Source organism: Ascaphus truei, chromosome 3 (genome assembly GCF_040206685.1).
Source record: "Ascaphus truei isolate aAscTru1 chromosome 3, aAscTru1.hap1, whole genome shotgun sequence".
Lineage (NCBI taxonomy): Eukaryota > Metazoa > Chordata > Amphibia > Anura > Ascaphidae > Ascaphus > Ascaphus truei.
The window spans coordinates 233,298,438-233,433,007 of record NC_134485.1 but is presented as its reverse complement, the minus strand read 5'-3'; the positions used below and the strand labels follow the sequence as shown (position 1 = coordinate 233,433,007).

The following is a 134,570-nucleotide window of genomic DNA, read 5'->3' as shown; positions in this document are numbered from 1 at the left end:
GAGGTTCTTTTTGTAGTCCTATGAAACTGAGATATATATATATATATATATATATATATATATTATTTTTTCATATACTCATGCATCAATACTGGTTGTCATGTTTCCAAGTCTCTTTTCTCTTCTTCTTGATTCATATACATTGTTAGCGCGAGTTGTATTTTCTTGGGTTAACAGTGTAAACATGCATCCAATATAATTTCCAATATTTGGTGCATCATACACTTTGTATATTTTGGAATTAATCATTATCAATGTTTGCTATAGCTCCCTATCTATTTTGTATATATGAAGAGAACAGCTTGGGTTGTTGATAAGGCAGGGCTTGATACATATTGCCACTTTGTATAGATTCTTTGTGTCTATTTACTTCCTTTATCCTTGTTTTCATTAGACGTGTTTTACGTTACATTGCAGTAAAATTGAATAACCATCTTACATTGATGGTGTTATTGAATGCTATACAGATGGTCATTGGGTATTTTAATCAACTCTGGCTCTATATTTCACCATTAATTATGAACAGTGTTAACCTGAGTGGTACTCATTACTATTCAGTAAAGTACTTGATTGTACTAATATGTTACAAAATTGTTTATATTACTTCTTTGCTGTCAGAATTATTATTTACCTTACACATCTGTTATAACATGCATTCACTATTATTATTATTATTATTATTATTATCGCTTAATACCTTATGTCACTCACAATGTCCAATTAAGTATTTTTTCTGTTATGTCTTATTCCTTGCACATGTTTTATACTAATTAGAATTAGCAGAGGGGAGGTTTAAATAGTACCCTCCCCCTTCCATCACTATACTCCTTGAGAAAGAGCAGTTGTTGCTTGAAACGCGTGGGAGGAGGTTCTTCCTTGTTTGTGGATGTAGTATCCGTTTTATGTAGCTTAATAAATAATTTTTAACCTACCTTTTTTGTTGCTGGTGAGTTCAGCTTCTACTAGGGGTGCCAGTCCCTCTGATCATCTATTTTTGCTTCTGGCCTGGGTGGGGGGGGGGGGGGGGATCAGCTTGTATACATGGAACCAAGGTTTATAACCAAACGGACAGTGCACAGATGCAGGGTATACAACCAAAAGGCATGGTGCACAGACTGAGGGTACATAACCAGATGGCACAGTACACTGACAGGATAAAAGTTGTAGGGGGTGGAGGGGGGGGGGGAAGGAGGTAATGGAGGAAAACTGGGAGGGGTAGTGAGTGATCCAAACATGCTCCACGTGGAACTCTTCGCAATCCCGCTAACACCTTATTCAAGCTCTGCCTCCTCGATATTATCACCCAAGATTAGCACACTGCCCATGTCACACAAATTGTCACGGTTGTGCTCGCCACAAACCTGGGTCGGACCGCGTGGCTGAGGTGGGGTTGTAAAAGCACCGACCTTAGACCGCGCAGGCGGATCCGGATTGCGCAGTTCGTAGTTGTATGTAGCAGGATCAGGATAGGAGAAGACAGCATCGTCGGTGGACACGCCAGGGTCAGGACTGGAGATAGGGTAAACGTTGTTCAAGCAGGAGTTCGGCAACAGGTAGTCAGTAGAGCCCCGCTTCAGCTTAGGAGCGTGGGAGTGGCTTCTGCGCGTGCGGCGACCATGGCCCATGGTACTGGTCTCAGGAGGTGGTAGACAGACCAGAGTAGCACACCGCCTAGCTGCACTGGTAAACCAGTGCTTCAGCGCAAGAGTCCTGAGCGGGCTGGGGAATCCTCCGTTTCAGCGCAGGAACCAGGACACGGCCTCTCTAGATTAGGGAAAGAGTAGGCCCCAGGAACCAGGAAGCTGAAGATACACAGGGAAACCTCCGCTTCAGTGCAGGAAACAAGAACAGACCGCTGCGTGAATATAGCAGCCGATCACAGGAAACAAGGAGCTGAAGTAACAAGGAGAGTACTCAGCTTCAGCACAGGAAACAGGAACTGACCGCTGCATGAGACTAGCAGCCGGTCACAGGAACCAGGGGGCTGAAGACAACAAGGAGAGTACTCCGCTTCAGCTCAGGAACAGACCGCTGCGTGACACTAGCAGCCGGTCTCAGGAACCAAGGAGACAGACAAGACAAGGCTTATGGCAGAACACAGAGACATCCAGGAAGGACTATGCTCGGCAGGGAGCATTGTGGGAAGGCAATACTTAAAGGTCCGTGAACCAATGGCAGAAGGGGCGTGTGGCAGCATTACTTTGGTGAGTGAATCCAGGCTGCAGCAAACATCAGGAGAAGTGCTCCATTACCGCACAAGTCTGCAAGGTAAGGCAAACAGTAAACCGAGGAGCGGATTCCTTACAGTACCCCCCCCTTCACGTGAGACCTCCGGGCGAACAAGACCACTCATAGAGTTGGGGGACCAGGAGTTGTTCCTGAACCGTCTAGGATTAGTGTTAGAGTCATAGTCCAGAGACTCGTGGTCACTCCTTTGTGTACCCCCACCCCCCGGAGAGAATTGCGGCCAGACAGGGCCATCCATGGGTCTCGGGGACATAGAGTTGTTCCTAAAGTTTTTTAGGCGGAAAGGGGATCCGTAAACGAGTAGTTCCTTGGTGAGTACTGTTCTAGGATATGAGAGTTGTGGTAGAGATATCATTGGTATATGGCTCGCCCCGCGAAATGGCTTGGGAATCCAAGGCTGTGAAGAACCAGAGGGTTCCGGAGCAGAAACGGCAGAAGAACCCCCACTGGGAGCCCAGTCTTTAGTAATGGGACCAGAATTTAGGATAAGCGGCCTTGATAGTTGATCGAATATACCCGGGCGACCTTCGGGACAGACAAAGTCTTGGCTGACCTCTGCATGTAGGAATTTGAGAGGGACTTCTCCTCCAGAGGACTCCCAGGTAGTGGTCAGCGAGGGTATAGGGTGGGTGGGAGCATTTCCCGGTATTGGTATGGAAGGTGACAAGGCAAGCAGTAAACCAGACATAGAGACCGAAATCTTGGGATACGTACAGAGTATTTCCAACTCAAAGGAAATAACAGGGGCAACAGAAGGTTCCGAGGGGGAAAACCATCGTTTCACAGAGGCAGAGAAGCACTCAGCAGTGGAGCTCCCAAATACTGGGGAACCCACAGTGGGAGATAGTATTGTCTGGGGAGTAGGAATAGGCTTTGGGGCTTTAATATCAGAAACTTGAGAATCAGGCAGAGCAAGGGTAGCGGAGGGAGGGGAGCTAACCTCAGAAGCTGAAGTCTGTACTTCAGTGACAGGGACCTGAGAGACTACAAAAACAGCAGCGAGTAAAGGAATTGACTCAGGAGCTGGAGGCTCGGAATCCATAACAGAAACATCTCGCAAAGCAGGGGTACCGATAGGAGAACTAGCGTCAGGAGCTGGTGCCTGGGAATCAGTGACTGGTAATGGGAGAGTAATGATGGGAGTTAAAGAGACAATAAGCTGTAAGTTGGAACCGTGGAAACTCTCAATAGCAGAAACCTTTGAAGTAAAAGGAGTCTTATCCAAAACTGCAAGGGCCCTAACAAAAGGGGTGCTTGTCATGACAAAAACAGATTTAGGCGTGTTTACTAGTGCAAAAATTCTGATAACGGGACTCCTTGCCAGTGGTGAGGGTGTCAGGGTTTGACTAGTGAGAAAATCAGATATAGTGATAAGTGACTTAGAATCAATCACTGAGGTTCTAGGTTTGCTGGACATGTGTGAGAAAGTACCCTTTAAGACAGGAATTTTAATTTTTACCCCGAGTAACCCAACGGTTGCTGGAGCACGTTTAGCTGCAGTGCTGAGGGACTGAGGTTTAGCAAGGGCAGTAAAACTAAATAGCTCAGATTTGAACACCAGGACTTGTAATATAAGCAGGGTGGTCTCAGACTGTACTAAGGGGGTAACCACAGATATGCTGATCCCTGGAGGGTTTGCATGGGCAGAGAAATCAGGGGAACTAACAGCAAGGACAACCTCTATAGAAAGAGATTCTGAATCTGAAGGGAGGTTTTTACCTCTCCGAGTATCAGGGCCGGCAAGGCAAATTTCAGAGAGAGGGGAAACTGTGTGCAGGCTTCTAGCTAGCACATATGAAAAAGCGTCGCTTTTGAGTGAAAACAGTGTGTCAGCAAACCCTCCTGGGAACACCACATGAACCCCAGGAGGGGCATACTGACCACTGTACGGTTTTAACCCTAAGCTTTGAGAAGGGGAGAACACAGACAGTACACGGGGGGTAATCATAACTGTACTGGTCTCTGAAGTGGGTATTTGGTAAGGAGTGTCAGGGAAACCAGAAATGACTGCAGATTCCACGATGTGGGGACTATGTGCTGAAGCAGGGATCATTGCTCCCTGGGAGACAGACTGATTCAGCGAAGTACCCGGGAATGGGAACTCTGCGACCAAGCTTAGGGAAAAACTTGGTAACTGAATATATTTAACTGGAATCAGAACTTTAGCCGAAGTTTCAGGGGGCACAGCAGCTGAGACTTGAGCTGAAGCAGGGGTTTTATAGCAAAAACTAACTAAGGATTCAACAACCTTGGGGAAGTCATTTAATGCAACCTCTGCTGTGGGACTTGGGGACACATTCTCTGAGGCTAGAACGAAGGCATTAGCTTGGAGGCAGCAAGAATTTACAGGAGTTAATGCAGACAGTACCTGAGAATAGAACATAGAGAGTTTTTCCTCTGTAATAGGTGAGACAAGGGATTTTTCCTCTGGAGCTAGGGACGTGACCATGGCTGGCGGAGAACAGGGGTTTACCAAAGGGGACTCAGAGAGCTGCCCCACAGGGGTTAATACAGGAATGACCCTGGGAACAGAACTTAGAAATTCAAACTGAGTACGTGAAGGTAGGAGGGATTCGTTTTCTGACAGGGAAGGCATACAGAACTGCCTAGCAGGGGTTAAAGCAGGAAAAACTTCAAGGGCTGAAAAGGGAGATTCAGAGTTAGGAATAGAGGGAAAAAGGGACTTGTTCTCGGATACTAGAGCCTTAGTGTTGGCTAGAGAAATATACGTATTTTCCAGGGGAACCTCACAGGACTGATCAGCAGGGGTTAACGTAGACGTATCATTGGTGTCAGAGTACCCGGGTGTACCATCAGGGCTAGGGACCATGGCAGCTTCTATGTTAGGGGGCAGTGATAGTGAGTCAGTTTGGTCATTTCCTGGAGAGGGAGATACGTCCCCAGGTTTAGCGACAGGACTGGCAGCACAGGTGGACTGCCAAGCGGCAGCATAGCTGGCGAGGAGAGGGTCCTGTTCCTTTATGCAAATGTCCAAAGTCTGGGAAAGTACACGGAGTGTGTCTTGAGCATGAACCAACATGAAGAGAGGGTCCTGTTGTACTACGGGAATGTCCAATGATAAGGCCAAGGCAAAGAGTATATCTTGGGCGTTGGCAAGTTTGATAGGATTCACATTATCCCAGGTTAAAGGGGAACCAGGGGAGCAAACACAAGCGGCCAGAAACCGTTTTAAGTCCTTGAGGCAGTAAGCCTTAATAATGAGATCGTTACGGCATTGTCTTTGCAACGGGGTTAAACCTTCATACATAATCTGTTCTTCAATCAGGGGTAGTATTTCGCACAGATACTGGTTTTCAAACTGGGACTGGTCTACAGGCCGGGACAGGATTTCAGACAGAAACATACCAACCCTCACCACAGGGCGGTCCGAGTTTGTGGGGCCGAGCATACTGTCACGGTTGTGCTCGCCACAAACCTGGGTCGGACCGCGTGGCTGAGGTGGGGTTGTAAAAGCACCGACCTTAGACCGCGCAGGCGGATCCGGATTGCGCAGTTCGTAGTCGTATGTAGCAGGATCAGGATAGGAGAAGACAGCATCGTCGGTGGACACGCCAGGGTCAGGACTGGAGATATCAGGGTAAACGTTGTTCAAGCAGGAGTTCGGCAACAGGTAGTCAGTAGAGCCCCGCTTCAGCTTAGGAGCGCGGGAGTGGCTTCTGCGCGTGCGGCGACCATGGCCCATGGTACAGGTCTCAGGAGGTGGTAGACAGACCAGAGTAGCACACCGCCTAGCTGCACTGGTAAACCAGTGCTTCAGCGCAAGAGTCCTGAGCGGGCTGGGGAATCCTCCGTTTCAGCGCAGGAACCAGGACACGGCCTCTCTAGATTAGGGAAAGAGTAGGCCCCAGGAACCAGGAAGCTGAAGATACACAGGGAAACCTCCGCTTCAGTGCAGGAAACAGGAACAGACCGCTGCGTGAATATAGCAGCCGGTCACAGGAAACAAGGAGCTGAAGTAACAAGGAGAGTACTCAGCTTCAGCACGGGAAACAGGAACTGACCGCTGCATGAGACTAGCAGCCGGTCACAGGAACCAGGGGACTGAAGACAACAAGGAGAGTACTCCGCTTCAGCTCAGGAACAGACCGCTGCGTGACACTAGCAGCCGGTCTCAGGAACCAAGGAGACAGACAAGACAAGGCTTATGGCAGAACACAGAGACATCCAGGAAGGACTATGCTCGGCAGGGAGCATTGTGGGAAGGCAATACTTAAAGGTCCGTGAACCAATGGCAGAAGGGGCGTGTGGCAGCATTACTTTGGTGAGTGAATCCAGGCTGCAGCAAACATCAGGAGAAGTGCTCCAGGACCGCACAAGTCTGCAAGGTAAGGCAAACAGTAAACCGAGGAGAGGATTCCTTACACAAATGCACACACCCCGCTGCTACGCGTCATCACACGAAGCTGCACACGGACTCCCTCCCAGGCAAGGACTCCTATGACCCTGCCCCTAAGCAATGGACTTCCGGGTTTCAGGTGTTTACATTTCCTGGTGTTTGAAATTATTTCACAGGAATCTGGTAGTTTCCTGGTGAATGGAAACACTGGTGCTGCGTGTCAGTGTGCTGCGTCAGTGTGACTGACAGGTTTGTTAGTGGGTGCCGGTCGGTGAGTAAAGATGGGCAACATTTTTTTCAGATTTGGATCCACCTCAGATCGGCCAACTCCTTTGATCCGTTGATTTCTGAGAATCAGTCTGAAAAAAAGTGTGTGTGTGCCGAGCACGCGCATTTTAAGTGAAACTTCTTTGTGCTTTGTCACTGTTTTGTCACAGAAATTGTATTTGAGATGGTGATGTTTTAATTAAAAATCAAAACACAATTTCAGTGTCAAAATGCCAAGAAGCTTGACTTAGAACACGCGTGCGTGGCAACCCCCATCCCCCGTTTTACCTATTTGCACATCTATATGTATAGTAACTGTGAATTCCTCGTGTGCGTGTTTGTTTGTCTGTGTGTTTGTGTGTGTGTGTCTCTGTCTGTCTGCTACATCTGCGCGTGTGCTGCGTCTGTGTATGTGCTGCGTCTACTGCACAGGCATGCCCGGCCAGTGCCTACTGCTCAGGCGCACCGAGCCAGTGACAACGACTCCTGTACATGCGCGCCAAGCTGCCAACACAGACACCCTCTTCTGCAAGCAGTGACGTCACTTATGTGCCTGCACTTCCGTCACCATGAACGTGATTTACTACAAGGAAATTTTTCATTTGGTAGGTGCCAGCGAAGAAGTTTCACTTCAAAAGGGTGATTCGTCTTTTTTGACGTTTTAATTACTGACAATCCACATGGTGGATTAATAATCCATGGTCTGATTTTTAACAATCCAAAAACGGATTTTGTAATCCGCGGATTGGATTCAGCAATCAACACTAAAACTCAATTTTCCCGGCCAAGACATATTAACGTGTCAGCTGCAAGCACCTGCAAAGACAAATGTGCCAATCAATCATGGTCCACCTGTATATGTACAGCTGAACCCTGTTATAACGCGGTCTTCGGGGTCCACCCGATACAACTGCGTTATAACCGTGATCACGATAAAAAATAAAATGGCCGCCGTGATCAGGGGTTTCGCGTCCGCCGGAGGGGGAGAGCTGGGATAACTCTCCCAGCTGTCCCCAAAGTCGGCGTCGCAGCGGCAGCCCCACGCGGCGAGGGTTCATCTGGGATCAATTTCACTGATATGGGTGGATTATTCCACCCGTGCTGATCTATACCTTATATTCCCCACCACCTCACAAACTGTACTAATGTGTTTGAGTGGTTATATATCTGAGGGGATTTAGGTACCTTGTTTAATTTCTTTTTAACGTCGTTACACCAACACTCGGTAATATATGTTTTAAGTAATAACATTAAAGGTTATATTTTAAATTAGTGGTGTGCATTTAAGTGAATTTTCTTCGGGGTACATTTACTTATGTACTCTTTACTTCACTGAGTCACTTTCCGTTCACAGTTTGCACCCACTTTATAATTATCGAATGAATTAATTTGTTAATTAGTATGGTTTAAGTTGATCACTCCTTATCCCTGTAGCGGTCATGTAAAATGCCTACAGTCATCTCTCCTGCTGGCAGTAAGGCCTGGTAAGTGTGGGCATGCCAGCAGTAATCATGGAGGTTTTCCCTCACACCCTGGTGGGGTGCCCTGTGTATGGCTGGAACTGGTCACATGCTCTGACTCCATGGTTAGTGATGTCAGAGGTGTGTCAGCTTCAGAAGCTTACATAAGGCACAGCACTGTGTTGCAAAGTTAGTTGCTGGAAAGTTCTACCTGAGTGCTGAAAGAGTTCTACTAGCATGCAAGTTATGTTATAGTAACTCCATGGGAGGCTGTGTCCAGGGACCTGGCACAGGACAGTGATTCCTGCGGGAATAGTGAATCCCTGATCTAGGTGATATACCTATCTAAAGGGAGCACTGGCGAGATGAGCGACTGAAGATACTTCTTGTGGAGGACAGTTGCCCTGCCGTGTCAATAAAGATGAGTTCAGCCAGAAACCCTCTCGTGTATCTATCTGGAATGAGTGTACAGAGAGGAGCACCACGGAGGAGTTCCTCGCCAGGATCATCCCCTTGCGGACGCAGGGACCCTGGTGAGGTGGAGGCGCTGCACTGGAACTAGGTGAGACTCAGCACACTACCTCAGCTGCCTGTCTGACGGGTCCTCCCCACACACCATCATGCGGGAGACTCAGGAGTCCTGTAGCCAACAGGTGCACCATCAGGCATATCTACACTGTAATGGGGTCCGGTTAGACCACGGGGGCCAATGTGAGATTGGGTGGGTCAGGCCGGGCCAGAAAAACCGTTACATTTGGAGGCGAGCTGCTGAGATCAGATCTGTCAACAGGACAGGCTCTAGCTAGGCACACTGGGAAACAGGGAGAGAGTCTGCTGCCACTCTGTGCTACGTAGGGACGGACCTAGGGGTGGTCAAGGGGCTGACGGGATATTGTCAGTTCGCAGGGACAACCTAGGGGCCTGAAAGGAGTGAGGGGTTTGGAGCCGGGCTATAGCTGACTGAGTCACCTTGAGGCAGTGCTAGTTGGTAGGATGCCAGAAGGGATAGCCTGTTAACTTGGTCAGGAATCCTGGAGAGGGTCTGCGCTAGGCTGACCAAGACAGGTAGACGCCCCAAGTACTGCATGGCAGAGCCAGAGTACCTAGCCCATTCCAGACACTCACCGTAGGGAGCACAGACTGGGAGGAAGGTGATACAGCAGACACTGAGAGAGTGAGCCTAGCCTGAGGTAGTGCAACACTGGGTCACACCTAGATAAGGTACACATGTGGTGGTGCATCTGAAGCTAATCTTTATTGTACCGGTGTGGTGGCTGCCCCGCAGAGTGGAGCCCCATGTACGACAACTGTTACGAGAGAGTGGAGGATCCGCGTGGTGCGGAGGACATAAGATGGCGGACAGAGGCTGACGGGGAGGGCACCCGTGGCGTGCAACCCACTGAAGAGCAGACTGTCGCCGAGTTGTCATTGACCAGGCTGCTCTGGAGCGGAGCGAAGGCTATGGCTGCCCCGTTTTTATCCTGTATGGGACAGCGAGGGGCCACCCTTGAAGAGTGTGAAGAAATTGTTATAATTGGGGGAGAACCCCGTGAGGAGAGCAAACAGATGGACTTTTTGGGCTCAAAAGTCAACCAAAATGGCGGTTCCCGCTTGCTAGGGAAACCGCATGGGACAGTTACAGAAAATGTGGCTGGTGCAGGACTTGCAAAAAGCTGGCCGGGAATGGCGCGAACAACAGAGCCCCGCCCTGATGGGGGGCATGGCGCGAAAGCTACGGCTGCGCCTGCATGGACAGTGACTAACTCAGCCCCTGTGCTGAGTCAACCGCTTAGTCTATGGGACCCTCCCCTGATTTCTACCAGGGGGAGTGACTTTCAACTATGGCCTGATGGGAATGCACCCACTGGGCCCAGGGACTGATATCCAGACGGCGCCACTACAGAAAGTAGTTCCGGCCGTGGAAGAGCCGTGCAAAAAGGATGGTTATCTTGCACAGAGGGCGGCTGCCAGAAAAAGGCGGGAACTAGCCGCGGGAAAAGACCCCCATCCTTGTGGGGAAATTGGCGCGAAAACGCTAACCGCGCCCACCAGGACTGAAAGAGGTGCGGCCTCAATTAAAGGACATCCAATTAACTTGTGGGACCCTCCCCAAATATTCACCAGGGGGAGGGGTCTCTATCTCTGCCAGCCAAGACCCGAGTTGTCTGAGGGAGGAGCTGGGTGTGAGCTTCCTGTCCCACAGTTGCGAGCTGGTGAACAGGAGAGACCATTGTGCAAAGTGTCTCCCGTAACCAGCACAACAAAGAGCGAGATGGACATTGGGGTATATCCCTATTTATTGCCAGGAGGCTCCCTGGTAGTAAAGGCGGGGGCGGACACAGCCATGCTGGCGGCTAAAGCCCCGCGTGCGGCCTGCACCGAACCAGTTGATCCCGGAGAATGGGGATCGCTCCTAACGAGCAGAACGGAGCCTGAAGAGAAAGGGGTCTACAACCGCGGTGAGAACCCGGAACCTCACCGTCGGTCCCCTGCGGCAGTGCCACTCCCCGAGTCGGAGTTCGGCTCCTCGAAAGAGGAACAAGCGATCCTAACGACGGTGGTGATGCGCCTACCGGCGGACCACTACAGCGGTGCTGGAAAGGAACCGGCACTTACCTGTGTCGCGGCGGAGCGGAGTCTCGTGTCGCCGGTGCAGAACCAACCCGAGAGGCGGAGTCCCACGGCCGTGGTGACTTACAGCGTGGAAGGAGGAGAAGATTCCATCCCGAGCCGACGGAGCGGTGAGATACATCCTTACCCTCCCCAGGCGCCGGTGGTGGCAACGGCGGAGGAAGGCCTAGCCCAGGCCGGAGCAGAGCGAAGAGCAGAACCCTCACTTCCGGCGGCGGATGTCGTTGTGGAGGAAGAGATCCCGCTTGGGGATCCATCGCAAGATGGCGGAGTATCCGGTTCCGGTGATGACGTCACTTCCGGCGGAGGTAGCGGAACGACCAGAGAGAGAACCACAACGCCTCGGCGATCGGGCAGTGCTTCCCGATCACCTGTGTCAACACAGAGCTGGCAGGCTGCGAGGAGAGCTGAGACGGGTGAGGCCCAACCAGCGGCACGTCCGCACAATGATACGGGACTATCCGAAGGCAGAGAGCGGGTCGGAACCCCGCGGGTGCCCATTCCCTGTCCCTATGCCCAACCCCACGCCCTAGCTAATGCCCCTGTCCCAGTCACCTGTTCCCGGGGATCATCATCCAGTTTGGGGGTGTCGGAAGGATCTTTGGGGGTTGGTGAGAACCGGACTGGGGAAAGACTGAGCAGTTTTGATTCCGGGGAGGGCTCAAGGGAAGGAGGACAATTGGGACAGGTATCTAAGTCCCGGTGGGTGCCGGAAGAGGAGGATATACCTTCTGGTGAGGCCCCGAAACACGAGAGGTGGTCCAAGCCTCGCTCGGAAAGAACCGCGGGGATAGCTTCTTGGGGGAATACAGAGGAGGGGGACTCACTAGAGTGGGGGTCTGAGGAACGTAAGGAGACCCGATGGTGGGCGGTGGGGGAATTTACACCGGCCCAGAAGAAGAGGAAGATGCAGGAACGATGGTTTCAGATATGTCAGCATAATATAGAGCCTATGGGGCCTGGGATATTATCTGACCCCGTGGACACAGACGAGCCCCTGTCATGGGTGTTGCCAGGGAGGGCAGGGAACGCAGAGCTGACTAGGAGCAGCCGGGCCGAGAGGGCTATTATAGCTAAGTACAAAGCGCCCCACAGGTTGGAGTACCTGTATGTCCCTGAACCCCTCATGGAAGGAGAAATTGAGTTTAAAATGGGTTCCACTGGTGAGGATAGGGGATATGGTACTGATGAGGAGGAAGGATCAGGGGAAGAAGATTGGGATCCTGGCGGGTTACATGAGAAGTGTCGCACAGAGGGTTACAGCATTGCTGCTTTAAGCCCCGTGGACCATGCTGTGCGCAAGCCACCGTAAGAGGGTATGGTAGTACCACTAATGGATACTCCATAAGGGAGTAACCCTGGTTGTTATACATCTATGTTAGGATGTATCTGTAATGTTTATGATGGAGATATGTACTGTATTCATTTGTACTGCATTATGAGAAAATTTGTGTGATGTTAATTATGTTTTGTGTTGCAGTGCTTCCTGGAAAGAGGTATGCAAATTTAGGTCCCAGCGAGGACGATGGGATTCACCAGGGGGAGAATGTAGCGGTCATGTAAAATGCCTACAGTCATCTCTCCTGCTGGCAGTAAGGCCTGGTAAGTGTGGGCATGCCAGCAGTAATCATGGAGGTTTTCCCTCACACCCTGGTGGGGTGCCCTGTGTATGGCTGGAACTGGTCACATGCTCTGACTCCATGGTTAGTGATGTCAGAGGTGTGTCAGCTTCAGAAGCTTACATAAGGCACAGCACTGTGTTGCAAAGTTAGTTGCTGGAAAGTTCTACCTGAGTGCTGAAAGAGTTCTACTAGCATGCAAGTTATGTTATAGTAACTCCATGGGAGGCTGTGTCCAGGGACCTGGCACAGGACAGTGATTCCTGTGGGAATAGTGAATCCCTGATCTAGGTGATATACCTATCTAAAGGGAGCACTGGCGAGATGAGCGGCTGAAAATACTTCTTGTGGAGGGCAGTTGCCCTGCCGTGTCAATAAAGATGAGTTCAGCCAGAAACCCTCTCGTGTATCTATCTGGAATGAGTGTACAGAGAGGAGCACCACGGAGGAGTTCCTCACCAGGATCATCCCCTTGCGGACGCAGGGACCCTGGTGAGGTGGAGGCGCTGCACTGGAACTAGGTGAGACTCAGCACACTACCTCAGCTGCCTGTCTGACGGGTCCTCCCCACACACCATCATGCGGGAGACTCAGGAGTCCTGTAGCCAACAGGTGCACCATCAGGCATATCTACACTGTAATGGGGTCCGGTTAGACCACGGGGGCCAATGTGAGATTGGGTGGGTCAGGCCGGGCCAGAAAAACCGTTACATCCCTATCCTTCTTTCCTCTATGTGAATAACTTATATTTTTGGGCACCTCCAATCCCTTGCCAAAATCAGCAGCTCTGGTAATAGCTGAAACCACCTCAAACTACCCCAACCCCCAGAAAACATTTCTCTAATTCCCTCTCAAACACAAGTTCATCCTGTATGGAGGGACTGCAGCGCTCTTCTGCGCACAATGAATAAAAGAATCACTAATGATCCACATATTCGGGGGCGCAAAACCAAAAATATAAAAAAAGGATCAACCCACCATAACATCCGCTCCTAAGCCAGCCCGCACTGCCTCGGTCGCTGCCCCTATACGGAAGGAGTGGGTTCCCAAACAGGTACCATCTATGCACACATTTTATTTATTTATTTATTTATTTATTTATCAAATATTTTACCAGGAAGTAATACATTGAGAGTTATCTCTCGTTATCAAGTATGTCCTGGGCACAGAGTAAAACAAATAGTACATGGTTACAAGTACAGTTACATAAATGAGCAGGGTATACATTATATACAAGACATTGCGTGCACAGTTAAAGAAAATATATATTATGAGCGTATGAAACAGTTACAGACCAGGTTAAAATGTGAGACAGCCTTAGATTTGAAAGAACTTAAACTGGTGGTGGATATGAGAGTCTCTGGTAGGTTGTTCCAGTTTTGGGGTGCACGGAAGGAGAAGGAGGAACGTCCGGATACTTTATTGAGCCTTGGGACCATGAATAGTCTTTTGGAGTCTGATCTCAGGTGATAAGTGCTGCAGGTGGTAGGGGTGAGGAGCTTGTTCAGGTAGCTGGGTAGCTTGCCCATGAAGAATTTAAAGGCAAGACAGGAAAGGTGAACTTTGCGCCTAGATTCTAGTGTTGTCCAATCTAGTTCTTTGAGCATTTCGCAGTGATGTGTGTTGTAGTTGCATTGGAGAACAAAATGACAAATTGAATTGTAGAGGGAGTCAAGTTTGCTAAGGTGGGTTTGAGGAGCCGAGCCGTATACTATGTCTCCATAGTCAATAATTGGCATTAGCATCTGCTGTGCGATACGCTTTCTGACCAGGAGACTTAGGGAGGATTTGTTCCTGTAAAGTACCCCTAGTTTGGCATAGGTCTTGGTTGTCAGGGTATCAATGTGCATCCCGAATGTTAAGTGGGAGTCAAACCATAAGCCCAGGTATTTAAAACTAGTGACAGGTGTTAGGGTGGTGTTAGTGTTGGTTCTAATCAGGAGCTCAGTCGCTGGAAGCTTTACAAATTTAGTCTTGGTCCCAAATACCATTGTTACAGTCTTGTCAGTGTTTAAAAACAGTTTGTTTTGGGAAATCCAGTTTTCGAGTCTCAAAAAGTCAGACTGAAGTATGTGTTGAAGGTCAGAGAGGCTATGACTGTGTGCATATAGGATTGTGTCATCTGCATACATGTGTATTGAGGCTTCCTTACAAGCTGTGGGAAGATCATTAATGAACACTGAGAAGAGTAGGGTCCCCAGAACAGAGCCTTGCGGGACACCACAGGTGATATCCAGGGGGTTGGAGTTAGAGCCTGAGATGGACACATGTTGGGATCTTCCTGATAGGTAGGACTGAAACTAGTTTAAAGCATGTTTCCCTATTCCAGAGCTCTGGAGTTTGTTAAGCAGGATAGCATGATCAACTGTGTCAAAAGCCTTTGCAAAATCTAGGAATACTGCACCAGTGAGTTGTCCCCGTTCCATTCCACACTGGATTCCATTGCAAACTTTTAGCAGGGTAGTTACGGTGGAGTGTTTGGGACGAAAGCCAGATTGGAATTGGCTAGGGAAATTTGTCTTGGTATAGAAATCGCTTAATTGGGAGTGGCATAAATGAAAAAAACTCGCTCATATTGAAATCTCGATAAAGACTCCCCATTTGCGTGCACCAGCAACAAGCCCGGGATAGGAGGATGAATCTCCAAGTATGCACTCAGCCTCATTACTGGGCAGATCGAACTGTCACCCAATCCCCCTATAGAAATCCAAGCACCCCGGACTAGCTGATACATTTTAGACCTCCCCACAAGAAGCTTAACTGGCTCCGGCCGTAACACCACATTCTCAACTATCAAGCCCCATTCCCTCCCCCCCCCCCCCCCACACCTCTTTTTGTCGCGCAAACACATTTGCTTCTTCGCAATGCCGCAAAAATGCCAACGTAAACATTGCTTTAAACAGCTTAACCTCAAATTGAGATAGACAAACCATAATGGTTGCCTGAAGCAACTCCTCTACCCACAACAACCTCCCCCCAACACCACCACACAGAAATATGGCTAATAGTGCTTTTGCCCATTCAAAAACAATCAATTGTCAGCAACCCTATAGTAAATAAAAGTTCTACTTACTCCTGCCAGGATGAAGGACATCCTAATATTTGTCCTTGTCTGTGTCTTCATTGGTACCAACATTAAAATAAAAAAACTAGCTACTGGCCAGTAACCCCTTAATTACCTTAGCAAGTGGTAACCCCTCCCGCTATCCCCTCGGGCGGGCTAATTACCTTCCCCGGGGCAACTACCCCCATGACCGAACCCCTCTACCCCCCATCACTACACATAAATGGGCAAAAGGAGTAGAAATATGGCTAAGGAGTCTGACACAAAACAAAGGCAAGGGAGGAACAGGAAACAGGAACTACAGTTGTGTGAAAAAAAAAGTACACCCTCTTTGAATTCTATGGTTTTACATATCAGGACATAATAACAATCATCTGTTCCTTAGCAGGTCTAAAAATTAGGTAAATACAACCTCAGATGAACAACAAAACATGACATATTACACCATGTCATGATTTAACAAAAATAAAGCCAAAATCGAGAAGCCAAGTGTGAAAAACTAAGTACAATATGATTCAATAGCTTGTACAACCACCTTAAGCAGCAATAACTTGAAGTAATAGTTTTCTCTATGACTTTATCAGTCTCTCACATTGTTGTGGAGGAATTTTGGTCCACTGTTCTTTACAATGTTGCTTGAGTTCATTGAGGTTTGCGGGCATTTGTTTATGCACAGCTCTCTTAAGGTCTAGCCACAGCATTTAAATCGGATTGAGGTCTGGACTTTGACAGGGCCATTGCAACACCTTGATTCTTTTCTTTTTCAGCCATTCTGTTGTAGATTTGCTGGTGTGCTTGGGATCATTGTCCTGTTGCATGACCCAATTTCGGCCAAGCTTTAGCTGTCGGACAGATGGCCTCACATTTGACTCTAGAATACTCTGGTATACAGAGGAGTTCATGGTCGATTCAATGACTGCAAGGTTCCCAGGTCCTGTGGCTGCAAAACAAGCCCAAATCATCACCCCTCCACGACCGTGCTTGACAGTTGGTATGAGGTGCTTGTGCTGATATGCTGTGTTTGGGTTTTGCCAAACGTCGCGCTGTGCATTATGGCCAAACATCTCCACTTTGGTCTCGTCTGTCCAAAGGACATTGTTCCAGAAGTCTTGTGGTTTGTTCAGATGCAACTTTGCAAACCTAAGCCGTGATGCCATGTTCTTTTTAGAGAGAAGAGGCTTTCTCCTGGCAACCCTTCCAAACAAACCATACTTGTTCAGTCTTTTTCTAATTGTACTGTCATGAACTTTAACATTTAACATGCAAGCTGAGGCCTGTAGAGTCTGAGATGTAACTCTTGGGTTTTTTGCAATTTCTCTGAGCATTGCACGGTCTGACCTTGGGGTGAATTTGCTGGGACGTCCACTCCTGGGAAGATTGGCAACTGTCTTGAATGTTTTCCACTTTTGAATAATCTTTCTCACTGTAGAATGATGGACTTTAAATTATTTGAAATGGCCTTATAACCCTTCCCAGATTGATGGGCAGCAACAATTGCTTCTCTAAGATCATTGCTGATGTCTTTCCTCCTTGGCATTGTGTTAACACACACCTGAATCCAGACCAGCAAACTGCTAAAACTTTGGCTTTTATAGAGGTGGTCACACTTGCTGATGATCAATTAATCAAGGGCATTTGATTAGCAGCACCTGTCTGCTACTTAGCATCTTAATTCCTATGGAAGCAGTAAGGGTGTACTTAGCTTTTCACACATAGCTTCTCAATTTTGGCTTTAATTTTGTTAAATAAATCATGACACGGTGTAATATGTCATGTGTTGTTCATCTGAGGTTGTATTTACCTAATTTTAAGACCTGCTAAGGAACAGATGATTGTTATTATGTTCTGATATGTAAAACCATAGAATTCAAAGATGGTGTACTTTCTTTTTCACGCAACTGTATATTTATTTTTGTTTTTCTTGGGAATATTGGCTCTTTCTGGATTTTGTGGAGAGTTGCTTGTTTGTTTGGACTTTGGAAACAAGTCTTTACCAGGGTTTTTTTGAGCATTATTATCCCTATTTTTACTTAGTTCACTGTTAAATCACTTTGATTCATGGGTATTGTGTATGGTGTGTAAACGCGCCATCTAATTGCACTGTGTGAGGGTTATAACAAATGCACAGTCACAATATAAAAGTCATAAATGTGCAGTGCTTGTTTTCTAGATTTCCATGGAAGTGATTATTCCCACAAGAAGGAGCTAACTATAGGGATCCTGCTCCTATATCCTTCACTAAAGTACCTCCTCATATTGTGGCTTTATGGGACTTTGCATAATTTGTTCCCCTTGAAAGTCCAACCGTTCTTCTCATCGTGGTGTTGGGGGTGGCAACGGTATACTGTAAGTATGCTGGCTAAACGGCTCTGGCCTGAGGAATGACCTGGCAACCTACCCCAGTATTCCGGCGAAAATATTCTATGGATCAACGACTCAACAGTGATTCCAACATGGTACTGGAAAGTGGGACCCTAGGCTGGAAGGTACCCGAAATGCAACTGGGGAAGAACAAGGAGGAGGTCGAAGTAGCTTGGGCAGTGATGACGCGGATAGGATAAAGCCATTGGGACTCCCATCTGCTTATGTGGCCCACAGCGAAAACCACTCTGCGCTGCACAAAACCATACAAGATTGGAACATGGAATGTGAACGGTCTGAACGCAGGAAAATTGGACATTGTGATAAGGGAAATGAATCGACTGAACATCTACATATTGGGCACCAGTGAAATGCATGGGACTGGCAATGGCTTCTTCAATTCCGTTGAGCACACGGTGAATTACTCTGGCAATGACACCACCAGATGGTGAGGAGTGGGCTTTATCATGAACAAGAAAATTGCCAAAGCCACCGAGAGTTATCAGACACTCAGAGACCGAATAATGGCCATCTGAATCAGAGGGAAACCTCGTGACATCACGGTTCTGCAAATATACTCCCCAACAGCAGACGCACCTGAAGAGGAAGTGGAAGAGTTATATGGCAAACTTTAGGATGCCCTAAGCCACACCCAATAAGGACATTATCTACATTATTGGTGATTTCATCTCCAAAGTGCGAACTATGGCAGAACCAGAAATCGTTGGAAGATTCGGTTTAGGAGTGCGGAACGAGGCAGGAGACCGACTGGTTCAATTCTGTCAAGAACATCGGCTAACAATCACCAACACTTGGTTCGAACAACCCAAACGGTGGCTGTACACTTGGACATCACCAAGTGGAGAACACAGAAACCACATCGACTACATCCTATGTCAAAAGAAGTGTCAGAGCTCGATCTTGGCTGTGAAGACATACCCTGGTGCTGATTGCGGATCAGATCACCAACTGCTGGTAGCCACAGTCTGCAACACCAAACTAATGGGAGCCGCAAAGAAATTCGACACAGACAAGATCAGCCCCAGCTACGCAGTCGAAGTAAATAACAGATTCGACCTCCTCGCTACAGAAAAAAGGCACCCAGACGATATGTGGGAAGAAGTGAAAGCATGCGTTATCGAAACAGCCTTAGAACATGTCCCGTATAAGAAACCATCAAAATCAGCCCAGTACATTTCCAATTCGATCATCAGCATCGCAGAAGAGAGAAAGAAGTCCAAAGCTACTGGGAACAGAGAAGATTTCAGAAGACTGAATGCAGAATTCCAAAGAGATGGCAGAAAAGACAAAGAGAACTACTGGAATGAACAGTGTCAGAAGATGGAAGAAGCAAGCAGGAAAGGTCATACGCGAGAACTCTACACCCACGTGAAGAGGGCACGGTCAACATTCAAGGCTCGGAAGGCAACAGTTCGTGGGAGCAATGGCCAGGAATTGCATGACCAGCAAGCAATACGCGATCGGTGGAAAGAATACACAGAAAGGTTGTACGAAAGTGAACATCAGAACCATCCGGCAGAGGAGAATGAGACACTGGAACTGGAGCCAGATATTCTGGAGGTATAAGTCGTATGGGCAATGAAGCAATTAGCCAAACGAAAAGCCCCTGGAATCGACGGCATACCAGCAGAATTGCTCAAGCCCATACCAGCGGCAGCATTAACAGCATTATGTAAATGCATATGGAGCACGTGTGAGTGGCCTAAAGAATGGAAAAGAGCAGTATTCATCCCAATTCCGAAGAAGGGTGACACGAAGGATTGCTCGAATTACCGCACCATACCCTTGATACCACACGCAAGCAAAATCCTTCTGAAGATTATCCAACAACGCTTGTGTATAACCGTCGATGGGGAAATGCCAGATGAGCAAGTTGGCTTCAGGAAAGGCAGAGGCACTTGTGATCACATTGCCAACCTTCGATGGATTATGAAAAAAAACAGGGAGTATAAGAAAGATCTCTACATGTGTTTCATCGATTATTCGAAGGTGTTTGATGTAATTGAGCACAACAAGCTCTGGACCTGCCTGAAGGAAATGGTAGTCTGAAGGACCTGCCTGAAGGACCGGCCTGAAGGAAACACCACCACACCTGACCGAACTCATAAGATCACGCTATCAAGACCAAGAAGCTACAGTCCGAACGCCATACGGAGACACGGATTGGTTCAAGATCGGAAAGGGCCCACGCCAAGGATGCATCCTATCACCAGCAGCTTTCAACATGTATGCAGAAGCTGTCATGCGGTGAGCAGGCCTGAATGAGCCCAAGATTGGCATGAAAATAGGTGAAAGAAACATCAACAACCTCCGATATGCCGACGATACCACTCTGCTGGCTGAAAACAGGAAGGGTCTCGAACATCTGATCATGAAAGTCAAAGAAGAAAGTGAGAAGGTTGGACTGCGCCTGAACATTAAGAAGACAAAGATCATGACAACAGCAAACAATGTTAACGTTAATATAAATATCAACAATGAAAAAATTGAAGTGGTTAAAGATTTAATCTTTCTTGGCTCCAAAATTGATCGCGATGGCGACTGCACCCCTGAGATCAAGAGACGGCTGACACATTGAAGAAATGCGATGGTCAGTATGAACAACATCTGGAAGAGTAAAGACATCAGCCTGGCAACCAAATGCAGATTGGTCAGTGTGATCGTTTCCCCAATAGCAACATATGGCTGCGAAACCTGGACCCTGAGAAAGGCAGAGAGGCGAAAGATCGATGCATTTGAACTGTGGTGCTGGAGACGTCTGCTACGCATTCCGTGGACAGCCAGAATAACGAACCAAGCAGTTCTGGAACGGATCAAACCGAAAATCTCACTGGAGGCTAAGATAACAAAGCAAAAGCTCTCCTACTTGGTCGCATCATGCGAAACAAGTCGCTTGAGAAGGACGTCATGCTTGGAATGATAGGTTACAAAAGAGGAAGAGGCCGCCCAAGAACTCGCTGGCTAGATACCATCAAGAAAGATACTGGACTAAACATAGCAGTATTAAAAGAAGCCATGAGAGATCAAAAAACATGGAGAACACTGATCCATAGAGTGGCCGAGAGTCGCACTCGACTGAACGGATAAGATGATGATGATGATGCATCATTTGTGTGATCTTTTGAGCGCTGATATTCATGTATATACATGTAGCCATGGCTGGTTTATCGCTACCAGTCTGCCCTTCTACTGGCAGTAAGCCCTAGTAAGGGCAGGCCTGCCAGGACTGATCCTGGGTTTTTCCCACCCCTGCAGCTTCAGAGAGTCACAGGGGAGGCAGTGCAACTAGACCTTGTGTCCAACCTGGTTCCTGATTTTCCTGTACTTAAGGGGCTGCACTACCAAAGTCAGCAGTTGGTGCCTCTACCCTCGAGAGAGGCTGTTCTACCTGAATAACTGTGCAGGGCTCTGCTAGTTTGGACTCCCTCCCCTGGGGGAGTGGAGTGGGAGGCCGTTCCTCTTACTCCACCAGGGGGTAAGGGAAGAGCTAGGACTGCTTCAGGTGCCCTAGGCCTGGAGTGAATGTCCAGGGTACATCCTGAGGGTGAAGGCCCAAAGAAGTTCCTGTTGTTGTTTATGCTGTGCAATCTGCAGTGTGCAATAAAGTGTTCCTGTTTTGCTATACCTTCCTGCCTGAAACTGCAATCTATCAGGGGAAGGGAAAAGAAACTCTCCTGCAGGGATTGCTCCCCTCATCCCTGGGGCCTGCAAGAGATGGAGGCGCTGTCACCGTGACTACGAATCAGTTATTACCCCAGAAGCCACATCCCCTACCACCATGCGGGAGACTCAGATGTACTGCGAGCCAGCAGCTATGCACCACAACACCCCATGTAGCACATACATATGTGTTACATACATATAGTTTAGTCTTCAGTCCCTTTATCAGTGAAAGTTCTAGGTTCAGTACCAGAACATCGACCTTCTTTCAAAAAATGTAACTTTGAATGCTTTCACCAGGGCTCAGTCTCACTCTCACGCATTTTGTTCACTGCTTGTTTTAAATAAAGTTTATACTGAGTACAAGAAGGAAAAAAAATCCTTTACGATCCTTTGACGTCACCAGCAGCAGTTTCAGTGTCGGACATATTGAAAGTAACGTGTGCACGTGGGCAGCCTTATCCAACCGTTACGCAGAGCCTTGGCCAGAGGAGGAGCGATGTTATGTTAGGCGTCACCCCGGTGCGCCGCTTCCGGTTATCTGTGCGCGCGGCAGAGCTTGGGAAGTCTACTTTTCTTTCCTGGAAAGAGCGACTGACCGAGGCCGTGTGAGCGCGCGGGGACTCCCGCAGGCTCGTGAGAAAGGCCATCAAAGGATTCGCAAGCGCGGGGACAGGAGGAGGCGGCGGCGCGAGGCGGGCGCGCGGGAGTCAGCAGGATGAGGAGAAGCAAAGCAGAGGTGCAGCGATACATAGAGAATGCGCAGAGCACTGCGTCATCTCCCAGAGAGGTGAGCCCCCCCCCTGTCATCTCCCAGAGAGCTGAGCCCCCCCCTGTCTTCTCCCAGAGAGGTGAGCCCCCCCCCTGTCTTCTCCCAGAGATGTGAGCCCCCCCCTGTCATCTCCCAGAGAGGTGAGCCCCCCCCCTGTCATCTCCCAGAGAGGTGAGCCCCCCCCCCCTGTCATCTCCCAGAGAGGTGAGCCCCCCCCCCCCTGTCTTCTCCCAGAGAGGTGAGCCCCCCCCCCTGTCTTCTCCCAGAGAGGTGAGCCCCCCCCCCTGTCATCTCCCAGAGAGGTGAGCCCCCCCCCTGTCATCTCCCAGAGAGGTGAGCCCCCCCCCTGTCATCTCCCAGAGAGGTGAGCCCCCCCCCCCCTGTCATCTCCCAGAGAGGTGAGCGCCCCCCCCCCCTGTCATCTCCCAGAGAGGTGAGCCCCCCCCCCTGTCATCTCCCAGAGAGGTGAGCCCCCCCCCCTGTCATCTCCCAGAGAGGTGAGCCCCCCCCTGTCATCTCCCAGAGAGGTGAGCCCCCCCCCTGTCATCTCCCAGAGAGGTGAGCCCCCCCCCCCTGTCATCTCCCAGAGAGGTGAGCCCCCCCCCCCTGTCATCTCCCAGAGAGGTGAGCCCCCCCCCTGTCATCTCCCAGAGAGGTGAGCCCCCCCCCTGTCATCTCCCAGAGAGGTGAGCCCCCCCCCCCTGTCATCTCCCAGAAAGGTGAGCCCCCCCCCTGTCATCTCCCAGAGAGGTGAGCCCCCCCCCTGTCATCTCCCAGAGAGGTGAGCCCCCCCCCTGTCATCTCCCAGAGAGGTGAGCCCCCCCCCCTGTCATCTCCCAGAGAGGTGAGCCCCCCCCCTGTCATCTCCCAGAGAGGTGAGCCCCCCCCCTGTCATCTCCCAGAGAGGTGAGCCCCCCCCTGTCATCTCCCAGAGAGGTGAGACGCGCACCCCCCGTCATCTCCCAGAGAGGTGAGACGCACACCTCCATCTCCCAGAGATGAGACGCACACCCCCCGTCATCTCCCAGACACATCCCGCTGCAGGGTACTCTGACAACAGAATTATATAAATTACATAAACAGACGTACATGCCAAATGAGGACAAACACATACATATGGTACTGAGGGTCCTGCTTCTGGGAGCTTACAATCTAGAGGCCTTTATTGATGTATTGTGCATAACATGTTGCATGAAAACATTCAGGTTATTTGGTTTTTAATTGGTGTGCAACCTTTAATGCTCATTTTCTCTTTCAGAAATCCATGAAAGGATTCTTGTTTGCGAAGCTGTACTATGAAGCTAAAGATTATGAAATGGCTAAAAGGTAAACTAATAATAAACTAAAGAGAACCTGTCTGCTAGCACAACCATTACTGTTTGCTTTTTTTGTTATAAATCTCAGATTTTGTTTTCATGGTTGTGGGGAACATAAATTAGAAAGGGATGGGGGGCATGGTTTTTCCAAAAACCTTGCAACCCTCATTGTGTGAATATATGGGGGGCACAGAAAGGAAGGCAGAGTGGAGTTTGCCTCTTCTAGTGCTGTCAGTCTGCACAAGTTATTGGGTGGGGAAAGTGCAGATCCTCATGGAACGTTGGACAATTAATAGTTGCAGGTTAAATTGTATAAGATTGGGGATTGATGCCTTTAATTTATTGTACAAGTATTTTAAATTTAGTTTTCAACGTTTTCCTTTATGAAAGTGACTCTAAAGGATAATTAATGGTTTATTTTGTGTCTAAAACTGGCGTAATGTATCAGGATTTTTTTTGATACACGAAGTACACCCTGCCATTTGTAGAATTAGCTAGAAAATGGCAGCGTGTGGGGGAGAGTACAGATGCAATGAGACCAACATGAATAAATAAGGAAATAAAAGCATTTCCTTATATAATAATAATAGATATTGAACAGATTTAGCTCAGGAACCATATTGCTAATCTTAGATCCTGCGTCACATTGTTATTTTTAAGTCAAAGATAATCTCCTTTTATCTTTCATGTCTTTGAATAATAATTATATTGTGAAAAAGTGATATAGAGGCGCGAACAACTTAAAAGAAAGTGTAAAATAATATTATTAAATAAAGTGATCGTGAAGATGATAATAATCTTAACACCCAGCTCAAACCCTCTGGTGGGACCTGTTTCACGGGTTCCAAGGTTAAGGCAATTTCTCAAACAATCGAGGGGGAGCATATAGGGAAAAGAAAACAGAAAACACACAAATAAGTGCAGATGTATGGGAAATCAATTGATAAAATATGTGATGGTTTCTTGGCTCGTATGTCTTGTCTACTCACAGGATATCAGTGAATAAAAAGCAGTTTACAATTTGGGCTGCTACCCATATGGAATGGTGTGGTCAGAATCCCCCCTCAAAGGCTCCGTCAACGATGATATGTGTAGGATGAGAGAGAGAACTACATAGTGCGATCAGACTTATATAAATTTCTTTATGTAAAAAACGGGGTATAAAAATGCGCACTTACAATGTGCCAATATAAAATAAGCATGTATCACACAAATGGTGAAATTGGAGGTTCGCCGTACTGCTCACCGCCTCCCTTAGGTTCAGCTGGCTTCCCACTGCTCGATATCCGGAGTCAGAGCTTCCCTCCTTGCGCCTGTCGGAGAATGTGACGTCACGGCTGCAGGTGGGCTACGGATCGCCTCCAAGATCAAAATAGGTCCACTCAACGCGTTTCGCCCAGCTAGCAGGAACTGTTATCGGCTTCGACACTCATGACGAAGCCGATAACAGTTCCTGCTAGCTGGGCGGAACGCGTTGAGTGGACCTATTTTGATCTTGGAGGCGATCCGTAGCCCACCAGCCCTGCAGCCGTGACGTCACATTCTCCGACAGGCGCAAGGAGGGAAGCTCTGACTCCGGATATCGAGCAGTGGGAAGGCAGCTGAACCTAAGGGAGGCGGTGAGCAGTACGGCGAACCTCCAATTTCACCATTTGTGTGATACATGCTTATTTTATATTGGCACATTGTAAGTGCGCATTTTTATACCCCGTTTTTTACATAAAGAAATTTATATCAGTCTGATCGCACTATGTAGTTCTCTCTCTCATCCTACATATATCATCGTTGACGGAACCTTTGAGGGGGGATCCTGACCACACCATTCCATATGAATTATAATGAAATGTGTCAGAGTTGGTCGTGCACTTCCTTGGGCCTTTTTTCCCCTCTCTAACTTCTGAATGTTCTTGCTCTGTTGATTGAGCCACGCGACAAAGAAGCATTTTAGAAAAACATGGTAGGGGGTTCCTACAGTGCATGAACAATTGTATTATTGTTTTTTTGTTTAACGCCAAAATAAAAAAAGAAATGGCAATATGAAGGCCACTCTTTGCCCTTCGACCTTTTCCTAGGTTACGTAAAGTAAAGATGGCCTTCAGCATTGATGTACCTGTATCTTGCACTTGGACTGATTTCTTTAGCATTCCTTGTTTTGTGAAAGTGAATGCTTTGCCCAGCGTTTGTGTAGAGGTCTGTCTTCCTTGTCTCAGAACTCACTATAATTCAGGTGAATAGGTCATACAAGCTCCTCTTGTGTGACTATCACTACTTTCTGAGTGAAGCACTCCACTCTTTACTGTTTGTTTAGGGTCACTGGTGCATTATTTTACTTCTTGCACTGATCTATATTTGTCTCAACAGATTCTGTTATTTTTCACATCTTCATTTGTTTCTGCAACCTATTCTCATTCGTGGCATAGTCAGTCATATTGTCATCATTATTTCATAAAGAGGTGACTTATTAAAATATAATTATTTCAACTGAAATTGAAAAATTAACAATCTTCAAATCATAAGAAAAGTTGAGGGATCCACTGAAATTAACCCGTGTCTGTGTGTTAAGGGCAACATGAACACAGGCCTATAAACAAGTAGTGTAACATGAAATGGTGCCTCATGCATGTTTCCCTTTTTTAGATCTGTATCTTCATACCTTAATGTCCAAGAGAGGGATCCAAAGGCGCACAAGTTCCTGGGTCAGCTCTTTGAGATTGAAGGGAACGTGGAGAAGGCTGTTGGCTGTTACAAGGTGATCTTTTCTGGGCACCTTTCTTTGTAAGGATGTGAATCAGGATAAAGCCTGACAGTAATTGTGTGCGTGTTAAGAGACTCCATTTGAAATGGGGTGTCTGAATATACTATACAAGCAAAGTGCTTTCTACTTTTAGGGTATTATCCCATTTCATATAGGTTGTTATACATTCTCTAATAGACTAACATAATGGCTCTTTATGGTTGAAAATGCCTTTGTGAAAGACACCTGTCATGTTTTGGAAGCGCTGTACATTATGAAATAACTCTTGCTGCTCCGTGAAAAGGTTTCGACACCTACAACAAGTGCAATTCTCAAGGACAAATAGGTCTGCTAGAACTTGTATCAAATGTAAAGAATCCGGCATAGTCAGAACACAGCAGCTCTGCAATTAAATTTGTGTTGCCTGTTTTGTCTTTTTTCTGCAGCAAACCATTCAGAGATTATTTTGTTTTTAACCCGAAAAAAAAACCTGGATAATAACACTGCTATGTTTATTGAACATATTAAATTAATGTACAGTAGTTTGTACAAGTGTCATTGTCAAAATATATATTTGTATCTAGATCGCGTAACTTTTTGGTTTCTTGTGATTGCAGCGTTCGCTGGAGTTAAACCCCACTCAGAAGGAACTTGTCCTTAAGATTGCTGAATTGATATGTACTCTAAATGTCATAGATGGCAGGGCAGAGTATTGGGTGGATAGAGCATCTAAACTCTTCCCAGGAAGCCCTGCTATTTACAGACTTAAAGTAAGTTGCTCACAACTTTATTTTTTTTTTTTTTACTCTTTCCCATAAACGGGTTTCTTTGGTCTTGTTGATTTGTCTTCATGGTTATATGCAACTCAGGTGCCTAGAAGCCTGTCCAACGTCTCATCAATACAGCATTTTCATATTCTTACACGTGTGATATGTTTAATATACTAAAAGTTTATTACCTCTTAAACTCTATGCATATACACATTTATAACAGATGCATCTATTAGACTTTGGCTCGGGATATACCATTTCAAGGTATTCAGTCCTCTAATATTCACTTTGTAAATGTTGTTTTTTTTTCTTGCAGGAACAGCTGCTAAACTCCCAAGGTGAAGTAGGGTGGAATCAGTTGTTTGATTTGATCCAGTCTGAGCTCTTTGCTCGGCCTAATGACGTGTATGTGAACATCCAGCTGGTAGAGCTATTTCGGTCCAACAAAAGACTAGAAGAAGCTGTAAGCCATTGTCTGAAACCAGAGAGAAGAGGAGTTCTGCGCACCAACTTAGAATGGTGCTCCTGCGTTGTGCAAATATTGAAGGTATAGAATTACTTGAGTAAGGCTTGCCATAGTCGTCTGAAATTCTGCTACTATGAAGGGTTAAAAAATATATAACTATAATCAGTGGTCGACAAATCACCAAAAAATCTACTCGCCACCTAGTACCACATGTGTGCTGCTTGGGCCAATAGGAGCTCGCCACGATGTTAAATCCAGTCGCCCGGGGCGTGCAAATGTATAGGTTTGTCGAACACTGACTATAATCAAACCTTTTTTTGAGTTGTTATCGAGAAACAAAGGTAACATTAAAATTATATAAAGCCTGTGGAATTATACTTTAATAGTACTTTGCATTCTACCGCTGGTAAAACTACCTATTTGGGAGAGTAATAAAGCAGTGTTAATGTCAATATTTTGGGAATATTTGTTTCAATTTCTCCATTGCAACCTCCTAGGAGTACCTGGATTCCCGCCAGGGATCGGATAAGAATAATTGGAGGACAATTAACAAAGAATTGCTGCTTGCCCATGCTGATGTTGTCCTCTTAACACTTTCTACCAGAGATGTGCAAGAGAGCAAAGGAGCACTTGAAAGGTGTGGTTTGTGCAATATAGAAACTTAAATAGCATTATTACCACACTTGTGTATCATATGTTTCTATTAATGTCAACTGTCATACAAAGAAACACAGCTAAAACAGAACACCGAGGATCCCTACCCCTCCTGCTGTGTTCTTACATAGAAGAGGAAAGTTGTTAGCTTAGAAAACATGAGCAGCTGCCACTATCTGTGATGACCACGTGGGTGGCATATTCAGGAAGCGTGCATGGCTTTTCTTGAAGATATATCCTTTTTTTGTCGACACTAAAACAAGAATAAAGACTTTAGTCTGGTATTCTGAAAGTCTCATTAGCATTAAAATCAATGATTACTCGGAGGCTTGACTGTATTTTAAGCCTTTTGTTTATTTTTTGGTTAGTTTTGATGAGGCCCTCCAGTTGATCAAACCCTTTGTGAGTGGCACAGATGATCTGTCTGTTATGTTTGTGGAACTGAGAGGTCACTACTACCTGCATGCTGGTACCCTGCTACTGAAAATGGCTCAGCAAAGTGGAGCTCAGTGGAAAGCTTTGGTTGAACCTGCTGCTCTCTGCTACCTTCTGGCTTTCCAGGTATGTGGATTCGTTGGCTTAAATCTTTAAAACACCACAGGTCAATACGTCACACTTTTCTACTAGTATGTAATGTGAGAGGGGTGTATAGTGCAGGACCTATAGTCCATCTATATTCATATTAACATTTCATTAGCCTGATTCCAACAATTAGTCTCTCCCAAAAACCATAAAAGCAATACAAATAAAGAGCCAAGGAACTGCATAAAATAAACTAAATGTAATGTGTAATATAAAAAAACTTTTCTGGTGTTTTTCATGGTAAGCCTCTTCACACACTCTCTTCCTCTTCCTGTTACTTGAACTTACAATTGGTTGTGTCATGGGAATGAAATGTTTAAAGTTTACAATAAAAGTGTGACATCTTGATACGTTGCCTCCAACGCTCCTTATTGATTCTTTGGTGGTAAAAGCAGAAATCCTCCCTACCGGTTTGTTTCAGCTTCTGTCCTCTGGGGCTGTGTGGTGCTATTTTTATCTCCAAGTTCCCACGATACCAGAGGATGCTTCAAGTTACTGGTGATTAAAAATGTCCATATCCTGTGGGCCAATAGGAAGACTGGCCATGTTCCCAGTGTCACTCAATAGGAAGCCACGATCTTTGAAAAATACAGGAAGTAAACAGTCAACTAAAATGAAGCATCTCCAGTGGCGCGGTTCACCTTGAACCGGACCCCGAGGCCAATCAAGTGTGTGAAAAAAATGCGGGGGTGTTGCTTTAATATAATTGATGTCTAAAAGCTTAAGTTTGAGTTTCACATCTTTGGCAAACCTAGGTGTGCATTTTTTACACCTCACTTCATTCACTTTACATGATATTTGGCGTGTGAGAGGCAGGTTCTATATCCAGAATTTTTACATTTTTGTAATATTTTCATGCAATACTGGACAAACCTTTTATTTATGTTTGTCCTTTTGTCATACACTTAGCAGGATATACTCAATAAATTACTTTATTTTTATTTTCTTCTGTTAGGTACCAAGGCCAAAAAGCAAACCCATAAAGGGAGAGGAGAATGGACAAGATTTTCTTGAAGGCTTAGCTTGTGACCGTCTAAGTCAATCAGGTAAGAGCCATTTGAAGTAGTGGTGTCACTTATTTAGCAACTGGTGTTTGCCATTGTTCTGCACCAGGTTTGTTACATGTGCTGCTTTTCCCAGTGTTATAAAAGGGAATATTTATTTATAAAATGTTTGTCCATGAAGTAATACATTAAGTTACCTCTCGTTTTCAAGTATGTCTTGGGCACAGAGTTATGATAACAATATATGTCTACATTAAATGAGCAGGTTATACAGTCTATTCAGACATTTCATAGAAAGTTAGATGATTATTGGCGTATGTAACCTTTTCTGACCAGATTAAAATTGTGCTAGAAAAGGTAGGATAAGCCTGCAATGTCTCAAGGAGTTTACGATCTATAAGGCCAGGTAGGTTGGAAAATTGGGTACAGTGGATAAAAAAGTTTGTGAGTTTCAGATTTGAAATAGAGTAGCTTTAACATTACCAAACATCAGCAATCTGCTCACACCCGTTGTGTGGCTGTCCGCCTTTGAAGCGACGCAGGTGTAAAATGAAGGGGTTCAGATTGAATGCAGCTGTGGTTTCAAAGTCCATTGTCCTCCTGGGTCATTAACATTTTAGAGGGTGGGGCTGACAAAACAAAGCAGTAAGCAGTAAGCAAAAGCAGATGTTAACCCTCAGTACATTGGTTCTTTGCGGAGCTTTGCCACTCTGTAAACCCTTTCAGGCATCCACCTTTGGGGCGACACAGATGTAAGCAGTCTCTGTGTAGAGCTCCACTAGACTTGAACCAGCATTGTCAACTCCCCATCTTTCCAGCACCTATACCAGAGCGCATACTATTTCCTGTATATTACGATTATGCCATCTCCGCTTATAAATGATTACTACACATTGTTTTTTATTTTTTATTTCTCAACAGGCCACTTATTGCTAACCTTGAACCATGGCAAACAAGATTTCCTGGTGGATGTTGTAGAAACTTTTGCCAACAAAAGTGGTCAGGCTGTATTGTTGAACTTTTTGTATGAAGGCCAGCTATCAATGGAGAAGTCGTTCATGGGCAGCGATAATTTTGGGAATATCAGCCCTCAACAACCAGACCTGTTTGAGTTGTGTCGCTATGACAATGGTAAGAGGCACATGTGAATTTACTCAAGGAATTGATTTGTTAAATCTACCAGCCCTTTTTATTTTTTTTAGAAGACCAACATTAATTTGGAAAACTAAGATCACAATCTATGTTTGGAAATGAACTAGAAAGTAGATCGGTTTCTTTTATAATAATTTTTTTTATTCTGTCTGGAGTTAAGGCAATTTATTACAGTTGGGAAAACCTTCAAAATGTAGTGTAAAATAATCCAAAATTATTTTAAAGTAGCAATTCCACTCAATTCCTACCCCTCTGATCTAATTTACTCCTTCTACTTCTTTTTTTTTTTTTTTTTTTTTTGGAAACCCACAAGTCTTCCAGAGCTGAACCAAAGTATTTTCAATTCCAGGGATTCTCTTTTTGTTTAAAGGGAATCTAAATGGCCGTTCAATAGTAACCAATTTATGTATGACTTTATATAACGCCCATAGTGAACTCTGCGCTTTACCAAGTGCGAATACAGGGAATTATAATACAATACGTGCAAGATACAAAATTGGATAAAAGGAAAAAACTTCCCAGCAACTGTGATCTTACAATCGAAGTGGTATGTTGGGAGATTTGGAAAAAGCAGATTAGGGAATAAATACAGTAGATGGCAATGCTTGGCCACGATGATTGGTATGAGCACTGTGGGTGAGTCTAGGCTATTGAAATGCTTAATGTAAGAGGCTTTTTAAAGGTTTTCAAGTTTGCGTTAAAGGTGGCGAGAGAAGGGGCTTGGTGTATACTGAGTGAGAGTGAGTTCCGCAGGTATGGGGCAGTGAGGGGGAAGGGTTTAAGGCGATAGAGTGCAGTAGAGGCGAAAGTGATGGAAAGGAGACGGTTATGAGCAGAGCGCGGGAGACGAGCAGGGACATAACGAGAGATCAAAGTCTATGTGTAGGGAGGAGCATATGGATCTTGAGAATACGATCTTCCCTGGAGCTGAAAATAGTGCAGTTTATCTCTTAGGCTGAGTCCATGGTGACTCAGCCCGTGCTGAGGCTGAGGGAAAGCGGGTGCTTTCCCTGGCCTTGGTTAGCGCGCCATCCGGGGGCGTGTCGGGGGGCGAGCCAGTGACGTCACGGAGCTGATTCGCCCTCATTGGGCGAACCGCGGACGTGACCGGCCCAGCGCTCCCGTGAGCGCTTGAAACGAAATTTTTCTTAAGACCTACGCTTCCGCACGCGTGCGCGAGCCCCTGCTAAAGCCGCTCTCATTGCGGCTGCAGGGGCTCACTGGTACGCGTGCCTCAGCACGGCTGACCATGCCCGAGGCCTTAGACTCCCCATTCCCATCCTGCTGATCATGTGACTAAATGGGCAAATAGGGGAAATAACATAGTACTGTTTTGACCACTATTTTTGATGTTTGTATCTGATACAGGTTGATTTTCTTGTCACTGGATGGTTAGATTGACTTTATTTAACGTTGTCTTTAGGTGCTATTCGGTTGCACACGGGTAGTCTTCAGCACTTGACCTGGCTTGGCTTACAATGGCACTTCATGGCATCTTTGCCAACCTTCCACAAGTGGCTTAAGCAGCTTTTTCCTCGCCTGCCCCAGGAAACATCAAGACTTGATGCCAATACCCCAGATTCCATCTGCATCCTTGATCTTGAGGTGATTTATTGCTTGTATAAATTGTATAATAAATAAAAGATTGCTATGTTAACAGAAAACTCAGCATGGCTATGAAAGTATTGTTTATTTTACAATGACAGATATCTCTTATCCAGCTCTTGTGTATGGGGAATTCTGATTAGCTCTAATATTTAGTGACTGAACCTGCCAACCTCTTATGTTTACAATGCATTTTCATTTCTATTAGGCTATTAACCTGAAGCTTCCTGATTTGTAAAACCAGACCAAAAAAATAGAACTAGACTTTTCAAAGAAAAATGCTTTAAATTATTGTGTGGTGTGGGTGTAATTTCTATAAACCGTGTTTTTTTTTGTGGTTTTTTTTTTTAAGCCAGGAGGCTCTGGTAAACAGCCCCTAGACCAGGGCTCTTCAACCAGTTCTCTAAAGGAGCCAGCTCAAAAAGCATTTAGGTGTAGAAGTGCCACATGCTTTCTACAATATAATTTTAGAGGCATTAAAATTAACAAATTATAACTTGATTTACTCATTTGAAAACGTTATAACATCTGTATCATATATGTTTACATGACCTTTACTTACAAGTGAGATGGAATGTGACACATTTGCATTTTGCTTGTGCTAATTCCGTACTCGTCACTTGGGTTGCAGTGTCCAATGGGCCACCTCGACCCTTCAGAGGCTGCCAGTGGAGGGCGCTGCTCGATACTAGACACATCCTCCTAGGCAAATGCTAGTAGACTGAAGACCCTTGCCCTTATGAAGTAATGCTGTTCTCTTTTCAGGATTATCTGGAATGTATTTTCTTCATGAAATTCAGGGTTTGCCTTGTCTATAATTTATACAGTTTGCTGTCTTATTTATGCTCACCAGTTGATAACTTGCCTTTTTTTTTTGTTTGTATGAACTACAGATATTTCTACTGGCAGTCGTGTACACGAGTCATCTACAACTGCAAGATAAGTTCAATACATCATATGACCAGCACCAACCTCGGTGCCTGCCTCTGCCCATCTGCAAGCAGCTGTGTACGGACGGGCAGCGTTCCTGGTGGGATGCTGTCTACAGCCTTATTCATAAAAAAGCTTTGTAAGTGATCTAATTCTTAGTTTGTCTTTCTGTCGGTTACTTTTTTTTTTTTTTTAAACTTTGTCAGTCAGGTTGTACACTTGATCTTTGCCCGCGATGTATTACGTTCGGGATTATTAATGTAGCAAATATTTTGTTTTTCTTGCACTGAAACACAAAGTATGGTATTTGACTGAAATGCCCAAATTGGCACATAATGGAGCAATAAAACTTTACTTTGTCATGAATATAAGGCGCCTTATCCAAGGGCTACAAAGCAAGTTTTGTCTTCCTAGAACTTTGCCATAGGGAAGGATATCCTATATACATAAAGCTGTTCTCCGAAAATGACATGCTTATTTACGCTCTCTAAATCTAGGCCCGGCACGTCTGCAAAACTCCGACTTGTGATTCAGCATGATCTCACAACTGTGAGAGCCCTGGAAAAGCATGGTTTGCAGGCTGCTCTTCTGATACACTGGGCAAGAAGTCTCCATAAAACTGTAAGTGCGAGGCTGTACTAACAATGTCGTGGCTTCTTTTTTATTTTCTTTCCATCTCCCCCCCCCCTCTTTTTCCACTTCATGAGGAAAATGACTAATGTGGGTGACTCTTTGACTCTAGAATGAATATTAATATGTACTTCTATTTTGCCACCAATACAATTCTGTAGTGTTTAAAAACCTATACTGGGTAAACATTAGTTGATTTTCTAAAATCGGTTCATGTTAGTTTTCATAGGATCCGAGTTTCTTAACCAAGTTTCCATTGTCACTACAGGGCAGCAGCCTGAATTCCTTCTATGACCAAAGGGAGTACATAGGACGTTGTGTCCACTACTGGAAGAAAGTTTTACCACTTTTGGAAATGGTCAAACAGAGGAGGAGTATTCCTGAGCCAGTTGATCCTCTGTTCAAACACTTTCATAGCAGAGACATTAAGGTACCAACATATATTCATAGCATTCACTGTTCGTTTTAGAATAGCTTCATTATTAGTATGTTTTTTCTATATCTGCTCTTGTATGTATTCCCTTTTTTCTATATTTTCGGCAAAAATGAGTTTCTCCTAAGATAACTTCTTAATAACATTACATTCCTTCATTCCTCCTGTAAACATTTATTTAGATGGTGCCACAGGTTATGCAGCACTTAAAAAAATTACAATGGAAAGGGAGACCTTGCCTCGCAGAGTTTGCGATCAGACGCATTAAAAGTGCAGCCAGAGATGTTAAGGGCATAGTCAGTTGTAGAGGCATAGAAAATGCAATGAGATGCAGCTTTTCAGATGTGAATTTTCACCTGGGCTTTAAATGCGGACCGTGGAAATTAAATTAAAATGTACTTATTTGGAGAGTTTAACATACAATGGATTGTGGGTTATGTTTTGGCCCCTCCTTATGGTTCAAGCTCAACTTCTACTTCCAGATCATCAGCTGACATGCAGAGTTTATAACTATTTTATCTGTATGGTGTTAACATTCCGCTGCACAGAACCGTGGGGGGGGGAGAGGGAGGACAATAATAAGCTGCAATCCGCTCTACTCGCCATAAAATAATAGGGGAAATAATACAGATGGGAATCGGCTGCACAAAAGTAACTGTTTGAGTTTTTTTAGATGACTGCTTTTAAAACTGTGTGTTTTACCCGCTGTCGAGTGTTACCGGCGGGGAAATCGCCCCGCATTTCCTGCATCTCTGTCCAACTTCAGTGTCTCCCCCTGCATCTCCCGTGAAAATGGCTGCGCGTTGTCGTGGCGTCAATTGACGCAGCTCAGCCATTTTCACTGGAGATGCCGGTGGAGACGCTGAAGTTGGACAGAGATGCAGGAAAATGCCGGGAGACGCAGCAGCACCCCCCGGCCGGTAACACTCGGCGGCGTTTCCCAAACTTTTTTTCCCGTGACCCGGTTGTTTTTGAACTTCTCCTTCGTGACGCACTAAAAATGTTATCGCCTATAGTTAAAATAAAACAGCTATGAATGTCCTTACAGTTTTCATATATTCGCCTAATCACCTCTATTCTCTTCCCCCCCCCCCCCCCCACATCTCCCTCTGACCTGCACAGACGCACACAGTCACTGACTTACAGACACTCACACACAGACCAACACAGACACTGACCACGCACTGCTGGCCTGCACAGATACACACACAGCCACTGATGCACACACAGCCACTGATACACACACACACACACACACACACACACACACACACACACACACACACACACACACACACACACACACAGTGATACACACACAAACACAGCCACTGAAACACGCACACACAGCCACTGAAACATACACACACTCTCCCCTATACACACACTCTCCCCTATACACACACACTCTCCCCTATACACACACACTCTCCCCTATACACACACACTCTCCCCTATACACACACACTCTCCCCTATACACACACACTCTCTCCTATACACACACACTCTCCCCTATACACACACACTCTCCCCTATACACACACACACACACACACACACACACTCTCCCCTATACACACACACTCTCTCCCCTATACACACACACACACACTCTCCCCTATACACACACACACACACACACACACTCTCCCCTATACACACACACACACACACTCTCCCCTATACACACACACACACTCTCCCCTATACACACACACACTCTCCCCTATACACACACACACACACACTCTCCCCTATACACACACACACTCTCCCCTATATACACACACACACACACACACACTCCCCTATACACACACACACACACACACACACACACACTCCCCTATATACACACACACACACACACACACTCTCCCCTATATACACACACACACACTCTCCCCTATATACACACACACTCTCCCCTATACACACACACACACTCTCCCCTATACACACACACACACACTCTCCCCTATACACACACACACACACTCTCCCCTATACACACACACTCTCCCCTATACACACACACACTCTCCCCTCTATACACACACACACACTCTCCCCTACACACACACACACACACACACTCCCCTATACACACACACACACACACTCTCCCCTATACACACACACACACACACACTCCCCTATACACACACACACACACACTCTCCCCTATACACACACACACTTTCCCCTATACACACACACACACTCTCCCCTATACACACACACACACAGACTCTCTCCCCTATACACACACACACACACACACACACACACTCCCCTATACACACACACACACACACACTCTCCCCTATACACACACACTCTCCCCTATACACACACACACACACACACACACACTCTCCCCTATACACACACACACACACTCTCCCCTATACACACACACACTCTCCCCTATACACACACACACACACTCTCCCCTATACATACACACACACACACACACACTCTCCCCTATACACACACACACACACACACACACACACACTCTCCCCTATACACACACACACACACACACTCTCCCCTATATACACACACACACACACACACACACACACTCTCCCCTATACACACACACACACACACACACACACTCTCCCCTATACACACACACACACACACACACACACACTCTCCCCTATACACACACACACACACTCACTCTCCCCTATACACTCTCATTCTCCCCTATACACACACGAGTACAGAGGCAGCGACGGATGTGAGTGACTGGGGGGGTGCGGGGGAGAGAGGTAAGGGCGGCGATCCGAGCAGGCAGCTCCCCGCCTCACCCTGCGACTGCGCACCACCACTGCCCGCCCCTGCGCCCATTTCCCGCACCAAGGGGACGGGGGGAATGGAGCGCTAGGACAAAAGGCACAGGTGGGCCCCCGCTACCACCTCCTATCACGCCGGGCGGGCAGCCGCGGAGAGCAGGGGGTTTGGGACACCGTGCGGCCAGCCTCGCTGCGACCCAGCAATTTTGCTTTCAGTGCCGGGTCGCGACCCACCATTTAGGAAACGCTGGGGTAAAGGGAGGGGGATACAATTTAGACAAGAAAAAAATATTGAGTGGGGCGCGTGTGCGTTTTTGTTCAGGGGAGTGGCTTTTCCCACAATTTGTCGAGGCCTGTATGTGAATATTCATTAAACTGAGGTATTCTCGATGAAATGTGGGGAAACCAGTGTGAGCAGCGCTATTAAAAACTGTAGCATTGTAACTCTTGTGGCAAGAGGGTTCTGAAACATGTTACATTGCGCACCGCTGCTGTAAGGCAAGCAAACTGGGGTGCGCACGATTTGCTAGGGGGTGCGTCGGTTAGAGGCTCCGCGCACTTCCAAGGCATGTCCATTAAATGCCAGGGAAGGCATGGGGCCTATGTAACGTCCCTTACCTACTGCCAGCCGGGTCTTTGGAACGATGTGGCAGCAAATGATGCCACATGACCCACAACGTCATTTGACGCCGGTTTCTTAGCGAGGGGCAGTGCAAACGCTGGGGCTCCCAGGCAGGGGGGCGCACACCAAAATCTTTGTGCACACCTGCCTTTATAGCAGTGAAAGTGTTGGATACATAGGTGCGGTTTGCTAGGTACTTTCCCTTGACAGGCTTTTTATTTTCTGGGCAAAATATGAGAGCTCATTTAAAAATAACTTTTTCAAAGTGGCAACCCACTGTATGCACTGACAGAAAAGAGAACCTCTATCCTTAACTCATTTTGCTGCATCTTCAGCAACGCCTCATTTTTTGTTTCTTAAATGCTTTTCCTTGGAAATGTCTTAAAGCTGCAGTTCAGTCTTTTTTTTATTTTATTTTTTATTTATTTTTTTACTTCAATAGTTTTATGTGTGCAATCTCTAATTACCTAAAGAACTGTATAGCTGCAGGTCAATTCGTTCTCCATGTATTGATAGGTCGAAATTTGGTGACATAATTAGTGAAGGGATCTGTTTATATTCTGCTTGTCTGTCAGTGGAAACTCATGAATATTCATGAGCACTCCTGCACTGACATGTGCTAGAGGGGGGGCGAGGCTGACAAAGGGGTGTGCCAGGGCTTGTAACAGGACATGAAGGGGCAGTGCCTTAGCAAATGGCTGTTAAAATAGAATACAAGAAAATTGGTCTTTCAAAGTTGTTTTTTTAAAAACAGAAAATGATAAAAGTATTTTATCTTACTACAGAACTGATTTATTTAAAAAAACCACACATGCAGGATATTGACTGAACTGCAGCTTTAAAATGACTGATGCCACAAAGAGATCCGGTTGCCACGGTAACAGATGATGCCAGTGACAAACTTCTGAACTCTGCCAAGAAATAAAGCTTTTGAAAAAATTAAAAGCAAGAAATTAACCATCAGCTTATTTCAACAGTTTTGTTTTATAGGGTGATTGCTGCTTTAAATGTTTTTTTTTCCAAAGAACACATGGTAGTTTGAGAAACGTTTACATGCGACGTATGCTTTCTGACCGAGTCACCGTGATGTGGATCCGGAAGAATGTGATTGAATGCTATAAAAGGAACCAGGGAGGGCATTTTTACTATAGCAACCAAAATGAGCCCTTGGGTACTTGGTCCTAATGTTTTCCTGTGGAATTTGCAGTAATGTATGTATTTTTTATTTTTGTTCAGCTTTCGGAAGTAAAAGGCTTTAACGATGAAGCCCGTATTGCATTTGCAACACTGGATGTGGTTGATGGAAAAACAGAAGATGCCATACTAGCCTTTGCTGATATTAAGCATGCTGTTTCTTACTGGAACCTTGCATTGGTATGTTTCACAGCTACATACTTGGCTCATTTGCCAGCATGGTTTAATGAAGTCTACACTTTGCAGTTTCTCTTAGAAGTAACCATTGTCTAACCGTCACAGGTTTCATGTAACAATCATTTGGTTTGTGCTTCCCTCATCCACTATAAGTGAAATTCGGGTACACTGGCTGTTTTCTAAGCGGTAAATTTGAAATAGGTAACTTAATCTTCTATAAAAGATGGGACTGTCATTCTAATGTAGTAGGTATTTTTCTGTAATCAATACATACTTAATTCTTATTGGTGCTGGACATATATGAAGTGTAGCCGCCTGCTAGTAGCTGGTCTATTCATTATTATTATTTTTTTTTTTTCGTGGCCTTTAAATCCACTTATGAGCTTACGTGTGTGGGGTTAACTGAATAAATCCAGTGCAGTATTTAGATGACCATTCATTCTACCTGTGATGGTTTGTCTTGCTTTATCGGTAAAGTATATATTTTTTTCCAATCGTGAAACTTTAAAAGGGGCGCAGAATAAAAAAAAGTAAGGTTAATATCCTATACCAAAAAATATTGATTATTTTTTGTCTCCTGTGAATAAAGTCACATTTTCATTGTGTGTGTTTGTGTAACTTAAAGATATACCAACGAAAAGCAGAGGCCATGGAGAGTGATGCTCTGTCCCCTGAGGAGCAGGAGGAGGGCCGGAACTGTCTCCACAAGTGTAAATTGTACCTGCTGAAGATCGTTGATGAATATTCAGCAGATCCCTCTGTGGCAGGGAAGGTAAGTCCATAAATTATGGCTCTTGATACATGCAAGTGAACTTAATTAGGGGAGGTGGAAATATTTAATGTTTCATTGCTGTACCCTTTCTTTCTGTGCTCTGTAGTTAATGAGGTGTATCTAGGTTTTATTTTGACATTAGACTGGTTTTTTTTAGTTTTTTTTAAACTTCTTGTAATGGCTGGATTTCTTTTGTATGATGTCATTTAAGTACGAGTTAAACGTAGACCCTTGTGGGCTAAGAATGGCCAATGTTAGTAGTATTGTTTCATTTGTGTTCTTATCCTCTCCGGTTTGTTGGTTCGATGTTATGATTGAGAGAAGTATAGTTTTACGTTGGTGGCTTTGTACTGACCAAACTACAGGTTGGCTTTTACGTAATGCTATTTTATTGCAGTTGCCTGTGCCAATGGAGTCTGTGAGGGAGATGCTGGATTCAGTGAGGCAAGAACTTGGAGAAGTCCCTGAATATCGTAGCCCAGACTTTAGTGATGACCAGGCGCTCACGGCAGCTTCTGCACTAAAACGTTCTACACCGTCACCATCAAAATTCTCCATATCGTCTAGCAAAACCTACAAGGTATTAATCTGGTTTTAACAACTGTCTAGTTAGGAATTGGTTTTATCCAAATATTTCTGTTTTATGTTCACTCTTCTGGGCTGTATTCTGCTTTACCTGTCTGATGCATAGCCATAGCTGCAGAGTATTACGTGTGTGTGTGTGTGTGTGTGTGTGTGTGTGTGTGTGTGTGTGTGTGTGTGTGTGTGTGTGTGTGTGTGTGTGTGTGTGTGTGTGTGTACATTTCTTGTATGTAATAAGTGTGTGTGTAACTGTTTTTTTTCCTTTGTCAGTTTTCTCCTAAAACACCACCTCGCTGGGCTGAAGATCAAAAGTCACTACTTCAGATACTTTGCCACCAAGTGGAAGCCTTGAAGGTAAGGGGCTTGGAAATGGCTGCATTTGATGATTACACACAAGTGTAGAGGCTCCACGGATTTTTTTATTTTTTTTTAATGCCATAGTTTATTAAAGCCAAATAAAGGGCCCAACGTTTCGGCTGCCACATTATTGATGTGGAACATTTTCCTACATTGCATTGTAAACTTTTGATGATTAACCATTTGTCATAATCTTGCTATTTTTGTAAACTTGGAAAATTCTCTCTTCAGTTCAGTAGAAAAGTTTAGTGTATACAGCTTCTTATTTCAAATAAAATCCTCCTTTCTGCCCCCTTCGTCAGAGGGACCGACAGGACTGCGAAAGATGGGAGTGTCTTCTGTTCCTCGTCTTGTCAAATGGCTCAAAGTGCAATATAGAAAATGAGCAAAAAAAGGGGGGGCAATAGAGGGGTTAATTGGCATACCTAAATTACATCAGAATACATTTAAAACATTTTATTTTTTTATTTTTTTAAATACAGGATTGGAACTGGGGGGTTCCCATTTCTAAACTGCTATTTTTAGCTGCGGGGCACCCTTCCTTCCCTAGATACTTACTGATGCAGTTACTGGTAATACTACCTTGTTTTTAAGGAGATTTAAAAGGCAGTCTGATAGACAACTGCAACTGGTGAAGTTGCGGCTTCCTATTAGCCAGAGCTTTGGCATCCATTATCTTTCTCCCGGAGGGAGATTTAAACCCGGTAACTTCAGCTGTAAGTATCTCTGGAACCGGTGGGTCCCCAGAGCTGAACTATTTGGGGTTCAGCTGAAGTACCCACCCTGTAACCTGTATTTAACTATTTTGCAGAATGAAGTCCAGGAGCTGAAAATTAATAATTCGAACAGCCATGCTTCTCCCCATCGCTGGCCCACAGAAGGATTTAGTTCTGATGCAGCCTCTGAGGGATACCAGGGACCGCAAAATTTTTATGGAGCCCCTTTAACAGGTCTGGACAGTGTTGTATAGATATGTGCTTTGTAACAGATGCCTGCGGTGTTACATGCTTTCTCCTTGGTTCAGCCTGCTGTGGTCATAGTCCTATTACTAATCAGGGCTGTCAGGGAGGCAGGTCAAGGCTCCTCTTTTTCCCTTGCCAGCACTGCACTGTGTCATTCTGTTTATCCACTGACACTTTCCTTCCAAATTACTTTAAGGTCTGCATCAGTGTGCAAGGGGAAAGCAGGCTCTTAAGATACCATATTTTTGTTATATATTCGGTTGCAGCAACTTGTTTTGTTTAAGAAAGACCTTTGTGCCTTGGTATCAAATTCATTGATATCAAGTATTGTCAACTTGAACCTCCATGCTAAAGCTCTTAAAATGTTGCTGTTGCAAGTGTTTTCATGTGATCTGTCCAAACCGCACTTTATTTTTTTTCTCTCCTAATTACATTTGTTTGATTGCTGACTGGCATTTGTTTTTGTAGCTTTGTCATTCTTGTTATCCATCTAGATTAAAGGACTTAAGTCTAGAATGAAATAACCCTACTGGCAGAGGGGATATTGTGTAACTGGATGAGGCCGTTCACAAATAAGAAATTAACCCATATAATTTTTCCAGTTTCTACATCCGGACCTGCTGCCTACTACGTTCAATCGCCAGCATACAATTCCCAACATCTTCTTAGGCCAGCAGCTAATGTAACACCAACAAAGGTAATATAACGGTTTCTTAATGTTGATTTATAGTGTTGGCATGAGTCCCACACTTCCGATTAAACATGCTTCTTGACAGAATATTGTGATGCTTTTCATTGCTCGTTGGCAGGGAAGTTAAACATTTTTCCAAGCACTAATTCGGACAATGCCAAGTAGTGCAAATATTTAACGTATTATTGCAATGTCTGCACTGAGTGCTACTGTATAATTTGCAGAAAGATACATTCTTAAACATTGAACAAAAAAGGAAAAAGATATTAAAACTTTTCATTAGAAAAAGACATGTTTTGTATACAGGTTTTTTTTTACTTTAGACAAGAAAAAAACACTAGCTCTAGAAACATATTGCTCTAAGATTTATCAAATTGTGTGCAAAAGATTGAGCCTGAAAACGATTTGTATAAGGATATATTTTATAATGCACAAAAATCATTAATGATCCCTTTCAGAGTACCAATCATTTTCTTGTTTCTCTTTAGACTTCTGTTTATGCAATGAATAGACTGGCTCCTCAACCGCACATGTATGGATATCAACAACAGATGCATACGCCTCCAACTCAGAACCCCTCTGCGTGCATATTTCCCCAAGAAATCTATGGTGCACCCATGCGTTTTGAATCGCCTGCAACTGGTATCTTGTCGCCTCATAATGAAGAGTATTTTAACTACAGTGTTCCTCAGCCCAGTACAAATCCACCGCTGCCCGAGCCAGGTTATTTCACAAAACCTCCTGTAGGACCCCAACAGTCCAAGTCAGAAAGTTCAAAGCTTATAGAATTTGGGAAAAACAGCTTTGGCCAATCAATACCAACACAAGGCTCAAAACCCCCTTCCTTCATACCACCACTGCAGTCTACCCCTGCATCATCCACTTTTAAGTTTAACTCAAACTTCAAATCCAATGATGGGGATTTCACTTTCTCTTCTACTGAAGGGGTGGCACCAAGTAATGTTTTCACTGGCAATGAAAGTCTTTTAGGGCTGTTGACTTCTGATAAACCAACACAAGACCAAGGACAAACAGGAAAAAAATTAGCTGATCTTGAATATGCTGCTGGTGAGCGGAACATGTTCAGATTTGGTGCCAAAGGTTTGTCAAGCAATTTTACGTCCACTGTAAGCCAAAGCCAGGATAAGAACTCTACAGCCTTTGGGCAGGCGGACACCATATTTACTTTCCAAAATTCTGCAAAGTCAACATTTATGACTCCAACATTTGGGACTCAGGTGAAAGATGTACACAACCAGAGTTATGAGTCTGATGGAAGAAGTGAATCTGTGGTTGAAGATGATGGGCCACACTTCGACCCTGTAGTGCCACTACCAGAAAAGGTTGATGTGAAAACTGGTGAAGAAGATGAGGAAGAAATGTTCTGTAACAGAGCAAAGCTTTTCCGATTTGAAGCGGATTCTAAAGAATGGAAGGAGAGGGGTATAGGAAGTGTCAAGATATTAAGGCATAGAGTGTCTGGGAAGATCCGACTGCTAATGAGACGAGAGCAGGTGCTGAAGATTTGTGCAAACCACTACATTAATGCGGATATGAAACTAAAGCCAAATGCTGGATCTGATAAATCCTATGTATGGCATGCATACGACTATGCCGATGAGATGCCGAAACCAGAGCAACTTGCTATCCGTTTTAAGACTGCTGATGAGGCAGCACACTTCAAGATGAAGTTTGAAAAGGCACAAAAGCTCCTTGAAACGGCAGAGTCCAGTCCTTCAGTATCCAAGAAAGGGGCTAAAAAGGACCCCCGTAGGGTAGACACTAAGGATTCAGTTAAAACGGCTAAAGCAATTGTTCCCTTCGCACCACAGTTTTCTATAAAAGGGGAATGGTACTGTGATGTTTGCCTTGTGAAGAACGCAGAGGCCGCTGCAGCATGTGTAGCTTGTCAAAACCCAAACGTGTGCAAAGGCAGCTCAGGAAAAACAACTCCTTCTCAAGACACTAAAGCTAACAAGGGGGCCGATTCATTAAGTATGCCTTCATCATCTTTCACATTTAATAAGGAGGCACTCAACATGTCGAACAAGATTGTGTTTGGTGAGCAGTTTGTGGAGAGTAAAGATCAGTGGGAATGTAGTAAGTGTTCAATGAAGAATGCTGTAACTGTTAAAAAATGTGTTTCCTGTCAAAATCAAAATCGGAGCAATGCAAAAACTGGCAATTCGATGTCATCCGAAACTAGCACTGATTTTAAAATTGGAATGCCTGTTAAGGAGGAGAAATTTGGGTCCCGCTTTCTGAAGAAAGCCGGTCAATGGGATTGTGGTGTGTGTTTAGTACGTAATGATCCTTCTTCAGCTAATTGCATTTCATGTCAGGAACCGAACACAGAGAGCAATGTGCAACCCGTTGCACAGTCTGCATCCCCTTTCAAACTTATTTCCTCTGAAAGTAGTTCACAGAAAGACTTTGGGACTCTATTTGTAAAGAAAGAGGGACAGTGGGATTGTAACACATGTCTACTGAGAAATGAAGAAGCGTCTTCAAAATGTGTAGCTTGTCTTAGTCCCAATACACAGGTTACAGCCAATGTCATAGCACCTACAGCTCAGACAGCTTCTGGTTTTAAGTTTGGTCTCGATGCAAATCAAGGCAAAACACAAAGTAGCTTGGAAGCCTTGTTCTCACGAAAGGAGGGACAATGGGACTGCAATATGTGCCTAGTTAGGAATGAGGCTTCAGCAGAGACTTGTGTGTCCTGCCAAGCTCCCAACCCAAATGCCAAATCGGGTACTTCTGCTAATCGGACAAACTTGGCCTGTACATTTGGCCTTAAAAATAATTCATCTGAACCATTTGGACAACCTGCCACAGGATTTAAGTGTGATTTCTCTGCAAAAGATTTTAAGTTTGGCACTACTGCAGGAAAAGCAGCAGCATCCTCCTTCACTTTCAAAGCCCCTGCAGAAACAGAGCCTGCAAAAGAGGGCTTCAGCTTTTCAATGCCTGGAAACTCTGGTGCTTTTAAGTTTGGAATTCAAGAGTCAAATGAGAACAAAGCAAAAGAAAATACTGCTGGTTTCATGAAGGGCGTTTTGGGGAACCGAAATGGAAATGCTACTGTAACTGAAACAAGTGCAAAAGCTGTGGAAAGCCAACGGAAACCAATTGGCGATTTAATGTTTGGGCAGATTACAGGCGCCACTTTTGCTGACCTCGCACACACTTCAGTAGACGAATGTGCTTTTGTTAAAACGGATCCCAATTTCAAAGGTTTTTTGCGGGCAGGTGAAAAACTGTTTACCTCTTGTAATGGTAAAACTAGCCAAGCAAATACTTCTACCGAGCAGGAGAATGCCGAAGAGCTGTATAAAACCGAGGAACGGGATGATATCCTTTTTGAACCCATTGTGCATCTTCCTGATAAAGTGGACCTCGTAACTGGAGAAGAGGATGAGAAAATACTTTATTCGCAGAGGGTGAAATTGTTCCGGTTTGATGCAGAAATCAGCCAATGGAAAGAACGTGGAGTAGGCAACTTAAAGATCCTTAAAAATGATGTCAATGGGAAACTGCGAATGCTCATGCGTCGAGAACAAGTGCTTAAAGTGTGTGCAAACCACTGGATAACAACCACCATGAACCTGAAGCCTTTGTCCGGCTCTGACCGAGCCTGGATGTGGTTGGCTAGTGATGTCTCTGATGGAGATGCCAGATTAGAACAGCTGGCCGCGAAGTTTAAAACTCCTGAGCAGGCTGAGGAATTCAAAAACAAATTTGAAGTGTGCCAGCGGTTGCTGCTAGATATACCACTGCAGACGCCACATAAGCTTGTAGACACTGGTACTGCTCACTTGATACAGAAGGCTGAAGAAATGAAAAGTGGCTTAAAAGACCTAAAAACCTTTTTAACAGATGATAGAGTGAAACCGTTGGATGAGAGCAAAAACGCCACTGGCTTGGTGATAAAACCACATGCTGACAGCACTGGACCCACTCTGGAGTGGGATGATTATGACTTGAGAGAAGATGCTTTGGATGGGAATTTGGATGACTCTGTATATGCCTCTCCTTTGGCAAGTAGCCCTGAAAAGAAAAATCTGTTTCGTTTTGGTGATGCCGTCTCCGGTTTTAATTTCAGTTTCCAACCAGTACCAAGTCCATCCAAGTCTCCAACCAAGCTGAATCAGAGCAGGGTTTCAGTGGGCACTGACGAGGAGTCTGATGTGACTCAGGAGGAAGATCGAGATGGCCAGTACTTTGAACCTGTTGTGCCTTTGCCTGATTTGGTTGATGTCACCAGTGGTGAAGAAAACGAGCAGATCCTTTTCTGCCACAGAGCAAAGCTTTACAGATTTGATAAGGAAGCCAACCAGTGGAAAGAGAGGGGGATTGGAGACCTAAAGATCTTACAGAACTATGACAACAAAGCTGTTCGAGTGGTGATGAGAAGGGATCAGGTGTTGAAGCTGTGCGCCAATCATCGCATTACACCTGATATAAATTTACAGCCCATGAAAGGGTCTGAAAGAGCCTGGGTGTGGACTGCACATGACTATGCTGAAGGTGAGGGGAAGGTAGAACATTTTGCTGTACGTTTTAAACTTCAGGATGTGGCAGACTCCTTTAAAGATGTAGTTGAAGAGGCAAAACAAGCCCAAGCTAAAGACTCTCTGCTGACACCACTTTCTTCCTGTAGCAGTACACCAAGAGCATCACCATGTGGTAAAGCTGCAGTAGCCATATTAGAAGAAACTACAAGAGAGAGAACAGATCAGCAGCCCGAGGAAGATGTCTTTGTTTCTCACGCTGAATCTGATGCATCGAGTCCATTTGAGAAATCCTCAAAGAGTCTAGTCTCTCCTCCCAAGTTTGTATTTGGCTCTGAAGTACTGAAAAATATTTTTGGTAGCGAGAAGCAGAAGCCTTTTACATTTGGGAACACCTCAACTGCGGGGACCTTGTTTGGCTTCAGCTTTAATTCCTCAAAGAGCAAAACTAATGAAGAGCAGAAACCGGCTCCAAAATTTACACCAGGTCGTCTGGATTTGACATCGGCAAGCAGTGCTCAAGAGATCTCTACTGTTGTCCAAAAACCTTCCCTCAGCATTGTGCAAAATCCAGCAGTTTCCTCGTTGGCGGGAGCCTCCAACCTAACACGGCCCATGCCAGCTGGAGGTGAGACCTCTCCGTGTGTCTGTCTGTGTACCTAAAATATGTATTTTAGTTACTGTAATCATGTTGTACATGTAGACTGCATACTCCACCCATGCTTTCTTTTCTGCTGCTGGTCATCCTTGATATATCAAAATATGCTGGCACAATTAAGAGCTTCTGGCATGTGCCCACTGAACTAGAGAACAGATCAGATATGAAATCTTAGCTGTGGCATCCCTAACGTTTAAGATGATGCTCACCTGGAATCTTCTGACGTGTGTGTGTGTGTGTGTGTGTGTGTGTTCTTCTCCGGCTGACAGATCAGTGCGTGGGTGTGTGTTCAGATATACCAAACTCTCTTAAACCAGATGAAGGATTTATTTGTAGGGATTTACAACCAATGACTACTTTTGTGTATCTTTAGCATCTGCCTTTTGCTTGGATGAGTTTATTATGATTCAAATAATTATTTTTTTAAAGAAGCATCTCCATTGTATACAGACCCTGTCTCATCCATCAAGCTCACAAGAGCTTTTTACCACTCCTGAGTAGGACATCATTAGACAAGTGGATTATATAAAAATACTTTGGCATCCATGAAGTATGCTGCCGAGATTTAATTAGAGAGGAAGTTGACTTATAAAATATAATTGAGAGAATATTGACCAGTTGTGGAAATGTCAGCAGTGTCAAAGGAACAACATTTCATTTATGCCTCTGCTTCAGCTTAATCATAGCTAGACCTTTCACTGCTCCCCTTTGTTTTCTGATACCTGAAAAGGCTCTGATCAAAATATTTAGCAGACTCCTATTCATGTTTTATTAACTGTCTTTCTTAGGCCCGGGCTATAGAGCACTCAGGCGTGCTGAGGCGCGCTGAACAGATGCAGAACGCGCGGCTATAGTTTCTCCCTGCTGATGCGCGCTGATGTGCGCTGAGCAGGAGAAACTCTTCCCCGAGCGCCAAACTGATATATTTTGTGCTCGGGGAAGCGGAGGAGCGGTCATGTGACCGCTCCCATCCAATGGGGCTGCAGCCGGTTCCCTGCAGAGCCGCCATTACCAGACAGAAGGCATTGTGTTGTGTGTTGTGTGTGTTGTGTATGTGTGTAGGAGGGGAGAGGGTGATGCCCCGATCGCTGTCTCCCTTCTGCTCCGGTCCCTGCCCCCCTCCTGCCCCGATCGCTGTCTCCCTTCTGCTCCGGTCCCTGCCCCCCTCCTGCCCCGATCGCTGTTTCCCTTCTGCTCCGGTCCCTGCCCCCCTTCTGCTCCGGTCCCTGCCCCCCTCCTGCCCCGATCGCTGTTTCCCTTCTGCTCCGGTCCCTGCCCCCCTCCTGCCCCGATCGCTGTTTCCCTTCTGCTCCGGTCCCTGCCCCCCTTCTGCTCCGGTCCCTGCCCCCCTTCTGCTCCGGTCCCTGCCCCCCTTCTGCTCCGGTCCCTGCCCCCCTTCTGCTCCGGTCCCTGCCCCCCTTCTGCTCCGGTCCCTGCCCCCCTTCTGCTCCGGTCCCTGCCCCCCTTCTGCTCCGGTCCCTGCCCCCCTTCTGCTCCGGTCCCTGCCCCCCTTCTGCTCCGGTCCCTGCTCCCCTTCTGCTCCGGTCCCTGTCTCCTGTGTGTGTTGTGTGTGTGTCTGTGTGTGTCTGTGTGTGTCTGTGTGTGTCTGTGTGTGTCTGTGTGTGTCTGTGTGTGTCTGTGTCTGTGTGTGTGTGTGTGCGTGTGTGTGCGTGTGTGTGTATGTGTGTGTACATATAATGTGTATTTGTGTGTGTGTATATATATATATATATATATATGTGTATATATAATGTGTGTGTATGTGTGTGTGCATCTGTGCATGTGCATGTGTGTGTATATATATGTGTGTGTATATATGTGTATTTGTGTGTGTGTGTGTGTATGTGTATGTGTGTGTTTGCGTGCGTGCTTGAATATATTTATCAAAGTTGCACAATGTTAATAAATAATTTATTCTCACCACATGTCTTTTTTTTTTTTTAATTTTTTAAATATTATATAATATATACACACACACACACACACACACACACACACACACACACACACACACACACACACACACACACACACACACACACACACACACACACACACACACACACACACACACACACACACACACACACACACACACCACACCACACACACACACGTTCCCCAGTGACACACACACAGAACACTTCAAAGTGACACACACACACACACTGACAGCTACCAAGTCACACACACACACACACACACACACACACAGTGCTACCCGCCTCCCAAGCGCGCTTGCTGTCTCCTCTGTCAGGACAGCAAAAAGCTCCTGGTAGCGCGAGCGTCAGCAAGCGAGAGCACTGCTCAGCGACGCTCAGTGCACTATGTCCGAGGCCTTAGCTTCAAAAGCTATATTTTCCAATCAGGAAACAGTCTAAGGGTTGGCAAACTGAATGTGTTCCGTCAGATCTCTGACATAGAATTGGAGAATCTTATGTGTGTGTGTGTGTGTGTGTGTGTCTGTCTGTCTGTCTGTCTGTCTCTTTTGGTAGAGGCGGCCTACTAGTCCTTTCTAACAGTTTAAAGTTACAAAATTACTAATATCCACTATGGTTTCTGAACTATTCTAGTGCCTTGTAACTCCTAGTAGATAAATACTGCTACATTTTTAATCCTTTGCTTTCTGAGTAGTCAGCAATGCATTGCAGAGCAGTTGGGTACTCTGCCATCAAAGTGGTACTGCTATCCCAGTCTGTAACCGTACAGAAAAAAACCTGATGTTGCCTCAATTATAGCAACACTCCTGCTTTCCTTTCCGGAGGGGAGGAGTAGTAGGGCAGGGGGCGCTTGCAGCAGCAGCACCACAGAGTCCCAGAATCAAGAGAGGTAGTAGGGGACAATGCACTAACCTGTATAAAGCTGTATAAATGGCAGAATAACTGTACCACAGTAAATTAAAGTAATTGAAGCCATTATGAGAAACTTACTCAAATGAAAAAGAGCAGGAATAACAAATAAAATCTTAAACTAGGGTCATTAGATCTCAATTAGACTTTAAATAAGTAATCAAACCAGGTTAGTCGTGTCGCGATGACAAGAACTGTACTTTAGTTGGCCATTGAATTTATGAATCCTACATTTTTATTGAGTACTGTACTAAATTAATGCCAAAATGTATTAAAAAGAAATTAAAGGATTAAACAAAATCTACCACAGTGAAAGACTGAAGCTGTTGTGAACTAGGTATAACATGTCTTGTGAAACATTTACACAGATCTGTTAACTTCCAATCCCTGAGCAGCTGCAGGCAAGCTAGAAAGGGCGGGACATCCCTCTCTGCAACTCCTGGAAGTTTGCCCAAATTTAAAAAAAAAAAAAAACCCAACTTAGCTTTGAAAAAACAGGAGCCACACTCAGACCGCGTTATAAGCGGATCCGCGTTGTATCGTGCTATAACCGGGTTGAGCTGTACTACTTAGAAGATTGGTAAGGTGACCTGAAGCAATGCTGGTGACAACACTAAATGAGTGTCATAGAAACTGATGGAGTACAATTTGGAATGGTCTGTGGTGGTCTTGCTTTCTTTGCCAGAAATAACCCCCGTGCTGAAACCCAGAGGAGTTGGATGTTTACGTCAGCATGTTCTCTCTTATATATTTATATATATATAACGAATCCTAAATCTTTTTATACAATCCAGTTTTTCAGTGTAATCTATAGATTTATGGAGATGAATATCTAAGATTCTATATATTATAAGATTTGTCCATGCAGGTGCACAAAAATCTTATACTTCACAGTTCTGAAGTCGTGTGAAACACCTTGAAAGTTTGATGCTGTGTAGAAATTGTATAACTTGAAATGAATCAGCTTCCTTCAATTCCGTTACTGTGCATTAAACCACCACCGTGGTGTAATGAACAAGACCGATCTGTGGTTTAAACTAATATTTTTTTATTTCTTTGACCTCCATTAGCCCTTTCCCATGATAACATAGTATATACCCGCTTAGTAAATATTTAACCCCTGCTGGTGCCTTCTAATAGATATTGGTAGCCGTGCCCTTTCGTTGAACAGTTAGCTCCTTTTTTGCTTGAATGTTGCTTGTCTCTTCAGGTAAGATCACTGATGCTCCAGAAGCAGAGCACTCCTCTGAAGTGCGCATTGTATATGAGCGGACTCCAACCCTAGAGCAGAGGGCCCTTGCAGAAAGGCTACTTCTCCCTCCAACCTTCTTCTGTTACAAGAGCAGCCCCGGCTACGTCAGCGAAGAGAGTGACGTTGATGGTAATTGCTCCTGCTGTTTTTACCCTTACCCCTCATTCAAAAAGCAACCTCCTAGTTGACCCTCACTGCATAATATTATGAATATAAAATAAAAAATGTATAGTTTTCTTTCAGGAACATGTCGCTGTGGAAGCATCCCTTGTAGCTATATGACTAGGAACTTAACCATGTATCATGTCACTGCAGTGCACACTTTCAATTTAACAGATCTAAACTGATACTTTGAAGTTGTCTACTTTCATTCATGAAGGGCGTTTTGGGGAACCGAAATGGAAATGCTACTGTAACTGAAACAAGTGCAAAAGCTGTGGAAAGCCAACGGAAACCAATTGGCGATTTAATGTTTGGGCAGATTACAGGCGCCACTTTTGCTGACCTCGCGCACACTTCAGTAGACTAATGTGCTTTTGTTAAAACGGATCCCAATTTCAAAGGTTTTTCGCGGGCAGGTGAAAAACTGTTTACCTCTTGTAATGGTAAAACTAGCCAAGCAAATACTTCTACCGAGCAGGAGAATGCCGAAGAGCTGTATAAAACCGAGGAACGGGATGATATCCTTTTTGAACCCATTGTGCATCTTCCTGATAAAGTGGACCTCGTAACTGGAGAAGAGGATGAGAAAATACTTTATTCGCAGAGGGTGAAATTGTTCCGGTTTGATGCAGAAATCAGCCAATGGAAAGAACGTGGAGTAGGCAACTTAAAGATCCTTAAAAATGATGTCAATGGGAAACTGCGAATGCTCATGCGTCGAGAACAAGTGCTTAAAGTGTGTGCAAACCACTGGATAACAACCACCATGAACCTGAAGCCTTTGTCCGGCTCTGACCGAGCCTGGATGTGGTTGGCTAGTGATGTCTCTGATGGAGATGCCAGATTAGAACAGCTGGCCGCGAAGTTTAAAACTCCTGAGCAGGCTGAGGAATTCAAAAACAAATTTGAAGTGTGCCAGCGGTTGCTGCTAGATATACCACTGCAGACGCCACATAAGCTTGTAGACACTGGTACTGCTCACTTGATACAGAAGGCTGAAGAAATGAAAAGTGGCTTAAAAGACCTAAAAACCTTTTTAACAGATGATAGAGTGAAACCGTTGGATGAGAGCAAAAACGCCACTGGCTTGGTGATAAAACCACATGCTGACAGCAATTTAACAGATCTAAACTGATACTTTGAAGTTGTCTACTTTCATTTTAGTGTTCACTTGATTTTTTTTTTTTTGTGTGCTGGCTACTTGAGCTTTAGCCATGAACTTACTTGAATGTTGCAGATACAACCTACCATGGTTTGTTGTTTTTAACATTTACATTTAAAGTGTTTTTTTTTTTAGAGTAATTGCACCACTTCTGCAATACTTCTGCGTTAAAGCAACTACCAACCGGCAGAACACACGCGAGCTGCTTGTGTGATTTTATATTTTAATTCTCTGTAGTTATGTAAAAAGTTGTTGCTTGTAGATGCACCAAATTTTTTTTTTTTTTTTTTTCTGTCTACAGATGAAGACTTTGATACTGCTGTGCAGAAGCTGAAAGGGCAACTTTACCCAGAAGAATTAATGGCAGCTGCACTGGAGACTGTGCCAGGTAATGATTGCATACAGATTGGTAAAACATGACGGCTGCAGATCCGATTTCCCCTCCTCCCCCCCTAATTTATATTTGCTATTTACTCAAGTTCCTAACTAAGTGGAACTGCCTTGAAGTGTTGCATGTTGGGGAAAACTTCGAAGTTTATTCAGTCTTCCCCAAGTGATTCCCATTATCATGAAATTAAGTAGACAAAGACATATGAACACAGTATGAGTTTTAGTTCACGTTGACAGGTAATCGTGGTTCTGTTATTGCTACTTGTGTTTGCAGGGTCTTTTGGATATATAATATAATTACACCTTTAAGTTACGGTGGGTAAAAAAGTGAAAAACCCTGCACCGTGTAGCATGCTGCAAATGAAAATATCACTTGTGAGCACATTGCAAAGCCATTATAACTAGCCTCACACTGAGACCCAAAAGGTCAAAACAGCTGCCTGTGAGTAGTTTTACGGGCTATGCACTTTAACACAGGCTGTGTAATAAGCTGCATAAGCTTATAAGGGTCCATGTCAAAATTGAATTGAAGCAAAAGGTGGCACTGTGCTAATTTGCATCACTTAATTTCCATGCTTATTTGCATGTCACCTCCTTGAAACCCTGGCTGCAGTGAAAACACTGCTGAGAGATGATGGGGAAAAGCAGGTTTGCAGACCTGTCTGAGATATGTGAATATGCTCCTCACAAGTGATCTTTTCATTTTCTGTGTAATATAATTACAGATTTCACTTGGTTAATTTCAGTATTTTGTCTTGAAGGTCCCAGCCAAGAACACAATGAGACCGATAAGGAATGTGTGATTGTGTGGGAAAAGAAACCTACCCCTGAAGAGAAAGCAAAAGCTGTTGGTCTGAGGCTCCCGCCAACGTTTTTCTGCGGTGTGAGCAGCGATACTGATGAGGACAAAGATAACCAGGAAGACTTCGAGTCAGAAGTTAGGAAAGTTAAGGCGGCTGAAGTAAGCACAACACTACTTAGCACTTTTCTCGGTCCCTTGTGCAGTGGGCATTTCCTTTCTTCCGCTAAAAGGTTGTGTGCACTAGCTTTTTGCAGAATGCTGAAGGAGTTTTCAGGAGACATCCTGAACTTGCTAATGCTTCCCATAGAAAGGAGCATAACTTCAACTCTTCGTCACTAAAACACGGTGTAATTTGCATGTGTTCTTTTTGAGCTCTTAAAGCTTTATGAGAAGACTTGCGTTTGTAATCTGAGCCGTATGAGATTATTTGTAATTGCACTAAAGATCAACAGGAGCTGGAGCACATTCAGGTAGTATCTCTCAACCTCTACTGTGAACGGAGGGTGGTCATCCTATTGATTTCCTTGAGATTTCCTCCTTCAGTACAGGGTAGTTTTTCACTTCAGATTGTCGCTGCAGACGAACCCTGATGCTTAAATGCAAAGCTGAGCTTTCCCCGCGTGTCGGCTAAATGATTATCGGAAGGATGAGTTGCTGTAAAAGCACTTGTCCTTATACCAGGAGGTGTATTTCCTTGATAATAACTTGATTTATGTGTGCCAAGCCGCAGCAGCTTAAGTGTTGTCTTTATTTTTCTGTGGCTGATTATGTACATTTTTTTTTTCCTGATGTAGTTGCACTGCCTTTTTGTTACCCCTCTAGACTCTGTTCCTTTGTGACAGTAACTTAAGTTCCTTTGTTGTAATGTGCCAAAATAAGTTTTATGTGCAGATGGATATTGCTTGCATGTTTGTTTTGTTAATCCATTTGGTTGTAATTTTCGGAAGTGTTGCATGGAGCTGTTGACTTCTGCTCTTTGTGTGTGATATACATACACATATGCACGCGCCGGAAGCAGCCCTGAAAGTCAGTATTATGCCTTGTTTGCATGTTTCCTTTACTGCTTTCCCAAGAAAAGGGACTCCATGACCAGTTGTGTAATTAATAAACATCGGCTTAAAAATGTAACTTGTAGTTCCTAGATTTAACTTTCTCTTTGTTCTAGAAAAGTCTGTTCTTCCTATCCCTTGGTTTTCTGCAGGTTTAAGTATTCACACTTAAAATGAACTCTTCAGTCTAGTGCATAAATTGTTAATTTATTACATAAATATACACGCTGAAGTGACCTTTTTGATGATTATAACCGTCTCCACCAACGTCGAAATGAAAAACATTCGCTACAACATATATGTAATCAGTCTTCTTTCTCTGCACACGTAACACAGTGTGACGGCCTTCTGTAGCAGCCAAAATAATGAAGCTTTTCAATTTAACTGGCTTTTGGAGAGAGATTTATATTTAGTCCATTTATGTGAAAAATGTGTTTATTTTGATTGGGTCTTGTCGGATATTGTTGCTTTTGTCTGGCATCATAATTCCTAATAATATTTTTATCCTACATTTTTATGATGCTGCTGCTGCTGCTGTTCAGATTTCATACTACAATTGCTTCAACAAGGTTGTTTTTTTTTTTTGTTTTGTTTTTTTTAACTTTTAAGCAATGCGCACCAAATGTGCCTGGCGTTTAGTTTAAATGCAGTTCAGGAATAACCCAATACAGTACAACCGCCGATATCGCAGAGCTCATCCGGGAAATCTTATGATCACAAAACGAGTGCAATAACAGGAATGGATACTTAACCGGCTTTTGAGAGGGAGAGTGACCTGAAGTAAACAGTTGTAATGAAATCCTTTTTTACCTCATCGTATTTCATTTATCAGTGAGCCATAGACATTCTGAACGGGCAGTTGTCAAAATGGAAGGACTGTCTATCTGTTTAATTGCGACACTGATGTTTTTCTGTACCGCCTCTATTATGGAAGCTGTTCCACCTCTTTCCTGAAGAAAGGGCTTGATGTGTTCCCCAACCTTACAGGAGAACATGGGAGGGAAGTCCTTTTCCCTCTTCAATTCTTGTGCTGTCTAACCCAGCCAGGCCTCCAAATGTGAAAGTGTAATAAAATGTTCCAAAACTCTCAAGACATTCTGTGGGTGTGGGTAATGCTGCTCTTTCCCGGTGATGAGGCCTAATGCAATGTTCACCCTTTAGGGTCATCCTTTTGGCTACTGCTGCTGTTCTAGGTATCGTTGTCGTGAAATAAGTCTAGCAAAAATAATGGCCTTGTCTGTAATAAATCCCAGAAGTGTTTTTCTTGGAGTTGTGTGGAGAGCCAAATAAAGATACTAATGATCATATTCCCTTTCCCTGCTTTGCTTTTCTGACCTCTTTACCGGTGAATGGGTGAAACGGTTTCCTGTTATTTGGTAATTACAATTTCAGGTGTGCATACGTTATCACTTGTAATTATCAGCTGCACATCTTTGTCCCATTCTCTACATTTTGGAAGGCTGGTAGCAGTGGATGAAATTTAATAAGTGCATTGTTCAGCCATCTATTTCAGTAAAGCTCAAATCAGGTCTGGTATGCTTGTAGTGGAAAACTTGATTGATCAAACTGTGCAGCAAATATCATAATTTCATCTGTCTGCACATGAGGGCCTTTTTGAACTAGTGACAAGTCCGCTACTAAAACTTGAAGTTCGCAAAAAAGCACTTGGTACCCCTGGTGAGGAGAAATGACTGAGTTGGTGGTTCGGTTTTTTTGTTATAGAAAGGCTACTGTTTTATAATGTACAATACTTATGGAATTAAAAGAAATATCCCCAAAACAAGTAATGCATCTGTACTTTTTATAACCTATTTAGTAATTATCTCTAATTTTATATGTGCACCAAGGTGGCTCTTGCTAAATTACATGTTTGGGAGGACTTGAAACATATATTGCTTGACCCGTTTCCAGCAGCTTAGAGTCCTCTGAGATGCAAGTTTTTGTAATGTCTTTAGGGTTCCTTTTTTTTTAAAATATATATATCTATCTGTCCTTGGTTGGTAACGGTAAAGCCCACTAACTCAATAAAAAAAATTGTAGCACAGTGCTGAGCATTAAGCAGGAAAGGGTAGTCAGGCGGTTCACTGCTGCCGTCTGGGTATGAAATCGAGAATCCACACGCTATAAGTTTAAAAGGTTGTATTTAATGAGTGCATAACACGGAAAAGTATACTGCTACACAGAACTCTGACGCGTTTCGTCCACAGGTAGGGACTTTGTCAAAAAAAAAAGTCCCTACCTGTGGACGAAACGCGTCAGAGTTTTCTCTGTAGCAGTATACTTTTCCGTGTTATGCACTCATTAAATACAACCTTTTAAACTTATAGCGTGTGGATTCTCGATTTCATACCCAGACGGCAGCAGTGAACCGCCTGACTACCCTTTCCTGTTTACTTTACCTTGGCTGGAGCACGCGTCGCCGCACTTCCGGATCGGAGGAGCTCCCTGTCAGCATTGGCGTCTGGACTCGGCGTGTCAAGATTGTGAGTAATAACCCCCTTCTCCCCCCAGTGGGGATCCCTAACGTGTGTGACACCGGGTTTGTGAGGGCAGTGGCGGAGGATCGCGGTGAGTCATAAGCCGTATATAGTTTCCTTACAGGAGACACGGCTTTACCGCATTTCTATATCCTCCCTACCACATCATAGCCCCGTCCCGTGGCTTAGTCACGAGCATACGGTGCTTAAGGGTTTCACATTACCTCATATTTTTATCAGTGGGATGCTGAACGGGAGTGCTTTCATGTGATTATCTATCCATTGGAATTCTTTTGGATTTACTGTAGAGCTTGTGTGCGCAATTTTGGTAGCATCGGTCATACCTTGGAGCAATTCTGGGACATTTTATATGCTGAGCATTAAGGACTATGACCAAAAACCATATAACGGATCTATACAGTACATCGGTTCTCAAAATAACAGTACCTAACCTTATGCAATACAAATGTGAGCCAATACACGTGTATGCAGCAAAGCACAATGTAGACTTCAGAACAAAAGCTCTCTCATCCTGATCCTCTTAAGAATTCCTCTTAAGTTTGAGAGCTGAAAGCAAGGCTGTTCCATATACATTCACCAATTAAATGCTACGTTACCCGTGTAAAGTGGAAGCTACAAAGAACAATGCAGACTGCCAACCCCTTAGAACACCTCCCTCTGTGTGTACATCCTTTTGTTTAGAGGACCATGAGTTGTCATAGAAGCAGTCAATGTAATGACGCTGTAACCAAACAGTCACGTGATTAGTCAAACAACGTGCTGGCTTATACAGACGTTGAGTGTTTTTGTTCCCCTGTGCTTGCTTTTAAAGATCTAGCTATGTATGTGTAAGTCGGTGTTTCTATTTTCCTTTAATTTTCCCCAAAAGGAGGTTGCTTGTCTTCATGGCTGTTATGAGCAAAGATCTCTTGCGGACGTTTCAGAATCTGTTGCCTTGAGCTTAGTCATCCAATGCTGAAAATTAGATGTGGTGTAATAGATTATGGGTTTAGTATTGGCGAGGTCACTTAACTTTGTGTGACTTTAGAGAAGTTGTTTTAATCTCCCAGATCTCACTCCGGTAATGAGATTTATAACCCTATAAATCCTTGATGAGATGGTTTAATAAAACCTGGGGGTCCTACATCCATCAAATTTAAGAGCCGTTTGACATTTCCCCATGTTCCGGTAAAGCAGTTTTAACAATGTATACTGGAACCAGGGTCACGTGTGATGTATGAATAGTTCCAGTTAGCTTTAACTCGGCCCTCTTTCCAAAGCACACCAAGTCCTGTTATATTTTCTGCACTTTATTAGGAATGCAGCAGTAAATACAGGCACTTGTGGATGTGATGTTGTGTTGGGAAAGTGTTTCACTGTGGATGCTTTGTAGTTAAGGGCAGGTAAAAAAGGATTGGGCCTTGTCAGAGGAGTGTAACATGAAACGTACTCACTCAGCCAGAGTCGGGAAGTAAAAGAAAGCATGTACTGCTTGTGACACAGGGATAGGGGTCAGGCTAAACTACCTGTGAATACAGACAGGGGAGAATGGGAAAGTCCATTAACTTGGAGGACTGGAGATGTTGCCAGGGCAACCAGAGTACTGGCAGACTAGAGAGAGAGAGAGGCAACACAATGTATCCATTCCATCTGCACTAGGAATTAAGCTGCAGGGAAGCTACATACAAATGACTAGCAGGCAGAGCTGCAAAAGGGAAGGGGGGGTTAAGCAGAGGGGGCAGAAAGAATTTCTGTTCCAGGACACTCCCCGTCTGGTATCTGGGGATACCACTATATAACTGGAATATGTGGAACATATGTGCAATGCAAACATAACATAACAATGCAAAAGTCCATGTCCACATAGCGAGTTGATACCGGACGGTACCACTGGCATCAAAGTCCTGTGGCCAAAATCTTCTGGTAAGGGAGGCCAGGTGAATGCACCGCTCCAGGTTAGCTGGTTGCACCACAATGTCTTTGTGCAAAAGTCTCGGCACTGTTTAGTGCTTATTTGTAATCCTTCACGTACCCCAACAAAATTGGTTCCGCAGTCGGAGCATATTTGTCGGGCTGGTCCTCTGATGTCAAAGAATCTTCTGAGGGCGTTTCTGGCCCGTATATTCGTGAGTGACACGGATACTTGAGGCCTTGTCTCCGTGTCCTCTGGATTCACAAGTTCAAAGTCGTCGGCTGGGTTTAACAGTGTTTCCGCGGATTGCGTCAGAAACGTTGGTCCTGTGAGCCGCGACGTGTTCTGGAGTTGCGCTGCAGGCACTGATCTGGTGGCATGATCTGAAGGATTTTGGTCTGTGGGTACATGGTACCATTGTTCTGGTTGGGTTGACTTCCTGATTCGTTCTACACGGTTGGTCACGTATACGTTGAATCTTCTTTTCTTGTTGCTTATGCAACCTAGTACCACCTTGTTATCTGTCTAGAGCCTGACAGCATCTGGTTTGCTGTCCATTCCGTTTTTGACGAGTTCTGCCAGTTCTACTGCTGATACTGTGCAACATAGCTCAAGTCTGGGTATAGTGTGGTCGCGTTGTGGCGCCACTTTAGCCTTGCCGAGGATGAACCCGACATGGTCACCTCCATCCGCATCCGTGATTAAGTAGGCTACCGCTGCTATGGCCTTTGTAGAGGCGCCTTGGAACACGCAAAGCTCTTTGCTGTGCGCAGCATTGAGATGTGGGTGAGTAGGGGCGTGGGATCTGAAGCTGCTCTAGAATCTTCAAAGAATCCTTCCATGTTTCCCACTCCTTCCGTCTTTCTGGAGATAGTGGGGTATCCCAGTCCTGCTTCTCGAAGGACATTTCTGAAAAGAGACTTCCCTTGTATGGTGACTGGAGCCACGAATCCCAGCGGGTCGTAAAGACTTGACAGTGGACAGGACCTCGCGTCGGGTGTAGGGTTTTCCCTCGATGGACACCTGGAATGTGAATGCGTCTGTTTTGAGATTCCAGCTTATCCCCAGACTCTGCTGTATGGGAGGTATGTCGGTCCACGGATCCAAGTTCCTAAGGTCGCCTGCGTCGTCTCATTGTCTGGAACCCTGTGCACCCTAAGTCATCGGTGCATTCCTCTTGCACGAGAACGTCTCCACGTATTTTGGTGATACGAAGATATTTTTGTTGATCTCAGGGGTATTACCTTGTCTCTTCTCCTCGCTTGGCCTTCCTGTCACTTGGAGATGGCCAAGACATGGTTCGGAGAAGGATGTGTGTCCACATTCTGTTATCACCATTCTGCGGGCTTCAACATTGTCTGGTTCGTGTCCTTTATCAGTACACACATTGCCCACTATCACCCATCCTAGGTCATGTCTTTGGGCGAATGGTGTGTTGTGGGGTCCGTTGCGCTGTTTACGGACTTTGTGCACCCTCAAGATGTCCCTACCGAGCAGCAGCAAGATCTTGGCGCCTTGTTCTACCGGCGGGATGTAGTTGGCTATTCCTCTGAGGTGTGGCTGATGGCGTGCCACGTCTGGTGTGGGAATCTCGTCCCTGTTTGCAGCCATGTAGTTGCACTCTATGAGGGTGGGGAGAGCTATCTTCACTCTGTTGTCCACTGAACGCATAATGTAGCCGTTTGCTCTTCTCCCTGTCATCTCAGTTAACCCTGCACAGGTTCTAAGGGTGTAGGGTGAGGCATTGTCTTGTCCGTTGAATAAGTTGAAGAATTCCATCTTAGCCAATGATCTGTTACTTTGATCGTCGAGGATTGCATACATCCGGATAGCCCTCTCAAGTTGTCCCTGGGGGTGCACTGCGACAAGGCATATTTGGAGCTGGAGCCTTTGTCACTTCCTTTTCCGCAAACCTCGGTGCACTGAAACGTGACAGATGTTGGTTCTCCTTCTCCTTCCTCCCCGCCATGCTCCGCTAAGGAGGATGGGTTGTTGAGTTGGAGTGTCAGGGCCTCTGGATGTAGCGATGTTACGTGCTTGACACTTTTGCACACTACACATTTGATGTCTTCTTTACAGTCTTTGGCTAGGTGAGTTGTGGAATCGCAGCACTTGAAGCAAACTCCGAATTCTCCGAGTAACTTCTTGCGTTCCTCTAGGGACTTCATCCTGAACCCAAAGCACCTGTTAAGTAGGTGTGGCTTCTTGTGTATGGGACGTTCCCTGTTTGGGTCCCTTGGTTTCTTGTCTCCGGCGACCGACTGTTCGGGAGTTGTTTGTGTCATGGGGGACACGTCCCTCCTGTGGACCGAGATAGGTGTTCTAGCGTTACCATATCTCGCCACCGGTCTCTCATTCCTCAGGTTGCTTGCACTGTATGTGGTCTGCGCACCTAAGATGAAACTGGGATCGTTTCTTGTCCTTGCTACTTCTCAGATAAAGCTAAAGAAGATTGAGAAGGGAGGGAAGGCGACTTGCTTCTCCCTTTTGTATTTGGAGCCTTGTGACATCCATCTTTCTTGGAGGTTGTAGGGTAATAAATAAATAAATAAATAAGATGGGTCTCACTCCACAAGCTGAGTCTAGGACGTTGAGACCTGTCAGGGATTGGTCTGTTCTTGCAAACTCCAGCTCCTGCAGCAGATCCCCGAGTTCTCGTAACTTCGAGTAGTCTTCGGCTGTGATTCTAGGAAAGTCGTCTCCTCTTTTGAGGAGTGTGTCTTCGACCGCTTCGGGGCTACCGTAGCACTCCTCTAGCCTTTCCCATACCAAGTCGAGACCTACTTGGGGGTGGTTCACGTTCGCTGCCCTGAGTCTCTTCGCATGTTCTATGGATTCTTTCCCTAGCCATTTGGTTAGCAGGCTGAGTTCTTCCCTTGCGGAGAAGTCCAGACTCTTGATTGCATCTTTAAATGTGGACTTCCATATTCGATAGTTCTCAGAACGGTCGTCAAAGTTGGTAAGTCCTGTTTGTATAGTTACTGTACCTATACAATTTTTTCCTCTGTTGCACCTTGATTTTTACCACCTAAAGTAATAGGAGAGCAGAATAGGTTATATATGTTTATGTTTAGTAAGTCCTGTTTGTACCATGTCACGCCGGATCATGTACTTGCCCAAGTCTGTTAGGCCTGCGGCATCGGCGTGGTGGTCGCGTTCTGAGGTAGTTGCCGGGAGGGTCCTTGCGGTCGCCTCTTCCTTGGCGTGGACGCGTGATGATTGCTGGTCGGTGTGAGGGGCTGTATTTTCCTGTATGGGTGTACCTGGATTACGAGCCTGTTCTAGTGCATCCGTGTGCGCGCTGGCGTGTGGATCACTGTTGCGGCTGTGGCTATCCCAGGTAGCGTGTACCCTTGATGGAACAGCGTCTTGAAGTGGACCTAGCAAGTCTGTGGAGTCACTCCCGTCGTGTTGAGATGGTGCGCTGGTGTTTACGCTGAAGAGGCTCCTTACATTGTCCTCAGTACGTTGGACTGGGTTCTCTGAGATTATCCGTCTGTATGGTTGCTCCCCGCCATCCTGTCTTGCAGCTTCTTCGGCTTGGGCTATGGCGGCTGCTTCTCTTGATTTAGGGCCTCTAGTTCCGCGTCAAATTCGACCTTCATACGCGCAGCGGCTGCAGTAGTGGCAGTGGCAGTGGCTGTCTGCTCTTCTATGCGCACTCTCTCTGCCTCTTTTCTACTATATTCGGCCCTAGCACGTGCGGCCTCTGCGGTGGCTCGCGCCTTGGTAGCGTTTGCGCTGGACGCGTTAGATTGTGCTGATCTTGCTGACCTTGAAGAATGCCTGGATGCGCTGTGATGCAGTTTCCAGCAAAAGGTCCTTTCTCCGACTCTCAGCTTCCGTGATAGTGGTTTGCACGCGGCTATCACGTGTCAGGTCAATGTTACTCTAAGGCCTCGGGCATGGTCAGCGCTTATGCGCTGAGGCGTGCTGCTGCTCGGCACTGAGCCCCTGCAGCCGCAATGAGAGCGGCTTTAGCAGGGGCTCGCGCACGCTTGCGGAAGCGTGTGTCTAACAGAGTCTTGAGATTTTCCTGCTTGCCGGAGCGCAGGGCCGGTCACGTGAGCGGTTCGCCCAATGAGGGCGAACCAGCTCCGTGACGTCACTGGCCCGCCCCCGACACGCCCACGGACGGTGCCCTGTGTAAGGCCAGGGAAAGCACTGCTTTCCCTGTGCCTCCGCACTGACAAACCTACTATGTCCCAGGCCTTAGTCGTTCTTGCAGGCTTTCGCCGGTGTTGGCCCTGGTCAGGTAAGTAATGTATATCTCTGACAGCTCTTGGTAGCACAAGTGATCAGTCCTTAATTGCATTATTGTCTGCTCGACCTGCTGTGCGTAATTGCCAACGCTAGTAACATTGCTTATTCGCAGTGTGGTTTTTTTTCCCAGGCCTTCTCTAATTTAGCGCGGTGCGCTTCAATGTCGCTCATATTTTTCGCGGGCCTTTTGTGTGAGTGACTATCCGTTTAGGCCTTGCGTCTGCCTGCGCCTGTTGCATTTGTGCGGCGGTCTCTATGTCTGAGTGGTCACTCTCCTGCGTGGTTTCTGGTGGGGATCTGAGTTCTGCATGCTGTAGGTGTGTGTAGGCCTTTAGCCAGTGCGTGTGGCGTGCGGTCTGCTACCTGCGTTAGCGATTGGCGACTCTCAGATGGAGCCGATCGGCGTCCTGCGTAGTGGTAGCTGTACTCGCAGGTGTCCGGTGGCTCTGACCCATGTCCTAGCGGGTGTCTGGTGGCGCTAGCCGTGGGGACGTGCACAGGGGTAGGTGAGATGGTAGCTCCTCACTGTGAAGCTGTGCAGAGGGTGGACTCAAAACAGAAAAGGCAATCAAAGTTCTGTGTGTGATGCACTGTCTGACTGCTGTGTTGCTGCCTTGTGTGAAGCTGCTTGCTTGTTGGTAAGGCTTTTTCTGGTGCTGGTGTGCAGAGACTGCTCTGTATCTGACAGTGTAAATTGCTTGCTTGTATTGCTGTAGACACTGGGCTCTGTGCTGGCAGTGTAAGGCTGCTTGCTTGTCAGTGTGCAAAGACTGCTCTGTATCAGTATGAAGGCTGTGAGTAGCAGCTCCTTTGTGTGTCCCCAAAGCACACAGTCCTCCTTTTTTACTATACTGGAACCAGGGTCACGTGTGATGTATGAATAGCTCCAGTTAGCTTTAACTCAGCTCTCTTTCCAAAGCACACCAAGTCCTGTTATATTTTCTTCACTTTATTAGGAAAGCAGCAGTAAATGCAGGCACTTGTGGATGTGATGTTGTGTTGGGAAAGTGTTTCTCTGTGGATGCTTTGTAGTTAAGGGCAGGTATAAAAGGATTGGGCCTTGCCATAGGAGTGTAACATGAAACGTACTCACTCAGCCAGAGTCAGGAAGGAAAAGAAAGCATGTACTGCTTGTGACACAGGGATAGGGGTCAGGCTAAACTACCTGTGAAAACACAGGGGAGAATGGGAAAGTCCATTAACTTGGAGGACTGGAGATGTTGCCAGGGCAACCAGAGTACTGGCAGACTAGGGAGAGAGAGGCAACACAATGTATCCATTCCATCTGCACTAGGAATTAAGCTGCAGGGAAGCTACATACAAATGACTAGCAGGCAGAGCTGCAAAAGGGAAGGGGGGGAGAGGGGGTTAAGCAGAGGGGGCAGAAATAAGTTCTGTTCCAGGACATAATGGCAAGAGTAATAACATGTTTATATTTACTTTTGCAGTCTTTTGTGGTTAGATTATGAATTATAAATAATGATTCATAATGATTCTCAATGTAAAAAATGCTGTTTCTTCTTGCAAGTTCCATTGTAAACCAGCACAAATCTAGTGGATGCAGATCTAATTGTGTAAACGGCTTCTAACCATGATCTTATTTAGAATGTGAAATGGCATTCATTTTATTTTACACCGCACAGTCTGCTACTATTACCTAGTTTACAAATGCACTTGTGAACATCTAGATGCACATCTTCAGACCAGGACATTTCAAGTATTTTTATCCTTTCAGGAATCGAAGAAACCCGTATTAAGCAGTTCCTCCGATGTGGGTACAGCGAGTACAGTTGAAGCCTCTGCCTCACCTCCCCCAAAACCCGTGGTAGAACCAGATTCCTCCATAGATTCTGCCCAGGAACCTGTGGACCTGTCATCTAAAATTGGAAACGTAACACCAGATCCCACCAGCCAAGGTAGCCTATTACTCAAGCTGGAGATTTGAATACAAGTTTGCTTTTTTTGTCTTCTCTCAAAACTGCCAGTCTTTGTTTTACAATAGATATTAGGGACATGTTCGAAGCGCTTTATAAAACTACAATTGCGCATGTCACTTTTTATAGGTCTACTGCAGCATATACCTCTTAGCTCATTGTGTCATACCGATATATCACCATCTCCCAAAGATCCACAAGACTTTGGTCGACCCTCCTGGTCGGCCGATTGTCTCTAGCATTGGATCTTTGGGAGATGGTCTGTCTCGATATGTCAATTCCTATCTGCAGCCTTTTGTTAGGACCTTGCCGTCCCACATTCTGGACTCAGGTGACTTACTTACCAAAATACAAGAGATTTCTTGGAATAAGGAATACTTGTGGGTGACTATGGATGTGGTCTCCCTCTACTCGATAATACAACACGATCTGGGCTTGACAGCTGTCCGACACTTTATAGAATGTCCAGGTAGCTCTCTACCTATGACAACTTTCATCATGGAATCTATACTTTTTCTTCTCACGCACAATTATTTTCTTTTTGAGCACAAGTTTTATTTACAACTTCGGGGGACGGCAATGGGGACAAGTTTTGCCCCCTCCTATGCCAATTTATTTATGGGGTGGTGGGAGAATACTTTCTTTTACAATAGCACCAATTTGTTTAGACACAATATCATTTTTTATAAACGTTTTATAGACGACTTAATTTTTATATGGCACGGGAGCACAGAAACACTATTGGAATTTTTTAATCATATTAATAATACTTTAGATATTCACTTTACGATAAATTATCACTCACAACACATCAGCTACCTTGACATTCTATTCTATATTGATATGGACCAAAAAATACAATCAGATGTGTATACAAAAACAAACTCGAGGAATTCATTTCTTAGAGCGGACAGCTGTCACCCCAGATCAGTGGTAAAGGGAATACCCAAAGGGCAGTACATCAGACTACGGAGGAATTGCTCCACAATGAGTGATTTCAAGGCCCAGTCTGAGGTGCTGACCAAGAAATTTATAGAAAGAGGGTATGATCGGGAGACCCTCAAATCCACTGTCCAAGAGGTAATGAAAATTGACAGAGAAAATACTCTCCCCCCTGGGTCCAGTATGAGGAATGAGCAAAAGGGGAAGAACACAATTCACCACAATGACAAGGTGTGCCCCCTATTTATATCTCAATACAATAGATCAAGTGGTCAGGTTCGAGAGATCATAAACAAACACTGGGAACTACTACGAATGGATCCCATTCTAAGTGAGTATACAAAGTCTGGCCCGAAGTGTGTATACAGGCGAGCTAAGACATTGGCCGCGTTCATTTCACCTAGTGTAATCTCCACCAAAGTGGGTGAGCCTGACCGGTTCCTGACGAAAGGCTCTTATAGATGTAATAGCTGTAACATGTGTCAATTTATGAGGCCCTCGCAGCATTTCTTTTCCAACAGTCCACATAAAAAGTATAACATTGGTAGCTATATTAATTGTAACACAAATTTTGTAGTTTATCTAATCAGTTGTGGCTGTGGGAAGAGATATGTTGGTAGAACTACGAGGGCTCTAAAAATTAGAATGCAAGAGCATTGTAGACTAATTCGCAAAGGGGATCTGGAACACCCGGTGTCGAAACATTTTACGAAATGTAGTAAGGGCAGCATAAAGAACTTCTCGTTCATAGGTTTAGAGAAAATCAAAAGACAAGAGAGAGGGGGTGATGTTCTCAATACTCTGAATTGTAGAGAGTCCTTTTGGATCTTTACGCTCAGAACAAGGTTCCCAGAAGGAATTAATGTGGAGTGGACTATAAACCACTTCATAAAATAATAATGGACTTTATGACAGAAATGTGCTGATTCATGTTATTTGAATAGAATTGTTCTAATATCTCTAAAATAATAAATGTGTATCACATAATGACAGCATTCTTAGGGAACGGACCTGATTTTTTAATACACTATGTGGGCATCATATGACTAAACGTGTTTATATGACTGAACTTGTTTATGCGAATTGTCTATAGATAACAAATTCTTGTTTTGATGATTCATTATATAGCCGGTTTGGGATAAGAACAGTATCAATTATAAATCTAAAATCTAAAATAATGAAACAGCTGCTCAAAACCAGGCACAAATATAAAACTATTGGTTGTCCCTCATTGTCGTTCCCTTGTAGTATAATGGCTCTTAATAATATCTTTAGTGTACATTGTCAAAAAGTATACATTTCTGTGTTTTTTCTATTAGGCTCTCCACAGTAGAAATAATTAACATTCAATTATTGTTTTATATATACATAATGATCATGTTCATCAAGAGGGAGCACATTTGTTTTTACATGAGTATAGCTTATACTTATATTTTAAGGATGTATCTTGTTTAGTTTAGTTTAGTTAAGTGTTTAGATAATAAATTGTATTTGTTTAAATTGCTTTGGTGTATAGCAACATTATGGGCCAAGCTAAACGTAAATCTGTGTGGATATGGTCCACCTTTTCATATGTGTAGTTGTATTAACCTGTTATTGCCCTGCTGGGGGAGCGGTGCAGGTGAGTCTGCTTCTCTTACACTTGACAGCTCATCTGCACCGATCAGTCAGTGGATTAGGCATGTTTTGGATCGTCCGCATGCGCATGCGCGTGGCGAGGGGTCTAGTGTGCTTGATTGCCGCTCCCAGGACTGGTCTCCTGAGCAGCGTTGTGTTTTCCAGCTGGTGCACATCGCAGGGACAGTGAGAGGTGTGGTATGCGGTGATTTTGCTAGCGCTGGGCTCGATCGCGGCGCGCATGCGCGGGGAATGTCCTTCTGATTGGATAGTAGCGGTTTGATGACGTCACGAGATATCGCGAGATTTGATAGATTTGTGTATTTAAGTGGCTGTATATCGTGTAGAGGCACTTCTTGACAAAGTGCTTTGCACGAAACGCGTTGAAGGGTTGCGCCCCTCTTTTTTATGCCTTGCCAATAAAGAAAGTTTTTGCCAGACCTGCTCTCTGTTGGATGCTGTGTGCTACACACCTACACTTTTTATAGGTCTACTGCAGCATATACCTCTTAGCTCATTGTGTTTAAGGAAAAGCGAGCAGGAGTGATCATATCTAAAACTGATGTAATGTTAGAACATTTTGTTGGTTGTTGGTTCATACTGTCATCACAATGTATTACCAGAGTTAATCACAAGTGTGGCAGGAGCTCTACATGCCTTTTAAAATAAGTAATGGTGATACAGTATTGTACATACCTTGTATTTGCATCTAAATGATTGTAATAGAATTACTGTTAATATGAGACATTACGTAAAACCTTATATTGTCTTGTGCACTGCTTCTTCAGATATCAATTTTTCCTTTGGCCTGGACTTAGCCACAGGATTGTCATTTGCAGACTTGGCATCTACTAATTCTGGGGATTTTGCTTTTGGTGCAAAAGGTAAGCAATGAACATCTTGGTTTTGTTTTTATAAAGCATGATATTTCTGGTTACGCTATAAAAGCTACATTTTGGTCACATCCAGCCTGCATGGGAGCATGTGTTTTTGGAGACATGCGATCAAATTGATAAAACTATGTGCATTTTGTTATGTCTTTCTTGCTGTTGAATAGAAATGGCTGTGCACTGAATATTTAATGCTTTTAGAAAAACTTTTAGGATGCTAATAGTGGCAAACCTGGGTGACACCTGAAAGTATTTTTGATCAACGTTTTACATTTATGTTGACTTTGCATTTTGTATATTGGTTTGATCATGTTTAACTTGTGTGATGTCACTACATGGGACGGGCGAGGGAAGGTCATACTTGGCATGCCCTTTACCTTGAAACCTGACCTGTTGGTTTCCCTTGAGGGCTGCAGTTGGCCACTCCTGTGATAGAGGAAAGGCTTGATTTGACCAGCTTCTCTTCGGAGTACCTGCTGTAGAACACTTTATTCACAGATAAGCCAACAACGTGCTGGAAGCATGATTAAACAAAATGTTTTGCACTAAAGGGGAAAAGAGCACACTATCAATATAAATAATCCTACAGCCATTTCCTGTCCCTAAATGTCTCGGTGAAATATGAGTGAAAGTAAACTGCGAATTGTGCTAAATAAGCTGGCTTGCACGAGCTGTCTAACGTGTGGCTTTTCACGTATTGCATTTGCAGATACAAACTTCCAGTGGGCCAACACGGGGGCAGTAGTATTCGGCGCTCAGCCACAGAGCAAAAAGGGGGGCGATGAAGATGGCAGTGATGAAGAAGTGGTTCACAATGATGACGTGCACTTTGATCCCATCGTGTCCTTGCCAGAGGTCAGTCATCTGCAGCTTGGTTTTATTTATTAAGTGCATTTGCGTCTTGATATATTTATTAAAGAATGGGGAATAAACTCAGAATCTGTTGCTCAAAGTATAATCAGGCAAGGGAAATACATCGATGCATGCATTTGTAAAGACTATAATGATGGTAAAAGGCAATTCTGTAATAATAAAGCAATACTGATATGAGAGAGATTCACACACACACATTTACGTGTGTTTTTTATATACACAGTTGCATACATACACACACACACTTATAACTCTCTATCTCTCTCGGAAGTTTGTCAGTTACCAATTAGTTTAAATGTTTGAAAGATTTCATCAAGTGACATTCATAATGCAAAGTGTATATTATACTTCCATGCGTGGTTTTTATTTTTATTTTTGAGAAACAAGCTTTTTTGAGATATTTACATTAATTCAGTGACGACTTTGGCGCAATTAAAAATAAATTGTGCATTCTTCCTACATACATAGAGGATCATGAAATGATGAACACAGGATTGCAATTGTTCTTCTGAGAGTGAACAGAAGCAAAACACGAGTGGAAAGTACCGGTCTGCACATGTAACCTTTTTAAGGAGCTGCTGCTTATACTTAACATTTGACAGCATTAGGTCTTGAAATTGTACTTTGGCTGCAGAACGAACTGACCATGTTTGTTGTAATGATTCCTCAAGGTGGAGGTAAAGTCAGGGGAAGAAGACGAGGACATCCTTTTTAAGGAGAGAGCAAAGCTGTACCGCTGGGACAGAGATGTGAACCAGTGGAAGGAGCGAGGCGTGGGGGAGATAAAAATCCTTTTCCATCGCGAGAATGATTATTACCGCATCCTGATGCGGCGGGATCAAGTCCTGAAAGTGTGCGCCAATCACGTCATCTCAAGAGACATTAAACTTGGTCCGCTAAATACATCGAACAATGCACTGGTCTGGACAACTACTGACTATTCTGGTATGTTTAGGTTGCTTTCACTATTTGGGAATACGGTGGATCTGAAATTTTAGCGTTTCATTTTGTGAGAGATCTATCTTAGAGCAGGGGTGCACAAACTTTCTAGTGCGACATCATGGGACATGACGTCACGTTACCATGGCAAAGCGGCATCATGTGACCCCACAGCGTCATTTGCAGCCGCGGTGCCATGGTGAGACGTCGCCAGCAGCCGCCGCAGTCAAGGTAAGGGGCTTTACAGAGACATATGTAGACAATCAACTGATGTTGGCTAAATCTGGGTCACTGTATTATGTCAACAAGTACCAGATACACTGCAGAAGGTTCAAGTTCTTTAAACAAGTGTTTTTCCTTTGTAGCTCGTAAATGTGTTAAACTGCTATCTAATCTGAAACAATAAGATTACTATAAAGTTTGAGGTGTGTTCAATATGCCCTGTTAAAACGCACGCCCGAAGACTAGAACGCCACTGGCTGAGTAATCGATAACGTGTTGATCCAGCTGCTCCCACTCCTGAATGATACAAATGTAGTTTTTTCAGTCCTAGCAACTGTCCTTTATTAGGAAACATTTTATGTAAGTGACCATAATTACAAATTGTTGTTTGGCAGTGTTAATTCTGTTATTGTGTAGCCCGAAATGAATCGTTTCTGGTAAAATGTTAAATAAGTATTAAAAAAAAAACGTTGCCAAATGGTCCAGCTACTAGAACATGTGGCAGCAAAGTGGTTGTTGTATTCTTTGATCATTGAAATCTTAAATCAGAAGGTTGCATTGATGTGATAGGGAAATCACAGAAGGAACACTTATTTTTTTTTACGTGACTGTAAGGAACACATTTCTACATTAAACAGTTCAAAGTAGTGAATCAGTCTTTGTTTTAAAGTTACCATGCCCAGCAGCTTTTGCTCTCTGCTTTTAGATTGTAAATGTTGGTATGTACTAAAATAAATGTATTTCCTTTTTAGATGGGGAAGGTAGAGTTGAACAGCTTGCAGCCAGATTCAAAACTCAGGAATTGGCCGATTCTTTCCAGAGGAAGTTTGAGGAATGCCAGCAAAATTTGCCTGAACTGCAGCATGAATCTTCGTAACAAGGGAACAACGATTTGTACTACTGACTTCAATAACTGAACAAGAATAGAATTGTCCTTTTTTAAAAGGTTGAGGGACATCTCTGTTTTTTTACAAACTGCTCTCTTCTGTCCACAAATGTTGATAAACCCTGTCCTGACTGGATTTGCAGTGACTTCTAAATCCCTGCTAGATTTATATTATGTCCATGGTAAATGTCCTCTCAATACCAATCTGTAGTCCTCAACCACACATTGTAAGTTTGGTTAATATATACTGGAGACGTTGAGAGTCATTGCTACAGTTGGTCACCTGTGGCCATATTTACCAAGTGGTGCTACTCCATAACATGCCTTCCCTCACATTGAAGTGAATGGGCCTTATGTCGTCTGAAGTCTCATGGGGGTAGCACTGCTTAGTGTAAATAGCCTCTAGACAATTTCTGATTCGGCAATCTAATTTTTAGATGCCAGAGCTGGGCACTTGTTATATTTCACTAAATCTCTATAAATATTCCTTAAAGAACAAGCAAATATGTGCTCTATTTGAGCCTCGCTTAGTTTGTGCTTACCTTATTAAATCTAATGACAATGAAGTGACTAAATTGATTTACAGATTTCTTGTGTAAGCAAATCTATTGCGCACTTGTATTGAGTACAAGCAAATATTTTTTAAATGTTTAGTGCTGTAAATAAAGTTAAATGTAAAATGGCAGCCAGTGGCATTTGTCAATGTGTATACAAGGAAAAATTGTGGTTCTCTGTGTATGCACATTTACATCCTCAGAAATCTGTAACGTTCAGCTTGTCTATTATATAAAGTGTTAAAAAAGCAGTTCTACTGTGACTTGAAAGGTTTCCTTTGTTCTCTGTTGTCACGGGAGACCAGTACTTTTACACTGAAACCACCGGGATCACTAGCACCAGACAGGACAACGTTGTTGAATAAAATGAAGTTTATTCTGGCACACCAGCAGACAAAACAAACATGCACAAAACAAGATACAATACCAACTGGGGGCCTGGGGAGTAGACTCTAGCCTCGCTAGGTGCAGGGGTCTGCTTCAAGAAGGCTTGTCCTGTCCACTTCTCATCCAGGATATCAGAGTTCTGATCACACAGCAGCCCCTCTGGCACGCATCTCCAGCTGGTCACAGTCAAGATCAAAACTCCTTCCCAGAATGTCTCGCTGATTGTCTCTCTCATTCTCTGATCAGCAGTGCGTCTTTTATTTAGCCCTCTTATCCTTTACATGGGACAGGGGATGCTGGCCAATCAGAGCAGACCTGATCACTCTTTCCCACTCACCAAATGACTTTAACACCTCCCTGCTCCCAGCCTTTGTCTCGATCCACATTTCTCTGCAGGAACCTTGAATGATTAAATCAGAGTCCCCTCCATAGAAATGTACACATGCAAATCACATTACAAGACTGCTACCTTATGCTGCACTTATGGTGCCGGTGACAGTGACGTCACTCAAAACAAAATGCATTGTCTCCGTTGTGGCGACAGCGCTACCACAAATCTGGTAGTCTGTGGTATTTGATTTTTGAAGAGACTGTATCAGGGAGCTTCTCCGCCCGTCATCCTTCCCTTTTGCTGGGGCCAGTGACGTCTCTAAACAACAAATTGCAACTATCGCGACGGGTGACCTCATCGGTCGCGTCACCGGCTGTATAAGCGCAGCAATAGAAATGAGTACATACAGTCACATAATGCAAATTACACTTTACAGGGCTGAATTCCCACATCACAGAACATTGTTGATTCATTAAACTGGGGGATTGCATTTACAGGGTATAAAGTGCTTTAGAGTACCTTCTTACCTACATAGTGCATTATACATACCCTGTTCTCCCCCAGTACATTTGGCTGAAATAAGCCTTAGGCCAAGTCCATAGAAGGACAGGCTGCTCTGAGCCGTGCGGACCCTCTGCGCTGAGCCCCTGCATCCTCAATGAGGAGGCCTTGAGAGGGGGCTCACGCAGGCGTGCTGAGGCGCCGGATTTTTTAGCCGACAGCCAAGCTGGTTTTCAGAGCGCTGTCGGCTGAAAACATCCAATCAGCGCGGAGCAGCGTCAACGTCACCGTGACGTCGGTGCGTCGCGGGCGATTGGCCCAGCGACGTCACTGCCCCGCCTCCCTCAGTCTCCCCCCGCCTCCGATTGCAGCCGCTGGCTCGCCTGCATGGGCATGAAATCACGCAGATTTCAGCAGGCGAGCCTCAGCGTCAGCGCGGTCCAGCCCTGCTTCCCCTTCTATGGCCCCAGCCTTACATAGGTGGCCAAGTTACATGGATTTAGGGGTACCTAGCTGGGCTGCATCCAGTTTTGTGTTGCCAGCTACCCTTACCGTCACATCTCCCCTCAAGAAGAAGGCTCTGGGGTAGTCATGCCATCAGGTGGCTCCAGAAGCCTGGAAGTTCTTGAGGTGCGTGGGTCGCTGGGTATGTCCAGCCAGAAGAGTGTCTGTGCGGCCGTGCCCACTGCCCTTAACGAAGTCCAAGTCATGAAGGGCACAGCTCCAGGTTAACCAGGTCTCGGTCTCTCCAGGCATCCTCCACAACCAATTTAGGGGGTTCTCCACGAGCCCCGGATAGGGCTTCCCACATACATAGTGCTGCCAGTGCTGTGCCCAAGCAATGGCCAGGCACACTGCCCTGCACTCGAGGGACCAGGCTGCCAGCACCTTGAGCTGCCTCTTGGTCACCAGTCGGGTCTGTCTGGGATGCTACTCTGGCTCTCTCCTATGGTAGCCCTGCGTCTGCTCTCTCCTCCATACTCTGTTCCCCCCTGTACGGTGGAGGGATCTGTAATACCCAGTTTTAACCGGGCGACCAAGTGGATGGGTCCTGCCCTGCTTATCCGGAGCCAGGACCCTGTATCTCCTACCTCTTGCGTCTGCTCCTGCTGGGGAGCTACGAGCTGGTGACAGGTCCCGCCGGCTCCACTGAGCCTCCCTGCCTAGCTTCTCCTAGAACATCAGGGAGAGCCTGGCTCTCCTGATTTCCCAGCGGCGAGCTGCATACAGCTAACACTGCTAACCCACTCACAGCTTTATGCTGTAAGGGCTTAAATAAACCTGGTGACAGTCTCTGGGGAGCCCTCGCACTGTCCCCCGGCCTGCCTACTTGCTGGCAGACATCCCAGGGGCCTCTGAACGCCAATGCCTCCAGCCCGCAAAATGTTTGCACTAGCCGGGGTCTGGTGTGAGCGACCCCCTGATGCCCTGTCAGCATGATTCCCTTAGTACCCTGCAACCACTGGTCCTTATCTACACAGGGACTCACTAACTGACCACTGTCCCCTGTCTGGTGGAGCAACCGGGGCAGGTTCCCAATATATAAGCACACAGGGTCTGGGGAACTGATCGGGCATAATCTTGGAGGCAGACTCGGTTGCCCGAGGTCTCATGCCCTCCAGATCAGTGTCTGCCCGCACCCTCTCCCGGGACCACTCACTGAGCTCTGGCCGTTCGCCCTCAATCAGTTTGTCAGGAATGGCCAGAAGGGATGTCGGGACAGAGGTTAGGCTGGGTCTGTCTTGCCTGCATGGTCTCCTCTGTGACCCTGGAACATGGCTCCAAATGCAGGGGAGCGGGGATCACTGGTGTTCGTTCATTGCTCCGCAGCTTTTGGGGCTCTGTGATGGATGGCGGCAACAGACACCACTGCCTGGGCAACTGCCCGACTTTGGCTCCCTGTGACTGGGGGTCACAGGAGCATCCTCTCCCGGTAGCTTCACCAGCATCCCTGTCCGTGGGAGCCGTTGCTCTGGGCAGACCATTTCAGGATGCCACAGAGTTACCATAGTGCTGGGATCCCCCAGGCCGACAGCCTGCCCATTGCCTGGGACCACTATATGCAAAAATCTTCCGTGAACCGCTTGGTCCTCCAGCCTGATGGCTGCACTCTGCTGCCCGTCAAGCTGCATCTCGTGCCGCTAGTAGCTGCTGGAGGGACCACTGGCTGGGGCTAGCCTCTCGTAGGCTGTCAGCCCTGTAGCTGGGGAACGTTGCCCCGGATTGGGGTTACTCAAGCAGGATACTTTGGGCCACTCCATCCGTGGATGGTCCATCTGGTCTTCCCAGGAGCACCGGTCCTTGTGGGCATCCTCTGCCATCTTGGCTGCAGCACTTCCGGCACCCGGCTGACTCCACCACAGCTTGGTGGCTTGGGAAGAGTCAGCTACTGGAAGCGCTCGGCTCACCGGAACTGTAGCAGGGTTTATGACCTGCTTCTGGTGCTGCGCCTGCGGTAAACAGACTGGAGCAGGTCCCGTAGGACCTCTTAGTAGGTGGATAACATGCAAGCGATAGTCTTCGGTTTTGTCTGGACCCAACGCTGCAACCAAAGCCGCACAAACTATCTATATCAAAGTATTTGGCCAAGACAGCCTCGTACCACTCAAGGTCTTCCACAAGGCCCATCATACCTCGGCCGTAACTCGGCAGCCCATATCTTGCACATAGGGCAACTAACGATTGTCGGACCCAGGAAGAATAACGTCCTAATAAACTAATATAAATGTGATCAAATGGTAAAATATCAGGTTTGTGCTACATTTGTCTGGAACAACTTGTCCCGCGGTGTTAAATTCAAGACTGTCTTTGAGCTATGATTTCCCGCAAGAAATCCCAACACAAAGCCCAGTGATCCCACCGCTGCCACCAGAAAGCCTCTCACGGGAGACCAGTACTTTTACACCGAAAGCACAGGGATCACTAACACCAGACAGGACAAAGTTGTTGAATAAAATTAGGTTTATTCTGGCATACCAGCAGACAAAATAAAGATGCAAAAAACAAAATACGATACCAACTGGGGAATAGACTCTAGCCTCGCTAGGTGCAGGGGCCTGCTTCAAGGAGGCTTGCCCTGTCCGCTTCTCATCCAGGATATCAGAGTGCTGATCACACAGCAGCCCCTCTGACCTGCATCTCCAGCTGGTCACAGTCAAGATCCAAACTCCTTCCCAGAATGTCTCGCTGATTGTCTCTCTCATTCTCTGATCAGCAGTGCGTCTTTTATTTAGCCCTCTTATCCTTTTACATGGGACAGGGGATGCTGGCTAATAAGAGCAGACCTGATTGTCCACTCTTTCCCACTCACCAAATGACTTTAACACCTCCCTGCTCCCAGCCTTTGTCTCAATCCACATTTCTCTGCAGGAACCTTGAATGATTAAATCAGAGTCCTCTCCATATAAATGTACACATGCAAATCACATTACAAGTCTGCTATCTTAGAAATTAGTACAAACAGTCGCATAATCCAATTTACACTTTACAGAGCCGACAACCAAATCACATCACAGAACATTGTTGATTCACTAAACTAGGGGATTGCATTTACAGGGAATAAAGTGCTTTGGAATACCTTCTTACCTACATAGTGCATTATTCATTCCCTGTTCTCCCCCAGATATTAACGTACATTTGGCTTAAATAAGCCTTGCATTGGTGGCCAAGTTACATGGATTTAGGGGTAGCTAGTGTGGCTTCATCCCAGTTTTGTGATTCCAACAACCCCTACTGTCACATCTGTATTATGGTAAAACATACAGCTTTTGTCTCCAGGCTGTACCACATGCACTATATATACCCTTCCTAACTTTTCATATTTATACGGGTTGCACATTACATCACCCAGAAAAAGCATAGTTACAGTAGTTAGTAGTTCATTACAAGTCACAAGGCAATCTGTTTTAAGATTTTACAAGTAGCATAAATCAATGGAAAAGGGGAACGGGGTGGGGGGGATACAGAAAGCAAAATTGGAATGAACTGTAGCAAGGCTGGCAGAACCAGTGCATTAGTCTATTTGATTTAGGTAGGTGAATATTTCCATGAGTCACTGAACCAGGTATCTTGTAAGTAAGGCTGTCTATCACTTAGTGATAGAATGAGCGGTTTTCCATGGTGCCCATATAGTCTCAAGTTTATTGGATGAGTCTTGAATCATATTCATATAAAAAAACTATCATAAGTGACCCAAACCTTAGATGTCCACACCTCCAAAGCTGGTACCTTGGCTTGTTTCCATAACATTGGGATAGTGGCTCAAGCTGCGTTTAAGAGGCGTAACACTCGGGATTTTTTAAATTGAAAAGTACAATCCATGGGACCTTCAATCCAGTCATGATTTTGTAGCAAATGTAATATCTACTTCCAGAAAAACTTGATCATTGGGCAGTTCCACCATATGTAAAGCATAGAGCCCCTTTCCACACACCCTCTCTCACTAGTAATATCAGAAGTGCCAAGGAAGAAATGTCAATATAAGTGGAGTATAGTACCACTCTTATAAGTGGTCTCTGGGACACTAATTGAGTGAGGAAAAAGCTGTTATTTCCAGTCCTCTTGGAATCATAATTCAATTGTTTTTCCCACAGCAAATGTGGGGTTTTCTTCAAGATTTACAGCAACCAGATGTTTATATATTGAGGATAGCTTGTGGCCTTTGATACCTGCAAATGAAATTTTAAATGTATTGGTTTGTCTCAGCGTTTGTGATTTCTTTGTGTTTCAACTGGGTATAATGCTGTAATTGACTCCTGATGGTTGAATATGGGGAGCATAGAATCATGAAAGAGAATATGCATATAGTGCAATATTAACTAAACGAAAGAAAAGAACCCCTATGTTGAGAGCACTCTGGTGGCTGGTGAACTGATATTGCTAGACCAGGAACTAAGGTCACACCTTAGTTCCTGGTCTAGTAATATCAGTTCACCAGCCACCAGAGTGCTCATCATAGGGGTTCTTTTCTTTCGTTTAGCTATTGAGTTATTTCCCGATTGCAGCACCTCAGTCTAGACAGTAGCGAGGGTCCTTCTCCTCCCCCCCCTCCTTTCCCTGGTTGTATAGTGCAATATTGTAATACCTAATCATTGAAAAATGGTAATCTTTTTACGAGTGATCGATGCCACTACTCACATGGCCCATAGAGAATGTAGACATATAAAGGTATCTTTTAGAAGATTACTCCTCTTCTCTCACAATCACTGGTAATCTTGGAACTCGCGTTTGTGCAATGGAACATCTACCCGTAAGTGGAACAGAAACCGGGAACCCTTCTTGGGATGCAGATGTTATTTAATATGTAAGTACAGAGTGCTGTACAATATTTTAATGTCAATACATTGTTTTTACACACATTATCTCTGTGTATGGCAAATTAATACGAGGGGAAGACACTGCATCCCATTACGGTCCCCTGTATCTGGTGGTAGAGTTTCTTGTGGAACAGAAATTAATTTTTAGTCAAGACAAATTTCAGCAGATCAGAGTTGTGGGACCCTAATTGTAGACCTCTTGTACTGAGAAAATACGAGACTGCTTGTATGCCAATGTCATGTGGGATGCTAGTGTACCTTCCACGTCCAAAGACACAAGCAAAGTATTGTCACCAACTTCTACTCCCTCAAGTTTTTTGAGGATGTCCTTAGTGTCTCTAAGAAAGGATGGCAAGGAAGTCACAAATGGTCTCGGCACCATGTCGATGCATTGACGTGCATGTTCCGTCAGATTGCCTAACCCAGATACAATTGGGGGGCCAGGTGGCGGCCACTTGTTTTTGTGTATTTTGGGCAATTTTACCATGATGAAGTCTTTCTGTTGGGGACTAATAACACTGGTGATGATGCCATTGTTTAAGATTGTGTTATGTTCTCTCTTGTAGAGGATAGTGGGATCTTGAGTTCATTCCTTATAATACCCCCTGTCCAACAGGAGTCTGATTTTCTTTTATATAATCTTCATATCTGAGTATGACCAGATTTCCTCCTTTATCTGAAGGTTATATTACAATATCATTGTTCCCTTTCAAGGTCCCTGAGGGCTTGAAGTTCACCCTGACTAAGGTTGTTGTTAGGGTTTCCTTTGTTGATGTCTGTAGTTTTTCCAAATCTTTTGTCAACAGATCATCAAAGACCTTAACATTAGGGTTTATGTCTGATTGGGGGGTAAGTCTAGATTTTGGTTTATGGGATGTGAATGGTCCATCCATTCTCTCTGATTCTTCCATGAGTGCTGTTAGGGCTCTCAAATTTTCAGAGTCTAAGTTACCAAACGACTATCCCTAGATTTCTGACCATATGTTGGTCCCTTCTTTTCAACATTTAATGAAGTAAGAGTTTGCATGCAAATAGATTTACATCTTTTACCAATTCGAACGTGTTTATTCATGCACTTGGTGAGAAGGATAGGCCCTTAAGTAAGACATGTTCTTTTGTCAATACTCTATCAGACAGATTGATATGTGACTCATCCATTGTAATGGGTGGTGTATTGGACTGTTCAACTGTATGAATAGTTGATGGATTTATAGTCGTGATTTCCCCCTGGTATTCCTGTGTGCCCAACCTCCTCTGTCCCTTCCTAGCCCTCTTCTGTCCCTTCTGGGTCTTCCTCGGGATATGTTCGGTGGTCTTGCGTTCTCTAAAAAATTGGTGGTTGGCGCTTCAATATCAAGCCATCTTTTTGGTGTGTTTAATGACTACGTTAACACACACAGTAAAGTTGTGTTTATTGTTATATAATTATAACCCATTATTTTACTTGGAGCATAGCTCCCAGTAAACTGATTTTTATTTTCATACCACCATTTCATCATTCATTTGGTTAGAGTGCTCTCGTTTGTGGGGTTTCTTTTCTCTTTTGGTGCCTTCTGCTAGTGGCTCAATAACCAGTGCACAAATAAGAGGTGTAATCATTCCATTATGTATCTTTAACCTTGCACTAGGGGACTTGTAGGGACTATGTTTTAAAAAGACGCTACCCATACCTGTGCATCTCAGTACTGCTTCCGTAAAAATCCAGTTCACTCTATCAAATGCGTTTTCCGCATCCATTGATAAACCTTGCATTGAGACCTAGAGCGTATGAAGAGAGTTGGATTTATTCATTTTCCAGCATTGTTCCTTGTTTCTCTTTTTGGGATAAACCCTGTCTGGTCCAGGTTAATCGGGCTACATCATAGGGCTCCAAGAATACTAACCTTTGTAACATTCATGGTACATCATGAGGCACTCAGGTTAAATAGAAAGTGGAACTGCATGTGTGTAAATATAAAAGTAGTGGTTACTCTAATGCTTTGTAACTGGGTACAGTCTGCTATAATAGTTTAGAGGGTGGGCGTATGGCTTTGATATGAGATGCAGAGGACCAAACACACTCCAGCCATGAGAAGCTGTCCTCTGTTCATCCTGTTAATAGTGCAAACAGCAACCTGCCATATGACTCCAGTAGTGAGTGATAATGATCCAGTTGTAATGTGGAATATTTTTTATTTTATTAATAAAAATGTTTTACCAGGAAGTAATACATTGAGAGTTACCTCTCGTTTTCAAGTATGTCCTGGGCACAGAGTTATAACAATACATCGTTACATTAAGAACAGAGGTTATACAGTCAATTCACATACAGATAGGACCGGAAATAATTGGACACTGACACAATTTTCATAATTTTGGCTCTGTACGCCACCACAATGGATTTGAAATGAAACAACCGAGATGCAATAGAAGTGCAGACTTTCAGCTTTAATTCAAGGGGTTGAACAAAAAGATCGTATGAAACGTTTAGGAATTGCAACCATTTTCATACACAGTCCCCTTATTTCAGGGGCTCAAATGTAATTGGACAAATTAACACAATCATAAATAAAATGTTAATTTTTAATACTTTGTCGAGAATCCTTTGCAGGCAATGACTGCTTGAAGTCTGGAACGCATGGACATCACCAAACGCTGGGATTCCTCCTTTGTGATGCTTTGCCAGGCCTTTAATGCAGCTGTCTTCAGTTGATGTTTGTTAGTGGGTCTTTCTGCACTAAGTTTTGTCTTCAGCAAGTGAAATGCATGCTCGATTGGGTTGAGATCAGGTGATTGACTCGGCCATTGCAGAATATTCCACTTCTTTGCCTTAAAAAACTCCTGGGTTGCTTTCGCAGTATGTTTTGAGTCATTGTCCATCTGTAAAGTGAAGCGCCGTCCAATCAACTTCGCTGAATTTGGCTGCATCTGAGCAGACAATATATCCCTATACACTTCAGAATTCATCCGGCTGCTTCTGTCTTCTGTCACATCATCAATAAACACTAGTGACCCAGTGCCATTGTAAGCCATGCATGCCCATGCCATCACACTGCCTCCACCGTGTTTTACAGATGATGTGGTATGCTTCGGATCATGAGCCGTTCCAAGCCTTCTCCATACTTTTTTCTTCCCATCATTCTGGTACAGGTTGATCTTAGTTTCATCTGTCCAAAGAATGCTGTTCAAGAACTGTGCTGGCTTTTTTAGATATTGTTGTTTGGCAAAGTCTAATCTGGCCTTTCTATTCTTGAGGCTTATGCATGGTTTGCACCTTGTGGTGAACCCTCTGTATTTGCTCTCGTTAAGACTTCTCTTTATGGTAGACTTGGATAATGATATGCCTACCTCCTGGAGAGTGTTCTTCACTTGGCTGGATGTTGTAAAGGGGTTTTTCTTTACCATGGAAAGGATCCTACGATCATCCACCACTGTTGTCTTCCGTGGACATCCAGGCCTTTTTGTGTTGCAGAGCTCACCAGTGCGTTCTTTTTTTCTCAGAATGTAGCAAACTGTTGATTTGGCCACTTCTAATGTGCCTCTATCTCTCTGATGGATTGTCTTTTTTTTTTGCAGCCTAAGGATGCCCTGTTTCACTTGCATTGAGAGCTCCTTTGACCGCATCTTGTGGGTTCACAGCAACAGCGTCCAAATGCGAATGCCACACCTGGAATCAACTCCAGACCTTTTACCTGCTTAATTGATGATGAAATAACGAAGGAATAGCCCACACCTGTCCATGAAACAGCTTTTGAGTCAATTGTCCATTTACTTTTGGTCCCTTGAAAAAGAGGGGGCTACATATTAAAGAGATAATTCCTAAACCCATCCTCCAATTTGGATGTGAATGCCCTCACATTAAAGCTGATAGACTGCACTTCAAACCCATATTCATTATTTAACTGTAACTTGAATTTATTTTGGTACACAGCCAAAATAACAAAACTTGTATCAGTGTCCAATTATTTTCGGGCCTAACTGTACATTTCATGGACAGGTGGCGTTGGGAAATTGGGTACAGGGGATAAAAGGGCTGGTGAGTTTCAGGTTGAAATAGAGAAGCTTTAACATCACCAAACATTAGGGAACGTTAGGAAACGGCTCACACCCTTTAGCTGCCTTTGGGGCAACGCAGATGTACACTGGGGTGGTTGAGATTCAATGCAGCTGCGAATACAAAGTTCTTTGTGGCCGCTTTAACATTCCAGTGGGTGGGGTTGACGTTCCACAAAGTACAAACACATGTTAATCCTTAGCACACTGGTCCTGTGCAGAGGGGAGCAGCTCTTGGGGAGCCCCACCAGGCGTCCGCCTTAGGGGCGATGCAAATGTACACTGATATGTTACCAACATGGCTTCCCCCACACCCAGTAAGAATATTTAGCAGCAGCCATTCCCATGTGAGGTGAGTGAGTGCATGAAACCCCCATGTAATAGTCATGTCTGCACAGTGTAACAGAAGATGAATGTAATCAGAGCATCTGTGTAACTATATTACATACAAATAAGAAGCAATACATCACCTGGGGCAGCTGCAGCATGTGGGAAGGGAGGGACTATTAATATAGGAATGAATGGGACCGAATAGGTGCCCATTTGTAGGAGAGAGAAAAAAGTGTATTCTTATACACGTTCATGCTGGGGTGGTTTATAACGCATCTAATCGAAAAAGAATAGGCACTGAGTTTTACATAGACATGTTTTGCATTGGGGGAAAAAATGGACTAGTGTTCAGGTCTCCATATGGGCCCATCTTTAGGGCTAGTGTGATGCACACAAACACCGGGGTTGCCACCTCTCCGGGTTTCACCCGGAGACTTCGGGTTTGGCATTCCTTTTTCCGGGCTACAGGTTTGTCCCTGAAATCGGCGGGTGGTCTGGACAGCAGTGAGCAGTGGTGCGCTGACATCAATGACAGGAGCCGGGCGGCAGAGGATTGGATGGCTGTGGTGGAGCGTGCTGCGTGCGCACACACACACGAGCGTTCCCAAGTACCCCCAATTCGGAAGTCAAGTCCTCGACTTTCTTTGTCTCCACTACAGCCAGCTACAGGTCACTCACCGGTTCCTGTCCTGCCCTGCATTGCGATGCCACGCTGCTCAGTGCTCACTGAATCACACTGTCACTCCGTCCTCTCTGGCTCCTCCTCCTGCTCGGGCTGCTGCTTCAAGTGCCTGTTCCCCTGATTCAAGTCTGTTTATTTATTACTAAGGTGCACTGGGATGTATATAAATATATATTTATATTGTGTGTGTGTGTGTGTGTGTATATATATATATATATATATATATATATATATATATATATATATATATATATATATATATATTGTGTGTATATATATGTGTGTGTGTGTGTGTGTGTATGTATATATATATATATATATTTATATATAGTGTTCGACAAACCTATACATTTGCTCGCCCCGGGCGAGTGGATTTAACATCGTGGCGAGCTCCTATTGGCCCAAGCAGCACACGTTTGGTACTAGGTGGCGAGTAGATTTTTTTGTGTGGCGAGTAGATTTTTTGGTGATTTGTCAACCACTGTATATATATATATATATATATATATATATATATATATATATACACACACACACACACACACACACAAAATGTATATGTGTGTGTAAGCAACTTGTGGCAATGTATTGCTGCTGCTGCTGCTGCTACCGCCACTAGTGATTCAAGATGCTTTCCACAAACTTGAAGTTTTGTGAGATTGTCATCAGCGTTGGTTATAAATAATAGAAATGACATAAGCTAATATACAATTCCATATACCATTAACGCAGCAACCGTACCTGCAACAGCAATGTCTTCTGCATCTCCCCCTACAACTACTGTCAATAAGGCTGTGCGGCGTAAATTGGCGTTGCGTTGCCATGCCAACGGGAACGTCACGTGACGTAACAGCATTACGTGATTCCCGTTGCCATGACAATGAGATGCCACATGTCATGACGTGTTGCGGTTCCACGTTGTCATGGCAACTTGACGCTGCGTGACGTTGCATGGCGCCCCGTTGTCATGGCAACAGTGTCATTTAAAAAAAAAAATCTCCGGGTTGGCCGTCAGACGAAGGTGGCAACCCTGACAAACACACATGTGCGGTTCCGTTTTGGCGCGAATAGAAGACCCTGAAGAAGCAGCGGCTAACCAGCCTGGAGCTGCACGGAGGAAAATAACGGTGCTGCACAAATGCCAAATCCATAGTAACATGTGACATGTCCGCAGGAGTCCCCACACATGGACTACATACATGACACAGACATGTACTGAAAGCTCATCTCTCACATTAGGGGTGGGTTCTTTTTTACTTCACATTGTGTTTATCACTCTAACCCTGAAGCTGGTCCATTATATTTTTCATACAGTATGGTTGTTTAAACCGATATCTGTCTGTTCTTTTTAATTGTAATGCTTTATACTCCTTTTTTTATTGGGGTGGTTTGTAGGCACAGTATAGCAATACACAACCCTTTGCTGTTTATTTGTATTGGGTTGGAGGGTGATCTGCAATTGGGCACGCTATTCCACATTACTACGGGAGCATTATCAGTGACCCAAAGCTTGTGGGGTGGCCAATGTGAAGCGCACTGCGCGTGCCTGGGCGCCTGCCCGGCTTGATGATTGTGACGCAGGGAAGTCCACTGCTCAGTCTCAGCGCGGCATTTCCCGCTTCGAACGCAGGCGCCAGCGTGACGAGCCTCGCGTCATCTCACATCCCCACCTATCGTGTTGGCAAGCTCCCGCGCCCCGCCTCCTGGTTGCCAAGGGAGACCGGGGGCGTCTAGGCGAGGTGCGCTTGGAAGTGAGAGACGTTGGAGCCGTAACGTCACGGGTGCTGCTCGCGATCAGAACTGCGCGAGGCTGGGGGCTGGGGGATGATGGAGAAGAGGCCGCACCGGTTCCGGGCAGCGGTCAGTGTGCGGGTTCCCGGGGATACTACATGGGAGGGGGCCCGAGTGATGTCTGGTACCGTAAAACTGCTAGTGCAGGCGGTGGTACAACGTGTGACGTCCTGCCTGTGGGTAGAGTAGTAGGGACAACAGCGGTGACGTCATAAATGGGAGAGCACCGCAATGACGTGGGTGTTCGGGGGGGAGGAGCCTATTTTCCGACCTCGGAAATTGCAGAGGATAATTATGAATGGCTGTGGCCCCGGGAGGTGACCGCAATATGCGGTCTGTAGGGAGCCATGGGGAGCAAAAACAGAGGGGGGTGCGCTGCCCAGCAGCTCAAAGCACTGCGCTCCCATTGGTCCAAGCTATCTGCCCTCGTATTGGCTGCCATCGCACCGCGTCGCCGCACGGGGACACAATCGTGTTGTCTCCCTTACTGGCTGACGCGCCACCGCACTGCGTGAGCCAACACGCAAGAAGACACCGGGGCCTAATTGCAGTTAGTGAGGCTAAGGCTGCGGTCCCAGTCACCGCCACAGCGCACGGCTCGGCGTGCGCTGGGCTATCAAGCCCCGCCCCCCCAGTCCGGCCGGTCCCAGTCCCTACCTTGTCGCGCACCTTTCCCCAGCGGTGTGCGACAGGTTTTCAGGGAGGCAGGAGAATTTGAACTCGAAATCTGCGACGGGGGCGTGGCCACGCCCCCGCCGGCGGTTCAGCCAATAAGGGCGAACCAGCCGCGGGACGTCATGGCCACGCCCCTGCAAACCCACAGCCACGCCCCCTCCCGTCGCAAACCTTCCCTCTCCCCGCAGATGGCGGTGTAGCGCTGTGCACGCGCCGCCCCCTGCCGGGCGCGCGTGCCAGTGAAGACTGGGGACTCAGCCTAAGGCCTGGAACATAGTGGTGTGAGCAAGGCTGAGCCGTGCTGAGACGCGCTCACACTCGGCATTGAGCCCCTGCAGCCGCAATGAGAGCGGCTTTAGCAGGGGCTCGCGCACGCTTGGGGAAGCGTGTGTCTCAGGAAGATTTCAAATTTGGCGCTCGTCGGAGCGCAGGGCCGGTCACGTGAGCGGTTCGCCCAAAGAGGGCGAACCAGCTCCGTGACGTCACTGGCCCGCCCCCAAACCCGCCCCGACAAACCCACGGACGGCGCGCTGTGTAAGGCCAGGGAAAGCACCGCTTTCCCTGAGCCTCAGCGCGCCTCCGCACTGATTAATTCACTATGTCCCAGGCTGGTTTTATAGTAACCGCTGGTGCGGCTGCGCGCATGGCATTGTGCGTGCACGTGATGCGCGTGTTTTGTACCTATAGTACAAACGGTGATGCGTGCGGCTAGAGGACATCACAGCGTTAGGCCGCACTGTGATTGGGTCACAGTGTCACGTGGCATGAGAAGACAAATTCATGTCTTTCCTCAGATTTGCCAATGCTCCCAGCTGTGCGCGTGTGTCTCAACTATATCAACGTCAGGCCCACACATGCAATTATCATTGACGCACGCACGCTCACTATTAAAGGCTTAGTGTGCCTAGCGCAAGGTTTACTTACACCCCCACCTACAAACTGAGAATACACAGTTTTGTGGAAGTAAAAATTGGTCACAGCTTTATTGTGAAAATAAATTTGTCGTCAGCCCTATTATCGGTATCTTCCGGCTGGAGCTCTTCTCCAAACCGCCCTATTCTACCGTCTGGCGGGAGCCATCTTCAAACCGCCGCCCTGTCATCCGCTCACCATAGGTCCCCCTTTTCATAGGATAGAGCCCAGCTTCCTAAGATTGGTGCCAGAGGCACAGCGCCCGACCGCCTGCGTCGGTGCCTCCGGCCCGCACAATCTTTTCGGGGGGACCACTATCTGGGGCCCATGCGCATAGGGTGGAGCCCCATTTTGGGTATTCACGGTGTTCCTACGATGACTGGCCGGACAGTTCCGCCACCTGGAGGCCCCATTAAGGCCACTTACTGGGGACTCACCCCACACACCAAGCTGTGACCCTAAACCCTGACTGCTAATCGATTTGCAAAGACCTGCACCAGCTGCAAACCCAGTGTGCTCGCTGCCCACTCTCAGGCCCAGTAAATGAAAGAATGACCTATCAGCCAGACTTCCCGCGCTGCGCCTGCTTTTCTCACTGCGAAGACAGAAAGCACGTTAGAACTCCATGATTATTTAATTACAGAAAGTATATAGATTAAACAGCACTCCAATAGTGTAATGAAGATAAACAATGACTGTGGTGCACGGGAACATGGCGGCGATCGGCAGAGTTCCTAGTGCTGCTGCCAAAGACACTTCTGGATTTGGGTGCACGTAATACTCCTGAACATCTAAGTGGTGACCTCACCATTCAATTGACTGACTTTGTTGTTACACCATTATTGGCTTTTGCAGCTCACAGCTTATACTTTGAGCTTTGGCTCTTCTAAGGCTGAGTCCATAGAAGGACAAGCAGCGCTGAGCCGTGCGGACGCTCCGCGCTGAGCCCCTGCATCCTCCACGAGGATGTCTTTAGAGGGGGCTCACGCGAGCGTCCGCAGGCGTGCTGAGGCGCTGGATTTTTCAGCCGACAGCCAAACTGTTTTTCAGAGCGCTGTCGGCTGAAAACATCCAATCAGCGCGGAACAGCGTCAACGGCACCGTGACGTTGACGCGTCGCGGGCGATTGGCCCGGCGATGTCACTGCCCCGCCTCCCTCAGTCTCCCCCCGCCTCCCGATCGCGCCCGCTGGCTCGCCTGCATGGGCATGAAATCGCGCAGATTTCAGCTGGCGAGCCTCAGCATCAGCGCGGTCCAGCTCTGCTACCCCTTCTATGGCCCCAGCCTAAGGCTGCGTCTCCGCTAGCGCTGAGCGGGCGGTGCTTGGTGAGGTGACTTGCATATATATATATATATATGTCCCCGCTCACGCGATGCGTGCGCATATGCGCGTGCACACATGCTCATTGGCGCTCTGCGCTTAGCTCAACAAAATTTTTATACTCTAGCGCGCTCAGCTTCCCCTGTATCGTCCCTCCTCCCCCCGCGAGTGCTTGCGAAATATTAAAGGACAACCCGCATTCATGCTTGGAGAGCTCTCCATGCATGAGCAAGCTCAGTGCCAGCGGGGACAAAGCCTTAGGCCTGGGACATAGTAGCTTCAGCCTCGCTGAGCCGGGCTGAGCAGATGCACTAACCCCCTGCATCTGTCATCAGCGTGGCTATAGTTTCCCCTTCCGCATGCGTGCTGATGAGTGCGGAGGCTCAGAAACTTTGCCGAGACAGGCAAGTTTCAAATTTGCTGCTCGGGGAAGCGGAGGAGCGGTCACGTGACCGCTCACAGTCAATGGGAGCGAGGGACTAGCCCCGCCTTCCGCTCCGGCTCCGCTCCGCCTCTTCTATGCCTCCGCCCGCCCCCGGAGCGTGCTCACTGCCTCGCCTGCCAGGACAGGAAAAAAGCTCAATTTTGAGCAGGCGAGGCATAGCAGGAGCGCGGCTCAGCGCGGCTGAACTTGCTATGTCCCAGGCCTAAGGCTGACCGCGCTGACCGCTCAGTGCTTGGCGAGATTGCTTCTGGCTATTTCTATTTTTATGTGCGCGCACGGAGGCTCACCCAAGCTTGGCGCTTGCGTAAACAAAAAAATCTGACTTTGAACCTCGCTCAGCTTGCCTGCAACGCCCCCCCCCCCCCCCGCGCGCTTGCGAAATAGCTAGGACACTCGGCGCTCAAGCTTGGAAAGCTGGTGACGTCACCGCTCTCCAAGCATGAGCGCGGTCAGCGGCACATGGGACTCTATCTGTGTGTTTTTCTTATCAGCTCTGCTGCTGGTCATTAGGCCTGATATTGCATTATTCTCCTTTCTGCCATAGGGACACCTTTTGACTTTATCTTATTGCCATTAGCCCTGTTGGGCTTGACTCAAATTAGCACTGTTAGTCATTAGGTTGGATATTGCATTGTTATGCTTTGTTCATATGTACAAAATCAATGGTGAGCTTGAGCAAGTATTTGATGGTACTGAGCAGTGCATAGTTTGCATTGTCCCTCACTAGTACGGCAGAACTGATAATTAGACAGCAGTTATTCAATTTAACGGTGGAAGAAATGGTAATGCTGTGCCATAAAGCCTGAATAAGCAGAAGAGGACAGGAGGTGGCAGGTAAAATGAGCTATTCTGTATAAAAACAATGTACAGGCATACCCCGCTTTAAGGACACTCACTTTAAGTACACTCGCGAGTAAGTACATATCGCCCAATAGGCAAACGGCAGCTCACGCATGCGCCTGTCAGCACGTCCTGAACAGTAATACCGGCTCCCTACCTGTACCGAAGCTGTGTGCAAGCGGGGAGACTATAGAGCCTGTTACAAATGTATTATTTATATCAGTTATGCACGTATATGATGATTGCAGTACAGTACATGCATCGATAAGTGGGGAGAAAGGTAGTGCTTCACTTTAAGTACATTTTCGCTTTACATACATGTTCCGGTCCCATTGCGTACGTTAATGCGGGGTATGCCTGTATGTAGCTTTTTACTAGTTACAAGAAATAGATTGTGTTAGATAAGTGTGATATCCTATAACACAAAAACACCGACTAGGAAGGCGTTTAATAAAATAATACATATTTCAAAACCGTTTTATGACCAATGGTACATTTTCTGTTTCAATACAAACAGAAAACACCTCTGAAAACAATTTTTTTTTCATTCTCTTAGAATCAAGACCAAACGTGGACCACTTCTAGAAGTAGAAAATCCCCTGAACTAATGGGTAAGAATATAAAATATATATCTATTAATGAAAAGAAATCCATTTAAAAGCAGGACTGCTATTTGTAACTAATCTCTCTTGTTCACATTTAAACCATATTTAACTACTCCTTTTTAACACATGTGAAACCCGTTACTTTCTGCTCCAGGATACCCCCTTGTTCCCGCGGCACATACAGTACCTGTAAAGGTAGAGACCGGTACAGTCTCCTCCAGGGGAAACAAAATGGCTTGTATCTCCAGCGCTACAGTTGAAACTGATTTCTTGCCGCGACAGGCATGTCACGTGAACGATTCGCCCAATGATGGCGAACCAGCTCACTGACGCCCCTAAGCACGGCCCCCACGGCGCGTCCAACATGGACACAAAACGCTTCACACGGGTAATAGTCGGGACGCGCATGCGCACGGCCGTGAGCGGTGGCGCGGCAGATCACAGCAAATACATGAAAATGTGTACTTTCGTGCTGTTGCCGCTCCACGTGACGCTGCCAAGCCAATCACAGCACAGCTATCGCTGTGATGGGCGACGTCTGCTTCATAGAAGGTTGGTCGTGGACCTAGAAAAAGCATATCCCGAGCAGAAAGATGCTGATAAAACTCAAGTATTGTAAGGGAACATGCTTCATAATTTGAAACAAAACATTAATGAAATGGTCCCACTGAATATATGCTGTGATACACTATATAAAGCCAACACGAAAATGATTCCTATGTCATGTTGTGCATAACACCCCAGAGATCCCTTCTTCGCATGACAATAAAAGGTATTACAGCACACAAAGCAATTAGCTACAGAGGCAGAGCAGGACGTCCGGGGAGGAGCGCTCCAGCAGTCTGACCCGGAAGTCTTTCTTCTGGTCTGCGGTTTACTATATTAGTAATACCAGTTGTGATGGGTCATAGTTGGTCAAATATTAAGAAAAAAAAAAGAGTACCGAGTGCACAGAACTCCTGTTGAACATAATTCCCATCAGTTCTACATTAATGTTCAGATAGATACAAGTTGAACTTTTTCTCCATTCATTTAATTTAAACAGATGGTTAGAAATATTGTTTTAAACTGTGATGTAATTTATTGTAATATTAAATGCTTTGTCTGTCTGTTTGGAAGATGCTTCTGACAAGGGACGTTTGGAGCCTGTGATTCTGTTATGATTAATTTCTCAGCTAGGATATTACAACCATGTGTGAAAAACAACACCTTCAAACTAGATCAATATGTTGCCATGAAATATAGTGGCATACTTGTGAGACAGATGAGTATAAATGAAAAGAATATGCCATCAATGCAACAATTGAATCTATCAAAGCCTATTGAGGATGTTGTAATTCTTTCTGCCTTCTTTCTCTGAGGGAGGGGGGATTCATGGCATGTTGAAACTACCAATCCCTGTTAGCCAGACAACTCAACACTGCAAAGAACAAACACATTCTTAGGTCTGGACGTGAAATATAAAACATAAGCACATTCAGTTAATGAGTAGTAGAATCAAAGATGATAATATAATGATTGTAGAGCGGAAACCCTTTGGGCTGCAAAACAAATGTAACGGTGCCCAGCACTCCCAAGTTGATGTCTCTGGCAGTCTTTTAGACACCCATGCAACTGCGTACTTTTTATGCATCTTTAGGCTTTAAATAAGCTTTTTAGAACAATGAGAGAGGGCATTTTTGGGGGAGGGGAGAGTATGGGGTTTTAAATCTCATGATAAATATACTCGAGATGTGCACATTTTTAGCTTTAGTTTGTGAATAAGACAAGAAACAAAAAGGAAAAAATTGGCAACTGTGGTAAGCATTGCAAACTTTTTTTTACAAGCACTCAATGTAAAATGTCACGTGGCCCTTTATAATCGACTATTTGCACAACATTTTTAAAATTTTAGGAGAAAATTGAAAAAAATATATTAAAGACATTTGCACAGCAATAGAATATACTATACCTCTCATAGATCATACTTTTTAAAGTAAGTAGAACTTAACCCCAGTACATAGATCATAGTTTTCTTTTGTTGTTGTATTGTTGTGATTGCTTTGTTCTAACAGGCATTAAAACAATAAAATAATAATCAAAAATACTTGAAGTGAAAAGCTTTTCTCGTCTGTTAACACGCCTGTTGAGTTTCGAGCTAGATCCCGGGACACTACATATCATCTTTCCATTTCTTCTGCACTCTTAAATGAGATATCGTACTATATTGCTGCAGCATTGTAATAGCATTTGATCTTTACACACACTGTCATTATTAAGATGGATATAGCAAATCGCTGTTTTTGAAGAACTACAAAGTAAGCTCAAGAGACACTTCCAATGATGCAGAATAACTTTCATAAAATAAACCAAAAAATAAAGTACCAATTTTGCACTCACAAATGTGAGTAAAGATTAGAAGGGATCACAAATGTGAGTAAAGATTAGAAGGGATCACAAATGTGAGTAAAGATTAGAAGGGATGTCAGTGTAGGTTCAGAAAGTTTTATCGCCTGAGAATTCTTATTTTTATTTAATTTTTGGGGGGCGTTTATATCAACTGTTTTTAGTGAAACAGGGTTCTTTATAGAAACACCGTTATGAATTCTAAAAGTTAAGCTGCCATTACTGTCAAATGTGCTGCTTGTCTGTGTCGACGAAAAGGGGATAATACATAATTTGATTGTGTAATATCCTCAATTTACAGAGAGGCTGGACAGTTACGTGGCAGATTCGAGAATACCTATTTCACCAACCTCTCCAGCCATGCATGCGTACAGCGAACGGAAGTTTTATAATAAAGCTCTTCAGGATTTATTGAAGATGGTACAAAATGCTAAGTGGTAAGCAGGATTGTGTTGGAATGCTGAGTATCCTGGGAAATCCTTTTAGGTCCTTAAGGCAGAAACTGGCCTAGTATCCCAAGATTTAGGAGACTGGCCAAATCTCCCATGGCAGCCTGTCTTGAGTGTGACAACAGGGAGAATTGGTGTCTGTATATATAATATATATATATATACACACACACACACACACACACACACACACACACACACACACACACACACACACACACACACACACACACACACACACACACACCTGATATATATGTAACACCCCTATCCCCTCCCCCCACCCCCCCTGACAGCAGGAAAAAGGGTGTATTACCTTGTATCTACTCAGTCTCCTTTCCTTCATGGGTTCAGGCCAAGACTGTAGGAGTAATGAAGTAGATAGGGCGCCAGGAACTTTATTGAGGGTACCTCATCTTCCAGCATATTAGTACAGATCCCTGCATGCATCTCCTACCTCCATGGGTAGTACTGGACCCAGGTTCTGTTTCCCCCTCCGTTGGGGAGAACTCCCAGTCCTTAGGAGGAGTCATCTTCACCCCCTGATGGGGGGCATTAACTCCACCCTTACTGCAGGAACCACTGTAGCCCAAAGCGAGCACTGGACCAGGACTAACTTAATTGGGAGGAACCCACATCTTTACACAGTAGGAGGGGCCTAGCTATTCTGTCCCAGTAATTGGGCAGAATCAAATGTAGCAAGGCCCTCATCCTGTCATGTGTGCCCAGAAGCTCACAGGCCCAAACATGTGCCTGTAAGTTGCTACAATATTGAGACATGAGGGGATGTGATCTCACAAGGTTGCTACTATTAACCCTAGCACTGTCTGCTATTGCCATGATTTATATGCCAGGCTAGGGAAATATAGCAGGGTGCTATACACACACATATGTACATACACACAGGCTAGGGAAATATAGGAGGGTGCTATACACACACGTACACACACACACGTACACACACACACACACACGTACACACACGTACACACACACACATATATGTACACACACATATGTACACACACACATGTACACACATCAGATGTGTGTGTGTGTGTGTGTGTGTGTGTGTGTGTGTGTGTGTGTGTGTGTGTGTGTGTGTGTGTGTGTGTGTGTGTATATATATATATATATATATATATATATATATATATATATATATATATATATATATATATATATACATACACACACACACACACGCACGCATGGGTGTGAGAATACATACACACACAAGCAAAAGTATTTATGGCTGTATGTATGCCCATTATTTTTGTGTGTTATGGCCATATTTTGGGCCCTTGAAAGCCCAGTCTGACCCGGTTGTTAAGGTGTATCCTTTTCCTTTCTAAACAGATCTCCCATCCTTTTAAAAAAAAAAAAATGTTTATTATTATAATGCTCATCCTATATATCTTTCATCACAGTGACGGTACATTTTTTCAAGTTCTCTACTTGTGCGGTAAAGAAGCGGTTTGATTATTGCTTGTGATATAATTGTAAACACTAATCATATTTCCTCATAGACGCATCTTTTCCAAAGTAAATAAACCTAATTGGTTACTTTTTTAGCATGTATAAGGCGTTCCATTGCCTTTATAGATTTTGATGCTCCTCTTTTTATCATTGTCGTTTTGAAAGTTGGTTGCCAAAATAATTTGTTGCTAGATGCAATTTTATTGGATATTATTTTTATTATAAAATCAAATTGACAGAAATTCACACAATTAGTAATGTTATAAAATAAAAGTTTAATCTTGTGACCAACATATGGTTCATATAATGAATAACATACATTTTAGAATACTATTTTCTTAAAGGAGCCATACACTTCCCCCCCCCCCCTTACCTTCAACAGGAGTATTTTTTGTGCTGTTTTTGACACAAAACAACTGAAAATAGGGCAACTTTATATTTCGCTCGGGAGCAAGCCCTGACCCTGCAGCCATTTTCTGTCTACCTGGCAATTATTCCTTTGTGAGTAGCATGGATTGCTACTTCAGTGTTAGAATATATATATTTTTGTTTGAAGGGAAATGCTATTTCTTTCCCCTAAGGGGAATAATAATATTAAACGTTTGACCTAGGTGGGAAACAGAGGGTCTCTGAAGCTGAAATACATTAATTTTAGCTTTGGGGACCCCCTGCTCCCCAAGATATTTACCTCTAAAGGTAATGGCGTATATAAAGTAGGTTTAAATGTACTGCATCACGCTTGCCAATCGGAAGCCACAAGGGATGATGTTGCAGTTTCCTATTGGCTCGCATGACTCCGAACCTTTAAACCTCCATATTGCATGCTCATTGTGTATGTAGCTCAGGAAACGGTGTCCCCGAGCTGAAATGAACACAATTCAGCTCATGAGACTCCCTGCTTCCCATCTAGGGTAAAAAAATAAAAAATAAAACACAGGTGGAAATGCTGCTTTAAGTTGGTGAAAGACACAATTCACAAAATGTTCCTGCTTATGTAGGAAGTTCCATACTCAATAATTTCTACTTAGTCCAGATATGTACAATGGGAGCTAGATTATACAGTGTTTTCTGGATTGTTCAGGTATAGAAAATATAAACATTTTGTCTTTCAGCGCTGATAATATAAATGATAATTGTTATGATTCAAGTCACATTGAAGTAGCAGATGATCTTGATGAACTGGCGGAATACCCAATGCAGGATTCCAGCACTCGCCTGTTTACCGAAACGGGTAAGATTTGAACTGGATTTAGAGGGAATTGCTTCCAAAGCATTTATTTCAGTGGGGGTAAAAGCAGATGCAAAAAGTACCGCGTTTGTCTGAATGCCATAAAAGCCCCCAGAGTTACTTTTAATAGATCTAATTCATAATATGTAAATATAATTTTTTTTATACCTTTTCAAATAGGTTTAAATTAAGAGTAAGTTGTTGCGACATTTAAAATGGCAGGTTCTTTGTGATAGTCAATGTTTTCTCCTTTCCCTTTTTCTTTTCAAGATGTCACATTGCCATCTGATTTAGTAGCAAACACATGCACAGAGCCCTCCATGGAAGCCAGTTTTGCTGTTGAACTGAATACAAGAAGGACAGGAACCCGTGTTTTAAAGGACCAAAATACTCTGCCTTCTGGAGTAAAGGAGATTTATGATGAATTGTTTGGAATATACTACAAACTTCAGGTATGAGATCGCATAAGCCATAAGGCATAAAGTTTTGTGTTCTTAGGTCACTTTCAGTAGACATTGGAAAAAATATACAACTACACAGGTAGTGGCTTCCACACGTCAGTCACTTTATGATCATCTTCCGTATTTAAGCAGCCTTCCCAACTGTCCTGCCTCACCAGTTTCTTATAGTACATGACCGTAACATTTCTAAGAGTGAGTGTATACTTTTAGGCTTTGTTGACAGGTTTACTTTTGTATTTATCTGCATAGCAAGAAAGGATGTCTCAACAGGAGTGTTCTCTTCAGCTGAAAAAACGGGAGCAGCGTCTACAGGAAAAAGATGAAATACTTTTCAAGAATCAAGCTACACTAAGTAAAATAAAAGGCGTCGAACAGATTGTTCATGCAAAATTTCGAATCATGAAAGAGGTATTTTCCATTTTTAATTTTAAGTTACTATGAATTAAGATAAGCCGGCGCTCACAATTTCCACACGGGCATTTGGGGTGATGAATGGTGCCGCTAACTATGCAAAGTATTGTAGGGTGCGACTTTGAGAAGCAAAATGCAGTGGTCGATAGCTCTGCCACCAATGTGCTTTTTCTGGTGCCTTGACAGACAGCTCCACGTGGATGGTGGACAAGTTACTTATTTAGACTGGTGACCCTCAGTGAGATTTTTCAAGTGCTGATAGTAAGTGTAACATCAATAAACCATTGGGGAGGAGTGTTTAGCATAAAATAAAAAGTGAATTCAAAAAAGCCTGAGTTTGAAATTCTGCCATAAAAGTACCTTGAAAGTATCTTTACAACTAAGGCCTGGGACCCGCTGCGCCCGGCGGTGCGGGCGGCTGCACGAGCTTTCCCCACCAGCAGGGGAATCCTCCCGTGCTGGTCCCGGTCCCCCCTCACGGCACTGCTCACTACACGCTGTGACGCGTCAGCCGCTAGGGGATTCAAGAGAATTTTAATTCCTAGCGTCGACGCGTCACGTGGTGTGGCTGTGAGCCAATGAGGAGGGGAGGCTTCGGGAGGAGGGGAGACTTCGGGGAGCGGGGAGGAGAGTATGGAGGGAAAGCAGCGTGAGTGCCTGTCTGTGCCTGTGTGTGTGTGTGTGTGGGTGTGTGTGCCTGTATGTGTGTATGTGTGTGCCTGTCTGTGTTTGTGTATGTGTGTGTGTGTGTGCATGAGTGTGTGTGTGTGTGAGTGCATGAGTGTCAGCGTGTGAGGCTGCTGCAGCCGGATACAGTGTCCCTCTCCCAGTGCTGTCTGTACAAGCCCAGCCGATCACACACCTAGGGCAGCCCGCAGCAGCTCCCTGCTGCAGCCCGAGCCCGAGCCCGTGGAGGAGGGGGGAGGGGGGTAGTGGGTCCCTCCGCTTAAACCACGCCCCCCCTGCTTAAACCACGCCCCCTCCCTCCCACTCTGGCTCCCGCTCCCTACAGACCGCATATCGCGGCCTGTGTCTGTCAGCGCCCCGCCTGTCTGCAGTGCTGGCGCGCTGACGGAGTGAGCGGGGCCTTAGCCTTACGTTATCAGTCGCCCTTCATGGCATTTGCAAATGATGATTTCCTAAATTCACAGTACCCTCCACATGTCCATGCTACTTCTCTGTGCTTTCTATTTTTTCTCTTTTTATAGTAGGAATTTTTTATTTCTTTAAATCTCTTAACTGTTTAATTGAAAGACATGAACTGCCTTTTCTTTGTTCAGTTTGTGGTTACAAAAGGCATTTATTGTGCCTCTTATTCTAATGTCTGGTGTTTACTGTAATGTCAAAGATTAATTAAAAATAAAATGTTTTACTTCCCACAATCGTTATGCAATTTCACATAAATATCGGCGTTACTTTTGTTTAAGCATAAGGACTGTGTATGCACTTTGTAATCACTCACCGCAGAGTCCCTTCTGAGAAGTCTAATTAGATGGAGTTAACGTTCGTGATATCTTGGGATCATATGGCTTTGACCTGATCCCCAATGTCATGAACGGAAGAACATCTGCCTTTTTTTGTTCCCATCACATACGCAGAACTCAGAGTTGCTGTTAACCACACACACGAGCAAAATGCTTGAAAGTTCAGTTATAAGAGCTTTTTAAGGAAAGTTTTATTCTAAGGTTAATGTTTCTATGTGGGCTGAAGGCATGGCTTATTGGTCAGAAAGCATTGGCAGATGTAATAGACGTTATTGCTGCACGTTTTTTTTACCGCAAGTACAATGGCAAACAATGGTAATGTGTGCGTTATCTCCTTAACGTATGCAATTTAATGCTGTTATTTCTTGTGTTATTCCTTGTTAATGAGGGAAATAACGTTGGCTACATCTGTAAGTATGTGTTGAGTGGCTGTGATCCTTTAGATTGACCGCCATCTTGTGGAGATTTAAAGCAAGTTTAGGAATTATTTTTTTTAGCAATAAATACAAGCAATACCACACCCCATGGTGTTCAACAGATCACCCAAAGAATGCCTTTCAAGGTACATTTAAAGCGGCAAATCATGAAAAAATAAATTTTGAATTTTTTTTATTCGTTCTGTAGTATTGGATAATACAGTCTGCATTTTTATTTTAAAGTGGCAGTACAAGCTGCCTTTTCCCCCTTTTAATATGTGCATCAATACAATCCACACAATGATAAGTAATTAGCTAAGTTGCCGATCGGTCCATTCTCCTGTGACTGATCGGCGAAGATTCGTCTCGGGGGTTCACTAAACGGTTGTTAGTACAGCAGAAGAGAACCAAAGATGCAAAGTTCTGTGGGGAAGATCATGTGACCAGGCAGTTACTAGATACAATTGGGGCAGTGCTAAAGAGAGGGCGGGGCTCAAAAAGGGTTGTGCCAGAGCCTGTTTCAGAAGAGGAAGGGATGTGACTTTGTAAGTGGTTGCTATAGAAACAAAAAAATGCTTGTTACATTATAATACATAAAAAATTATTTGAGAGCTGTTTTTTGTGTGTTTTTTAAATGCTACAAGTATTTTCTCATAGTTCAGAACTTATTTATAAAAAAAACAAAAACAAAAAAAACATGTAGGATATTGCTTGGTTTGCAGATTTAAATGCCTAATGCCATTTTTAATGATTTTTTTTAACATACTGATCCAAGTTTCACAAACAAATCTGTTGCTGTGTTTCAAACAGCAGACTGTCTTGAAGCTGTAACAACAATGTGTTACATTTCATAGTATAATGTTACATATTTACTGCAGCATTTCACACACTGCAGCACAAAGTTACAAGGCGGCCATTTCGTTAGGCATACAATCAGGATTTTTACAGATTTAAAACAGGAGCACCAAACAATTGCCTGTTTAGGTAAGAATGTAGAATTATACATTATTGCATGCTTTATATCTAAAAATAAGATGGAAAAAAGGAAGGGGGCCAGGGGGAATGTAGTACCCAGGTGTTGACCCCCGATACCGCAGTCTGGACAAACACAGACCTATGCAGGTCTTGACCCCAATAAAACAAAGTCTTGTATTTTTAAGGCAATTGGAAACTTTACCTCTGATGTGCCAGATTGATGAACATGTATGTACAGTATGTATGTACAGTTGTGTGAAAAAGAAAGTACACCCTCTTTGAATTATATGGTTTTACATATCAGGACATAATAACAATCATCTGTTCCTTAGCAGGTCTTAAAATTAGGTAAATACAACCTCAGATGAACAACAACACATGACATATTACACTGTCATGATTTATTTAACAAAAATAAAACCAAACTGGAGAAGCTATGTGAGAAAAACTAAGTACACCCTTACTGCTTCTATAGGAATTAAGGTGCTGCTAATCAAATGCCGTCCTTGATTAATTGATCATCAGCAAGTGTGACCACCTCTATAAAAGCCGAAGTTTTAGCAGTTTGCTGGCCTGGAGCATTCAGGTGTGTTAACACAATGCCAAGGAGGAAAGACATCAGCAATGATCTTAGAAAAGCAATTGTTACTGCCCATCAATCTGTGAAGGGTTATAAGGCCCTTTCCAAACAATTTAAAGTCCATCATTCTACAGTGAGAAAGATTATTCAAAAGTGGAAAACATTCAAGACCGTTGCCAATCTTCCCAGGAGTGGACGTCCAAGCAAATTCACCCCAAGGTCAGACCGTGCAATTCTCAGAGAAATTGCAAAAAACCCAAGAGTTACATCTCAGACTCTACAGGCCTAAGTTAGCATGTTAAATGTTAAAGTTCATGACAGTACAATTAGAAAAAGACTGAACAAGTATGGTTTATTTGGAAGGGTTGCCAAGAGAAAGACTCTTCTCTCTATAAAGAACATGGCAGCACGGCTTCAGTTTGCAAAGTTGCATCTGAACAAACCACAAGACTTCTGGAACAATGACCTTTGGACAGACGAGAACAAAGTGGAGATGTTTGGCCATAATTCACAGCGCCACTTTGGCGAAAACCAAACACAGCATATCAGCACAAACACCTCATGACGACTGTCAAGCACGGTGGTGGAGGGGTGATGATTTGGGCTTGTTTTGCAGCCCCAGGATCTGGGAACCTTGCATTCATTGAGTCGACCATGAACTCCCCTGTATACCAAAGTATTCTAGAGTCAAATGTGAGGCCATCTGTCCAACAACTAAAGCTTTGCCGAAATTGGGTCATGCAACATGACAATGATCCCAAGCACACCAGCAAATCTACAACAGAATGGCTGGAAAAGAAAATAATCAAGGTGTTGCAATGGCCCAGTCAAAGTCCAGACCGCAACCCGGTTGAAATGCTGTGGCTGGATCTTAAGAGAGCTGTGCATAAACAAATGCCCACAAACCTCAATGAACTGAAGCAACGTTGTAAAGAAGAGTGGGCCAAAATTCCTCCACAACGATGTGAGAGACTGAAAAAGTAATATAGAAAACGATTACTTCAAGTTATTGCTGCTAAATGTGGTTCTACAAGCTATTGAATCATAAGGTATACTTAGTTTTTCACACATAGCTTCTCCATTTCGGAAGAGGAATCCCTGCTCCGAAGAGCTTGCAATCTAATTGAACATACTTAATACTTTCTGCCATATACATTAGAAGTTGTATTACAGGTAGTCTAAAATTATGAGTTGTAAACAACGATCAAAAACTAGATGGTCATGTATGGGGTCATTGACTCTCATAATTCATCCATTTTCTGATTGTAATTACATCACGCATTACTAACTTTCTTTTATCTCATTGGCAGCTAGGGATTTGCTTTGTTTGTAATGCACTCCTTTTCTTTATGATCTTTTCAGCATTTAGCTTGGTTGTGGGATGTTCACGGGGAAAAAACACAAGCTCTAAGAAGGAAATTGGTAGCTGTGAGAAATGGGGCTGTTCTTGTGACTAATCTGTTTGTTTAACAGTTGTTTACAGAGAAGCTTTGTTTTATATTACTAATGCCACCTGTCAAAAATGTATTCAATTCCTTACAGCAACATGATGCAGAAGTTAAACAGCTGTCAGATGCCCTCGAAGAGAAGACCAAAGAAAACAGAAGGCTAAAGTCCTCTTTTGACACCTTAAAAGAATTGAACGACACCTTAAAAAAACAGGTAAGGTCTCCCCACCCCCACGTTTCGCATACTTTGATGCCAACTATTATTATTCAATTCACTTCATAAATGCTAAGTATCGAAACTCAAGTCATACAAAGTCTTACATGCGAAATTGTAGCTGTAATTCCAGCAGCTTCATGAATTTTTCACCATCTATTATGTTGTAGGTTTCTTATCCATCAAGATTTTTCCCTTCTGCTTGTACATTACCTGATTGTGTGCCTAACGAAATGGTCGCCTTGTAACTTTGTACAAGCAGAAGGGAAATTTTTATTTAAAATACAGATGGTCATCCCTGTGCATGATTGTTTATATATAGCTAAGTGCCATGCTCATCCAGTTATGGTAGCAAAGGCTATCAGAATGTACATACTGTAATGATTTCTCATAGTCCCTCCATGTCACTGCATTACAGTGAGTTTAGGTCATTCCCAGCTGGGGTAGGACACAGGTCAACTGACTTGAGGACAGTATAAAATGTACATCGCTTATTTTGCACCAGTTGTCTGACTAGCCAAGCTCACAAAATTACAAAATAAAAAGAGATCTAAGTGCGCAGAACAGAAAAAAGACAGAGAAAAGAAAGGAGGAAACATAGCATGCACTGAGATGGAGGAACTACGAGAAATGCAGTTATTGGTAAGGAACGTGTCTCCTTTCCCGCTTCCCCCATGTCAGTGCACGACAGTGGAGATTTCTCAGAGCAGCCCAGCCTAAAGCGTTGGAGAAAAAATTCTATAATCCCTTTTTCCCACAACTTTTGTCTGAAGAGGCATGTAGATCTAGCTTGTAGTGTCAGGAGATGACCATGTTGTTGCTTTACACCAGGGCTCTTCAAATGGCAACACAAGCGACTAATGTGAAATTAGCAAGAGCAAAATGCATTTTTTGACACTGAAACTCACTTATAAGTTAAGGTAATATAAATATGTATGGTAGAAATGTTCACATGCTTGTTTGCAAAATGTTGAAATAGTATTTTCACGTTTTAAACTGTATCTAAAAGCACATTGTAATAAGCTTGTGGCCATTCAACTGCGAAATGTTTTCTGATCTGTCCTCTTTGGAGAGTTGGTTGAATAGCCGTGCTTTAAACAATTGTTCTGTGGTCGCTTGATATTTCTCTGCCCATGCGGTTGCTCCGGGCCCTGGTTGAGTGAGCCTTTATTTTGAGTGGTGTTTTTAGCCTATAACTTGGTAAGCTTCCTGGGCTGTGTTTTTTATTTTCCATTTTACCATAGAGACCATGGAATCTGTTATACCGCGCTTCTGACCTCAGAAGAGCGTGAAAAGTGCTCTTGTAGTCATTCTGTTCAATAGCTTTATTTCTGATGTGAAGGACATTCATAGTTACATAGTAGACGAGGTTGAAACAAGACGTACGTCCATCAAGTTCAATCTATGCTTAATTTAGATACCAGGTACTTTATCCTATAGCTATACTTACTTATTGATCCAGAGGAAGGCAAACAAAAAACCCCAGTGTCATATCATCCAATGATGTCTCATAAGGGGGAAAATAAATTCCTTCCTGACTTCAAGAATTGGCAATCGGATTAATCCCTGGATCAACATACTTATTTGGTTTATCCCTGTATACCTTTCCTTTCTTTTTTTGAATAAATTTATTGTATCTGCCGTCACAGTCTCCATGTGTAATGAATTCCACATTTTAGCTGTCCTTACTGTAAAGAACCCTTTTCTTTTGTTGCTGGTGAAATCTCCTTTCCTCCAACCTTAAGGGATGCCCCCGAGTCCTTTGTACTGCCCTTGGGATAAACAGTTAATTTGAAAGCTCCTTGTACTGCCCACGAATATATTTGTATATAGTTATCATATCCCCTCTTAGATGCCTCTTTTCTAATGTAAATAAATCTAATTTGACTTTCCTCTCCTCATAAGTTTAATTTGGTGGCTCTTCTCTGCACTCTCCCTAGTTCCATAATGTATTTTCTAAGGAGTGGTGCCCAAAATTATGCTCCATATTTAAGGTGTGGTCTTACTAATGTTTAAAATTCGGGTAGAAGGCTTTAAAAACAATTCCATTATTTTTTAGGAGAGCAAAATTATTAGTTTTCAGCATTATGTAGGCTATTTACTTGAATGTATCCTCACCCTGCACATCCTAATTACACAAAGTAACAGGTTACCATGTGTGGGATGTTTCACTTAAAGCTGCAGACCAAGTAAGATCCTAGTTGTGAGTTAGAAAAAAAAAATAAAACTGCTCTGAATTACATTTTTAATGTATTATAATATAACAAGCATTTTTGTTGTTTGTATAGCAACCATTTACAAACTCACATCCCCTTCCTCTTTTGAAAAAATTCCAAACGTCAGCTTTAAACTGCTCCTTTCTTTGCCTAATACAGTCGTCGATTATACAAATAGGTATGTACTTCTTGCCATTTTCCTCTCAAACATGCATATGTGTATTTTGTTCTGCAGCTTAATGAAGTGAGTGAGCAGAATAAGAAACTGGAAACTCAAGCTAGGAAAGTTCAGGCTCGCCTAGAAAATTTACAAGTAAGGTTCATGTTGTACATGTTATTCACTACTGTTGTTTGCCATTTGGAAGCAATATGCTAGCAAAGCATTAACATATATATTTTTTTGCAGAGAAAGCATGCATTCCTTACTGTACAGAAACGCAAAGATATTTCACAAGCAACACATGACACAAAACCACACAAAATTGAGAAGACATCTGCTTCTGTGAAACCTAAGGTATTTGAAACAAGTCAGCAAAACATAGTTACATAGTTACATAGTAGATGAGGTTGAAAAATGACATGGGTCCATCAATTTCAACCTATGCTAAATTTAGACAACAGATACTTTATCCTATATCTATACTTACTTATTGATCCAGAGGAAGGCAAACAAAAAACCCCATTAAGGGGAAAAATTAATTCCTTCCTGACTTCAAGAATTGGCAATCGGATTAATCCCTGGATCAATATCCTTCCCATGTATACTTATTTGCTATATCCCTGTATACCTTTCCCATCTAAGAAGATGTCCAACCTTTTTTTGAACAAATCTATTGTATCTGCCATCACAGTCTCCATGGGTAATGAACTCCACATTTTAACTGCCCTTACTGCAAAGAACCCTTTCCTTTTTTGCTGGTGAAATCTCCTTTCCTACAACCTTAAGGGATGGCCCAGAGTCCTTAGTACTGCCCGTGGGATGAATAGTTCTTTTGAAAGCTCCTTGTATTGTCCCCGAATATATTTGTCTATATATATCATATCCTCTCTTAGACGCCTCTTTTCTAATGTAAATAAATCTAATTTAGCTAGCCTCTCCTCATAAGTTAGATTGTCCATCCCCTTTATTAATGTTGTGGCTCTTCTCTGCACTCTCTCTAGTTCCATAATGTCTTTTCTTAGGATTGGTGCCCAAAATTGTACATATTCAAGGTGTGGTCTTACTAGTGCTTTGTAAAGGGGCATAATTATGTTTACTTCCTTTCCATCCATTGCCCGTTTGATGCAAGATAAGATCTTGTTTGCCTTTGCAGTTACTGCATGACATTGGGCACTATTGCTAAGCCTGCTGTCTACAAGCACTCCTAAATCCTTCTCCATCAAGGATTCCCCCAATATATCTCCATTTAATTTGTAAGTCGCCTTTTTATTCTTGCATCCCAAATGCATAACCTTACATTTATCTGTATTAAACCTCATTTGCCATTTACCTGCCCACGTTTCCAGTCTCTCCAAGTCCTTCTGAAGAGAAATTACATCCTGCTCTGATTCTATCACCTTACACAATTTAGTATCATCAGCAAAGATGGAGACTTTGCTCTCGATCCCAACCTCAAGGTCATTAATAAACAAGTTAAAAAGTAGGGGTCCCAGTACCGATCCCTGCGGTACTCCACTCACGACTTTAGCCCAACCTGAAAAAGTTCCATTTATGACAACCCTCTGTTGTGTGTCCTTTAACCAGTTTTCAATCCAGGTGCATATATTATTACTGAGTCCAATTTTCTTTATTTTTTACAACAACCTCTTGTGTGAAACCATATCAAAAGCCTTTGCAAAATCTAAGTAGACCACATCAACTGCATTACCCTGGTCTAAATTCCTACTTACCTCCTCAAAGAAACAAATAAGGTTAGTTTGGCAAGATCTATCCTTCATAAATCCATGCTAACTATTACTAATAATTTTGTTTTCCATTAGGTATTCCTGAATATTATCCCGTATTAAACCTTCAAGTAGTTTCCCTACTATTGAAGTCTGGCTTACAGGTCTAATTTCCCGGTTGTGATCTAGCTCCCTTTTTAAATATAGGCACCACATTTGCTTTACACCAATCTTGTGGTACTGAGCCTGTGGAAATGGAGTCCTTGAATATTAAATGTAATGGTTTGGCTATTACTGAGCTTTACTCCTTGAGAACTCTTGGATGTTTGCCATCGGGACCAGGTGCCTTATTTACTTTAATTTTTTCAAGTCGCTTCTGAACTTCTTCCTCAGCTAACCAATTGTTCATTAATATGGAGGTTGTGGCTTCCTCCTGCGGCACTACTATTGAACTTGATTCTTCCCTGGTAAACACAGAGGCAAAGAATTTGTTAAATACCTCAGCTTTTTCCTTATCTCCAATAATCTGCCTACCCATCTCATACTGAAAGGGTCCTATATTTTCTTTTCTCATTTCTTTGTTATTAAGGTTCTTAAAGAACATTGAGCACGCTGGAAAGTTAGCTTTTTTTGTTTACTTGAGCGCCGGTGAGCGTGTGTGCATGAGCACGCACCGCGTGAGCGGGGACTTGCATATATCTATATATGTAAGTAACCGCGGCAAGCCCCTCATGCTCGGCGCTAGCGGAGACGCAGCCTAAGCCTCTTAAATAGTGTTATAGACTTTTCTTGGCAGAACAGTGCCACTGTTTTTTAACACGTTTAGTCAAAGATTTGCCATTGTAAATGCTTTGATAGGGTTGTAATGAATCCTCAAGAGTCTCTTTGTCACGCAACAGTCTTCCTTCAATCTCTCTTGCCTGTTGCTTTCTCTGGTTCTCTGGCCTTTTCCCAAAGACTCTTACAATTTCATCAGCTTTTTTTCTTGCTGTTGTCCGTCTAAGTCAGTGATTTGTTTTTTCACAGTTTCATGTATATGTGTGTGTGTGTTTGTGTTCCCTTTTCCGAGATTTTTGTGTCATTTTTACTGTTAATATTGGAGAATAACATACTGATTACTGCACACACTGTGTTTACTAAACAAATACATTTTATTAACAAATCACACAAACAAAGAAGCACAATACTTGGGGGTTGGAGGGGTGGCGTGAAAGAAGAGGGGGGGGAAGGGAGCCGTTATCAGGTGTTTTTATTTACAGTATTTATAAAAAAAAATACCATGAAGTAATACATTGAGAGTTACCTCTCGTTTTCAAGTATGTTCTGGGCACAGAGTTATAACAATACTTCGTTACATTAAGAACAGAGGTTATACAGACAATTCACATACATTTCATGGACAGATTGAGTTGGGAAATTGGGTACAGGGGATAAAAGGGCTGGTGAGTTTCAGGTTGAAATAGAGAAGCTTTAACCTCACCAAACATCAGTGAACGGCAGCAAACAGCTCACACCTTTTGGCTGCACCAAAGGCTGTCCGTCTTTGGGGCGACGCAGATGTACACTGAAGGGGTTCAAGTTGAATGTAGCTGCGAATACAAAGAATTATACTATCAATTCAGACATTTCATGGACAGATAGAGTTGGAAAATTGGTACAGGGGATAAAAGGGTTGGTGAGTTTTTGGCTAGCAATGGACAGTGGCCATTGTGTTAATTAGCCCCACATTACTGTACTTATTTTATTTTTTTGCCCATCTGAGGCAGCTCTTTCCTGTGTGTGATACTGCCATATCTCCAGCTACTAGTTTTCAATGTTAAGAGCACTGATGTTACAGGGATTTAGACTGTTCCGAATTTTTTTTTATTTATGTCCTGTGCTAGGTAGTAACAAAGCATAACCATATGTAGGCAACGTTACATTTAAATACTGTATTATCAGTGTACCCAAGCAAGTTAAAAGTTTCTCCATCCATGTGTGCTAGGACTAGATACATCATCTGTTTAAATTTGCCTAATTTACTCTTTTGATGTGAGCAGAACACAGATGCAAACGATAACCTTCTTGGCTGCTTTTCAGGTTTCTATTAATGTTCAAGCATATGAGCTCTTAACTGTTCTTATGGACTGGATCTCTGATCTGCAGATTAACAAACTTAAATCAGAAGAAAATGGAAGCAAAGACAACTTATTATGCATACATACATTGCCCACAAATTATGTTCAGGAAAAGTGTGCCAAGGTATGCTTATTATGACCATTTTTTTTCTCCTACTTTTTTAGAACTGCAGGTTTGAACAAAGCACAAGTTTAGAAATGCCATTACTTGCCCTCTCAGAGGAATAGTGACTTCCTTTTCTAGTTAGTTCTGTGTTTTTAGAGTTTCTCATTTCTATTACACTATTCATCTGTTGTCTTATCAAGGTGCGGAATTATGCCTGTATATGCAGACGTCGCCTGCAAAGTCCTGCATTTAGCATGAAAGAACGGCCATCCAGCAGAAAAGATCATTCTTCTGTCTTGCTATTGGTCCGTCATAGAAAATCTCTATTGTAGTGTATTGTATGAGAGACCCCCCAGGAACCAAGTTATTATTGCCCTTCTCTTTCCTATTACATTACTGATGCATGTGAATGTGCTCACAAGGGGTATTTTTATTTGCTATCATATAACTGAAACAGATATTTCTAGTTTGAGACCTTTGCAGAATTAATTTTTGCTGTGTAGATTACGTTAAATATTTAGCTGTCTTGCATGAATCCCCCTTTTTTTACAGTTGGTATGGGGTTATTGTTGCTGAAACGGTCGTTTCAAATAAAAGTGTAGGTCTAACATTTTAGCCTAAAATTTGATCTCTCTCTTTTCAGTTTCTACCTGTTGTTGTAGAGCAGTTCCAGTGGATGCCTTTGGTCAACCCTAAACTGCACATGTCGCTTATAAAATTTACATTTTGGAGTTTAAGGCAGCTGGAAAGTGGAACACAGGTTGTGGTTATTCTGCATTTTCTTCTATTACTTGATTTTATACTACTACCAAGATTAAAGGTAGTTTAAGCAATCATTTAGACAAGGTAATTAAAGTACCGTAGTCATAGTTGATTATTTACTTTTATTCTAAAATATAAAGATTTACATTTATTTCCTTTTTTATTTATTTTTAATCCTATAGCACACATTTAATCAATGGAAAGTACACCATTATTTCCTATATTTACCATCCTGAATAAAACCCATACAAATTGCACACAAAACTTCTTCAAAATGATGCAACAATAATACGTATGAATCCATGTAAACAACATGTATGCTTGTTGAAACTTAAAATTAAGCAAACAATGAGTTTCCCAATTCACATGTTCACATAATTCACATTTTCTTTCTGATCTGTAAATGAATTTCCTATGTTATATCATACATCCTTTCTTGCTGCTATGCGAGTCATCTTTTTAGGGTATTGCTTTGTTCAACTGTTAAACTGTTTAACTTGTTTATGGCTGCAGTCAACTATGACCTCAACCTTGAGGCGACTTGGTGAAGAAATATTTAAAGGAGCGGTGTATCGTAGCACTCAGGAGGGCCCCTTTGAGAACACAACTGAGAATAAACCCAAGTCTGCTGCCTTTTTTAGAAGCAATCACTTACCACTGAGATTCCTGTCAACATTGATCGTCCTTAAAACAGTAACACAAGGTAAGCTTGTTTGAAATAAAACTAGACACCTGTAAACATCTGTGTAGTTTGCTGGTCTTGTGTGACCAGTGGCTTCTGGAGCTTCTTAAAGCCGAGAGCACCACATAGAGTGGTTGTTCTCATTTGGTGAAAGAAACTGTACCAGGCGATGGATGTACAGTATTTCTCCGCACATGCTCACAAACCTCACATGCATATTTTGCCAAATGAATATTTAACCCTTTCACTTCCAGAGGGGACAGCAACACATTGCGTAGCAAAAATGGTTCTGAGATGAAAATGTTCAGTTTTCTTCAATGAACATGTTAAAGGAGTTTATTAAAAGATTTTCTTTTCCATCGTAGATGCTTGGGTGTGAAAGTATGCCTCTGACTTGGGCGAGAAAACATCAGATGACTTAATGTGGTTAACCCATGTGATAGTGCTTCGGTAGAGGGACAGAAATGTGTTGTTTAGGGATTGGTAGTGCGACCCGTATAGTTATTAACAGATAATTGGTGCATAAGCTAGCTATCGTGTTCAGTTCTCAAAGCCCTGTCTGCAAGCAGAACACAGGCCTGTGTTTAAAATGGTGCAGAGTTTTCTTAAAATGCCAAAGAAAATTGTAACAGCCTCAATATTTACACAGGGTTGAAATGGGAGGATATTCTAGAGGAGAAATGAACAGTTCAGTGGACAATAAAGGTTGAAAATATAAGTACTGTAATGGCGGTTAATCCATGCTTCTTAGGCACATAATAGTCCTGCATGTGTGTACAATTTATATACAGCACAATAAAAAATATATACTTTTTTTGTCTTATTACTTATCTTGAGGTTAGAAAATGTGGATTAAGCTCTAATTTCAAGGTCAAGAAGGGTTTGCTGCTTCAATGTGAATCTGGAAAAATAGCCAGACTAGATGGGCTAAATGATCCTTGTAATGATACATTTTTTATATCATAACAGATTTATAGAGAAACATAGAAATGTACTTGCTGCGTATTTCTGTTTTACTGTTTGTATAAGATGCCAGAGTTGCAGTAGGTGGCACTGTTCTTAAACAATTGCCGGAAATATTGAAATACTTCTCAATGCATTAAAGCAGGGGTGCGCAAACTTTCTGCGCTGCGCCCCCCTGCCTGCTCAGCCCCAGTGTTCACGCCCTCTCACCCCCACCTAGGAACCAGAGTCAAATGACACTGCTGGGTCATGTGACATCACGTCACATGACCCAGCGGCCAAGGCAAGTCAGTTACAGAGGCCTCGCACGCTCCCCGGCATTTAATTTAAATGCTTCGGGGAAGAGCATGGGGCCTCTGTAACCGGTGCGCCCCTGCGTCTTTTATTTACAATAAACCAATAGTTGCGTTGGATCATCCAGCTGTGACCACATACATTGAATGGCTAGGTTTTAGGATCATTTTAAAGGGTTTTTTTTTTTTTTTTTGAGTGATGATTGTATTGTAAATGTCTCATTTTTATATTGGTTATATCTAAATGGATATAAACATCTCAGTCTACACTGGTCCAGCCTGAAGTTGTCAATGAAATTACATTTTAGGTGCATATCCCTTATAAAAGCACAGCATACATTTCCTTGTAATGAGAGACTTTAGCCAAATGTTCCCCAGTGGGAAAGACGCGCCATGAACTGCCATTATCTGATACTTAAAACGCTGTACTGACTAGATCCCTTTTTTTTTTTTAATGAATTAAATGTTATATAATTATTTAACTTAAACCATCTTGATGTTGTTCATTGGTTCAGTGTGTAAAAATCTAGTTTCCACAATAATGCTTAAAATAGTCTTTGTATGTGTTAGATTTGTGCGATTTATTCCATAAAAACAAATCTGAAATCTAGAAGTATTCTTAAATAGTGTTTCAAAATTAATTTGTAAGTATGGTAAGGGGATTCCTTCTTTTAGTGTGAAATGACTATTGATTAAGAGCTGCCATTGTTTTGCTCAGTTGTTTGATGGTCATTTTGTTTTTCATGATTCTTGCAATAAATTAAAACTTTTATTTCCAACGTAACCAATATTGGTTTTTTTTTCTCCTTGAAGTATGAATACATTTTTGAGCAATGGTATTTTAGTTATTTACATAATGTTTATATTAGTTAAGTGGGATTGGCCCTTTTATTCTAGTAGGACTCCCATTTTCCTTTTGTATTAGAACATTCATATCCATGCATTGCAAGCCCTTTAGCAGTTCACAGGATAAACAGTATCCACCTCTGAGACTCCATGAAAATCCTCCATGCAGATATCTGCCTTTATACAACAAAAAAACAAAGAACCCAAAAGCTACATCCAATATGATATAAAAAATATACAGTGAAATACCTATATATCTTGAAAAAAGCGTCAATTAGTTAAATCCTTTGGCCAAAGCATTTTAAGCATGCAAACCACTTCAATTCATGACCGAATATTGCAGGTCCTAACACTAACTGATTAAAATTCTTATTTTACTCTATAGTTAGAGGAAGAATGATCGCATTGGATCTGTCACAACCAGCTGCATGAAAGAACTGCTCACTTGGAAAGTGGGGAGGGGCGAGCTTAAACCCTGCGAGGGAGGAGCCTTTAGTCTGAATTTTTCAATCCTCAGGTGTGATTCTTCTAACACAGACAGGCATTATGAGGCGATGAAGTGAATCACAATGCCAAATAATGCATACAAATGATTTTGTTATTTTAGCGGATTACCTTGCTCAAGCTTTGGATTCGCTTTGCATGGACTTACAAATTGATGAAGGAAAGGCCCTCTTCCTGGAGTACCAAGCTGTGACCATTATTTTAAATCTCTTGCGCCTGTCAAACAGAGGCCTTCTTTCCAGCATCCTAGATATTTTACTTCAACTGTCAACGGAGTCCAGTAAGTATGTATTTACAAACTGGGTACTATATACTTTGTCCAACCACTTTTTTAAAGTAAGGTGCTACAGACCTAATAATGCAGAAAATGTGGATAGTATTTATATGTATTATGATGACTACGTATGTTATCTAGAATATATTTAGGAGACAAAACGGAGTATCAAATGGCAGGATTAATATACAAATGCATAACAGTAGAAGATTTGAAATAGAAGTCCATATCGTCTGCTTGTCTGATGGAAATCTGGTTGGTGTTCATTACAAGACCATTTCGCACATAAGGTCAGGAGGGACTAATAGAGTAATGATTGCACAGTTATGGACTGGGAGGCACTTCCTCTTGCAAAATAAATAAAATCAACAGCCCTGTGCTAGGGATAGTGCAATTTAGAAGATTCAATCCTAGTTTCAATGTTGAAAGCAAACAAATTGAGATCTAGCCCATAATAACGTCTCGTTATTGATTGGTAGCAAACAAACGTCTGCAGTAACAGCTGTTTAGAAGCTGCGGTTAAGGTTCTCCTTCAATAAAGTGCATTATAATGATATCTGTTGAAAGAGAACCACTACATTCCTTTCTGTATTCATAGTTTAATGATCAACTAATGTAGGCAAGGGGAGTCTACAGCACAACATTGGTAGCTTAAAACTCCAGCCACTTGTAAATTGCTCTGAATTGCATGGCCACACATACTGTACTTCCATTAATCTAATGATTTGACTGGAAGTGGTTAAAAAGGTGGCACATCTACTCCACAAGACGGCCAGCCTTAATATCTATAGTATAAAGAATAGTCAGGACGAGCTGACATATAATCCAGGGAAAATCAATGAAGAATTCGTGTTATACTACAGCAAGCTGATGAGACCTGACCAAATCCATACAGATTTAGTATCATAATTAGACGAATATATAAAAACAACAAGATTATCTAAACTCGAAGAGATTGAGGCCAGCCACCTGGGAGCCCCAATAACAGCGGAGGAAGTGTCTGAAACTATTAAATCTCTCAAAAATTCTAAGGGCCCGGGCCTGGGTGGCTTCTCCAGCCTCTATTTTAAAAAGTTCGAGCCCATGTTGAAACCATACCTGGTCAGATGGTTCAATAACATTCTGAAAGCAAGGCAATTAGATTGTATTTTTTATTGTACTCTTGCTGCTAATGGAAGACATGGACCTGGAGTATGGTGATGAGGGCGCCCTTCATCATGGCAGGGGTAAGTAGAAGTTTTATTTACTTTATTTAAGCTGGCTGGCTAATGTTTGATTTCGAATGGGCAAATGAGCTATTATGCATATCTGGATAATAGTAATTTTGCCCATTACTGTACTGTATGAGTTGGGGGGCAAGGGGTTGTTGGGAGTAGAGTTGGTGGGTAGTAGAGTTGTTGTGTTTTTGAATGTTTATTGTGGGTAGCGAGGATAGGTGAAGTTGGCATTTGGTGTTTCTACCTACTGGGTGGGTAGCGGGACTACCCCTGTATTAACCACAAAGGTAATGAAGGGGTTAACTCCACCCGCAACCCGCCGCAAGGCCTAAACACCCACAAAGGGCCAAATACCACCTTCACCCACAATAAACTGGGCACTGGTAGTTAACCCCTTCATTGCCTTTGTGGTTAGCCGCTAAGGTAATGAAGTTGCCTGTAAATGCATTTTTATTGCATGGGATTGATGCCGTGGGTCTCCAGTGCTGATATTAATGTATATCAGCTCCATAGACTCCCGGTATCAATCCCATGCAGGAAAAATGCATTTTTTTTTTTTTCTAAGTCCCTCTCTCGCAGCCTTCTCACTAGCTTCACACCAACTTTTTCTGTCGAGATAAATTTGGGATAAAATCGCCATCCTAAAGCCTTGAAAACATAATCGAGGTTACTAGAATTGCATGATTTTCCAAAACTGTCAATTAGGGGCTTATCACTGCACATCTCGCGACGTTTGGGCGAGAGCCAAAAATGGCTTTCTGAATAGCTGTAGCTGTTTTATTTTTTTAGCAAATTACTTCTCAAAAGCCTTGATAAGTGGGCTATTGGAGCTACTAAAATAGGCCCCTTAGTATTTCCAAGACTGGACAGATGTTTTATTAAATGTGAGAAGGTTTTGTCTGCTGGAAAAGGGTGATGAGATGTTTATAATGTTCTTTCCGATTATGAAACAGTGATTAATCTTTGTATTGACCAGGTACAAAGTGGAGAAAAAAAAGCTATAACCCCAATATGAAGCATTCTAAAATAAAAAAATGAGCTTTTGCATTCCTTTTCCCCAAAAAAACATTTGCACTGTTTCTACAGTGCCCTGTAAATATTTCGGTATAGCGTGGGCGACTTATCTACATTATTAAGCGGGCAAAATAATTGCTCTTCCTATAGACAAAAATATATCCCGATCACCTTTGAAAACCTCCCAATTTACTTTACTAGACTGTCTGTATGACACAGCAGTACATTTTATTGACAACTTTACAAAGATTGTGGGATTATTTGAAGTGAAAGATTATGTTGGATAAACAATAAAGCCTGACTGTTTCAGAAGTTTCTTTATCCCCTTATCATTCTGGTCCAAAATATGTTTCTTCTTGGATGAAAGTGATAAAGAACACTTTTATAAATAGTCATTTTATAATCTTCAATTTATACAAATTTCTAGACTTCAAATTGAGCGTTATAGCACTGATGAAGGCACCTCTATGTCTAGCTCGCATTTTGTTCCAACGTTGGATTCCTCTCTCCTTTCATGTTTTGTGAGTTCTAACGTTTTAGATCATCGGTCACATTCACTTGTTAAGACCTTCAGCGATTTCAAGTAACATCTATTTCTATTTATTGCTCTCCAAGTTCAGTAATGTAGTACTATTAATGCCAAGATTCAACAAAGCTCTCCGTGCAGAAAGTGGAACCTGCAGTGGTTATTCGCTAAAGTGCAATGGCCTTTAGTCATTTCTAAAGGGCATGTATGGTAAATAAGTGCTATTATTGTCTATTCCAGGGGTGCGCAACTCCTTAAGCCCCCCCCTCCCCCCCTTCAACAGGTCAGGCTTACAGGATATCCCAACTTGAGCACATGTGGCTCAATCAGTGGCTGTCGAAGGCTGAACCTCTGAGACAACTGTGTTTAAGCTGGGATATCCTAAAAACCTTACCTGTTGGGCGGCGGGGGGGGGAGGGGGGGTTGAGAATTGGAGTTTAGCACTCCTGGTCTATTCAATAACGACTCACTAGATTCCTTCAAATTTATGTAGAGCCAATCTGTAACTATGGTTAAGAAGAGTTTACAATCGCTTTTCATTTCGTATTTGTAGCGTCTTCAAAGATTTGCATTGCTGGCCTTTCTAGCAATGCGTGAGCTGAGCTACAAACGTAAAATATTAATTTTGTTTTTAGTACTTGCATTTTCTTGCAATTTTAAATGTATACAGGTGGGGGTACAGAAAAAAATGGGAATAAGTAAAAGGGAAAGCTTCAATAAAAAGCAATTTAAAATGACTTGATAAATACTGTACAAAAATCAGTGTCACCTTTATATATTATAAAACTACTTCATTCTCTATAGGCTATTCACATTAAGATGTGTTCATACTTCTGGCAGTGGCAACCCAAGTTATTTCAAATCTGGAAGAGTTCACCGGTGAAGCCAGGATCATTAATATAACTTTTTCAAGGAACTCCAGGTCCTCTGAAGCATAAGAGATTAGTCATTTTGCCATGTTTTTGTCTTTAAATCTGTTATGTACGGCACACCTGTGAGCAAGTGACTTATATATGTGACAAGGGTTAATACACACGGCTAACTAGCTGACACACCTTTCACCTGTGTATGTATGTATATATGTATGTGTGTGTGTATATATATGTATGTATATATATATATGTATGTATTTGTATATGTATGTATGTATGTAGAGGTATCAGTACCGTCTTAGCCGAGCTTCAATAATCAAAAAATAAATAGATGATACCGTTCTGTGGCTAACGAAATGCTTTTATTTGTGCGAGCTTTCGAGATACACTGATCTCTTCTTCCGGCGATGTTACAATGAATGAAGCAAAAGGTATACTTAAAAACAGTGTCTCTTGGAATGTTATCTGTGCTGTTCCTTCCCCCGGTGTGGATGTGTTTTATGGCTAGAGGTGTCAAAAGGTTACTGAAAGCAAGTGAAGAAAGAGTGTGTATGTGTATCAGTGTGAATAAAAATTAATGGAGAGCCCATAGTATATACAGTGCTTTACACAAGGTGTGTGTGGAGTGGGAGTGGATATAAATGGTGTGGGTGGGTGTGGAAATGTGAGAGTTTGTAGCACAACTATAAGTGTGTGTGGATACTAAGTGGTCCCTATTGGTGTATAGGGATGGAAAAACAAGGAGTATTAGTATGTGTGAGAGACAGCTGTGTGTGCATACATATAGCACAGTATGTACAGACATGGCCTTTAGCGCTCATGGGAAGAGAGTTCACTAGTGTCAGTAATGACTCATAAAATTTCAATCTCTGTTTAGGCCACTGCTAAGTGTCCCGAACAGTTGCATAAATTAATATAAATAAATATATATATATATATATATATATATATATACACACATATACATGTAGAGGTATCAGTACCGTGTTAGCCGAGCTTCAATAATCAAAAAATAAATAGATGATACCGTTCTGTGGCTAACGAAATGCTTTTATTTGTGCGAGCTTTCGAGATACACTGATCTCTTCTATTGGAATGTTATCTGTGCTGGTCCTTCCCCCGGTGTGGATGTGTTTTATGGCTGGAGGCGTCAAAAGGTTCCTGAAAGCAAGTGATGAAAGAGTCTGTATGTGTATCAGTGTGAATTAACATGAATGGAGAGCCCACAGTATATACTGTACAGTGCTTTACAAAAGGTGTGTGTAAAGCACTGTATATACTGTGGGCTCTCCATTCATGTTTATTCACACTGATACACATACAGACTCTTTCATCACTTGCTTTCAGGAACCTTTTGACACCTCCAGCCATAAAACACATCCACACCGGGGGAAGGACCAGCACAGATAACATTCCAATAGACACTGTTTATAGTATAACTTTTGCTTGCTCCATTCATTGTAACATCGCCGGAAGAAGAGATCAGTGTATCTCGAACGCTCGCACAAATAAAAGCATTTTGTTAGCCACAGAACGGTATCATCTATTTATTTTTTGATTATATATATATATATATATATATATATATATACACACACACACACACACACACACACACACACACACACACACACACACACACACACACACACACACACTCTTCCTAGCACTCACTACTATCTGGATTTTACAGTTTTAAAAATGGTGAAAACCGCACCTGCCAGAATGTATTGTTCTTGCACATGTAGTGTAAGATAAGACAGGGGGGCTCAACTCCAGTCCTCAAGACTCACGAACAGGTCAGGTTTTAAGGATATCCCAGCTCCAGCACAGGTGGCTCAATCGAATACTGATTGAGCCACCAGTACTGAAACTGGGATCTCCTTAAAACCTGACCTGTTTGGGTATCTGGAAGACTGGAGTTGAGCCCCCCTGTTAAGGCATGATTATAATAAACACTGTCTTTGGATCACTATTTACACCCAACCTCAACTTTCACCTTTTGATATTTGGCAACAGCAATGTTGGTGAACGTTTTTATGGTGTATTTAAATTTCCCGGGTCCCTCTTTATCTCATGTGAAAAAACATTCCTTAATATTCAGTTACTTAAAGAAATAGTTGTGCAACAAAATTTGTGTTGCGTCACTTGGGACCCACCTCCCTTCTCTTCTATTAAACCACAAACTAACCAATAAGGAATGTAAAGAAGAGATCTATTTTGTGAAATAAGACAATTACTTTTATTTTATAATTTTATGGCTCACCCAGACAAAATGTGGATACCGAGATCCAATGCTGCGCTCAAATGTTGCCAAAAATCTACTTTTAATGGGTTAATTAACCCTGTGGTGTTGGTGTTACAAGAACAGTCAGCTTAAGGGTTATGAGTCTGCATTGTGACAGCTCTCCTTCTCCTCCCCTTCTCCCCCCTTTTCATATTAAATAAATAGCTTTCGCCAGTTGAAGATTAATGGTTGTGCTAAAGCTTGTAGGAAAACTGAACTCGCCGTGACTTTTTTGTAGTTGCAGATCATTAGTTTTTGGTGGAAAACCTTATTTTTTTTAGCACTGTATTATTACTGTCATGTCTGTGATCTGATGCCAATGGAAACTATACAACATTGTGTATATAAAAGAAACATATGGAAACCAAGTGAATGTGATTCCCAAAGGGCTTATTTAGTGATCACATCATCATAGTCACAGCACAATTCTAATCTGGGCTATAAAAGGAGGCTGGTTTTGTGTACCCCTCTTCTCTTTTGCAATGCAATCTCGCATTGACCTTACAAAATTGAATTGAAGTAATTTTAATGGGTTCAGCAGACATTGTCCTAATACACACGATTGAACTGAATGTTGATGACACCTAAACCACAATATGATTGTCACATTTAAAATGCACACTTATTTCGTGTTTGGTGATATACCTATATCAGTGCTATTATAATGGACAAACCTTCAAGGCCTCGGCCAGGCTCCCCGCTGGCGTGCTGAGGCGCGCTGAGGCTCAGGGAAAGCGGGTGCTTTCCCTGGCCCTGCGGGTGCTTTCCCTGCGCGCCGTCAGGGAGCGGCCTGGGTGCGGGCCAGTGGCGTCACGGAGCTGGTTCGCCCTCATTGGGCGAACCGCTCACGTGACCGGCCCTGTGCGCCGGCAAGCAGGGAAATGCATAGGCGAGCCCCTACTAAAGCCGCTTTAATTGCGGCTGTAGGGGCTCAGTGCTGAGCGGGAGCGCGCCTCCGCCAGCAAGCAGTAAGCATGGCCGAGGCCTAAAACATATTGTGTTTTAAAAGGAAAATGTGGCAACATGTAATACCTTTCAGGAAACAAAGTTAAGAGAGAAACTTTGGCTATTTATCTACTTCCTTTTGTACGAAGAAAGGGGTAAAATGAATGAACCCTCTGCTATGTTTCCGCTACCACTGCTAAAATAGGATATACACATATCCCCTTCTGCAGTTGTGATGAGATTGTCTGGCTTATTAAAGCTTAATGACAAAATCCAGGGGTACTCATTTTGTCACAAATGATATTCAATTGTACAGTACTTGGTATTGTGTTTTTAATGTAAGGGTCCACATTAATGCACAGCATGAATGATGTGTTTATTGTGAAACAAGGTGTGCATTGCTAGTCTCCTTTTGGGTGCCTTTAAAAAGACAAAAGCAAAGTGTAATTATTTACTTGTGGGAGCTGTTTCAGTGTACTAAATTATTATTGCAATAATGTGTTAAAACATTTTATTGGGAAAGGACTGAGGCTTTTTACTGTGTAGCTGTAATGCTCAATTTTTTGTATCGCTTAAAACTGTACTTAATAGTGTTGGTATTTCCTCCTGCAGTGATTGGCACGAAGAGCTGAAAAATGAATCCATTTTAGTCTTGCAGGAAGCACGGTGGTGCCATCATGTTCTCCTCGCACTGCTATCAATTTTTCGAACCAATAACCGAGCACACTAGTGTGTCCATATAAATGAAAAAATATTTTACTTTGCTCGCAGTAATTACTTTTCGCATCCTCCTGCGCTCCTTGTTTTGTTGTACTTTCTGCTGCGCTCCCATTGGTGACTGGGCAGAACTGAATTTGGTGCAAGGTCACTGGGATCTCAAACTCCCACGGTCAGAATAACTTGAGGGGCATTGTCTTTACTTTACAAGTTACTTAAGCATATACATTGGGGGGCAGGTGGAGCTTTAGTTTGTGAAGGCCAGATTCACTCCCTAATCTCTCCCTAATAGCTCATAATAGGAAGTGTATACAGGAATTGAGTACAGATTGCACCTGCTGGCACGCGCTAGCGGATGCAATAACCCGCTACAATGCAATGTCCCCCGCTACAACGCGCCAGTGCGGCGCAATAACGACTGCTTCATCGGTAGCTATAACACATTTTATCTCATTTAGGACTGAAGATGCTGATCATACTGGAATTGTCTGGAAACTGTTATTGAATGTAATGGCAGCGAACAGTATTAAATAAGGCCCATTGAAAGTGGCACCATAGGCAGACTCATAAGAGAAGTGCTAATGACAATGGGTTACTTTCGCCAGGCCGTCTGAAAAACTTTCTATACTTCGTGAATGGACGACAGTGGTTGAGGTTTCTTTGTAGTACTAATGTTTGCTTTTTGGGGGTGTAGATTCATTGTCACTATATTTTCACTTTGGTATTACTACCTAATATAAATCTACAAGAAGTGTGTTGGACTGGCACTCAAACTAAAACCAACACGTAAATGTATGCAAAAGTGATTAATCTAAATTCAATAATACAAAAATGGCATCCCCCCGCAGGTGGCGGTGATCATCCACTACTTAGACGACTTCCTGTTCGTTGGCCCCGAGGGTTAAGATTTATATGCAAGGTGGTTGTTCAAATTTTCATCCATAGCACGTGAGTTTGGCGTCCCGTTGGCCAACGATCATCCTTAGTTTTTTAGGCATTGAATATTGACTCATTGAGGATGGAGTACAGGCTACCGCTTGAGAAGTTGTTCGCTTTGGTCACGGTGCTCAGGGAATTCATAGCCCCAAGAAAGACCTCACTGCGGCATTTTCAATCACTGCTCGGCCACCTATTCTTCGCAGTGCGAATCATGCCGGTGGGAAGGGTGTTCAGTAGGAGCCTCTCTGCTGCCACAGCTGGGGCAAAACGCCGTACCCATTTCATTCGGATCACCGCAGAAGTCCGCAAGTATTTGGTGGTATGACATGACTTCAGTTACAGGATAAACGGCTTGTTTAGGTTGGACGGCGTACACTTGTCAGAAATTGGTTCCGATATGTTTAACAATGAGTTGCAGATGGGTGTGGAGGTGGTTATCGCGAGTCTGGCGGTACGGGCTTAGTTTAAGGGGAGTTAAATAGACCTGTTTGTGGCAGCAGTTGAGGGGTAAGTGCTTGTCCCTGCCAGACGGTGCTCGGGGCTGATGAAGCCTGGGGCTGGAGGTGAGTGGGCCGGGTTAGCTGGACTTAACTTCCGGGAACCCACCCGCAACAATGGCCGGCTCATGTGGCACGGCTACGGTTTAAGGGGCCAGCGGGTCAAAGCCTGTCAGACCCTTCACTTAAGCAATTAAGCGAGCATTCTGGCAGGGACTAGCAGTTATGCTATTATATAATAAGCAAAGCCATAGCCTTTTTTATACCTCCAGACAGAGTCTGACGTTATTTGTATGTGTTTATGTGGGTACTGGTTAAAGAGGGGAGGGGGGATCCCTGGCTGCCTCCCTGGTCAACCAAATGGCATAGCAACGCTGGCGTTTCAGGGGCCCCTGGTCCTTTGCTCAGGCCCTGAAAGGCCAGCATTTCAAATCAACATTCATACCCAGTATACATTTTTATTTTTCTGGAAACTGAACTGAAGTGCTTTATTTAGCAATGTCCTTTGACGTTCCTGCAATAAGTACAGTAATAATGCCCTTTATGACTTTTTTTTGTGTTTGGAGTGCAAGATAAAAACTTAATAAAATCGTAATTGTACTGTAGCTGTGAAGCTTTTTTTTTTCCGTGAGCAATTGAACAAAGGAATGTGGTTTAGTCAAAAAGCAGGAAACAATCTTTGAATCTTTGCACTTCAAAGCATATATTAGTTCCTATATATGTATAAAATTCGTTATGAATAACTATTCTGTTGAAATTGCTGTCATCTTTCAACTATTTTGATGCCTGTGCTATTAATGTTTATGCATGAGATTTTTCAATACTTACCAGCTGTGGATAGTATATATTTTTAACGTATTGGATTTTCCTAATTTCAAGTGACCAGGTCCGGCTTTTTTTTTAATGGCAGAAACAGTCTTTACATACTTTTCGTTTGTTCTGCAGTTTTTGAGCCGACTTAATCAACTTTGTGCTACCTTGGAGAAATTAGTTGAATCTTTACATCTTAAATACTATTATATCTGCATGAAACATCTACCTGCAATTTACACAGTATCTTTTATTTGAAGTGATTCCCTCTCTCCCTCTCTCCTGTAGGTGTAACCAAAAAGGTACTTTAGAACATCTGGTGGTTTTTCCCCCAAATAATTCCAATGTGGTGTAAAATTCAAAATTGTGCGGAGAGGATTTTTGATGTCTCCCTTCGCTTGGGACCCATAGATCTTTATTTTAAAATACACCTGTCCCTGATTTACACAGAAAAAGATGCCACGATTCTCCTACATATAATTGCAGTCAACAAAAGTTGTGTAGCCACAGCATGGGCTAAAACCTCCTCTGAAAAATGTATTGCATTAAAAAACAACGCAAACATTCCTGCAGCTTGAGAAACTCAGTAATTTTTATTAATACCCAATGTAAGTTCTCAAAGGTTTGGAGGCCCTAATTAACCAATGTGGATCTTCTTTCAAATTTTGACCCTCATTTTTTGATTTAGGCCACATTTACTATTTTAAAATAAGTACATATTTTTTTCATTTTAGAACACCGGGTCAAGCAGTAAGATTTTGGGGTTCTTTGAAATAATAAAGTTTTTATCAAGTGTTATCTTCCTGCTTTATTCTCCCATTTTGCGTCACATTCTGTTAAATTTGTTTCTCTCTGATTGCTGTATTGTATATGTAACTCTTTCTTTCTTCCACCTAACCTTTCCCTTCTGAATTTTTGCTTTCTGTACCTTCCCTTGTTTCCCTGCCATTCCTTACCCTGAAATTGAGTTACATTGTGTCTTGTGTTTCTAAATAAACCACTCTGTCCGGTAGTGCTAACAATCTAAGGTTTGGTGGGTATAAATTCACAGAGCTAGCATTGAGATTCAAACTGTTCACAAAATTCAGAGGCAGTGGTAGCCTGTAGATTGTGTCACTATAATTAATGGACTAGCCCACCAAACATAACAAATGTGTGTAGAACAGTAGAGAAAATAATAACACTTCAAGGAGTTTAGGTTGGGAGACTTCCAGAGATAGTAGCAGGAAATGGAATGCATTGAGTTTATAGTACATTACCAAGAGACTGAGGAACTGCATTGTAAGAGCATAGCAGTTTTGTTTTCCAGGTGGTACATTTAGACAACTACACACAGGATCAGAAAGATGTTATGTAGATGTCATGTTACAGACTGTGGAATTAATAATGATGATGATGATGATGATGATAATGTTAATGAATGTGTTGTCTTTTTTACATTGCAGGGTTTTTGCAGCCTTTCCTGGATTCTTGCAGTAACGAGTCATTTTTTAGGACTTGTGCTGCATTGCTGCGAGATGTTAAAGTTGATGTGCAGATACTGGAAAAACTCAGCATCATACTCCAAAAACTCTCCAAAATAAAGTAAATCTCATCTTTAAACATTATTTAATCACCTTCTAATTACAGTTTATTTTTTGTCTTCCTTGCACTTTTTCTAAATCCTTGTCCAACGTGTAATGGTTTTTGAAATGAAACTTCTTTTCCGGCGCCTACCACATGAAAATTTCCCTGTGTAATTTCCACATGTAAATTGCCTTGATGGTGACAGCAGTACAGTGCAGGAAGTGATGTCACTGCTGGCAGAAGAGGCCATCAGTGAGGTCAGTGTTGCCAGCTCCCACCAGTCACCGAGAAAGACACACACACATTACATACATACATACACACACACATACACACACACACACACACACACACACACCCAAATGTCGGTGCCATGGCTCCCCGAGATTTTCTCCTCTTTGGACGGGGAGGGGGGTTCCGATCTGGGCGCTGTGTCCCTGCAGCAGCACCTCCGGAGGTAGGGGGGGGGGGGAGAGAGTGTTCAGCGCACCATGTCCACACTGCCAGAGGGGGGGAGCGTTTAGCGCACCATGTCCACACTGCCAGGGGGGGGGGGGGGGAGAGAGAGAGTGTTCAGTGCACCATGTCCACACAGCCAGAGGGGGGGGGGGGAGAGAGAGTGTTCAGTGCACCATGTCCACACTGCCAGAGGGGGGGGGGAGCGTTTAGCGCACCATGTCCACACTGCCAGAGGGGGAGGAGGGAGAGCGTTTAGCGCAACATGTCTACACTGCCGGAGGGTTATTGCATTGGTTTTTACTAAACATCCATATCGGACAGTTTCCAAAAGTTTCACGTGCAGATATTACCATTCTTCTTAGATAACAGATGCATAAAAACCAACCCTCTCCAAAGGTATACAAGCTTTAATTTTATTGAAAGTTAAAAACAAAATAAATGTATACATTCACCAACATCAGTTTATTTCCAGCTCATCAAGTTGATCAATGATGGCAGTCACTTCTTCTCCTCTTTGCGTCGTGCTGAATCCCAGTGGTTCCCCGGTCCTCAACCGCTGCAGTGTCGGAGTGCTATTCTTGGTCAACTTAGGACATTAAAGACCTACAGAAGAGCAGCACTGATGAGCTGGAAACACATCAACGTTTGCGAGTACATAAATTGATTTTGTTTTTAACTTTCAAAAGAAATAACGGTGTTACACAGTTGGAGGTGTTTTGTTTTTGCGCTTCTGTTTTCTAGGAATATTTTGTTTACTGCAAGAAATGTGGAAAGACTTTTTGAAGAAAGCTGCATTAAACACCCCGATACATACATAATAGACCTGACAGAAGACCTTGTATTTTGCTTTTTACCTTGTAAGTGTTTGGACTTTGACTTCACAGTTTACCATTTTAAAGCACATTTTGACCTGCGGTATTGTGTTGTATTACTTTTCTCATGCATCTTTTCTTTTTGTTTTAGTAATTGCCATGCTGCTATCTTTTTCAGGAGCAATAAGAAGTTGTTTGAGCTTTTTACCATTCCCCTCGTCATTCAAGAAATGCAGAGGAAAGCCAACCCAGATCACGCCTTTCTTGTTATCAATTTGAACTCCATTCTCTTCCATTTGGGCTTAACAAAGAGCAACTCCCGTTCATCTGGTGTGAACACCAATCATTGACAAATACTTTCATTTGTTTTAGTCATCGATTCCTATCACATCTCTTAAATTGGTGCATTTTTGGAAGTGTGATGATATGCATCAAGAATATGCCTTTATAGGGGACTACAATGTTTCTTTCAAGCACAATGTTAAAAATATTTTGCAGTTGTAATATCTGATGTAAAACAATCACTATATAAAATACCTTCAGAACATCGGGCTTCTAGGACACTATACTGCACTACATCATTTTTTTTTGTTAGAAACTTCAATATTTAAATCAGTTGTTTTCATACTTGAACCCAGTTCAATTTTTAGGTTGTGAATTTTAATGCGTGTAATATTTTGTGTTCGTATTTATCATTTAACAGACAAATTAAATACATAATTGAAAGGCTTTCATATGTTAGTGGTGTTGTAACTTTGCATGTGTCAACATTAGATTATTCGCGTGAGATTGTGTACATTTTCAATTTTTTTGTGACCTGCAACATGAAATCAATTGTATGGATTGGTTTACATCTAAACAAAAATCAAACTGGATCAGCACTCAAAAAGTAATTCAAAGAAAATAAAGGACTTGCGTTTTGCTTTTGGTCTCACCAAGTTTCTTGGTATAACAGCAATACAGAAAACATCAGCACACGCAGGGAGAGGAAAAGGTAGCAGACACACAATAGAGCAACATTTCAAGGCCTGACGAAGGGGCCAGGAGGCCTTGAAACGTTGCTCTGTTGTGCACATATAGCAGTGTGTGTCTGCTAACTTTTCCTCTCCCTGTGTATGCTGATATTTTTTCTGTGTTGCTGTTTTTTTTTATACATTAAAGAAGATGTTTGGTGAGACCAAAAGCAAAACGTAAGTCCTTCATTTTCTTTGATTTTACTTTTTGAGTGCTGATCCAGTTTGTTTTTTTTTATAGTTATATGCATCTTGCAGTATAGATGCAGGATCATTGCACCTTCAGTTGAATTATATGAGACGGGGTAAGTTCTAGTTCATTTTTTTTTGGTTTACAACTTTTGCATAGTTGGGATTATATTCTTAAAACATCTACCAAATGACCTTTGAAAGCTTCCTTTAAAACAGTGGCATAGTTTATGAAAACCCATCAAGAAAAACAATAGAAGCTTTTGGAGAACATATGTATTTTTCATTATAAATCCATTTTTTTTGAGATCAGTTGTGCAGTTAGAGAATAGTTCATGCATTTTGTTCACTGACCTTTCTAACGTATTAAGCGTTCTTGAGTTGCTATAGCAACCATATAGGAAGCCACAGCACTTCCTCTCTTGAAATAGGCAGCAATATTGGGTATTCCTGGGAAGCAGGATCTTCACTGATCGATCATGTGAGAACAGAGCAATCGGCAGCTTAGAAAATAGCTGGTGCCATAAATGTAAGGAACCGCTGAATATATTAAACAATGTATTGCTTTTTTTTAAACAAAAGCATTCAACAGTCATATGGTGTTTTGTCTTTTCTTTTTTGCTTCAGTGACACTAAGGAATAAAAAGTGTGGACATGTACATACCATGGTGTAATTAATATGTTAATATATACTGTAGGTTTTGAAGAAGCAGAAAGTTCTGTCATTTTTGCTTTTTTCACTATTGGGCACCTTCTGATTTCTGGTGTCAATAAAACTCCTGCAGTGTCTAAATGTCAGTACACAAGGGTTGTTTTTTTCATATTAAAAGTACCTTTGCAAACGTGAAGCCCTCATTCCTTACTTCTTTAAATTTGTTGTGCTACCAAAGCAAGGATTCAATGTAAATGTATTGAACTGGGTTTTGGGTAACCCTAGAAACTGTGGTGAGTTTTTTTTTTGACTAGTAATCATTATGGGAAACAATCTGCCAGATGTGGATTGGGATGTCTTTGTTGCATGTCAAAAGCACAGACATTATTGATTCCTTGCTGGGGACATCTATCAAGCAATTGGTGGGAGCCCACTATAATGGAAGTAATATTAGACATAATACTTTAATAAAAAAAAATGGGTACAATGTATCAGATGTAATTGTGGGTTCCATTGATCATCAATTAGTATTGTGGTATAAAGACATAAATATGTAGGCAACCTTCTTGCAACTATTGGCGCCCTGCAATGTGACATACACAACACACCAGCGGGAGAAGCAGCTGCATTTAAGAAGGGGGAGTGGCTGCTGTCACCGGCGGTCACATCTGTAGACTACGGAAAAGCTAAGCTTTTGAAATTTTAGGAGGGCTGACATTTCAGAGATGGGAACATTTATGTGGTTATTTGGCAGGGTGGTGGTTTTGAGTGGAGTGCAAGCAAGAGCAGTGGGAAAAACTAAAGACTGCAATACTAAAAGCACAGGGAAATGAAAGACAATACGGTTTTAAATGAGGTAGTAGGTATTGTAAGAGATGGAAAAAAAACAAAGTAATGGTACAAGGAAGAGAGGAGGGTCATTTATAGGGCTCCTCTTCCATTCAGAAGACATTGTTGCGACCTCCCCTGGAAAGTGAGCAAAAGGCCATGATGTATCCTTATATGTTGCAAGAGCTTGTGTGCCAGCCAACTGTACGTACTGTACAAGACTTTTGGTAATACCTCACCAATAGTTTTCTGTTTCTGGTGACAAATATAGTTTGTGCAAAGAATCATTAAACTTATCAGGAAAGGCTAAAGGTGGTCAGCCCAATTCCAAGGCAGACCTGAGGCAAAAATGTTTTACCGCCTCGGACTCGGGATAAATACTTTTTCTTGAAGCTTTTCCCTCCTTAACACCTTTCAGTGACTCCAGACATCTCACATACTGGCGGAAGTCTGAAATGGTTCCCTAAGAGCTGCTCCTCTCTGCAAAGAACTAGCATTGCTAATGGTTAATATCTGGTATTGCTTGCTGCTGTGTGTTTTCAAAGCCCAGCTGAAGTAATTCAAACCCCTTAAGCCTACATCTGCGCTACCCAAAAGGGTGTCAGTCGTTTGCTGCTCTGACAGCTGCTTGGTTACTGGGTTGGGTAAAGTCATCTAAAACAACACTTTGCAGGCCTAGCCTACCTCTTCTAACACAATTTTAGCCTTGTCTGTAACTTACATATGCCCATAATCATATATTTTCTCTACTGTACATGAAATGTCTGTGAATTTAATGTATTACCACTGCATCTAATGCAACCTTAAGGTTGGAGGAAAGGAGATTTCACCAGCAACAAAGGAAAGGGTTCTTTACAGTAAGGGTAGTGAAAATGTGGAATTTATTACCCATGGAGAATGTGATGGCAGATACAATTAATTTGTTCAAAAAAGTTGGACATCTTTTTAGAAAGGTGAAATGTATAGAGGGATATACCAAATAAGTATACATGGGAAGGATAAAATTGTAAGGGGTAAGTGTCCCCAATTAACCAGTGCTACAGAGCATATGTGACCCACAGTAATTGTAAAGTAAATGTTTTTAACTGCGTTTTAAACCGGATCACTTGTTGTGGTATTGCATGCTTGAGGCTATATGCATTAAACCCCTAGATGGCACAAGGTATAACAGAGGTGTGCAGAGTTGTAAGTAGGGAGTGTTTGGACCCCCCCTTGACCTCTGCAATTTCCCTGAATTGAATAATCTTGTATGCCTGGGGTGGCTCTCATTTAAGCAGCAGGTTTACTCACATGCGGTGTGAACGCCGGTTCTGTGTGCTCCATGGCTGACAAGGGATGCAGAGAAGGTGTACCTGTTCCGGTTTGGAAGGGGTGTTTCAGCGGGCACCACGAGGCAGAAAAAACGTAGCAACTGCTGGACTGTGCTGTAAAGTGTCCTTTATTAAAGCATGGTTAAAAAGAGGGGGGAAAAAGGATGCCCCTGCACCTGTGCAGGGGCATCCTTTTTCCCCCCCTCTTTTTAACCATGCTTTAATAAAGGACACTTTACAGCACAGTCCAGCAGTTGCTACGTTTTTTCTGCCTCGTGGTGCCCGCTGAAACACCCCTTCCAAACCGGAACAGGTACACCTTCTCTACATGGGAAGGATGTTGATCCAGGGAGTAATCATATATTTGGAGTCAGGAAGGAATTTATTTTTCCCCTTATGAGATATCATTAGATGATATTTCACTGGGTTTTTTGTTCGCCTTCCTCTGGATCAATACACTGTAAGTACAAATATAAGACAAAGTATCTGTCGTCTAAATTTAGCATAGGTTGTACTTGATGGACGTATGTCTTTTTTCAACCTCATCTACTATGTAGCCATGTATTATCATAACTCTGTGCCTAGGACAGCGGTGTGCAAACTTGGGGGGGCGGGTGGTTACCGAGGCCCCGCGCTCTGCCCCACGGCATTTAAATTAAATGCCGGGGGAGGCGTGAGGCCTCTAACTCACTTACCTGCTACCAGCCAGTTCTTTGACGACGTGTCGCCATGGCAATGCGGCGTCGAATGACACCGTGGGGTTATGTGACGTCAGGCGTCGCTATGGCACCACGCGTCAAATGACTCGATGGGGTCACATGACCCGCGACGTCATTTGACGCCAAGCCATTCAGCCACCCGCACACATCTTCGGCTGCCCGCCTGTGCACATCATCTTGGCCGCCCCTCGCGCACAGCTTTTGCGGCCTCCCGCGCACAGCGTCTGCCGGCCCTCGCACCCATTTTTCGGCGCACGCCGCCTGCGCCCCCCTAAATAATCTTGCGCCTCATTGCCCCCCAGTTTGCGCACCACTGCATTACAACACAATCAATCAATCACCACATACACATACTCACCACATACACTCAATCAATCACCACACACACACTCAATCCCCCCCACACACACACACTCAATCCCCACACACTCAATCCCCACACAATCCCCACAAACTCACACACACAATCCCCCCCCACACACACAATCAATCCCCACACACACACAATCAATCCCCCACCCCCACACACACAATCAATCCCCACACACACACAATCAATCCCCCCCCCCACACACACACACACTCAATCCCCCCCCACACACACACACACTCAATCCCCCCACACACACACACACTCAATCCCCACACACACACACTCAATCCCCACACACACACACTCAATCCCCACACACACACTCAATCCCCACACACACACACACTCAATCCCCCCCCCACACACACACACACACACAATCCCCCCCCCACACACACACAATCTCCCCTGCACACACACACACACACACACACTCAATCCCCCCCACACACACACAATCCCCCTCACACACACAATCCCCCCACACACAATCCCCCCCACACACAATCCCCCCCACACACACTCGATCCCCCCCACACACACTCATCCCCCCCCACACACACACTCAATCCCCCCCCACACACACACACTCAATCCCCCCCCCACACACACTCAATCCCCCCCCCCACACACACTCAATCCCCCCCCACACACACACTCAATCCCCCCCACACACACTCAATCCCCCCCACACACACATTCAATCCCCACACACACATTCAATCCCCACACACACATTCAATCCCCACACACACAAACTCAATCCCCACACACACAAACTCAATCCCCACACCCACACACAAACTCAATATACACACACACTTTCACCTGGGGGGGCGACATGCTCCGATCTCCCAACCCCCCCATGCTGCTGAAAACTGGTGCGAGAAGGAGGGCTTGTCTGTGTGCAGAGAGAAGCCCCGCCCCCTCTGCAAGACACAGACGCATAGAAGCAGCAGCAGCAGCACGGAGCTTCTGGCCCCGCCCCCTCTGCAAGACAGACATAGAAGCAGCAGCAGCAGCACGGAGCTTCTGGCCGCCCGTGCACAGCTCTGCCCACCCCCAGGTTTCCCTGCAAGCAGCCCACGCCCCCCCCCCCTACATAATCTTGTGCCCCCCAGTTTGCGCACCGCTGAAATAGGGTGTGTGGTTTTACAGCAGAAAGGAAAATGGATAAATTAGGTGAGTCCAGTGATTCTTTTCTGTCATCAAATTAAGTTTTTTTCAGCTGGCAATGGTTTTACAGCCACCTCTGGGGAAAAATAAATAAATATATATATATATATACATACTGTATATCTATATCTATAAGTCTGAAATAATGTTTGTGTGTATATGTCTTCCCCCTGTATGATTGGCCCTGTGTTCCCCCTGTGTCATTGGCCACGGACGCACCCTCCGCCCCCCTCACCCCACCCCTCACATTGCGAGAACAACTTGGAGAACCCACACTCCTCACCTCTCCCCCCACACCCATACACCTCTGCCGCAGGCCTCACCTCTCCCCCACCACCAACCCCCCTCCCCCGGTCACACCACTAGCCGCTCCTCGGCGCCGGCCTCACCTCTCCCCCACCACCAACCCCCCTCCCCCGGTCACACCACTAGCCGCTCCTCGGCGCCGGCCTCACCTCTCCCCCACCACCAACCCCCCTCCCCCCGGTCACACCACTACCCGCTCCTCACCTCTCCCCCACCACCAACCCCCCTCCCCCGGTCACACCACTAGCCGCTCGGTGCCGGCCTCAACTCTCCCTCACCACCAATCCCCCTCCCCCCGGTCACACCACTAGCCGCTCCTCGGCGCCGGCCTCACCTCTCCCCCACCACCAACCCCCCTCCCCCCGGTCACACCACTACCCGCGCCTCAACTCTCCCCCACCACCAATCCCCCTCCCCCCGGTCACACCACTAGCCGCTCGGTGCCGGCCTCAACTCTCCCCCACCACCAATCCCCCTCCCCCCGGTCACACCACTAGCCGCTCCTCGGCGCCGGCCTCAAGTCTCGCGTCGTCCAGCGGCCTGGCGGCTGCGCTCTCGCTGCGGCTCCAGCCTGCGGCTGCTCCCTCTCCTAGGTGCACTTCAGCCTCCTCCCTACGCCGGCTCGCGTCCGCTCCAGGTTGCCGTGCGCTCGGCGGCGTTCTCCCGACACCGGCTTGCGCACGTTCCAGGTTGCCGTGCGCTCGGCGGCCTGCGCTGCATGCTCCGCCCCCACACCTGGGACCGACAGGTCAGACCACCCGACAGGAGAGAGGCGCCTTCTGGACCGGTGGGAGCTCGGACACTGGACGGAGGTGGCTGGTGTCCGCCGGTGGGGGGAAGGGGCGGGGCCACATTGCAGTTGTTGGGGCCCGAGGACATATATGTGTGTGTGACACTGTGTGTGTGTGTGTGTGTGTGACACTGTGTGTGTGTGTGACACTGTGTGTGTGACACTGTGTGTGACACTGTGTCACTGTGTGTGTGTCACTGTGTCTGTGTGACACTGTGTGTGACACTGTGTGTGTGTGTGTCTCATGGTGTGTGTGGCACTGTGTGCTGCGCGGGGGAGCGGGTGACCGGAGCAGGGGGGGGGGGAGGACCACAGCTGCGCATGGGTGAGGGGAGGCGGAGAGAGATGAGGGAAAAGGGGGTGGGGACATGGGGTGGGGGTGAAGAGAGGAAGGAGCGGGAGGTTATGGTCCCGGGCAGCGCCGGGTCTCTCAGCTAGTATATATTATATATATATATGACCCCTGACGAAGTCCTTAATGACGAAACGCGTAGGGCGTTTTCCAAAGAGGCGAGTTTGTGGCTGACATTACTGCACGAACGGAGAGAGTACCTTGGAGCTGTTGCTATTTTGCTTGGGACTGCTGTCGCTTCCGGTTTTGCAGTTGCCTGCTGGTGAGCAGTGAGAGCTGTGGGAGGTGTATCTGGAGGGAGTTTCTGACCGTGTTGCTGATTATTACATCTGGCTGCGGTGGCTCCAGTGCACCTTGCTGAACCAACGGATACACCAGAGGTGGCACCAACGGGACAGGCTGATACATTCCCTTCACAGCTTCAAGGCGATTGAGTATATCTCATAAATGCTATTATTTTTACTCTGTTTGTGAATGCGCTTTTTATATTTTAAAATCCCATAAATACTGTTTTATACTTTATCACACTAGGAGTGCGCCTGTTTTTTCTTCTTGTTTTCTGCAGATATCCTTGGGATTTGGTGATCCTTATATACGGGCAGC

General features: G+C 44.0%; 3 protein-coding genes and 1 pseudogene across 17 annotated transcripts; all 4 read left to right on the top strand.

The window, feature by feature from the left end:
• The first annotated feature begins 18,230 nt into the window (after positions 1 to 18,230).
• LOC142490706 (uncharacterized) lies at positions 18,231 to 20,076 on the top strand (annotated as a pseudogene).
• A 2,022-nt stretch (positions 20,077 to 22,098) lies between these two features.
• LOC142489476 (E3 SUMO-protein ligase RanBP2-like) lies at positions 22,099 to 73,380 on the top strand. Its single transcript, XM_075590332.1, has 28 exons — positions 22,099 to 22,477; positions 23,718 to 23,785; positions 26,413 to 26,524; positions 27,127 to 27,279; positions 27,596 to 27,826; positions 28,243 to 28,382; positions 28,768 to 28,960; positions 29,937 to 30,027; positions 30,907 to 31,116; positions 32,561 to 32,742; positions 33,636 to 33,811; positions 34,170 to 34,293; positions 34,571 to 34,732; positions 39,409 to 39,546; positions 40,169 to 40,315; positions 40,713 to 40,895; positions 41,168 to 41,251; positions 42,066 to 42,204; positions 42,819 to 42,913; positions 43,396 to 48,049; positions 52,139 to 52,309; positions 53,806 to 53,892; positions 54,656 to 54,855; positions 66,133 to 66,313; positions 69,679 to 69,774; positions 70,490 to 70,635; positions 71,325 to 71,598; positions 72,567 to 73,380. The coding sequence occupies exons 1-28, from the start codon at positions 22,406 to 22,408 to the stop codon at positions 72,689 to 72,691; spliced, it is 8,634 nt and encodes a 2,877-aa protein (XP_075446447.1). The 5' UTR covers positions 22,099 to 22,405; the 3' UTR covers positions 72,692 to 73,380.
• Positions 52,714 to 53,477, top strand: LOC142490579 (RANBP2-like and GRIP domain-containing protein 8). The gene has a single exon (XM_075592992.1). It carries the CDS (start codon positions 53,049 to 53,051, stop codon positions 53,475 to 53,477), a length of 429 nt encoding a protein of 142 aa, XP_075449107.1. The 5' UTR covers positions 52,714 to 53,048.
• A 13,153-nt stretch (positions 73,381 to 86,533) lies between the features above and the next one.
• Positions 86,534 to 128,052, top strand: CCDC138 (coiled-coil domain containing 138). Of its 15 annotated transcripts, none has more exons than XM_075590323.1 (18): positions 86,660 to 86,692; positions 91,373 to 91,427; positions 93,175 to 93,220; positions 93,316 to 93,396; positions 94,108 to 94,243; positions 96,847 to 96,965; positions 97,233 to 97,414; positions 97,673 to 97,831; positions 102,832 to 102,951; positions 105,403 to 105,480; positions 105,574 to 105,681; positions 109,131 to 109,292; positions 109,475 to 109,579; positions 109,918 to 110,094; positions 110,550 to 110,739; positions 113,428 to 113,604; positions 124,868 to 125,006; positions 126,411 to 128,052. In XM_075590323.1, the coding sequence occupies exons 5-18, from the start codon at positions 94,167 to 94,169 to the stop codon at positions 126,607 to 126,609; spliced, it is 1,992 nt and encodes a 663-aa protein (XP_075446438.1). In that variant the 5' UTR covers positions 86,660 to 86,692; positions 91,373 to 91,427; positions 93,175 to 93,220; positions 93,316 to 93,396; positions 94,108 to 94,166; the 3' UTR covers positions 126,610 to 128,052. The 15 variants fall into 15 exon arrangements, 14 of the variants coding, with proteins under 14 accessions (XP_075446434.1, XP_075446433.1, XP_075446432.1 ...); XM_075590322.1 differs by lacking the exon at positions 86,660 to 86,692 and adding an exon at positions 89,584 to 90,810; XM_075590324.1 differs by lacking the exons at positions 86,660 to 86,692; positions 93,316 to 93,396 and adding an exon at positions 89,584 to 90,810.
• Positions 128,053 to 134,570: the final 6,518 nt, after the last annotated feature.

Coding starts and splice junctions, on each gene's coding strand:
- LOC142489476 (XM_075590332.1), top strand. CDS start 22,406: ATGAGGAGAAGCAAAGCAGAGGTGCAGCGATACATAGAGAATGCGCAG. Junction 26,525..27,126: donor AGGCTGTTGGCTGTTACAAG/GTGATCTTTTCT, acceptor TTGTGATTGCAG/CGTTCGCTGGAGTTAAACCC. Junction 42,205..42,818: donor TTATGGAGCCCCTTTAACAG/GTCTGGACAGTG, acceptor TAATTTTTCCAG/TTTCTACATCCGGACCTGCT.
- LOC142490579 (XM_075592992.1), top strand. CDS start 53,049: ATGCTCATGCGTCGAGAACAAGTGCTTAAAGTGTGTGCAAACCACTGG.
- CCDC138 (XM_075590317.1), top strand. CDS start 86,657: ATGATGGAGAAGAGGCCGCACCGGTTCCGGGCAGCG. Junction 94,244..96,846: donor ATGGTACAAAATGCTAAGTG/GTAAGCAGGATT, acceptor TTTGTCTTTCAG/CGCTGATAATATAAATGATA. Junction 97,415..97,672: donor GAATATACTACAAACTTCAG/GTATGAGATCGC, acceptor TTATCTGCATAG/CAAGAAAGGATGTCTCAACA.